At 25.4% G+C, this 144,179-nt stretch overlaps 1 long non-coding RNA gene across 1 annotated transcript; it reads left to right on the top strand.

Annotated features, from left to right (window-relative positions):
* Positions 1-55,117: 55,117 nt before the first annotated feature.
* LOC129610004 (uncharacterized) lies at positions 55,118-141,887 on the top strand. The gene is made up of 4 exons (XR_008697069.1): positions 55,118-55,696; positions 57,393-57,880; positions 93,735-93,871; positions 141,810-141,887. It is a non-coding gene; the product is annotated as an uncharacterized LOC129610004 (long non-coding RNA).
* Positions 141,888-144,179: the final 2,292 nt, after the last annotated feature.

Raw genomic sequence — 144,179 nt, 5'->3', positions numbered from 1 at the left:
CATTTTTTTTTTTGTTTTTGACCATTTGTTATGCCTAAAAATAATTTTTAAAAAATTTTTACGATATTTTATTATTAGGTTTTTGATTTTCATATGAAGGTCATGGTATAAACTGTGATCGGGGTCATTTAAGATTTAATAGAAAAACGGTACAAATGAAAGAAATAATTTTTCCATTGGGGATTGTTGAAATGCCGTAAATGAAAGAAAAACATAATGAAATAACGGTAATAAGATTAGTAGAGAACACATCCACAATATATTTAACTGTAATATTATATAACACAATATGTAGTTAAATTAAAAAAAAAATGTTTGTAGGTATGTATATTTGGATCATGTAATGTAGAAATTGAATTACGTAGGTAATAAATTCTGAACACAAGTTTTTCTATCAAATGTCTCTTATATCTTAAAATTGAATTGTACTATAAAAAAATATAATTTTCAGATGATATCAAATTGTCAATAGATAAAAATAAAAAAGTATTTTTTTTGAAGATTTTTTCGCCATTTTAAGAAAACTAAAATGAAATTTTGAAAATTTTCCGAAAATTAATTAAATAAAATTGTTTTCAATATATTTTATTTAATTTTCACTTTCACATTAACTGATTATTCTTTTAAAATTAAAATTTTTGTAGGTTTTCAATAAAATTTTGGGGTTTATCACAAGCTTGTCAAGAAAATTTTCATCCTTTAGAGCTGCTGTAACTATATTAGCGTTGGAAGTATTTAATTGAATCATTGCCTGCTTGAAATTGGAAATTGGAATACAAATCCCATTCTCATGTAGCCATTTAGGGTAGCTTAATATAGAATAATCTATGTACTAGTATAAATTTTGATAACCTCTAGTCTCGCGATACGTTAATTTATACATGCAGCATTAATAGATTTCAAATTTGTGAGTCTGTTGGGACATTTCCAAAACAGACTCACAAATTTGAAAACTAAAATCTTTGTCAAAATTATGAGGTTCAAGTGGAAAAAATTGACATTCTGGTCATATTTTCAATATTTCTTAATAAGTCCACTATTATAGGTCTTTTTATCTATATATTGAAGTAACCTAAATTTTAAAATTGATTTTAAAATTGAAACTAAATAATAATTGAAGATGATTAATGAGGCGCGTAAAGCTCAATATTTTCACATTATGTAATTTTAAATTGGAATGCGTATTAAGGGGCCACAAATATTCGGCACTGTATACCGACTTGTAATATGAAATGTTTTAATATTTGTTACATTTACCGTTTTCCTGAACTTAAACCTTTAAGAATTTTACAAATTAAATGTCTGTTTATTGGTTTTAAGAGTAAATCGAATGAAATTTTAAGTTTTTCGAAGTCGCATTATGTAACATAATAATTGAAAAAGTGTCGAAGATATTGCTTCAGAATAATTGGCAAATAACTATTGGTTTTGTTTCAGTAAATCATTGTACAAGCATAATAATTATAAGTTGAGTATTATAATTATTTAATTTTTGATCTCCGCCAAAAATTATGAGTGAATAAATTTCGATGTAAGGAATTCAAGGTAGCTTATTTAAAAAGCTGCTAAAATGCTCTTATACATATCGATGCATAAAGTGATTTCAATAATATTTTTTATTTACAAATATTTTTTATGATATTTAAAGATGGTTATAAGTACTTGTACATCTTCATAATTTTACCACCTTTTTTTGGAGTAAATCCTAAATTTTATAGTATATAATGATGCACGTAATTTATTTAATTCAAGACAATGCACACATACTTGATAACCACACATAACTGATTTCGTCTAACTTGGAGAGTAAAAACAGAGACAGAAGAAAAAAAATGAAAAGGTACATAACAGAATGCACAGTGTTCCATAATCAATCAGCAAGCTAACGAACTTTAAGTCTACACGTACAGAAACTATAATGTGTGTTTAGGATACTCTTCTTCTTACTACATCCATATATGAATTCATTTTTATATTATATAAATTTATCGTATATATATTTTTTTATTTTTTATGTACATGTTGTTAAAAAACGTGACCAGATTATAGAGAAGATATGAAGCTTGTTAAACTTATTTGCGGTTCAATTTCCTTCATTTGTGTTTTCTCCTCTATTATATAGATATAAGCATATGAAGTTATCCTCTATTGGAGAAGAGATAACTGCATGTATTCTATAATTTTATATGCATGTATTTTTAAAAATATACGTGTAGTATATATTATAAATATGTATGTATTATTTTGAGAGAAAAATTAAAGTATGGATATTTATTTGTAAGTATATTATTTAAAATGGAAGCCAATGTCCTGGGGAATAAAGAAGAATAAGAATTCATATTATAGTTTTCAAAAAAAATTTGTATAACATAATATTTGCAGGGTTAGTTTAAGTTTGCAGGTTAAGTTTTTTATGACTTAGATAATACAATAGGATGATCGAGCAATTTCAAATTTTCGTAAAAATTTTATTATACGTAAAGTGTTACTGAAAGCTTCAATTGTAATAATAATATCGTACATTTGAAAATTCGGATCAAACAAATGCAATTTGAAAATTAGCACTTTTCCTTTCAACCAATTAAAATGCTTTTGCTGAAATACGTATAGGAAAAAAAGATTGAAGCTATGAAGATAAATAAGCGAGTAAACTGAAATAATTTCATATTTTTGGATAACATGGCATTTTCCGTCAGTTTTGTGTTTTTATCGAAATCCGAAAATAACAGATTCTGAAATTCAAATGCAATAACTAGGAAGAAAATGAAATAACTAAGAAACAAGTAAAAACGTTTCAGTCGGTATAAACCGATTGAATTATACCCTGCACCTTTCGTTATTGTGAAGCAATTACTCGAACCTGTGAAGTCATTCTACAGAAACTTCACGGATATGTCTGACCTATAATTGGACATTTGACTGCCAAGTTTCATGAATCTGACTTTAAAATTTTTCCAAATATTTAAAATTAGCTTTTGGAGTTGTATGGCAAGTACCCGAACCTGTCAAAGAATTCCATCAAAACTTCACAAATATATCTGATCTATAATTGGACACACAACTGCCAAGTTTCATGGATCTGACTTTATTATTTTTCCAAATATTAAGAATAAGCTTTAAGACTTGCATGGGAGCTACTCGAACCTGTCAAGCAATTCCACTAAAACTTCAGAAATATATCTGACCTATAACTCGACACAAAACTGCCAAGTTTCATGAATCTGACTTTATTATTTTTCCAAATATTTAAAATTAGCTTCAGGAGTTGTATGGCAGGTACCCGAACCTGTCAAGCAATTCCTCTAAAGCTTCACAAATATATCTGATCTATAATCGGACATCCAACTGCCAAGTTTCATGAATCTGACTTTATTATTTTCCCAAATATTTAAAATTAGCTTCTGGAGTTGTATGGCAGGTACCCGAACCTGTAAAGCAATTCCTCTAAAACTTCAGAAGTATATTTGACCTATAATTGGACACATGACTGCCAAGTTTCATGAATCTGACTTTATTATTTTGCCGAATATAAAAAATTTGCTGTTGGAGTTGTATGGCAGCCACCCGAACCGGTGCAGCTATCCCATTATAATTTCTAGAGCATGTGTAGAATATAATTGGACACATGTATACAAAATTTTATATTTATAGCTTTTTTAATTTTTGAAATATTTAAAATAAACTCTTTGAGTTGTATGGCAGCTACCCGAACCCGTTGTCCGAATTAGTCCAATAACAATAGGGCTCGTCCTTGGCACAAAAGAAAAAACTTGTGAAAGTTTGGTGTAGATTGCATTATTCGTTTTTGAGTTATCGTGCGATCGGACGGACGGACGGACGGACGGACGGACGGACGGACGGACGGACGGACGGACGGACAGACGGACATGTCGTAATCGACGCAGAATTTTACGCTGAGCAAGAATATATATATATGTCCATACCGCAGATGACTCCTTCAAGTAGTTACAAACTCCATACCAAAGTTAATATACCCTTCACGAAGTGCAGGGTATAAAAAATGCAATAACTAAGAAGAGGATGATGAACAGAATTTTGTTTTTAAAGAAACAAATTACAGCCTAAAAAAACACCATATCAAAATTTTGAAAAAAAAAATCGGTTTTTAGATAAAGGCTAATTTTCGACTAACTAAAAGCTGACGGACATTTCGTCATTTCAATGTTCAACTATTTTTTTTCTACGGTAGAAGAAATATGTCGCTATTTATAAATTAATAAGAAGAATTAGTCAAAAATGCCATATAAGACTCCAACTTTTAGTATGGGAGCATGTATAAGTAGGGGTGTTGGATAAAAATTTTATTCTTTAGAGAAATGAGTTTCTGTTAGATATTTTTGTATAAAATTTCTATGTGAAAGGACGTAGAAGTTTTGTAAAGAGACATACGGACGGACAGAAGGCCGGTCGGACAAAGACTAAGACTAACAAGCATATTTTTTTCAACTTGTTTTTTTAAAGTGCTAAAAACAAAGGCTTTGAATTTTAATTTTAAACACTATGAAGAATAATTAATTTTATGTGGATAAGTTCCTAATATTCATGCATATATTTGTAAATTTATTAAACATTGAATATGAGCCCTAAAAATATTGAAGAGCACTAAAAAACTTACAAATATTTGTTCTCAGCCTGTCCCAATTTAAGGGAACGAATTTTTACCATAAAAACTCAGACAATTTATTGAGCGTTTCGTTTACTGTTTTCCCACAAGTTAAGGATCTTACTGATACTAATATTATTTTATTAGTTTAGATTTTTGTTTAGAGAAGTATCGTATTCAGATATATCAATGTTCGTATGTTAAAAGCTCTTTGACATATAACTTGAATAATTCAACCCTGCTGCTGCTATTTTAGTGTAGATACCACTGAAGTTATACACATACACAATATACATTGCATTGTTTATTTCATAAAAGCGAAAAATTTTACATGGAAAATTTTTAAGTAAATAATATACACACGTACGTCCTTATTAGTGATATGTGTGTACACATACATACATCATACATAATAATGAATAACGTGTATACGAGAAAATAAAAATTTTAAAAAGTAAATGATAAAAGTATAAAAGCGCAATATTTGTACATAAAATATACATACGTGAACATAAAAAAATCTTAAGGATAATTCAAGTTTGTTTATAATAAATTTATGTGGAGAAGAAAAATGAATAATTCATTCATATAATTGGTAGTGTATTCTTTAAATTTAAATTGCAATGAATTTAAGAGAAATAATTTTTCTTGATTGGCGATGTAAATATTTAAGTTGTCTTCATACTAATTTAAAGTACTAACAAAAATTAAATTTATTTGGAAAAAATTTTCTTTACAGACTTCTTATTGAAAATCATTAGATTATTGAGTCTATTTGAATTTATAAATCTTCCTAATTTCTGAGAACACAACTTTAATATTTTAGTTAAGTGCACACTATTATAAATTTCCGGCCCTTTATGAATGTTATTCTGTTCCCTTGATAATTTGATATATAAGAAAAATGAACTCAAAATAAGTCAGGAGTGTAAATATTTGAAGACAGAAGGTTTTCTCAAATTTAAAAATTTGTTCAAAATGAAAAAATAAAGAAGTATATTTCACAGAACTGCCGTATCCCCATTTAAATATGGGAAAATACATTTGGAAAAAATATAAATTAAATTTACTATATGATTATCAAAAATTTGTATGGCTGTGAACTAAGAGCGTTAGCTAAAGAGATGCATAAACAAAGTGAATTAATGACTCAAGTGCATCTTAAGGTTGTTGAAAAAATTACCACTAATAAACAGTTTCGGTTAAAAAATAATTATAATTAAAATTAAGGTTGTATCATCGCAAATAATATTAGGCTAGTATCTTCTTAAATAATTCTATTTAATTAGTGGATGCGTTGTACAATTTGACATATTATATCATTACAATCAAGTAGATTTAATTGCCTTACAAATTGAACAGATTTCAATCTGTATAATACAAAGTATTTTCAATCTGTCCTTCCGTCCATCCGTCCTTTTACCCGTCCTTTTTTTTTGCTTCTAGACCATAAGTGGTAGGAATCTGAAATTATGGAAGCTGCTTAACACTAATAAGTCGTTAATTTCTTTGGAAGAAAATTTTTTCCCACCTCTGTTGCCTCTCAGAATTTGTAAAACTTCTTCGTCATCATATTATTTCAAAACTGGAAACTTTTCCATATTTCTATAAATACAGAAAGCTGAAGAGATGCCATGCTACCGAATATATAATTATTTTTCATATATGTCGCAATTAACCCTTGAATTCGAGCATTATATTTACATTTTCTCTAATTTTTTTTTTATTTTATTTCTCCAGAGCCCTAGCAATATGCAATTTTTGAAATATGTTGTTTATGAATAAAAGTAAGATTAATCATTTAATATTGTTTTTGCAAGCAGAATTTTCAATTGTTGAAACGGAAAGTGCTACTTTACAGACAATTGGTTTGACTCAACTTTATTTTATGATCAAAGTTGATTTCTTTTGTACTGAAATCGTTAACAATTTAAACCAATAAATTGGTGATAAAATTAATTAATAGAATTTTTTTACTTTTTATTTTATCGTATAATGAAATTCTAAGTTAGCTGAGTCCATACATTTCATCGTTTACGTATATGAAATTTTCGGCATCAATCAAGTCTTAATAAATTTTGAAAATATTGTTTTAAATAGCCAAAAAAATTTTAATTTTATTTTCATATTTTTAATTTTCATTTAAATTATTTTGTAAACAATAAATTCCATTCAAAATTTTTGAACATTCTTATTGCTTTGCTTAATTTTAAATATCTATGAACAAGGGTAAACCTTAAAGATATAGTATACATAATAATACATACATACATACACGTATATAAGTAAAATATTATAAAACCCGTTGTCCGAATTAGTCCAATAACAATAGGGCTCGTCCTTGGCACAAAAGAAAAAACTTGTGAAAGTTTGGTGTAGATTGCATTATTCGTTTTTGAGTTATCGTGCGATCGGACGGACGGACGGACGGACGGACGGACGGACGGACGGACGGACGGACGGACGGACAGACGGACATGTCGTAATCGACGCAGAATTTTACGCTGAGCAAGAATATATATATATGTCCATACCGCAGATGACTCCTTCAAGTAGTTACAAACTCCATACCAAAGTTAATATACCCTTCACGAAGTGCAGGGTATAAAAAATGCAATAACTAAGAAGAGGATGATGAACAGAATTTTGTTTTTAAAGAAACAAATTACAGCCTAAAAAAACACCATATCAAAATTTTGAAAAAAAAAATCGGTTTTTAGATAAAGGCTAATTTTCGACTAACTAAAAGCTGACGGACATTTCGTCATTTCAATGTTCAACTATTTTTTTTCTACGGTAGAAGAAATATGTCGCTATTTATAAATTAATAAGAAGAATTAGTCAAAAATGCCATATAAGACTCCAACTTTTAGTATGGGAGCATGTATAAGTAGGGGTGTTGGATAAAAATTTTATTCTTTAGAGAAATGAGTTTCTGTTAGATATTTTTGTATAAAATTTCTATGTGAAAGGACGTAGAAGTTTTGTAAAGAGACATACGGACGGACAGAAGGCCGGTCGGACAAAGACTAAGAGTAACAAGCATATTTTTTTCAACTTGTTTTTTTAAAGTGCTAAAAACAAAGGCTTTGAATTTTAATTTTAAACACTATGAAGAATAATTAATTTTATGTGGATAAGTTCCTAATATTCATGCATATATTTGTAAATTTATTAAACATTGAATATGAGCCCTAAAAATATTGAAGAGCACTAAAAAACTTACAAATATTTGTTCTCAGCCTGTCCCAATTTAAGGGAACGAATTTTTACCATAAAAACTCAGACAATTTATTGAGCGTTTCGTTTACTGTTTTCCCACAAAAATTTTAGCCAAAAAAATTTTAATTTTATTTTCATATTTTTAATTTTCATTTAAATTATTTTGTAAACAATAAATTCCATTCAAAATTTTTGAACATTCTTATTGCTTTGCTTAATTTTAAATATCTATGAACAAGGGTAAACCTTAAAGATATAGTATACATAATAATACATACATACATACACGTATATAAGTAAAATATTATAAAAAATGAATCATCTATTTTTCTTGTTCATAATTTTACATTAAATAAATAACCAATTTTTTAGTTTACATTTTACGTAATTATTACAAGTGTTGTAAAAATCAAAATAACATGACTTTATAGAATATAAAATTGTTTAGTAAAAAAAAATGTAAATAATATTTTTTTTACACCATTCTGAATCTAAAGAGGATATAGAATTGAAAAACATTTTAGCTTTTGTTGTTTAAGTTTTTAATATGCAAAAGTCATAGAAAAATTCTTATAAAATAAAATAAACTCACTATAGGGCCACTATTGAATACCACAAGTGTGTTTGCAAAAATATCTAAATTTTGTTTCTTTAATTTCACGTTTATACTGGATAAAATAAAATAATTTTGCTTTTGTTGCGGTTTCGCAAGTCATGTCAGTCCATTATAATAAATACAAAAAAAAAATCATATTTTTCATTGTACTTTTAATGTTTATCATGAGTAGATCTTTTTCTTTTTGCAATAGTTTTTACAGAAACATTATATTCTTTTTTGTTCTAATAATCCCAAGTAGTTTAAAATGGTTGTAACACTTAATGCAACACTAGAATTATATTATTTATCTATAGAAAATTTCATAGTATCTGTCCTTGCATATATTAAAGTTAACTACAGAAGTCATTCTCAAAATATGTCTACAACATTTTAAAAAGTTTATGGGTTTTGGGATTAAAAGTAGTTTAAAAGTCTTAGGAATTACAGTTTTAATAGTTCATATATATAAGAAAACAATTTAAGTGTTAAAGTTTCGCACGCTTGTTTATCAATGCTTGTTGTTGAATTGAAAATGCGAATGACTTATTCTGAATTTCACACAAGTTCAAATCAAAGTCAATACAAAGCTACACATAACATATATTTTCTAATGAATTTTTCTTGTGCTGAAATTATTATTACAATTGCTTGTGAAGTATACAACCAATTTTATTGAATGTCTATTTTATTAAATATTTAAAGAAGAGTTTAGTGTTGTGGACAGTGCTAATTAAAACCGTGTAGACATAAATATTGCAATTTTATAGCAATTTAGTATTCATTCGGCTTGTATTTAAACTATTACAAATAAAAAATAAGCAATACACTGCCATACACTTATGTTGATAACCACATACACTGTCAAAAATGCAAAGCTTAAAATTTATCCTCATAGTTTAAAATTTAAACTAAATTTTTTACAACGTTATGAACTCGTACATGTTAAAGTAAAACCTTTTAATGAATTTTAGAAATTGTATAGATTTCACTTATACTAAAATTATTGCCAGGTCCTGAAATTAATTTAAAAAAATAGTTTAAATTCCTGCCGTTTAGGTATGCGTTTTGAGTAACGACTGCAATACACTTTTAAAAATCCCACTGGGATAATACTGAGAATTTTTTCATTTAAATGTTATTTCATAACAAAGTGAAGTAAAAATCATTGAAGTGCTATTAGATTTTATTGTTGAATCCTTTATATACAAAAATTTTAATGAAATCAATTCGTCATAATATTATTATTATTATGAATACATGAAAAGAGTAAAGAAAAAGGATTTTTATTTTTATTTTCATTAAAAAAAAGTGGTTAGAATGAGGTAACAAAAAAATTGTTTCTATTCCTTTTCTTTTATTTACTTAGGATGTGTGCGATATGCCCTTCCTTCCTATATACTATTCTATAGTTATGGTTTCAGTTATGGAACGGGTCGCATTTTAAGAAATTTAATATTTATTCTAAAATAATAATTTATGAATTCAGAATTTGTTACATCGTTTAAAATATTATTATGGCAGTAAACGCAAATATTTTCGAAAAAATAATTTAATTTCTTAGAATTAGGTAAATTATAGTTTCCCAATATTCACTATAAGCATTGTAAGTTAGCATTTCGGCTCCTTCAACGCTGTTTCTTAATCTGTCGTCACTTTGTACCAAGAAAAACTAATTTATCGTACTGTTTTAATTCGAATAACGTGTATTCACAGAAGACATAGCTCTTTGCACCAAATTGTCCATCAAAAAATTGATTTCAAAATTTTTAACATATAACTGTGACGCCTAGTAATAACAAATTCTGTATTGATCCTAAAACTTTTTTTTGATTTGCCTCAAAAAGTATATAAAATAGTATCACGTGCAAGCTGCGATGTGCAAGAATGAAGTAGTACAGCTTGATAGCTTCAGAAACAATCTAAATTTGATTCTATCTTTAGTTATAATGAGCAAGCATGGTAACGTAAACCTATTATGAATATTATGAATGCCTCAACAAAATTTTCTATTTTCAATATGAGGGCCAACCCTGTCCTTTCCAAAATTTTTTAAAGGCTTGAAATTAATATTATTTTTATCTTGTTGCTTAGAAAAAATTCTTTTTTTATACCAGGAAAATTGAAAAAACGGATACTTTAAATGAATTTCAGTGTTTCTTAAGAAACTGATATATTTTTTTTGATTTTATGTCCATTCCTGTTTCATTTTCCAAATTTCTTGTATTTCCAGTTATCATGACGCATTAACTTTTTTTTTGTTTTATTTTCTGGTTTTTTATCTATCGGTTTCTACAATTCCTTTTTTTACTTTTATAGGAATGAAAAATAATATTTGTAGGACTGAAATGAAACAACAGTAAGTATGAAAAGAAATTTTGAATGACTAATATTTTAGGATCTAGCTTTTTCTAAATAATAAGGTGAGGCAACAAAAAAAAATTCACAAAAAAAAATTGGTTTGTATTTTATGAATCCCCATAATTTTTCCTTTTTCTACAAAAAAGAAAATTTTTACGGTTTTTATGAATTGCATAGAATCTTCAAAAAACCTTTGAAAAAAAAAGTGAAAGAAAAAATGATATGATTCACATTTTGTACATTTAGCTTCATTTCAAAGGGCTATATTCTAATATTTATTATAATGATGAAGTATTACGTAATCAGGAACAAGATTGTATACGGTTAGAAAACAGATGGAAATTTGTTTATTTCAGAAAAAGAAAATTAATACAAGTTGATTTTTTTTTTGTTCATCTTGAATGTGATATCCAATTTCCAGCTTTTATTGGATCGAAAAGGCTTTTAATATTAGGAGGTCCAATAGAATATTTGAATTTAAAATTAGGTTTTACAATTATCAATTTATTTCTATTCAAAGAGCGAAGATCAGTGCACTTATTGAAAAAATATGTAAGAACTGCTTTACAAAAAAGTTTTGGGATTCACTTAAATAAATGGATATATCTAATTTAAGACTTTGTTTTCAAATTAAACTAAATGACTAATTACTAATACAACTTGGAATTGTTGATATTCATTATTAATATTATTTTTATAAGAATAACTAATGGGAATTCCTTCACACAACTGTAGAACAAATGGATGACGTAATCAAAGGAATGTGTTAAAGGCAGAAAAATTCAAAAATTTTTTCTCCTCGAACTGAACTCAAACAAGTGACATACTGCTTTTTAGGCGGATACGCTAACTGAGCTACAGAAGTATGAAGAGATTTTTCTGCCTTGATTTATTCCTTTGATTATCAAAATTATTCTTATCAAAATAAATGGTTTAATCCGAAACCCAAACCTGAAACATCTCAATTTCTAAACTAATTATAAGAATTTAAATTTGTATTAACTTTGTTTTCAGTTGTTTCAATTAAAACCAAAATTTTCCGTCATAATTTGTGAAAAGCACTTCACAAACTCATTGTTTATATGACGTAAATATTCGCGATAAATTCTTTTCAAACACAAAAACAAAACAAAAAGAAAAACATGGTATCGCAAACTCATCAGAGTGTAATTACCTTTCAAATTATGACTAATAAGTTCTTTAATTTTCCATGTTACGTATGGTTAGTGTGTTCGACGCGACATATAATTAGTTATTTTGACTAGGTACATATTATATACAATTTTGAAATTGTAAGGAACTATACATAGAATCAAAATAAAGACCACAGAAAAAAAACTATATAATTAGGTAAAACAAGAATTATTCTATAATTTGTTGCGAGAAATGTATGTATATAGGTACCTACATATTTATTTGATTTATTTGATATTCGCGTGCCGGAAGTCTTTAAACGAACAAAGTTAAAGAAAATTAGTAAAAAGTGAATATTCTTTTCCTATAATTTGGTCTTTTTTCTTCCGCATTTTTCTTAATTATTTATGTAGTATTATGGTTATAATTATATAAGCTATACACATTATAAACTCATAAAAGTACTTTTACGTATATAGTTGAAAAAATTATTATAATTATTTATATTGTATGCCGTGTTTACTATTTATACGCGGTTCTATTAATTCAATTATCTACCATATTTCACCTATAATATATAAATTCTCTTTAATAACTGCAAGGTATACAGTAAATACAATTAAAGTTTGACCTAATAGAAAAGCTCGTGTTATGGGTCAAATATAATATCTATAGCTCTTTTAACCTTTAAAGAAAGAAGTCTTTTGTATATCAATACATCAAAGGTCATATTAATTGCATGAATTTAATATGCAAATTGTATATATACTTGAAAAAATATGTCATACACGATAATTATAATAGTTTTACTATAACTATAATACAAAAGTGCTAGTATTTTTAGGTGAACTTTTATTAAAAATTGAGAATCATAGATTTTTTTCCGGAGATTTGCAATGTTCTTCGAAAAAGACAGAAATTTTGCTTTAAACAACGGTTTCCCTTAAAACTATCCTTTCTCCACAATACTTAATTGCCAATAATATTAACCAAAAAGAAACCTGTATGATTCAGTTAATGCGTTATCCATTCTTAACGGAGTTTATTTCTTATTTTATATCATTAAAATTTTCGATAAATTTTCAGTTAAAACCGGTTTTTCTAAAATTCTAGATCATTCCCTTTTTGTTATAAACATTTCAGACGGAAACTTGTTTTGATAGGTTCAAATTTCTTCATTATAATGTAATACTTTTTCATACTAAGCCTGATGTAGTTATAATAGTTGGATCATATAATATTTCGGAACGTGCAAACGAAATAAAAAAAAAGTCTTATGTCATCAGCACGTAACCGATCGCAATGTGTATTGCCTAGTTCGGTGAAACATGCGCAGAAAAGTGTGAATTTGACCCTGAACTGAACTGAATTCTCTGAAAAGTTCACCAATTAGTTTCGGTAAGAATCAGAACTGAAATTTTAAAATAAAATAAATAAAATAATAGAATTTTCATCAATCCGTTTGAGCTGCTCAAAAAATTTGTAAATTCATTGTTTTAGCACCCTAAATTTAAATATCAAATTTCAAGGAAATTAGATGACGACGTAAAATCGGCACGCAAAAAAGTCAAGCTCCCCAGGTCTGATAGGTATATCCCAAAAGTTGATTAATAGCCAAAATAAACTCACATATAAAATTTCATCAAAATCATTTAAACTGAACGTGAGATACACTCGCGCATGGACAGACCGACATCTCTCTAAAAGTAGTTTTTTTTAGAGTAACGCTTCCCTACCATAGAAAAGTCCCACATAAATCCCGACATCTAAAATTTAGTGCCATCACTAATCCTAATTGTATGCAATGCGCTCAGTAAAAACATAATGTCGGTAGAAGTAAAGATTTAAGTTTTACGATATTAATTTGTTTTTTGCAGTCAAGTAAACTCTCTTTAATGTGCAATTCATTATGTAGTTTTAGAATTCACACAGTTTTATTTTAAATTTGGTTTGCTAACAAAACACTGCAAAATAATCTTTCTAATTATTCATTTAAGTTAAAAATAAAAACAAATTTTTTTCTTATATGTTATAAGAAGCAAAATGTACACACAATCTTAATATATGCATACACGAGAAATAAAATTTGCAAGAATATTATTCGCTACAAAAGGAACAAATGTGGATTCCTTTATTTTTGTACTCTTAAACATATTTCCAATTATTGTCCATGTTCTATAATAAAAAAATTCAAGTTAATGGTACTCTGGGATGTCATGTACAATTTTGATTTCCATTTACATATTTTTAAAAATTTATAAATTTCTCCCGTAAATTCATTTGTTTTAAAATGAATATTTTAATTTTTGTATGTCTGTTTTGCAAAGAAATCATTAAAGTAAGCTATAACTTTATGGCTTAGAATTAAGATATCATATGAAAATAAAATTTAACTTAATTTTAGATACTTGAAACAAAGAAAATAGTGCAACATGCCTCAAAACCACTGTATACAAACCATATTTTTTTAAAGCGATTTCATATAAAAGACTCTTACATATATGATTTCAACATCGTTCTATAATTTAAAGCTATTAATAGAGACTGGTTATGGCACCGGCCCTTTAATCGAAGGGTCTCGGGTTCAAACACCGGTCAGGTCACTATAAAAATTATATTCAATATTATATAACTTAATATGCAATACTAATAAATATTATACAAGTAATTTTCAAATATTCATAATATTCGATACTAAAGACTAAGAAAAATAAACAGTAAAATATTAATAACCTCAAATAATTAATATAAATAAAACTACGGCAGGCTAGTCACCTACCTAGTTAAACAGTTAAACTCTATGACGCTATGAAACTAGTGCATGAGAAATCATGCACTAGCCCTATGCTCCTTCTAGGAGAGAAAAAGGAAAAAAACAAAAAAAAAAAAAAAAAAAAAAAAAAAATATAGAGACTAAAGATTGTAATTCATTTTCTCTTGTTAAATTTCATAGGAGCAAAAGTTTTAGCAGATTAACCATGAATCCTGTATGCATAGTAATAGTATTTTCTTCGGAATATTAAACCCAGCCTATTATAAATAATTGAACTTGCAAATTCAAATTAAATTCGCTGTTCAGGTTTTCAAAATTTTTTTTCACGTTCTCATGTTTTTTTATATATTCTTAATTTTTCCCGGAAAATCTAAGGATTTTAAAGAAATTAAGATGTAATGCGTTTAGTTTATTCTCATTTTCATCTACACTCAAAATTTAATTTTGACCTATATTTAAAACTTATTACAAAAACAAATTAGAATAATAATTAAGAAATTTCAATAAGATTTAATATTAGCATTCGTGTTGAAAAGCAAAATATTGTTGCCAAGCCACAAAATATTTTTACTCTAAATATTTTCATCCAATTTATATCAAAATGTGCTTTATTAAAATAAAATATTTCATACTTCCTTAATACTATTGATTTTTTTTTCACTATATTAAGAAAATGTCCTCTTGTCAGTTGAATTTCACTCCATTTGACCTTTACGTTTAAGTATTTTTCTTTTTCTTTTTTATAAATTTTCTTATAGTTTTAAAGATAGTAAGAATTTCTTGCTCTGTGTTGCCTTTCACATTATGTACAATATATAAAATATAATGTGTATGTGTTGATATATATATGTATATAATAATATGTGTCGTGTATATTGGGCAAATATTTTGACATCCAAGAAAAAGAAAAGGATATACAGGAGAATAGAAAATATTTTTTTTTTATTTAAGCTCAAAAAAGGTATAGTCATCACCTTAGCAATGTTAAGTGATCGTATAGTTGTTATACGATTTGTAAGTTTTTGATGCTCTCATTTGCTATTTTTATGTAAATTAAAGGAGTGCGACGATAAGATTGTGTTGTATATAGTTTTATCTCTTTTATTATCTTTCTTTTTTGTTTATTTTTTGCTTTGCATAATATTATGAAAATTTTTTATATTATTCATGCTATTTTCTTTCTAAAATAAAAGTGAATGTTCTTGTAAATTGTTTCTATTATACGTGGATTTTTTACTTTCCTTCTTCTTTTTGTTTTTGTTTTAGGTGACCTGCATGCACCACAACAACAAGAATCTTTTTTTTTTTTATTTTTAAGGATAACGTCTTTATTATTGTATTGTTTCTTTTTATAGAACAACGATCCATTTGCCCTGTAATTTGTTTGTAGATTAACTTTTGACATACTTTAAAATACACACAACTTATATGTGTATACGTATAATAATATAATATGTACAAGAAATTGTGCATAGTGTAAAATAAAAATGTGTTTTGTTATTTTTGTATTGACTTTTAGTTGAATATTTTATTGCTTTTGCGTTTCTGATTTCAAATTTATGTAGATTGGTATATATACACAAAAATATTCGATGGGTAAATCGTTGTACATTCATGACATTTTTTTACTATTTACTTAGGTATTGGGTAAGGTAAGGTTTTGAGGAGAAAACACAAAAAAAAAATTGGTATTCAACCTTTTTTGTTAAAATAAATGAATTTTATAGTATATTTGAAATTAAATTGTTTTTCTAGATAAATGAATTTTCTTTATACAATGTGGTATAAATCATAAAAAGAAAAAATAACCAATAAATAAAAAACATTTAAAATAAATTGAAATAAAGAAGTAATTTAAAAACAATACGCTGTTACCACGTAGACATTCATAACTACATTTCATAAACTACAAATACTTATGAAAAAATAGTGAATAATTTGAATTACACGATGTTAATCGAAATTCTTAAAAAAATTAAATTTAAAATTATTTTTATTATTAGATTGATAAAAATTTATTTAATAATGAAAAAATATACACTTGGGTTGCTTCAAACAAAACCAGCATTGATAAAACGAAGTTCATCGCTTTGAGAATGAAGTTGATTTTTGAGTATGAAGTCGATATTCTGTATGGCATTATAAAATTGTGGACTAAAATTCAAAATTGATTATATCGCTTGTGAACACAGAGAATTTCTCAAAAAAAACAAAACAATTGTGCAGCACTTTGTTCAACAAGGCTGTGGCAAGTTAATGGTTTTAAAGAAGCACTTTGTTCTTGAAAAATTGAAAATATGCAGCTTTTAAAACCAGTTCTCTTATTTGTATACCAAAATATATCGATCTATTGAATACATTTAAGATAAGAAACGCAAAAAATTTGAAAGAAACGTTAATACAATGTTTGAATTGGACGGTAAGGGTAGTGCTTTAGTTAAGAAAAATAATTATTTTTTTATGACATGGCATTTGTCGTTATCCTTTTGCGCCGAAAATTCAATTTTTACGGATTTTGAGAGGATTACGGAAAAAAATTCATCAAACGAAGGATCATTAGTGCCCAAAAGCTGCTAAAATTCAGATTCCTACAGGTTGACGTCCGGAAGAAAAATGTTTTTAAATTAAAAATTTGGAAAAAACGTATGTGTCTCAGGTACCGGTTTTTTTTAAGAGTAATTTTATCTTTACAACAATCAGTTTTGCTGTGCCTAGTGTAGAAAGAACATATCATGAAGACACATGTCTCCATTTGCAAAGTTTAAAAAAATGCTTGTGGTTTCGTTACAATAAGCAGTAAAAAATGTTATTTTTAGGTTTTTGAGGATCTATAATTTTATATAGAGGGATTATAAAGATATATAAAAGTTCAGCTTTCTGCCCTACAGGATCTAGAAATTTTGTAAATAGACAGATGGACAGACATAAGGACGAACAGACGAACGAACGAACTTTCACTCTGTGCAAACTAATAAAGTGCTCGAAATTTGCTTTTACATTTCTTACTGCTTTTTTTTATTTTAAGCTATAAATTAATTGGTATGCTAATTATAATTTTAATTTTTTTTATTTACCTTATAAATTTGTAATTTGTGTTTATTTTTTGAAAAATTACAAAAAAATTGTACTTACATAAAAATTGCATACGCTACGGCGCAGAGGAAATATTTCAATCAGTCTTATAAAGTGCGTTCTCGACTTTTCTAATTGAAACATGATTTCAAAATATGAAATTTTTGTAGTTCGAAAAATTTAATGCAACAGACTCTTTCTACTGAGGCTAGAACATAGCAATTAAAAATAAAATTCAAATAAAATTTTAAAACTTAACGTATTTGATATGAACTTGAATTAAAACAAGCACTGAAGAGTTTTTAAAGTATTGCAATTTATTTTCAACTTAATTAAATTTTGCTTAACAGAACTGTTTTCGTTCATTTAGTGTAACATATCAATATAAAATGAAATTAAATTTCTTGAAAAATGAAAATTCATACAAAAATTATATTTCAAAAGCAATTGTTTGTCTAATTTCGAAAATTTTCAATAAAATTTTTATGACAATTAAAAAGCAATAATAGTCTTATTTTAGAATTGTATTGCATGACAACTCTCGAAAATTTACTTATAATATTTTGAATATTTGCAACGGAGACCTGAAATTTTTCAACTAAAAAATTTTTACTGAAAAATAAATAAAGAATTGGCTGTTCTCAAAAAAAAATTTTTTGGCAAATTGAAGAATAAAACTTTTAACACTGTTTGACACTTGCCTTCAGTTAAAAGTAAAATAAAATTTTTAGAATTTCCCTTCAAGTTATTGTTTTCCTGAATTAGAAATAATTTTTCTTGTTATTTTTGCATGTTTGCATGTTAAGGCAGTAAATTTTATTTCCAAAGAATTTTCAGTACCAACACATAAATGCAAGCCTTAATTTTATTAAAATTATTGAACAATTTTTTATAATTTTTAAACAATGTTTATGAATTTGGAATTTCCAGAAGTTACAGTCTTCTGAAAATTACAAAAAATCTATTATATGCAAAATATTCAAAAAAACTATTAGGTTTTCATTTTAGAAATCTAAAATTCAGGTAATCACGTCGATTTATTACGCAAACTTACGGTGTTATTTTAAGAACTTTTCTGTGAATTATTGATAGGTATAACAGTCAATATGTATAGAATATTAATGTAGTAACAGTTCCATTTTTTTATACTAATGTTTACCAATAAGCTTCTTTGATTGTACTATAATTTTGTAATTTGCATTTTACAATTGTTAGCGCGTTGCTCAATAAATTTACGGTGTGTAGCTTATGGTTTGAATCTTCGATATGACACAAAATTTTGATGACGCAAAACTGACTGTTTTAACAATCATTTAGAACAACTTATGCAGTCCGTTCTGTTAAAATTAAATTGAATATTTTTAATTTAAAATTCTTGGGTTCTTCAAATTTCTTAAACTTTTCAAATCAGTCTCCTATAAAATATTTTATTCCATATATAGAACTATAATAGATCCCATTTCATTAATTTATAAACTATCTTCTCTCTTTAATAGATTTCTCACAATTTTTTACAATAAAGCATAAATAAAATAAATCTAAGTATTGAAAAATATCTTGAATTTTTGTTAAGTAAAACAAGAATGGAAAATTCTATATCCTCTTGTTATCTATATATAATATTGTAGTGTTAATAGTGTGTTAGACAAAAGAGAAGTTCTAGAAAAAAAATTTTAGATAATTTATAATCTTAATGTTATGCTATTATTAAGGAAATAGTTTTGTCTTTTCTTATTCATTATTATCTATCAATTTTGATCATTATCTTTGATTAGACGCATAAGTATGTATGTACAGCATAAATATCCTGAAGATAATCACTAATATTGATTTAGGACAAAATATTGGATATTATATTGATATAAATTTCTTTATATAAGTAGGTGAAGTCCTTAAATTTAGCATATAAACATTTTTATTTTTATAAGAAAAATTATACAGCAAATAATTATGAGAATAAATCTTTATGGTATTTGGTAATAACGCACGTATAAAATACTACATTAACACAAATAATAATATATTATAGTATATTAGTTAGGAAAGGTCAATAATTTTTAATTTTATACATCGTTTGTAATTATTAGACAAATAAATCTCTTAAATTATTTTTGCCATTTGAAAATTTATGAATATTTTTTCAAAGATTCTTTTTTGATCAGTATTTAAAGGTTTTTTATTTCTGATCAAGTTCAGAGCACTTCGGACTTGTAGCAATAGTTTTTTTTTTGATGCAAATTCAATAAAGTAATTTAATGATTCTAAGTATTATCAATACGGTTTGGAATGATATCCCTTAAATTACTATAAGAAAATAAATTAGGCTAGAAAATTATCTTGAAAGGATCCATAGATAATTTTTAATGAATTAAAACTTTTGATGAAAAGCTCACCTTAGTTGTAATGTTGATTCTTTGTTTGATCAAAATTCAATTTCATTTGAATTAGAATAAAGGGTTCTTGAAAGGCTACACGATTTTCCAATCTAAAAAGTCCTTCAAATGTTGCTTTAGTTAATGCCTTAACTACGTTTCTTCTATGTTCTACACTTACTTTTAAGGTTTTCCTTTTCAAACCTTATGCGCCATAGTATCTTAAAATAATAGCTGTTTCAACTGTAAAAATTGATTATAAAAAATATTAGTTGGTAATTTCTAGGATGGTTATCCCTTTTACCGGTTCGTTTACCAGCATAATCGTTTTTTTTCTGTTTCCGAATTACAGCCCTAAGAAATTATTTAATTCATGCTTTTATTCTACATTTCTTTGGAAACTTCATAAAATTTGGATACTATAAGTTTCATAAATCTCTTTTTTTTTGTGTTTTATTTCAATAAGGAAAATAATGTTTTTACCTTTAATAAAAAAAAAAACACCTTCGACAATATTTTCTTATCTGATTCATTGTATTCAACTTTATAGTTTTGTGCTTTAAATAACACAAGTGTATAATGGATTTCAATTCAGTTTATAATATGAAATGTTTTTAAGTGAAAGTTTATAACATTAATGTTTTAGAAGAGTCAAAAGGAAGAGTGTTATCTAATCTAGCACTAAAAATTTCAATAAATTAATATTAATAAATTAATTATATTAAATGGCCACAAAAACACACCGCCTAACTTCCAATACCGGCGAATTTTACGTTTTGCATTTCTAAGAGGTTCATCCACTTATTGGCACTTAATTTCTGTAGTTTATTAAATTGCTTCATCTATCGTAACGACTTTTGAGATGGTGTTTATTTTCACTCTAAAATTCGAAATGTACTAGAATATAACAAATGCTACCTCAAAATACTATCAGTTATTAAAATTTCATCAAAGAATTTTATGCCTCACTATTATTGTAGGCAATGCAGCTCTCTTATATTAGAAATTAGAGTTAATTATGTAATAACAATTTTGTGTAAAATAATTATTATTGCAAGTTAAATTATATAAGTAACTGAAAATACTCTATAATAGGAAGGAATTAGTATTCTACCGCACTAAAAAATATTTAAAAAAAAATGTATTCATTGATAACGGTAACTTTTATGGAGACTATTTTACAATGTATATCTGTATGTAGACCATTGTAAAGATGTAGAATTTTTACGATGCGACATTGTCCTTTCCCTGTAAATTCTTCACATTATACACTCTATGATATATAACATATATGTGTGTGTTTATATATGTACGGATAGTGTATATGTGAACGAATTGCGTTTATCTTTTATGAAAATAACAAAAGTTTTCCTTTAAATATTTTCTGTGTCAATGAAATTGGAATAAAATCAGAAATAAAACGAATTTTTATTGAATGACACAATTTTTTAAATGACACATTAAGGACAATCCGACAGGAACAAATATAATTTATGGATGAAAATAAAATTACTTTTTAAATTATAAAAGATAAGATGAAAAGAAAAGAGAAAAAAAATTTTGTTTTTTTTAATATTTTTGTATTTTTGTTGTATGGGAGATACCGGAAACCATTTTGTTTTTCTTGGTTTTTTCTTCTTTGGAAAGTGTTTAAAATTGAAAATGAAAGAAATATGAGGTGAAATATTTTATCATTTTGAAAAATTTAAAATTTAATTATATTTTTGTATAATTTTTGTTTGTTTTTTTTTTAAATAAAAAAATGAAAGTAGCGAAATAAAAATTGTTTTTAAGAAAAATAAAATTGGAAATGCCACAAAATTTAGAATGTTTGAAATTTATTGAATAATTTGATGTATGGCTTTATTTTTAAATAATTTTATTAAATTTATTTTAATCTATGACTAAATTGTGTCGCTACCCACAAGACAAAACATTTTAAGTCGACTTATCAACTCCTGAATACTAGCTCTGACGATGTCTCTATCTCCCTCCAATTCCACTTTATGGACCTGGTAAAACCATCTTAAGTCTATGTTTTTCAATTCTGCACTATGCAAAAGATCTTTTAACCCTGATAGAATTTACGTAGGATTGAACTGAGACTTGTTTTCATTACATTGAAAAGTTAGTAAAATCGACTTAAGATGTTTTGTCTTGTGGCTAGCGATATTTAGATTGTGAATATAATTATCAAAAATACAGTTTTATTTTCGAATACTTATGTAGACAACGTAATTTCCTCTGATTTGTGGATTGTCGTAATAAAATCCACAAAATTTAACTTTAGAGAACCGAATTTCTGTAACCGATTTGAAAAGCAAACGCAATTCAGAAAATAAGCAAATTAATAGAAATGTATGTAGTTCCTATACAGTGTAATTTAAAAAAAAAAACAGGTCAACAATATTGTACTCAGTAAACTATGAGTATAATAATAAAAATTGGCATTTTTTTTCACCTCTATATAGGTCATAATATGATTGTAAATAAGGATAATAAAATGTGTCATAGGGATGACGAGAAAATTCATAGTATTAATTTGATAGTTTTATAACCTATTTTGATTTTATTTAAAAATTTATAAATACAATTAATTTGTAATAAAAATAAAAGATTAAATTGAATTTTAATTAAATTTGTAATCATTTTAAATATTGATTTTATGTAATTTAAATTAAATTGAGACAAATGAATTTAAAAAAATACTTTGATTTATCAAATATTTTTAGACAAAATGTAATAAATTTCAATAAAAGCGATTAAAATTTAATTTAAATATTTAATATACATAGGTATGGATAATGTACATTACATGCAATATGATATATGTATATAACATGATATACCTGCAAGGGTACATACAAACATTCGTCATTACGTATATATATACATTTGTACAAGGAAATGTAGAAAAAGAGTAGAAATTTTTCCTTGAATAAAAATTGAAATTACTTTAACATTTTATTTGCAAAATAAATAAAATCTACCATTTATTAATTTTTAAATTAATTATCATAAAAGGATTGCTATGTATATGTTACATGTGTTACATGTATATGATAAAATTTTTGATTAATAATGAATATTACATAAATAATATATTAAACTTAAATATATACCTAATGTTTAACGTATGTCATTCAAATGTTAATGGAAATCCAATTTAATTTTGTATTTGTTTTTTCTTATTTCTGTTAATTATACATCTGCATTGAACAACTTGTAATATTGAGAGTTATTATGCTTGTACATATTTTCTAGTTCTAAAGTCTAATGAAAATCACTTTTTTAATAAAAATGTTATCTGAGTAAATCACACAATGTTGTCAACTGAATTACTTTTTATTTGTATTAGAATGACGATAACTCGATTCTATTATATAGATATAATATTATTATACACTGAGGAAATCTCGTTACGCACGCAAATTCCACTGTCAGCATTTTAATTTAAATTATAGCCTAGAATGGGAGAAGACATGATCATTTTCATTATTAGAAACTGCTCATTATACTCATAAAATTTGGCACTTAAAGAAAAATATGTGGAAAGAGTCTTTAAAATAACAACAAAAAACTGCCAGCATATTTTAACACTAATCTACTCGTATATACAAGCTCACAGCAGTTTTTTTCAGACATGTATTTGTTTTTATAATAGAAGTTCACTGTGTTCTTTTTTTTTATCGTACCTCAGTCTTTGGTGTTTGTGTACCGTTTTAGCTAATTTTATGTAGGTCTATTATGTATTATTTTCCGAAATATTTTGAAGTAAAAATTTGCAAAAGCATGGCTTCATATATTTCCGGAATTATTCTGGTTGCAATATTTTGCTACAATTTTTGAGTATTTTCATTTTATTTAGTATGTTTTAGAAAGTTCTCTAGAAATATTACTATATTTTTTTAGTTTTCCTAATTGGAAGAAACGGGTGACTTAGGCCACTTTGCACTATTTTTTAAATGAAAAACCTTTTTCTATAATTCAGTGCTATTATATTTGGAAGGTAAGAAAAGTTTGATTGTAATTTTTTTTTTTTCAAATGCATTTTTCTAGGGAATTCCCTAACCAACTAATTTTTTTTTTTAATTTGAACATTGACAATTTCGCTCACACAAATAATTTCCAATTTTCGATTTTAGTAGAAAAACTTTGGTAATAATTTTTTTGATTTCCTTTTTGAGCTTGGTGGCCTGATAGATGTTTTTTAATGGCATTATTATTGTTCTATTGTATAACATTCGAACACAAAAGAAGCTAACCATCCATGTAAGTAATTCCAAAATATAAAAATACATAGCTATATTTTATTTAATTTAAGCCGACTAAAAAAAAAGTAAATTAAAGAAATAATTCACACCTCGCCTAAATTTAGGCAATTTTTATTTTGATTTTGAAATGCATAGTTTTTAAGATCTTTAGTAAATAATACCTACATAAATTATTCACTGTGGTTTTTGTAGCCTGTACGGTTCTATTCAAATTATAGCTTTTAATGTTATGTATATGTAGAGCTTAATCTGGTACACATTTCGCTCTACATATATATAACATTAAAAGTTTTAACATTTTAGTAATTTCCAAATATCTTTTTGTGTGAAAAAAAAATATTTAACAAAATTTCTATTAAAAATGAGCGTGGGTTTTAAAATAATAATGTTGTTGCAAAATAAATTTTGTTTAGCACTAAAAAATAAATCTGAATTTAAAAAAAAATATTTCCCTTTTAATTTATTACTTTTTTAAAAGCTTTGCTGAAAAATTTTCATTCTAAATAATTTTTAATTTACTACTCATATAATAAAAATTTCTATGCTAATTGTTAAAAATGTTGTAATTATAAATCTGTATAACATTTTAGCGTAGTATGTGATAGTCTAGAAAAAACAGGAAAAATATTTCTTAAAAAAAAATTAAACTAAAACTGGAACTTTTTTTTAAAAAAACCAGATGAGAATGAAAATTGTTTCAATTGGTAAAGAGGAAAGTACTAATAAAAAACCAAAATTGTAAGGAAGCTTAATTATTTCTGACTTAATTATTTCTTTTTGAGTTAACTGCTGATTTAACTCAAAAAGCATGATTGTTTACTACAAAACTTATTTTGCGGATGACTATTTTTTTGGATAATTATGACTTAACTGCAAATTACACTGTAACCGCATCATAAAAATTTTATTTAAGCTCTTCTTTGTCTAGACTTAAAATAATGTATTTTAATTTTTTCTTACTGTACATTTAGGAATGCACGAAAGGTTCGAGGAAATTTTATTATGCGAACGGAACCTATTATATTTTATAAATAATTCCATCTTAATATATACACATACATATATATACGTAATATATAAACATTTTTTTCATTTTAACTTCAAGCATAGCATAAAACACCAAAAAATCGGAATAAAAAGTGATCAAACATAGTAATAAAACGAAAGGAAATGGCAATTTAAACAATATATTGTAAAATGTAAAGTGCACAAAAAAAAAACTATTTATTATCTAAGTGAAATTTCCCGTTTCCGGTTGATTGCATGAAATATAAAATTTTCCATATACAGAAAAAAACTTTTATAAAAAAAGGTTATTGTATAAAATTTTTCTTATTGTAAGACATTTTGTATATTTCGAAATTTCACTCGAATAATGCATTAAATATAAATAATATAAAGTTAGTGTTAATCTATGAATATCGTATGCAATGCATTATGTACATAAAAATAATATATTTATTTTTGTATAGTGAAAAACCAAGAGAATAATATTACAAACCCCAGTATTAAATTAGCGAATTGTATATGGTTTACTTATATATTTTATTTTCGTTTGCTAATTCCAATAATAAATTTTGATTTATGCACATTTTTATGGCATTTTAAATTTAAAATTATTGTAAACTTACCAATATAGTTTTTAATAATATAGTATTACTAAATTTAAAATTCTAATATTTCAGGAAGGATATTATAATTATTGTTTCAAGATGTTTTTAGTTCATGCCAATATACAAATCAAACACATAATTTCCTTCCATTCACAATTCAATATATTTTCAATTATTTCAAATATTATTGGACCAACAGCCATACTGTAATTCTAAATATTTTCCGAATGAAAAGAAAAATTAGAAAATAAAAACTTTGAATAACTTTATTCAAACTTTGAATTAAAGAAATATTAAACCATAACTTTAATATAGCCTTTAAGTATCACTAATTTATTTAAAAATGCTTGAAATTTCCAAAAAAAAAATAATATTTTGTCTGGTTTTGCCGAAAAATATTCTGAGTATACGTTAAGTATGCAATAAAATTTTATGATTCAGAAAAAGAAATTTTTTTTCGATAATGTGAATAAGATGGAAAAATTTAATATGAAAGTGGAAAAATTTTGAAAAAGATTGTGGAGGGAGGGAGGGGAGGAAGAGCAAAATAACAAATTATGAGTCGAAAGCAATAATTTAATAAACAATATCTTGTCAAAGTCAAGAAAAATTTAATTTAACAAAACAATATAACAAGAGCATATTACAACTAATTGAGAAAACAAGAAATGTAATTGAAAATAATTTTTTTCGTATTCACTCTCCTTGTACTCTCTTCCGTTTATGTGTAACGGTGTATGTATGTGAATATAAAATTGAAATGGAAATTTTTCTTTTATTGAAAAAAATATTGATTTTCTTTTTTTATTTCGTTTTCCATCCTACTGCTATAGTCCTTTATCTTATCTTTTCTTCTCAATTTTTTACAATAAAATATTGTTATATATTTTACGTTACAAACATTAAATCATCTACAACACAGATTATCGAGATAAAAAAGATGCTTTACTCAGTCTTTAAGAGTATATTAAGTGGAGTAGATTATACTCTTCTGGATAAGTAAGTAAAAATATGTAAGATAAGAATAAAAATTTAAATTTATATCGTAAATGAAAAATATCAAAAAAAAATTTATTATGGCTTTGTAAGTATGGAAGACGTAATAACAATCTTATTACAATTATAGTAAATTTGTATATACGGTCATAGAAATATCGTAATTATGATTTGAAATAAGACCAAATAGCTGAATTATGTAGAGTATACTTTATATGTACTATGACTAGTTTGAGAATTATATGGACTGTTTTTAGTTACGAAACATGTAGTGTCACATTTTTTACATGTGATAATTGGCAATTTAAGAATGGTAATGGGAATTAATAATGTATAAGAATAGATAAAAACCTCGTTTCCAATATACTCTTAGGATTATTCGAATTTTATCAAATCATTGAGAATATTTTACATTTTTTATTGAACTTCTAAAATACAAAATTCTTCAAATTGAACAGAAAAAAAAAACAATTTGATTTAAAAACTTCTTATTCTGTCTAATAAATTTGTGTGCATGTGTAGAGTATTTTTAGTGATCCAAATGGAAACAAGTTTACCCTTTTCTACAATATTTTTTCACATTTTTCTCCTCTCTGCTTTAGTAACAATATTGATATGGTTATGAAATTATGAGTCCTACCACATGAAATCCTTTCATAAAATGCTTTTCTCATCTAAATATGCTCTAATAAAACCTTTACTACACAATGTTACGAAATTTATATAGAATATTTTTTACATACATACCTTCTAAATTTCTAATTAAATATTAATTAAAATATTTACAGTAAATAAATTTATTCTGAATAAAAAGACAAATTTTACCTTTGAAAATCTTTATTTAAAATTTCTCTTGGGTCTTCGACTATAGGTCATCTCAATATTTCCTTAAATAATTTTAATTTCTTTCCTTTTACACTGAAAACCAATTTGAATGATAGAAAAATATGTTAGAAATAATTTGGGAAATTTTTTAAAATTTTGTCACGTTTTTACCGTCACATACATATAGATTACGTGCAAGATATGCAAAATATTGCGGGAAAAATAAAAATAGGAAAACGAAGAAATAACATAAGGTATAAAATTTTCTTCAAGTTTTATGAAGAGGTAAAAAAAGGATTTTCTAATACAACGAAATTTAAAAATTTGATTATAAAAATAAAATCTGCAGTTAAAGAAACTAACCTTAAAAGGTACACATTAATGGTAATGAAAAAGGATAAAATTATTTGTAGTTTTTTTTTTTTTGAGGTTTTCCCAATATTAATTATTTTAATTTAAGGGTGTCGTAATTCATTATTTGATCGATACAAATAAAATTTTTAATTCAGAATTGTTTTTTTAAATGGTATTCACAATATTGCGTTTGTATGATAATGTTGTCGTTATCATTAGACTTAGCAGAAGCCGACTTTTAGAGAATTATATACCTCGTAATGGTGCAGGAGCCGAGGGTCAAAGAATTTCTTAGATGAAACTCGTTCCCTGAGATAAGGTATAAAACCGAAGTTAATCAACCCGCTTATTAACCCAAACCCTCTTATTGGATTTTATCAGTTTTAATTCTGCTGAGAAAATTCTGAGAAATCAGGTATCCGGATATCTCATGCTGTCCGGGATATTTAGCCTTATCTAAGTACAGCGAATATCTGCCTGGATCGACTTTGTTTTAACAAAACTCGTACTAAAATGACGAAGAAAATAAAAAACAAAAACTGTGATGGGTCCGAAATTCAAGAAAAAGTTTTGTTGCTGAGATATTGAAGAGAGGGAATTCAGTCGCAAGGCGGGATTCATCAAACTAGTGGCCTGTGTCAATAGCGGGCCTGGAATCTGCAAACAAAGGCGATAACGTGTACGGGATATATGAGCCGGTGCGCGAATCGCAAGAAAACAAGTAAATGTTAATGTGAAATGTAATGAAAATCCAACAATAAAAATTTAAATTTAATGTAATTATGATTTAATCGGAACTAAATTAGTATATATGGTAAACGTGTTTAACGAAGAATAAAACTCTTTTATTAAGTATAAATATTTTAAAATTAATTTTTAATAGCTTTTTTCAATTTAACATTTTTATAATTTTAGCTTCTTACTCTCTCACTCTCGTACTCCCTTTAGGCTTAATTTACAGTCATTGTAACTTTTACAAACACACATATAATGTGTTTATTCAATGACAAAAGTGCGATTTCATAATTGAAATAGGTTTTTGGTTTAAAGTTTCTTAGACAAACAAAAATGTTTACTACATATTTGCTCTACACAGGAGTGAAAACAGAAATTCAATCGGAAAATTTAATAGACCTTTTCAATATACTAAAAAAATTTAAAAGTTTTTAAATTTTTTATTGAAAAAATTTTACTAAAATTTAAAAATTTTATTAAAAAAAAGTTGATGATAACTTTTGAGAATTAATCTATCAAAATTTTGTTCTATATTTACAGTTTTTTTTGTTTTTAATTCAATATTTTAATGATAACTTTCACGTATACAAAAAAAAATTATTCGCTTTTTAGAGTAAAAAAGTTTGCAAAAAAGATTTTCCGTTTATAAAAAAAAAATCTGATATGGTCAGCACATAAGCGACCGCAAATGTTGCATAATATTATTAAAATTATTAAAATCTTTTAAATACTTCTTTCAAATTCTAAGGAGTCTAGCGAGCTTTTGGTAAACATACCTAAAAAAATTTGAATTTGCCTTTATTCCAGGAGAACTGGAATAGTTTCACTTTATTTCAATTCTATAATAAGCTCATTAAATATGGTAAAAAATATACAATTGGCTCCTAGTCCGTTTTTAGAGCCCTGATATTTCCAAAAATTTCTTAAGTTCATTATTTCAACACCGTGGAAATTAAAATTTTGAAGGAAATCGTTTGATTATTTCTCTTTTTATGCACAAAAATTTTGGCCGGTTGTAAACATCAGGTTTTTGACACCTGATTTCTTGCAAAAGTAAGATGGTTTCTCGTACTGTCGAACGATGCTTATATATAAAATTTCAGGTTAATCTGTTAAATATTTTCTTTAAAATTATTAAAAATGTAGAAATGTAAAAAGATCAAATTCTCGAGGCCAGACATATCCCAAAGTTGACCAATCCGTGCCATAGCTAAAATAAGCTCACACATAACATTTCTTCAAATCGGTTCGTCGAATTTAAGATTAACACGTACATAGACAGAGCGACAGACCATTTTCTCCCCAAAAATGGTTTATTTACGCTTCCCTACCAAGAAGAAGTGTATATACGTCGAAACGCAAAATTCAGTGTGATCACATAACCTCTCTTAATGCACGTAATTCGTTCGGTAAAAAGTTCTGTCTGAAATTTCTTTACTATAGAATTCTATGAAAGTGGCAAAAATTAAATTGGGGGAAAATAATTTTTTTTTATTTTTTCTTATGTTTTAGTTGAGAAATTAAATCAATTTTTTCTAAAACAAAACGAGGATATAGCTATTTCTCTTAGGAATGATGATAAGAATTGAAATTTTTTAAAATTTAAAAAAAAATTTTCCTTGAAATTTGTTATACATTCAAAAAAAAAAAAAACAAAACTTGCAAGTTTTTTTTTCCCGACCGTTTTAATTCGTTTTGAAATATTTCAAAATTGTACCAAGTGCAGTAAAACATTGAACACTTAAAAAAAAATTTCACTGTAAGTGGGGTGGTTTGTCATGTTCATAAATATTGATTCTGACGTGAAGTAAAGTAACGTAAACGAAACGTAATTTTCGTAAGTTAAAATGAATATTTTAAGTTAATAATAACTTTTTGATTCTCTTCTAAAATTCTGTTTGGTCGAAGCAAATATTATTCGTACATACATAGTTATAATTTATAAATTCTAAAGCCATATTTTTTTTTAATAGACGATTCTGTATAGAGTCTATTAAGTGCAGAATAAAGTATAGATTAGAGATATTGAGTATAGAACGTCAGTGATAGACCAACTTTTCAAAATCTATTACCATTCTTTCCAAATTCTAAACAGAAACATTATTAAATAAATATCAATATTTTCGGAAAACTGAAATTTTAGGAAGTAAACTATGAAGAGAACCAACATTCAATATTGTACAAGTTCTTTATGAAAATGTTAATAAAATAATTGAATAAAACTATTAAATCTAATTCATTTAATTGAGCATTATATCACTATTGACTTTCCCGGAATTTTCTCAAAATGTTCAATTTGTAATAAGGCATTCTAATCCATATTTCCTTAATCATATTTCAACGTTCTATTGCGTATCGAGTGTTCACTCTTTTTAAGCACATTCCCGAAAAAATTTAAAAAAAAATATGTGCTTATTAGTTTCCGTCTGTCAAATCGTGTTCACAAAATTTCTTAAGTTCACAAGATATAAAGCAAAAATTATATACAGAAATCGTTCTGAGAAATTGGACAATTTTTTTAAATCCGAAATTCCATAACAAAATAATATTTACTTACTGCTTCAACTGTGAAACTTCAGAGGCAAATAATTATTACAATGAAGAACAGCTTTGAATTAATCGTAATCTTCAAGGCTTAAATTCAAATTTCTGTTATTGCTCTTTTTTAACACTAAAGAGCCTTGGCCAATCCAAACCGAATGGTGAGGAAAAATAAAAAACTTCTCAGTTTTAGGAGCTACAAAAAATCAACCAAAACATTTTTTGTAGAAGCGTTATTATTAATTATATTATTATAATCTGTAATTAATTATGGAATAAATCGATCATATTGATTTCAAATTTAATTTTTGCTCTCCGTAAATTTGTAATAGTAATTTTATTCACTCACATATTTCTTTCTGGCAAACGTTATTTTTAAACAGACAAAAAGAAAAGTTCCATAGAACCACTGCGCGGAGATTTGGATAAAATTGAAATTAATCCTTGTGGTGTGTTCCATAAATTATTTTGCAATTAGCCGCTAACTGATGACATGTAGGGATTTGAAATTATAGTAACTTTTAGACATTAATGAATAGTTTATTTTGTTGAAAGAAAATTTTTTTACTACCCTTTCCTTTCTCTAATTGTTATTCGAAATTTAGCAAAATTTAAAGTTTTCAGGAACTGCTTTCTTTGGAACTATAAGCTTTGTCAAGTTTTCATAAAAGAAAATAGACTCCTTTGCAGAGAACATAATTTATTGTTTCCCATGAATCGTATAATTCAATCGATAATTTTATTATTGTCATCCTGAAAGTATACAAAAATGATATTTAGGAAAGAACACAAATAAAACATATTTTTTTTTAAAACGAAGTCCTTTCACTTAGAAATGAGCTGCGTTACAAAAAATTAGTTTTATTACTCCGAATTAATTAAAACTCCGAATTCAATTATCCGAATTATTCTGGTTTACAAGTTGATACTTTAAAACTTCAGATTTTTTTGTGATATAAAATATTGTTCAATATTTTTCATTGAATTACTGTTATAAATAACCACTTTGGAAGTACCATTAATATTTACGAAACACCAATTTCAATAAAACACATACAGAATTATATAAAAATAAAAATCTTAAACTGAATAAAATTTTTACACTTTTTTGAATATCCTTCTTAATATTTTTTGTTTAACTGTTTATAACAAAGGATAATTGTTTTTTTGTTTGTTCTGTCATTGTCTGTGACATTTATTGAATGCTTGAAATATTTCTTTTTTTTTATTTTTTCATTTTTTTGTCTTGAACCTAAAATGCCATTAATTCAATATTTATTTTTAAAAGGATTTCTCGTCCTTTGTCATATATTTCTCGTATATAAAATAGGCATATGTGAATGTGTATATAGTAGAACAAAAAAAAAAGTTTTTCTTCCTTTTTTGAGTTCAATGTGGATATAATCAATCATAATTTTGTTTTGATATGGGGAAAAGATAACAAGCACCCCGTATATAAGAAAAAATATTAACATTTTTATGTATACATAGGCAAAATAATGAAAAACAAATAAAAGAGAAAATGACAAACAAAATTCAAACAAATATAACAATAAAACAATAGATTCCTTAGTATTTCAGCATAGTTCTCAATTAGAATTGATATTGTACAATAAAATAGTTTCAACTTGATTAGGTATCTCTGTGTGCCATACTCGTACAGGTAGCGGACGAAATATTATGAAAAAAGCTTGTTAGCTCTCCAAAAAAAATTGTTAATTCACCAAGCTATATGGTTTTTTTTCGGATTAAAAAACTATTGGTAAAGATGTTTTCGCCTGACGTAAACCAGGAACAAATATTCAGCAGATATCAAAATTCAAATTTGCCAAAAATCTAATCGCTTAAACACGAAATTCAATTTTATTTCACAAGATCAACGAACGGGATCCCGAAAATTTTTATTTTATTTTTAATTCATTCAATTAATAGGTACTTATAATAAAGATCTTAACGTTCTTTCCTCTCTTTTAAGAAACATAACTTACTGTTTTGCACAAGTATGTCATGCCATAAAAGTACAAGACATTGGGATTCACCGATACAGTATTCTACAAAAATTCTAATCCACAAATTGAAACCAATTATATCTATAGTTTAAAAAATCATCGCTAAAAATTTTTTTGGAAGTATACGTCCACAAAGTAGGTCATGTTTAGTTCATTTATATTTATATATGAAGTTTATAGTTATATGAAATTAAATTCTTAATTTTTGTATAACAAGAATATCATAAATATATCAAGCACAACAATTTCTCATTTCAATTTTATTTATTGCACCATTTAAAGGCACAATCTGTTTTTTCTTACTTAACAAGCCTAAACATAATTCTATACTTGCTGCTTTCATACAATATAATGTTTATAATAAGATTCAGTTGAGGGTTCGCTTTCAAGTTAAATGATTAAGCCATTAAAACTTTCCGTTGTGATAACAAATTGCACTTCAAAATTTAATGAAATTTTTTTGCTTGGTTTTGCAAGAATGAGATGGTTTTATAAATGTTTATATAAAATTGGGCAAATAGGAATATGCGTAGATATAAGCATTAACTACGTCATATCGAAGACTTATAGGAAAAGTCGTCTATCTAATATAAGGAACGATTTTTAAAATTATTTCAGTAAATCATTCAAAAACATTTCAAAATTTTTTAAATGTCCGATACAAGATTTGTCCATAAGCTCTTGATATACACGTAGAAGTGTTATATTATATTATATAAGTTTAATATTATATTGGTAAATTTTTCTGTGGAAAAACTTAGTAAAATTGTAAAGAGATAACGTCAATTTTTTTTTTCGTATTGCGAAAAGTTTTCAACAGTAAACTGAAAAAAAGTTAAACCGACAGGTTCATGTGAAAATTTTGCCATTTTGTGTAATATAATTGATGCCTATATGTTCGGTTATTCTAAATTACAATATATTTTACAAGGTTTTTTACTATATATTTTCACTAAACTTAAAAGACATTCTTAAAATACAAAAGTTATTTCAGTTTCCTTCCTTTTTTACAATTATATATTACAGGCATCTAGAATCTTATTGGTTTATTGTTCATTTGAATTTTAGTAGCCGTATTCAACACTCAAATTATGAAAGTCTTTTAAATTATTAGTCTCATATTTTTCGTTATTATTCAGCCGTAATAAATTATTATAATGGTAACAAAAATTTTAAATTGAATTATTAACAGGAAACAAGAGTTCAGCAAAAAGCGTAAAAAATACTATTAAAGTAACTCAGCTATGTTTGATATTTTAACTGCAATGCAGCATGGAAGTTAAAGAATTGCTTTCTATCCTTTTAATATTTTATTCATTAATATAAGTGAAGAAAAACATCAAGAAATGAAAGGGTTTTTGAAAAAGAAAACTATTTTTACTGAAAGTCATAAGTAGTAATTGATGTAAAATCTTTTACATATAAAGACTAATGAAATGCAACTTTCCATTTAAAATATTTCGGAAAAAAACAAAACAAAAACATTCGTCTTTAATTATCTAAAACAAATTTTTGAAAAAATTTATTTTGAAATTTTTCTTATTTTATTTTTCCAAGCAAATATTTTGCTTTGCTTCATTGCTAACATCCAGTAGATATTTTAAAAATCATCGGTTCTTGAAAGACATGCATAAAAGCTTTTAGCAAACCTAATAGGATCTATACACTATAGAAATATTTTATTTGATTACCAGACTTATATGCGGGGTTCCTATATTGCCAGATTTATCTGATTTATCAAATTGTTCATAGGTTTGCCAGACCAAATTTCTTACGAAAAAATAATGTCCAGAATTTCTTGTTTTGTGAATTACTTAAACTGTAATCCAGTATCTCAAAAAATAAATTTATTTTAAATTAATTGACACATAAGTGACGCTGAAGCTGGATTATAATTATGTTATTGTGAATTCAGATAAATAGCGACAGTCTTTTTGACAAACCGAATACTGATTTTGATATTATTGTATATAGTTTGTGAAGTAAGATTAATTTGAGTGTGGACATACAAGTGACGCTTCATTTTAAACGCAATTTTGAGTTGATAGCAAGAGTAAGCTTTACTTTAACAAAAATTAAACCAACAAAACAATTTATTTTTTCTTTATTGAGAGCATCAACATGTTTTATGCCAGTTTTTTTTCTATGTTGCCAGATTTTTTAGAGATTTTGGCGAATTTTTTTAGATTTTTTGTTAAATTTATATGGTAACGCTGCTTGTGTAGCTTACAAAATCAAATAATTTTTCGTCAAAGTTTGTGCAAAACCGATATGGAAGGTAGCATTTTCCTTAAGTAAACGCAGTCTTTACAATATGAAAGCCAGAACTAATAAATTACGAATAAAAAATAATACCCTAATATATTTAGTATTTTTTTACATAAACGAATAATTTAAATTAATAAAGTTCATTTTCAGTGAATTTTTATTTTATACCATAATTTTTTGCACGAGCCAAGCATAAATACGACAACCATCTTAATAATATCCATCAACAATTAAAAAATCAATATTAACCTTAAATTGTACTCATTCTGTTATACAAAAAGTTCTTCTTCTCACGATAAACTTATTTATATACAATTTAATAACCGTTATGTGACCGCCAAATATAAACATTACTATACAAATAAAAAACAATTTAAAGAAAATTAAAATTCTAAAAGAATAAAACTAGTATTTACCGGCATAAAATAAATTTATGTTGTGTACACGTTTTTATTTTCATAGGAAGAAAAAAAATAAAAGAAACCATTTTGTTTTTTATTTTTCGTTTGTTGTCTTTGGCCGTGAATATAAATATCTGTATTGACTGCTTATTAATAGTGATAGGGAACCTCATTCGGAAACATGATAAAGCTTCAAAAAAATAATAAAAAATAAATAAAGAAAAATACTGAGAAATGTTTCCTTGATTTATTGTAGTTTTGCGTGTCAGAAGTCTTAATGGACAAAGTTAAGGAAGAATCCGAAAAGAAAAAGAAAAGAAAATGTATAGAAACCTATTTCTTACTCATAAAAAAATGTTCGTCTTCATATCCAATTTTTCTTCCTTCCTCATAATTTTTCTATTATTGAATTGAATATAAATTAAATAAAAAAAAACAATTTTCCATTTTTAAAAACTAAAATCCGGGTAATAAAGGAAAATCAAAATCAAAAAATGTCATGAAATTTTCCAAATCGACATAGCAAAAAGATTATCCCGGTATGTAATAAATATGGATTTGATGTGATTTTTGAGTTTATAACCGGATATGCTTGAAAAACAAATAAGTAGTGGATCAAATTTTATATAGTAATTTGAAAAATTGAAAACCAACACCGAATTTCATATTAATCGAAAATCAAGTTTGTTACGTCAAGTATAACACAAACTTTCATATAAAGCGTTGTAAGGAAAACAAAAATTTTATTTGAATTCAAGTTATAAGACAAGGCAGTAACATTTTTAACATTTCGTATAATATAATGTAATATAATGTAATATTGAAACAAAAGTTTTAATATTGAAACAAATTTATAATTGATGCAATTTATTTACAGAAATAGGATTGAAAAATATACCACTTCTTTGATTCTCATAGTCAAATATACAATAAATTTACTTTTAATACTTTTCCAAAAAAACTTGTAAAATTCGAATTTTTTACACCTAATATTTCTGAAATTGCAAGCATTCCCAAATTTCTATATGTATAGAAAGCTAACGGTAAACGTCATGCCATTAAAAATATAATTATTTTTCTTAACTTACACAATTTACCTTTCAATTGAGGTTAAATTTTTAAAGATTGAATGCATTGCTCATCCTAAAATTATGCAATTTTTGAAATATATTCGTATATGAATTAAAGTAATTTTAATAATGTGCTGCATTGCTAGATTGCTTTTAAAAGTAATATTTTCACTTTTTCAAGGGAAAAGTACTGCACTATAAATCATTGTTTTGACCTCACTTTATTTATTTAGTTGTGATTATTAAAGTTTACTGAAATTAATTTTAATATTTGACTAAACTTTCATAAAAAGTTTGCGGTTTTGTTTAATTTTTTAAATCAGCTTTTTGTTAAGTTCAACTTTTTCTAAAATTTGAAATTCTTGCTTTGTTTAAGCGCTTTTCAAAAATTCCTTTAAATGTGATAGATTATAAAATCCAAACAAACTACCAACTAATAGATGTTTATAATACGGGAAAACTGATTGTCATTGACCGATCTAATCAACGTCTATCAGATTTCTGAAATTATGAACGATTTCAAAAATATTTCAGCTATGTATAAAGGCAAAAATATTTTTGAAATCAAAGAACATAAATAAAATAAAGATGACAAAGATTATGTGATAAAATAGGGTGCACTTATTTAAGAAGCCCATCCCCCTTTTGAGTATTTTAACATTGTTATTCCAATTTGTTTTGTTGATTTTCTATAATACTGAATATGAATCAAGGATAAATTAATACAAGATGAAATATTTTAAGAGTCCTTTGTTATAAGTTTGTAAGGAAGGACTAAAATTTTTAGGATTAGAATTGTATTTTGGTAAGGTAATTAATATAACATTTAGGTAGTTGAATTTATTATAAAAATTTTTGAAAAATTTGTAAATCTTTGAAGTAAGTGGTATAAAATTATCTACAATGTTATAAGATCCGTGTAGTGAAATTTCCGTGTAGTGAAATGCAGATAATAAGATCCGTGTAGTGAAATGTTTAATTTTACAATATAATTACAAACTAAAAATATTTTACCTAATTTATATCTAGTTGAATAAGATTATTAAAATCCGCACTCGAGGCTAAAAATTTCTTTAATCTTGGTAATTTATATGAGATAATAACATCAATGAAAATGCTTCAAGATTTCGCTTTTAATGAGGATTAAATTCAGTAAAAATGTTATACATAGATTATACTTCGACTTGATTTTTTTATTACCCTTAACTAGAAAGAATATCTAACTGCTTAAATCATTGAATTAAGAAGCAATTTATTTTATTTTAAATGTCACATCCTTAATTACGTTTTTCAATTGGTATCTATATCTTACCCCTCGTTTTAATTTCCATAACAATTAAAAGTAAATTTTCTATTAATTGGATTGCATGATAAATCAGTTAAAAATTTTCTTATTTCAATTATGTCTTCAATCGTTTCAAAAAAATTTTTTTTTCTGCTTATTTTTAATACTCAATTTTGGTTCCCTTATATGTACGTACTTACATATATTATGTACATACACATATATTCCTTTGAAAATTTACGTGGTGTTTGAAAAGCGAAAAATTATATTGATGCAATTACTGACAGAAATAGAATTGAAAAGAAGCAAATAAAGAATTGAAACTTTGAATTGCATTGAATACTTTTAAACTTTTACTTTATAGGAATACAAAACATTTATAAGTTGCAATGGTGAGAACGAGGCTTTTAAGATATTTTGGAAGAAAAGTAAAATTTTTTTTTTCATTTTTTATCCTCTAGTATTGATATTTGAGAATTCAAGATTGAAATGTGAAGATTGGAAACGAAAAATTGAATTTAATACTTCAATAAGGATCGCTATCCTTAGGTACCTACAATTAATTTGAAATACCTAGTGATATTCAGAGTATTATAAAATATCTAAATGTAGCTATTCAGTTTATAGCACTACAAATTTTTACTTGGAATGATTTTCAAATTGTTTAGTCGAAATTATATGGAAGTTTCATACATGTAGCTGATATAAGATTTTAATGAAAATTTAATTATTAAGTATGTTAAACCATAGGCACTCAAATTTTGAGGTAAACTACTTTGAAGTATACCTATCATATACATATTTGAAATATTTATGCAAGCACAATTTTATTGGTAAACTCTTTCTAATCCTATCTATCTTAATTCCTTACACAGAAAATAAGTAAAGTAGACGTGAACACTAATCCTGTGGGTTGTATTTTACGAGATAACTATCCATTACGATTTCTAAATTTCTATTGTAATATTTCCGTGGGTTTAAGACATCTTTTTATAATATTCTTAAGCGATCTCATGCCTGTGTAAGATAGGTGTATTATTAAATATGACTTGGAAACCTTAGAATAAGAGATTTCTTATGAATATCTTCATTAGTTATAATCCTAACAGACTTCGAAATCACGTGACTTTAAAATTCGAAAAATTTGAATTTTTAACTTTTCATTTTTAAAAAAAACGTTAGTTCTCTAAGTGACGTAACATATGAGCTCGATTTTAAGTCGGAACCCTGTCTACTTACCTGTAATTTAATGTAGGGTATTGCAAATCTTATTTTATATCAAATTTTTTTCTTCAATGACTTAGAAAAATATGCAAGAATCGTTCGAAATGGTGTCTGCATCCGGTTATGCAAATGTGTTACTTAACAACCTAGTTTTTCTCACATTTTCAAAAATTAATGGTCCGGGTTATATCATACGACGTCTCTCATTGATACAGCTCTGTAAGTCAATTTTGTTTTGAATAATCTTTAATCATGAGGACTTATTCAATGGTATATATAGCAGTGCACTTTGATACGAGACATCCTGTATACCCCTACTTAAAACTGTTTACTATGTTGTTATGCCGATTCATATTTAGACTTTTTGTATATTCGTTTTGGCATTCAATAAATCATATAAATTTTGATATTTCTCAATAAACTTCAGTATGGCCTTCTAATCTCAAATAATATCGAATCGCAGATAAAGACGGCATCGCTGATTTTTGTACATTTAGTATAAAGGTCGTGATCATTAAATGTCTCTTAGTATTTTTGACTTTATTTTACGTTTTAAAATTTTTATACTCCATAATCCTATATGCACAGAAGTGTTTAAGTAATTTCCAAAAATTTTGCATTATATTTAAAAAACTTATAGTTAAGCATGCTGAAGATTTAAATTGAAATTTAATAACAATATCAATTAGAATATAACCAAACTTCCCTTCTCCATACTAATGTTCTTAAAGAAATTTCACATTTTCAAAATAAGTGGACGTAGTAAAGAACTCTTACTTCTTAGAATAATTTTGTTTATTTTTGGGCAGCCTTTAAATTTGAACTCTTTTAAATTTAAATATATTTAAAAAGTATGGTAAAATATTGCAAGGTAAACACCAAATTCTTCTATATTAAAAAAAAAATTCTCAATTTCCATAAAAATTTTAGTACACTTTAATCTTCTTTAATAAAAATTCACACTTTAATTAACCTTGGAACTACTTTATACCACAAAATAAACGAATGCAACAAAGAATAAAAGCAAAAAAAATATTATAAAAATTTCTGTAAAATGAGGCCAAATAAGAAAAGAGAAGGATAAAAGAGAAAAACTGAAACCAATATTGTTACTACATTGCATTTTTGCACTCACATTGTTCTTGTAATACGAAAAAATCAAATGCATATAGTCAAATTATTACATACATATTTAAATTTGCACAACAACTTACATAAATTCATTGTGTATTGCATTCATCCTATTGTTAGGTACAATTAAATCAGACAATGTATAAAAAAACAATAATAAGATAAAAATTCTTTTTTTCAATTCTAAATAATCTCTAAGGATTTTCTATTTAATTTTTATGTGTAAAATTGAGATACATTTTTTGTATTTAAATTTGGTCCTGTTTAGTTTTTGTAAAAAGGTTTTTTTTTTGTTGGTTTTATTTGTGTCATGCATTTTTTGTGGTTAAATGCATTTAAATTTTGGTTTTGTGTTTAAACTGTTTTTTATTTTTATCAAATTTTATACTTCTAATTAAAGCGAATTTTAAGATAAATTTTAAATTTATGAAATTTCTGTGTCTTTTCAGGTAATTTTAATTTTAATGCTAAAATACCGGAGATTGAAAACAACAAAAATTTCTTTAAATCATTTCTATGGTTACCATTGGATTTTTTTTACAATACCTACTCATAATAGTGCAGCCACTATAATTTGGCACCCAATAATTGTGGATGCATATGAATAGGTAAACATCTAGTTTTTTCCTTAAGGAATCTTAGACCTTATGAGTAAATACTTTCGCATAGCTCTGATTTACATAGCTCTGAAAACACAAATTATTATAAGCTACAAACAGTTGTAGTTTCTTCGGTGACAATAGTAAGCTTTTGAAGGCTAACGGTAATCATAGCGTGTCAGTAATTGCACCAATAACATAAATATTTATTTTAATGTGAATTAATGTTACTTTTTATTTAATTTGAATAAAATATTAAAATATATAGTCTGTTTTAATTAGTTTTATATATCAATTATATACAAATCGTAAATTAAATAGCAACTTCCCAGATTTTCAAAGATTTTTCGCAAGGAAAATAAAGATTTTCAGTCAATCTTCTTAAGCATCACTTCGCAGTTCGCAGTGTTCGGTAAAATTTTAAAAATTGAAAAACTAAAAAAAAAATAAAGAAATAGAATTCGGCTTTATTAATAAATTTCAATTATTTCCCTTTTTCTTTTATATTAAATTTTTATTTCCGCACATTGGTCAGCTTTTGGCAAAGGTTTGATTTGAAGGTATTGCTAAACTTTTATAAAATTTATCTGCAGCGTCTGGCTTCCGTTCGGAAATTCCAACAAGAGCTTTGTCTAGATGGTGCAAATTTGTGTTGACTGACTCTCGTTTTTCTCCTTTTTTATGTTGTTGCAATTTGTGAAAATGGTGTTGAGGAAAATGTTAGCGATTCATTAAATAAATATCTAAAGTAAACAGTAAATCTCAGTAAATATCTAAATTATGAATACTGGAACTATGAAAGAAATACTATATTTAAAAATACCCGCTAATATGTGCATCGAACTACTACATTGCAAGTTTAAAGATGTATTACATGCCCACTTTTTCTAATGTTCACTGTAAAAAAGAATTCAAATATTGTTCTCAATTAAAATCAATAGGCTATTATAAACATTTTTACTCCTTTAAATTCTCTATTGAATTGTTATATTAAATCATTTATTTTGGCTTTCACTTTAGTAGATTCAATTTCGAATATTGATACGATTGCTTCGTAAACTTTTTCAGAATACATTTTTGGATAATTGGAACGCATAATCTGTGGAGCTCACTCTACAGAAACACTCTAGCCTCGATACAAAATTCATAAATTCAAAAGGAGTTGCTCTGACAATTTTAATTTCTGGAAAAAAAAAACTTGTGCCCAAGTTAATATAATGTGTGTGTAGATTGGTAATCAAATCACTGATTTAAAAATATTTGCTTTTTCCTACTTTGAATATCTTTTTAATACACTTTAAAAGTCACTATAGCTAGTATTAGAAAGTTATTACAAAACTATAACCTAAATAATAATCAACTGATCGCTGTTCCAAACTACCACAATAAATTAATTGTCGTTATTTTACTTTTAAAAAATTTGATAATAAATATAAATCAGAATAGAGCAAAATCTATTCAGTTGTCAGGTAAAGTCTGATGCCAAACAATGTTTGCATAGATGTATACGAATTTCATCAGATTGAGGTTAAATCTTAGATTTTGCTGATGCAAAAGTTATCAAAGTCTGATTTGGAAATCTGATAAATTAGCCTTGAGCATATTTTGTGTGTAATAATCTGCAGAACGGTAATCTTAAGCAAAAATAATTTTGTGTGTATTTTTTGAATTAATTTGTAAACTAGAGTCAATTATTATTTTTGTTAAAAAATTTGAAAATTCCGTCATTGAAATTCAGTAAAACGCAATTCTTATAAAAAGTATTGACGAGAATTTTTCCTGAATGTGAATGGAACATTCCATAACAGATGAACTTTATATAACAAAATATTAAGAACTGAAAGGGTAAGTCAGTGTTGTAAATGAGTAAGATTGTCTCATTGGAACAGATATCTTGCATTACAAGGAACTCAAAAATTCCTCATTGGAGAGGTATTTGAGCGTGTACGCAATTTTCTTATCAGATATTTTTTAAAAATCGGTTCTCCAAGAAGTATAGTTGAATTCATTTCCCTACATATTGTAATAGTTTGGGTAAAAATGATACATTTTCCAAAATACTGGTTGAAAATCATTAAACGGTAAGTAAATAACGGTCTATTGTCTAAAATTTTGAAAAAGTTGACTTAATCGGCTTGTGTATAGAACTGAAATAAAATATTTTTATTTTGTACGTACATAGTGCATACATATAAATATATTATAATCGTATGCATACTATAGAATTATACATTATTTTTCTTAAGAAAAGGAATCATGTTTCGCATTTTAATCTCTTTAAAATCATTTATGATATCCCCTTGAAGGCAAAATTTTGATAACTAATTTGGGTTATAACATTTTACTTTAAGAATATTACTTATTCCAAATGTACATTACAATGTAACTATAGGAACATGTAAATATATATATAAAATATAAGTACATATACATACATATTGTTTAACATACACTCTGTTTGACATGAATATGCTAATGAATATATTATCCTGATTTAAGAAATATTCATATGTATGTAGATATACATACAGATATGCAAAGTTATGCGTAGGTTTAAGAAAAAAATATATTTCTTTTCTCATGTACGTAAAATATTTCCTTGAATACAACAATATTTAATAAAAATCCTTTAAGAATTTCGTAATTCTAAACATTCTTTTGTATATAGTTCTGTATATATTTCATTTCCCTATATACGACATTTACAACAATGTAAGTATGTATTATTGAATGCAAATAAAACAAAAGGATTTTTCATTTAATGCTATTATTATTTTTGTTATTTAATATGCCATATATTTTGTATTATATTGAGTACAATATATTTATATAGCATATAGTATAGTATATACATAATATGTACAATGTTCTTTAGTTAAAGTATGCACATAATATAAAGATATTTTAATGTTTTAGATTTGAGAATTTTAAGATTTAAACTATATTATAGGCGTTTTATTTAGAATCGTGTATAATTTATTTATTCTGTTTTCTATACAACATGAATGAAATAAATATTTTAAATAATTATCAATAAATAATAAAATATATAGGTCCAGTGATTATTAGTTACAGTATTTAAAGTTTCAAATAGTTTTATATTTAAGAAAATATTGAAAATTCTAAAACTTCTTAACTAATTGTAAAATTTTACAACATAAATAAATAAATTAAGAAGTTGATGAAGGTCCGAGTAAAATAGAAACTGAAATAGGATGAATTGAATGAACCTTGTTACAGAATGGGATTACTACATCGCATTCAGGAAAAAAATGATATGATTTTCGGAGATTGGTATGAATGTTTCGGAACGTTTTCGCTTTCTGAAAAGATGAAGAATTCAAAGAAGAATTTTGATTTTGACGAGCTTTATTTGAAAAACTGTGGCTCAGATCTAATTGATTGTAACGAAATATAGAGTGATCAAATGCTTTGTGAAGTAAGCCGTCCGCGATAATTCTATGTTCATTTATATGAAGGAAAAATTTGGTGCCTTTTTATTTTAACAGGCTGTAGCTCAAAAACGGGTATATCTGCCGTGCCCGATCGTAAATTTTTTGTAAAAAATTGATCAAAGTTGAAAAAACATATTCTCTATTTCTGTATTACAATATGCGTAACTTTATCGAAAAGACATCCAAAAGTTTCTCGAATCCAAATTAATTGGAAATTCTATTTGCGTTCTCCATCGAACTATATTATAATATATTCTGACGTAGACAGGATCAGACATTCTTTCTATCTGTTGACATACAGTGGAATCCATGTAAAATCATATCGGATTGTATCGTAACCCAAATCCTTTATCAAGCATGTAATTATTTTGAAAATTATTCCAAGATAATTGAAGGAAGATTAACACAAGTATTATACGTTCAAATAAAATTAAAATAAAAAAACAGTATTTAAGCTATTTACATAATATCATGGCTCTGCGGGTAATAGAAATTTATTTTCAAATATTGAATATTCTGAAGAACAAGATACGCGGTGGTCCAAAATTTACCGAAAACATTAAAATCTAAATACCAAAATTTCATTTAATTTTAATAATATTTCAATTAATTTATCAAAATCAACAATAATCAAATTAAATTTTATGTATAACATACATTTTTATGTGTATATGTTAAAATAAACACATTATAACTATATTCATATTATTTATATCATGTATTTTTGCATTTGCATACTGCGAACTTCAACTTATCATAACACTTCACCTTAAAATATAAAAATATAGCTATATTTGCTTATATTATACACGTTAACTCAATAACTACACAAAACAAGTGCATTTCATGTTCAATTCAAAACCCTTCAAAGGAAAAAATCAAATACATAATATAGAGAAAAAAAAACTAATTAAATATTACAAGGATATTTTATAAAACTTAATTGGAATTAGTTTACACTAAATAGATAGACCTCATACACAAAATAATATTATGTATATATACATAGTATATAATATATACGTATACGTTATATATTTGCTATATATATTTGTACACTCTACCAAAGTATAATCAATCGGAATTAGAGCATATATAGTTAATGGGTCCTTTCGGAATAAAAAGAAAAAAATACAAAATAAGGAAAAATGTAAAAAAAAAAATTTACCGCACCTTTTATGGAACTTAAACCAATTTCATTTTGTCTCTTTTACTTTTCTCTAACATATTTTAACTACATATCTATATATGTATGTACATAAATATTATGTATATCCTTCTAGAGAATATTATTGAAGAGTTTTAAAGGGAAGTATTACTTAATTTATAAAATTTTGAATACCAATATACATTTATACTATAGGTTAAATAATTAAAAGAGCTATTGTGTGTAATATGGTTGTACTATTGTGTATAATACGAGATATACTCAATAAGATTGGAATATAAAAATAGTTAAATATGGTTATAGAGTCATTAAACTTTATAATCATTAGTTACATTTATGGTATGATTATTATTCATTTGATATAGACTTCGAAAACACTATTTTATAATGAAAAATGAATCTTAAGCAAAATTCAATTTAGAAAAATATTTTTGTATTCAAATACCAAAGTTATTAAAAATTTTAATTTAACAAAATAATATTAAGATTTACATTCTAAAATTTGTAAAGATTTCTATGGTCATTAATGAAAAGTGTAATTAGAAATTTATTTTAAAATCATACGGAGCTCTCATGCGGTATAATTTTTTTTTGGGGTTAAAATAAAAAATCTTACTTTTGTTCTATGATTTGTAGTTCGGATCTAAATTATGTTTGCTGTAGTATATTCTCCCAAGTAATATTAATGTTCCAAATTTTTCATATTTTTTCATAGCTACATTATTTCCAAATAAGCATATAAGATGCTAGTGAAAATGGTTCAGGATTTTCAAAATTAAAATTTCTGATCTATGCATGGAATTCCAAAGTTTATAGCATTGGTATGAAATCAACCCTATTTTATAGCGGCACAACTACAATTATGTATACAAGTTCTGTTGATTTTATGTATTTCCCTTTTTTGTTTTTCTGTCTATAATTTCTATCCCTTTAATTTGCTTTTTAAAATGACGTGCAGACTATTTCTAAATTTAAGAAAAAAAAAAGTTTCGGAGTTAAGTCAATAACTCAATCAGAAGATTATTGATTATTTTTTATTTTGTGTCTTTTTTATTATAGTTACATAATAAAGTATAAGAAGAATAAAATGTGAAAGAAATATCGTAAAAAAGAAGAACAAATTAAACGGATGACTTCATACTTAAATACTGTATCATGATTTTTTATACCAATAGTATATATTGAGCACAAAAAAAAACTGATGTGATCAGCATATAACCGACCGCCATAGCTTATAGTTAACATAACTAGAAATGTGTAAATATCCCAAAAGTTGATCAATCCGTGACATAGTAGAAAGAAACCCACATATAAAATTTCATGAGAATGAGTTTAGTCAAACTTGACGTACATGCTTGTACTCACAGACCGATGTACGGACTGACAGACAGACCAACAAATCGACATCTATCGAAAAATTAGTTTTTTTACGCTTCCCCACCATGGAGAAGTGCGTTTCCGCAGAAAACTCGATATGCAAAATTCGTTGCAATTATAAAACTTCCCTTTTGCAATCCGGTCGGTAAAGTAGGTTTTGTTTTCCTTATAAGAATCAGATTTCAACGCAAATATGATATACACATCATTTTCTATAATTTAGATTAATAATTAGAACATTTGACTAAATATTGATATGAGACACTCTAAATTATGATTTTGTTTAATGATCTGTGTTCACGTACTGGTCTTGTTAAACCGGTTTTTTTATTTACACAGAGGCTTAATTTGGAATTTCGATTGCATGCTATAATACGCTTCAAGGTGCTTATAGAATACAAATTATAAATCAGAGATTGAAGAATATCTTTAATAAGTTAGACAGGACAATCAGTCTATTATATGCCGACCACATCAGATTTTTTTTGATATTTTTCTCTCTATTAAAATTTAATAATTAAGTAAAATTTTATTTACTTTATTTTTTAAATTTAGTTCGGGGACTTGTTCGAAGTAGAAATTTTAGAAGACTATATGTATTTAGAAACGTGTCAATAATGATTATATTACTCTTATTTAATTATTCAATGTTTACAATTTATATTAATAGAGGTTGTCGATCAAATTAACAAACCAATGTACAAAATAAAACCATTATATGAGTTGAAATTGCCCTACAAGTGGATAAGATATTCAAGCAACTAAATAGTTGAATGTTTAAAATATTCAAGCAGCTAAATAGTTCTTTTTATTAAGGATGTAGCTAAGTCTATGCCTTCCACGTCTTATGCTGTTCGTTACAAATACAAGTTGTCATTGCGCTTATTTGAAGTCTTTGCTTAGTAGTTTCAGTCACAATTGTTTTTCTCGTTCTTCTTCAACGTATTGTTTGAAAAATTCAAATTATCGGCTAAACTTTATATCCTTCAAAGAGAAGTGAAAAGATTTATGCAGTGGCTGGACTTTGCAATTGGAAAGCATTTTTCTGATTTAGAAATCACGAATATCAGACGCAGATAATCTTTACGAATACGTGATCTCCATCACTCATTTTCTCTTTACTCGGTAAATAAACAGTTGAGTGTATAGAATATAAAAGGCTTAATTTGGCTGATAAAAATCAACTTAAATTATCGAATGTGAAACCAATAACCAATGAAAAATGTGTTTCCTTTTTATTACTGTGTATTGTTTATTCTATACTCTAAAACGAAGTAAATGAGTATTTTAGGTTGAAATTCATCCAAGTACTTCTGCAAGTTCAAAACTCTTTAGTAAAAAAATGACAATGTCTAAAAATATTATGTTTTATATTAAAAGAAATATTAATTTTCAAGGCAGAAAACTGTATATCTAAGTAAACTAAATTCAAGGCTACATGTATAAGTACATAATATATACAAGTTGACTAATAAACTCTAATGAATCACCAATTTGTTTCACATTTTATCATCATTTGCTACCCTCAATTTCTGGACTGGTTTTTTAGGTGCGCACTGGCTTTTTTACGCGTACTGGTTTTTTCACGCACTTTTCTACTATAGCATATTATATAATTATATTCTGTAGGGTATAATGTCTATAAATAATTTTAAAAATTTTTTTTGGTCTTACCAAATTTTAAAACAAATTTTTTATAACCTTGTCATTTAAATGCAAAAAAATGCATAAAACAAAGGGAACCATAAAGCTTTAAAGAAGATAATCCTTTGCTTTGTCTTAAAAATATCCTTTTGATGTTTCATATTTTCGATGTTACCATACAATTAAATGAGATACACTTTTCAAAAATCTCTTTATTCCAGATCGGATTTTTGTTGAATACAAAAATAATTCTGCTTTCCCACAAACATTTTTTAATAAAAAAAGCCTTTTGTATTAACAAAAAACATAAATACAATGCAAATAAATTAAAAAGAAATTACGAAAATATTTTTGTAATTGTCTCAAGCTTGCCGAAAAAAAAAATACAAAAGTAAAAATGAATAGAGTTGATTTTGTTAATTCAATGGTACCTGTATGAATGATTAATTCTGTGGGTTGCATTAGAATTTCTCTCTGAAATTTGAAAAGGGTCTATTCGATTTATTTTTTGGAAAACTGAAATTAAATTTTTTTTTTTTTTATGTATGAATTATTATTTTTGAACTTGTATCGCAATAACTACCATAAGGACTCGCAATAAATTGACCGTAGTTTATAATATTTTATTTCTTTAGTTAAATATGCTAAATTTTTGTAATGAATTATTGTGTATGTATACTGAGAAAGTAATTACTTGAAATACTGTTTCGATTATATCCAATTTTTAAGAACTTAAATAGTTTTTGGGTTATTAGTGGAATTGATGAACAGAGTAGCATATCTAAATCAATTCAAAATTGGGTACTGAACACAATCTTTATTTTTGAATACAATTTTCAAACCTCCAAAATCTAGTGGCAAATTTATAATACCCTACGAACATAATTCGTACTAGAATGAAAAATGAAAGGAATGATATGATTTAAGTATTTTATCAAAATGACGAAAAATGAGATGAAGACTAAAATGTACATTTTGATTCTCAAAAATCGCAAAGAAAATCTGTTAATATTTTCCTTTTTGGAAGTGTAGATTAGTGTTAAAAACAATTCTATAGGAAATTTTTAAATAATTTAATTAACAAATCTCGTGTTGGTACTTAAAAATAATTAAAAAAATTGTTTAATTACAATTTTTGTGTTTTGTGTTCATACACGTGTGCTGAGTTTATTTTGTTTTCTTTTATTTTATTAAAAATTTTAAACAAATTTAATTCATTTTGTTTGCTTTGTAATTTCAAAAAGTTTATAAAGTACAAGGTTTTATAAAATCTTGAAAAATAAGGAAATCAAAAAAGCATTCTTAAAAATGTTTTCCTAAAGAAAATTTGGCTTTCCGATGAACAAGGTTTTCTTTAAATATAAAACCTTGAATCTCGGTCCCAGTTTGTTGTTCAGATCATGACTACTTTTAATGAGATTTTATAAAAAAAAAAAAAAACAAAATTCATAAAATGTAAGATTGGGTCTTATTTAAGATTATACTTTGTAAAAATTTTGTATTATGAGTAAATGTTTAACTCCGTTGATGTGAATTGTCTGTAACAGAATGTGGAAAAAAATATTTATTTACTAATATATTGAAAAAATTTTACATAAACTAAAAATTTATTTCCACACATATGTAATTTAAATTTTGATAATAAAATTAATAAAAATACAAAAAATTCAGTTTGAATTTCGAAAATATTTCATACCTTTTTTCTATTCTGCAAGTTTTTTAATTTATTTGGTATACTTACTGTTTTGTATGGAAACATGGAAATGTATTATTTCCTAAACAAATAATATTCTCAATTAAAGGATAGTCGTACAAAACATGATATGTATGTATGTACGGAGACACTAGATAAAGGAGTTGCTTGTATTGCATGTTTAAACCATCAAAAATTTATCATTTTTTCGTGAAATGAAAATTATGCGACAAACATATTTTTCATTTTAAATTCAATTTATTGGACATCAGGTGAATCTCATAAATTCTCATGTTCGCTAAAATTGTGATTTACATGAATGGTTCTTTAAATTTGCATTATGATATAAATTTCTATCCTATATAGAAATCAATGAATATCAATTTCTATATTTTCTATTGATTATTTTTTTCCTTTTTCTTCAGCATTTTATCATCTTAGTCATAATAATATAGTTCTTATTGTTGCACGATATACCCAGTCAAAGTTACTTCTACAAAGTATGTTGGTTTTTTAATTTAAACTGTAAAAAGCTCAATATTTCCAGAGCGTGATATGTACAAAGTGGTTTATATTTAAGCGCGCTACTATATACTATGAAATTATCTGGCACATTAGTGGAGTTATGCCTAGTATTCCAAAAAGCAAAAAAAAAAAAAAACCCAGAGCGTACTTTAAGCCCCGGTAACTCGGAACCTGTTGATCTGAGAATATTGTCTACATATTAAAGTGTCATCTATACTGATGAGGTACAATACCATGGTATATATGTAGATTATGTGTAATGCATACATAATCTCAGTTCATATAGTACATATAGAGAAAAAATAAACATTTTGTGCAATAATACAAAATTATATACTATTTCAATTTTAAATAAGAAAATTCATCTAACACATTATTCATTAAAAATAAACTTAATGCCACTTAATAATAGACACTCAGTAAAAAATAATTTTGTTCACAATGTGTTTTTGTACTGAAATTAACTAATGTTATAAGAATATTTTAACACCTTTTCTTATTACTGTACGAATATCTCAGTTCAATAAAAACTCGGTATATTAATATTAAACAAATTGTATAAAAAATTATAGCATCTCCATAGTACACCGCTAAAAACCTATTTCTAAATATATAATAAAAAGAAAAATAATAATAATTATATATTTACTACTCAACATACTAAAATAAATAAATACGAGTAATAACATATAACCATATTATATTTACTTCTCTATTTACTTCAAATTTGCAGGTTTGCAGAAAATATTACTAATATTAATCAGCATTAATTTATAAGAGAATATTATAAAGTAAATATTGTAAAAATTCTCTTTCCGCAAAAAACTCGTTTCTGTTATCAAAAAAAAGAGAGAAAGAGATTCTGCAATATTATTTTTGTAGCAAAGTTTTTTCTCTTCTGTCGAAATAAGTCAAAATACTTTGTTAAAAATGCGCATTCTTTGTATTAATATTTAAGCTTTTATTGAAAGTTTTAAAAGCTTTTCATAATATTATTAAATCTACTTAACCAAAAACAAAAATATTATCGTTTCTGTAAACAAACAGAAATCCTTCTGTTCAAATTTAAAAGGATACTAACCACCAATTTTCAATGAAAAATTTTTTACTTTATACCAGTTCATGCGATATCAATCGCCGATGCACATCTCAACGATTTTTTTTGTAATAGAAAATGGCTTAATTTAAATCGCAAAAAAAAAAAATACGTGCGGGAATGAAATTTCATTTTTTTTTTTTAATAAATTAAAAATAAAACGAAAATTGAATTTAAATAAAAAAAAATCTAATTTAAAAAAAAAAAAAAAAAAAAATTTTACGGGAAAACGTAAAAATATTTCTATGACTCAACGTGATACCAATAACAAAAATAATATTATAAATCGAAATTATGTTCATATAAGTATAAGAAGAAAAACAAAAATAAAAAGGAAAAACGGAGAAGGATATTAAAATTAAAAATAAACAATTTTTATTTCGTGTTTTTTGCTTTGTCGCTTTTTTTTAAGGATGTAATCATAATACATAGTGAAAAATTTTTAATATACATGAACTTGTAACTCACATACATAATATATACGTGTACATATCAATATTATATATCGTTAAATTTAATAAGGATTATTCTTCGGGCCGTAAATCAAAATAAAATTTATTGTGTCTTTTTAATTTTGTTGTTTGTGTTTTCTTTTTTTTGAGTGTTTTTGTCATACACTGCAATATTATTATGATATTTATGAATCCATTGTACATAATATTTATATTGAGTGGAAATATAAGAAGAGAAAAAAATCTATAAAATATTTTGCTTTCTCTTCTTTTGATTTTGCTGGTTTCAATAATATTCATTGTGTTCCGTTTATTTAATCATCTTTTCAAATTTTAATATATTTATGTATGTACATACATATATATATAGAATATTTGTGTCATTAAAAATCTGTTCGTTATCCCTTAATGTAATATAAAAAATAATTATATGTATGTGAAGATCAATACTAAATAAATTTTGTGGATTTTGTTTTAGATAATATATATATATATATATACATAAATAAGTGTGTATATGAAAAATATATATAAATATAGCATATAAAAATAGTGATGTTAAAATAAAGAGAGTTGTTATGTTGAAAACACGTGCAATGATTTGTTCCTTGAAAAACAAAAAAAATATATAACAATGTGTATTTCTATGAAATTATAGAAACTTTTTTCTTCCAATAACAATATATATATATATATATATATACAAACATACATTTTAATATAAATAGTATGTTTCTTTTTCCATACATTTTATAAACTTAGATTTTTTTATTGTTTTTGTTATTGTTCCTGCTATTAATTATATTATTGTACATTTACAATATACATTGAAAATATATATGTATAAAAACAATTTTATGTAAACAATAAGCGTGAAAATAAATAATAATAAAAAAAAAAATTGTTGTTTTTATTAATAATATATGTGTATACGTATGTAAAGGAAATTTATAGACAAAAAAAAAGTAGTAAAAAATAAAATAGCAATAAAAATGATTTTATTATAATAATAATATGAAATAAATATTTTTTGGATATGTTTTTCTGTTGTCATTGGTATTAAGGAAACTGTAATACGTTATAATATAATACATATATACAACATATCATACAACACTATAATTTTGCTTACAATACAAACTTATATATTTAATGTGCATAATAAATGTACTAAATAAATAAATAAATAAAGAAATAAATAAATAAATATATGAATACAATTAAAATGTCCTTGTGAAAGTAATAAAAAAAAAATAAAGTTTTTCAAAATGTGTACACACATATGTATGTACAGTGTGAAATTAAATTAAAAGCATTAAACATAAAAATTTTAATACCCTTGAGATATTGAAAAATGTCTAAAATAATTAAAAGAAGTGAGATATAAATATTATAAATCTAATACACATTCGTAACAATTAATTATATAATTAAAAATTAATATTTAATTATTAATAATAAAGAGAACAAGAAAATGTGATGTTTGAATTAAAATATAAATTAAATGAATTCTAAATTTATAAACTAATATGGTATTTTAGTTACTATATAGAGTTAAAAGTAAAACTTAATTACTAGTATAGCAAAACGTAAAGTAATTTAAAAAAATTATATAGAATTTTATTGAATATGAAATAAAATTTATTATTAAAAAATTACGTCAGTTACTAAAAATAGATAGAGAATACCTTATCAAAAGCATAATGATGTTATAAAAAACAAAAACAAATTTATGGTGCCGGAAATAATTTTTAAGAAAAATAAATAGTCCTATAACTTCAAATCTGTAAATCATAATTATAATTAAAATATTATCAATATATTCGTACGATTTTACAAAATTATAAATATATAACAATTATTAAATTATAAATTATTTTTTCCAAAATTTAATCTAAATTTTATTCATTATTTTTTAATATAAAAGTCAAATAATATTTCTATAAAATATTTTATCTCAATAATAATAATAAATATGCAAATAAATTTTAATATTCTTTGAAATATTTAAAGTTCATTCACATTATATTTAAAATAAAAACTATACGTGTACGTCATACAAGTAACAAAAATTATACATATATATATATAATTAATATATGAATAATATTCAATAAAAAAAATGAAATTCATACTATAATGTAAAACATTAAATTAACATCTACTTGACACATAATTATAAAACATTTTTAATATAAAATAAAATAAGGACATTCATGATAATATCATGTTCTTATACGCTTTCAACTTAATTAAAAAAAAGTAACAAAACAAATATTGTATACATAATATATTATAGCAAGGAGGAAAACTTAATAAAATGAAAGTGAAAATAAAATAATACGGAAAAAAATATTGAAAAAATATAAATAGAAAATAGTTATCCTGTATAGGTAGTACACATATATATATATAAACATAGTATAATTTCAATTGTTTCGATTTTATTAAATTATATAGAGAAAAATATAAAAATATTGAATTATGAAAAATTGAAATGAAATACTAGTAGATATAAAAATATTTGAAATTTATAAAAAATATCCTTTTTAGTCGTTTTTCTTGTTAAACATAAATTTTAGTGAATACGAAAGTATTAGAGGGAAAAAAAAATTTTAATAAAAAAGTGAAGAATGTTTTTTACGTTTCAAATATGAAGAAGAAAAAATTATTGTAATAGAATAAAAAGAAAATAAAGAAAAAATAAACACCGAAACAGATAAAAAGGATAAAACAAGTGTAAAGAAGCGAGAAAAAAATTTTTTTTTTTTGAACTTCGAATATAGATAGCAACATAAATATTTCAAAGTAAGAGCATAATTTAAGTTTTTTTTTAATAAATCAATTCATTTAGGACTAAAAATTAAGGAATTAAAATAATTTTTGAAAGAATATAAAACTGATTTACTAGTACAATAAATTAATAACAATAATTGAAAAATTTTGAATCTAAATTAATAAATTTAGATTCAAAATTTTATTCCTGTGGACATACTATAGAACTAGAGTAATATTGTTTTAGAGATTTGCAATTTTAATATATATAAAAAAAAAATAGTACAATTACTTTTTTCCCTTATAATATCTAACTAGCTATAAGGTATAATATTTTTTTAAATCCCCGAAAGTTATGCAATTTTTTATAAGATTATTGAAGAATAATTTTTGAATTGCATATTTTAATTCAGCTTTATGTACTGAAATTTTATTATTGAATTGATTTTTATAATGAAAGAAATAAGACTTATCACTTGAAAACGGTTATTTGGGTAGGATAGTGTCTTATAGCTAAAAGTAATTCTCGTAAACATAAGAGTTATCTTTGAATCACACTGCATAGCTAGTTTTAGAAAATATTTATGATTTTCAGTCTCAAAACACTATCACAAAACTATCCTGTTCTTATATGATAAATGTCATTTTAAAATTAATATAATCGTAATAAATTTTACGCCTTCAAATTGAGAATTTATTTAGTAGTTTTCGAAGTTTAATATTAAATACCTTTAATATTAAATGTGCTACATGTCGTATTAACTAGAGTCCTATTACATTTTAATCAAAAAAAATATTTTGCATGAACAGGATTTTTAAAGAAAACTGTAAATAAACTATAAAGGCACGATGTGTCTTTTTATGTATTCTTTTCCAATAATTATTGATGGAAAATAAAAGCAATTAAAAATTCTGGTTAGAAAATCAGAAGTTTCCCACCTATCTACTATTTGTTACATATTTAATAAACTTAACTTCTGAATTGTTGATCAGTTGAATAATTTGCTTCTGGATTTTTATTTAAAAACACGACAATATTGTCATAATTTTACTTTTACAATATTAAAATTTTGAATTATTTAATATTCATATGACTACGTGCAAATTAATAGCAATACCCAAAATTTTTTTAATTTTTATGAAGTTATTGTTGCAAGACTGAAATATTTTAAATTCTTTTTGTTTTATTAAAATGAAATGATTAGTATAAAATCAAAAATGTATACTACCACGCATGTGTGTTTCTTTAATTATATTGAAATTTTTCAACCCCAGCGTTTTTCACCGTACTGCTATTCTTTTGTCCGGTACTGTATATTGTAATTAATTTATTTAATTGTTTATTAAATTTTGAAACGTATTATTTTGAATAGAAATTCTTTCATACTCATAAGTTATTATTTATTTGAATTTATAAATATTTAATTCGACTAATATCATTGGTACTTTATTTTAATAGAAAATATTGTTTTACATAATATGTTCAAATTTTATATTTTTACACTAGAATTTTATCTGTTCCTTACAACTAAAACAAAAATCAATTTTCACTTTCTAATTAAGCTATAAAAAATTTTCTTATGAAATTCCCCCTATATAACACAATTCACTAAATGATTTTTTGTTTTTGTACAAAGATTCTCAACTATTTTTAAAATTTTATTGCAATTTATAATAAAATTATGTATGTTATATAGAGTAAAGCTCAAAATTATTTTTCATTTTCCAGAATTTTTATTAAATTTTGATTTAATGTATAAAATTCTTAATAAATAAATTTTCAACAATATCACTAATATACATTAATAATTTAAACAATTAAAAATATAAAAGAAAAAATATTAAATCTTAAATAAATGCTGATATGAATAGCAATGATATAAAATCAAATATAATTATTGGGTCTATATAGTGAAATAAAATTATAGTTAAAAAAAATTATTAATAAATATTGTGACGAGTGTTTCATAAATTTCTGGTTCCAATTTCAAAAATTCTAATCATGAATCTAATACTGAGAGTTTTGTGAATTATTAAATTTTTTTAAAAATCAATAAAAAAAAAGCAAAAATTAATTAATAATTTTAAATAAAAAAGTTAGAATTCTTATACAATTGAAAAGTTAAAAAAATTTATTGTATTACAAAAAAGTATAAAAGTTAATTAAAGTTTAATAACAATTAAAAACGTTATAGAGAATGGATATCCTTTAAAAACGTAAGTAAAATTTGGTATATTCAAATAAAGGTAGGAAAAGTGTTGATAGAAAAGTTGTTCTAAAGAAAATTATTTACTCTGTTTTCAATTGATATAGTGAATAATATAGGGTAGATAATTTTATCAAGGATTTAGCAATTTAGTTTAAAATAAATGACGTATGTGTTAGATGAGTCTTAAAATTTCTGTTGTATGCAGTTCACCTAATTTTTATTACTTTTTCTGAATTTTGCTTTACTCTTTCATTTTCTCCTGTTGATAACTTTTGTTTATTAAAATTCTTAATGTTCAATTATTGTCTGTTTTTGGATATTTTAACTATTTAGGACAGATAGTTAACATGGAGATAAAAATTAATATAGATACAATTTTTGACAATTTAAAATTATGTTATTCTATATAAAACAGAAGTTGCTTACGAATCAGTAAATAATATTCACGAAACAATCATGACATCTGCATAATATATTAAAATTATTTATGAGGACTAGATAATAAATTATAGATTGTGTATTGGAGTGATAACGCACAAATATCGTCAAGGATCTTTGTGCGTCTCTTCATACCATATACCACCCTCAAATCTCTGCTGCAGTGTATGTATTATTATTCAGCGTTTCGCCTCTCTTGCCTACTACAATTTCTCACTCCCTTGTATCAAACGTATCGAGGTGTTTTTCTCACAAAATCTGTAATGGCAGATAAAGACGTTAGGACTCTAAGACTTAAGTAAAATAAATTATAATGTTTTTTTATATGGCCAAAAAAATGTATATTGTATGACAACAAAGAGTAAAATGAATTTGATTACTTATACTTCGAATGCAGTGTTTTATTTATGAACAAGTAATTGCAGTATTCAAATATTCTATATTTGGAATATATTGACGAAAATGAAAGGCAATACACAGAAATTCTTAAATTATTTTAAAAGTTTGCGACTGCAATTATTTTTTTTACTAAGAAATTACAAAAACACAACTAAATCCAAAGTCTATAAGTAAGAAATTTACAAATTTTCATCAAACCAATTTTCATTTGGTTAAATTTTAATTCCTTTATACGCAATTTCATTATTAATTTCTTATGAATGCGGTTAACTAACACGTTACGCAAAAAAAAAAAAAAAAACACAAAAAATAAATACAAAATTTTACTACCACAAATCTATATACTTATGAGGTTCAGGTAAAAATCATACATTATTAATAAATTTATATGTACACATGGAATTTGTATTTTCAACCAGTGTAATTAAGATATTAATACATTCACCTTGAAGTTTATCAAAATAAACTTTTCTGTTTTAATTTAACCCTCACGTATAATATTTTGAGTTACACATATTTACATGTAAATTGTAATTTTATATATATGTATAATATAAAAATAGTTGTACATTATGAGTGTTGTATAGTAATATTTACTTACATACGTGTTTTATAATTACATATTATTAATTATAATGGTTGATGAAACGAAATTTTTTGAAAGGTTTTATTTTCATACCTTGACGTTAACTTGTTCATATCCATATAATAAATATGTATTGTGTAATCATATAAGTACACACTTATATGATGTTAGCGCAAATTTTCTAGAGTAATATTATTTAATATCAAGATTGTGTATAGTGCAGTTTTAAAGGATTTATGAAAAAGGATGCATGTTAAAGAGTAATATTAAAATTATATAAAATTATTGCATATGACTATATTATATTGATTATATTCGCGGTTTTATTATGTTAATATTCAGAACATATGGTATACTTTTTCAAGTTATTTTAATATTATAATACGCGGACATTAATTTTAATTTGTTGAATAACGCAAAATTTAAAATTTTTGAAATTTTATACACAGAGAAAAAGTTGATTTGAATTTGATTTTATTATGAAAAATCTTGCTAACACATGCAATTACTCGTATATTGTATTATAAAATGTAATTAAGGCCAAAATTGTAATATTAGTGGCTAAGTTAATATTTTGAGTTATTCTCTCTAATTTATTACAGTTTTTATATTACATGGGGTATAATAAATAACTTTCATAAGAGCTAAAATATTCTCAATATTATGAAAATTTTCTAAATCTTTGAATGCAATTCAAATGACGTAACTATAGGCATTCAAGCTTTTTAGAACCAAAATTTGTATGTTGGATAAATTATTGCCCTCTCATCTTCTGTGTTGCAGAATTTTAAATTTTTTATTTATTCTTAAATTCCAAAGTTATTTAAAAATACATATTAGAATCTTATGTAAGGTAAATAAATTTTCTTTTCTAAGTTGGTTAAATTTTGGTATAAAATCACAATTCAATTAACATACGCTTATATTATTCAGTTTTTTGATATGGAGGCAAAATTCAGTTTGGGTTCCAATATGCTCTTAATAATCATTTGCGCAATTTTTCCAATTCAAAATGGTAATGTACTCTTTCTAATCATCTGAGCTCTATTTTAATAATAAACTAGCCATATGTATTTGTTTATTTACAGATTCCTACATAGTTTAAATATACTATTAATAGTGTGATTAATTATACACACTTCACATATTTCAAAAATTTTTCAATTGAAATCCTTTTCAAAAATTCTTTTTGCTAAAACTGAAATAATGCAAAAATAATTAAATTTGAAACTGAACGAGAAACCTGTTAAAACCATTTAATAGTATATAGAACACTTTAGGGAATTTGCGACCCCTTATAAAAAATAAATTTTTACGAGTATATTCAACTACTTAGATCAATATGGAAATCTATGGTTAATATCACTAAATTAATATTATAAATAAGTAAATTTTTCGAAAATTATATTATTATTAAAGTAGTTATTTCATTGTACATTGGGATTATTAAATTAGATCCTATTTCATTTGAATTCTGTATAATATATGGTATATTACGTAATACTCCAAAATACCTTAAATACGTATGCAAGTGTAAAAATGATTTTATTTCAGAATTTAAATATACAAATTTGATTGACATACATTATGTATATAATTATATAAAATGTAAATGTTCCAATACCTAATATCAATTATACGTAAAATACATAAGATATAGCAAACACGACTATTGTCAATGAAGTAACGAAATATGATGATTCTAAACATTTAATTGACATCTAATTGAATTAAATTATCAGTGAAATTGTTAATATTATAAATATATATACACACATTCATATATTATAGGTATTACACCTATTAGTAGGTTATATTTAATTATTTAAACATTAATACAATTATGGTTAAGAATATTTTATTAAAAAATTTTATTTATAATTCAATTCGGACCGGTACAAAGTGTTCTTGAATATCCCTAAAAATTTTATTACAACATTATTACATTATTATAATATAATTGGAAAAAAATAAGTAAATAATATTTAAGTTGAGTTCATAAGAAATTTTTGAGAAATATTTTTAGAATTTTTGAACAATTCTTTCGAAAAGTACGCTCGTATTGGAAAAATTATGAATTTTTTAAATAAATAATTTTTAATTGCCGGTTCACAGAATTTTATTTTGTATAAATAAAATTAAAAAATTTATGCATTGATTAAAATGGAAAACTTATATAGCTCACATCACAGGAATTTCAAAATTTCAATTAAAATCGTATGTTGTAAATTCGAATGTAATAATAGACTTTGTTCTAAGTTAAGCTTAAATATACTTAGATATCAGAGCTACAAACCTAAAAATAAAAGCTTAATACAGGTGTTAAAATTACAAACGATTTTTTTTGGAAAAAATTGAAAATGTGAGCTCTTTTATTCGGAAATTAATTCGGAACTCAAAATGAAATTTTTTCAATTACATTAAAAATCGTTACTTATCCCTGAATAAAATTGACCATATTATCTATAACTTTATATTAATTGATGTCGTAAATTACCATATTAAACTCATATTTTAATGCTTTAGGTGTTTACAATATCTGAGGCGCTCATGTTAAATGTTAAAAGTAGTTCTCATGTTTAATAGGGCTGTAATGGCCTAAAGAATTGTTCTTTATTTTCTAAATATGACTTTGATCCTTTTTCATTCTATATTTTATATAAGTTCATTTTTTCCTTTAAATTTTTTTTTTAAAACAAAATGGAAAAGTGACTTATAAGCATACAGACCACTAAAGCATAATACAAAAATATTTTTATTCAAAAATTTAAGGCAAAACTATGGTTCACTATATACAGTTCGTTAGGCCATTATAACAGCATCTAAGGGCCATGATCCTGTATAATGCAATATTATAAAACCTTGTATAAACTGTGTAACTAGGGTAATAAGAACAGTGAAGGCCAAAACCGCAACATTAAAATGGCAGCAGTCTGTTGCTATATCACCAGATGCCTAGAATTTCAAGTTGATGAAACTGATCATATTATTCATACTAATCAAATTAAGTCAAACGGTTTTAATATATAATTTTGTATTTTTATAACAAATTAAAATGTCTGAAGTGAATATTTTGAAGCAAATATTACAATTACATAAAATATACATTCGGAATGCTCCGAATAATTCAAAAATAAATTTTTTCAATTCTGAAATTATAGAAAAAATTTATAATCATTAGGCAATCCTTAAAAGAGATTTAAATTAAAATATTGTAAAAAATAATGACGATGTTCTTTAAGGACGAAATAAGAATTGAATTGAATGAGTAATAGATATCCAATTTTTTTCTCATTATAAAAATTTATTTATTCCTCATTCTACTTCTACTAGCTATACACATTGAGCTTTCTCTTTTAAATAAATTTTGATTGAAATTAAAATATTCTTACAATTTTGATTGATTTCAATGGGCTCAAGATTTGGAAAAAAATTATTTTGAGAAATATCTTTTAAGATTTTTTAATCCCATTTAATAAAATTATTTGTAAAAATTCTAAAAAATATATTCAGATGAAGTCTATTGCAGTCGATGTCAGTTGGCTTCATATAAGAACAAAAGCGAATTAAATATTGATGATTAAACGAAATACGGGAACAAAATGTGCGTTACTAGCATTTTTAACTAATCCTATGAACTTATAGGATGACGTAATTGGTAATTTTGCACCTACACCAAGAGCATTGTATACTTTTAAACAGAATGGTTTCATATTATTAAACTAATAAATAAAATTTGGTTGCAAATATGAAATTCAAAATTTGACAACAGCGAAAAAATTGCTTCTAATGTACGTTAATTGGGACGAAATATAAATGCAATTTCAAATCTCGACTTCAAAATTATTTTATTTTCTAATTTTGAATTTGTTGCCTATTAAAATTTTGAATAGATTTTATAAATAGCAGAATTAAGTTGCTGTTTATTCAATATGCGACGTTTGGAAACTGTCATATTTAAGAGTGCTAGATACTTTGTATCTTAATCATATTTTACTCGGAATGACAAATTAATTTTTCACAATTTTCTTAGTAATGCTAGTAAACATTTCTTCAGAATTTACGATCATACTATATTATTGTTCTGGTAGGTTTTCTAAACTTTACATTTTACACCAATAGGTAACGAGGAAGTCAACAATAAAATATTAGTCTTATAGAAGTCGCTGTTATTGTTGCGATTATTAATCCAAATTTAGGTTATTAATTTTCATATTACGCTTATAAAAATTTCTTTTTTCCTTGAAATTCAAAACTTTCAGTAAGAAATTTGAATAATATTGAAAATTCAAATTACATTTAAAACTTATTTCTGCGGGAAATTCAATATTTCATTTCAATTACATTATTATTAAAATCTATTAAACTCGAAATAATTATATCGTATATAATAATATTATACTTTACATATACCTTGCTATACCTTTACGTTATTACGAAGTAAATATTTAACTTTGATGGTGTATATGTATGTATACATAATATATAAATATGTATGTTTACATAAATTAACAAGAAATGAAAATAAAACAATTTCCGTATCGACTTTTCCACATTTTCAAGTTTAAAAGTTTATTATGCTTTTACTTATCTGTTTCCTTTGCGTTGGTATATTTTACGTATATAAAATAAAATGTTTTAATTATGTACATAATCTTATTATGTACATCCTGTTTTATTTCTTCATAGAATAATATTATATTATATAATGTCGTTTGAAGAAGTTTTAAGTATATAAAATTGGAAATTGAAATAAAGTTATTGCCTTGTGAAAATAATTGTACGTATACCACTGTTAATATACATTTGAAGTAAACAATTCGATTTAATACAAATGGAGTTTATATTTTATAAAAGACGTACATATGTGTTTGAATTCATGCATTTATGTGGGTGAGAGAAAATTTAAAAGTAAGTCTTTACTATCATTTTAAAAATAAAATTACGATTTACTTCGCAATAACGACTTTGACCCAATTCTTTTGTAAATTGTTCTCTTAACTTTTCGGCATGTATTTTAACACATTGTTGACCGGGAAAGTCATATGACGTCTTTCGATAAGCTAATGTAATTGGCGAAGGTTTATACGTTCAAATTGTGGTTACTGTTTACCATTTGTATTCGTTACATTTACAATTGAAACTGTAAATGTATTTTTGAAAAGTTCTCAGATTATCGAATGCTAGAGAATGGGTAAATGACCATTCTGCTGAATGTAGTCACGGAACTGATTCATCCTTCTCTGCTACTAAAAAAACCTCTCCGCAAGATCCTCCTTGCCGACTAAGCGGTAAAATAAATGAACATATCCTAGACAAAATAATTGCGAAAGGAGTAAAAAAAAGGGCCTACAGGAGGTGCAAAGTCTGCTCCTCCAAAGGATTACGCAGTGAAACTAGGTTCACTTGTAATCAGTGTGACGTTCCCCTCCACCCACGTGCTTGCTTCACAGCCTATCATACTCTTAAAAAATATTAAAACATGTAATTTAATACAATTTGTGCAAAGTTCCTTATAAATATACTATGCAATAAAAAAGTTTCTAATAAATATATTATGTAAAAAAAGTGTTGAGAATTTTCATTTTTCCCGAAAATCGCCGGACACACGCGTTAGTTCTTATAAAAAACACCCGGTCAACAATGTGTTAATTGCTCAGATTGTTTTAATTTTTTCGGGATTATTCTAATATTGAATAAAAAGTACTTATAATTTATAAGCACATTTATCTTTACCAATTTAAGTCTATTTATAATAGCTGTGGGTCTAAGTAATGCAAACAATCTAATTAATTGAAAACATGATTCAGATTATTTTACAGTAAGACTACAATTTTCAAACAAATTTGCACTAATATAAAATTTAAATTGGGATTAATTCTTATTTTCTATAAAAGACATAAATTGAAACATAACAAACTTTGATGAGTTCATTCAATTTGGCAAAATTTCTGATAAACCGTATATGAAGAAAATTGTTCAGAAAATTAATCAATGTTTAATTTATATTCTCTTACTTCATTACCTTAAAGGGTTTATTCAGTCCGATATTTCTTTAATGTTTTTTTTGTAATAGAAGAATTAATTTCTGATACTTCTGCGCTGCGTTTACAGAATATTTAGAAATTACTTATGATTTAGAAACGGTAACTTTTAGACTGGCAAATTTTTATAATTTTCCTTTATAGAACTATGCCAAAATTTTTGGATATTCTGTAAAAGTTCGGCGTTTGTTTAATTTAATTCATTTTTGAATTGTATGTGTTATACCTACTTTAAACGTCTTTGTATAGCGTTCGTCAAGTTTTTTAATTAACTATAAGGATCAGAGTAAATTTTGTTACAGTTTATAAAAATGAGTTAAACTTCAAAAGATTCAAAAAATAATTAGCATTAAAATTTCATATAATTATCTTTGATTAACATAAATGTTGCTCTAGAAATCGAATGAAATGAAAGCTATTGTTGCTGTGAATTTTAAAATAAAACTCGATTTCATTTCCAAAATTGAATATCTTATGGCGCAAGCAATTTCCGACGTAAATTTTTTATGCAAAAGCTATAGTTTCTAAATCGTTTCGATATTTGGTGTAGAGTTTAATGAGGGTTAGCGGTAATATTATGATCCAAAGTTCAATTCAGCACAATTTTTTTAATGGAAAACGGTGTGAAATTTTTAATTAAAGATTTTGTAGACTTTCTATTGTAAAACCTTAAAAATGTTCGAGTATGGCTTGTTTCATTATTTAAGTTGCATAAGTTATAAATAAATATGGATAACAATAAAGCCAACATAACCCTACAGGTTATTTAAAAAAGCAATTAGCTTCATGTTTTTTTACGAATTCGGAATTCCAAATACATATTTTTCATGTTCGAAAATTAAATTTATGTTTTCATTACACTCTTGATGGTAAAATGAATAAAAATGAAAATTTAACGAGTAAAATGCATGTGAAACAAGGTAGCTGAACACTGATTTCCGGTTTTACGAGTTTGTTCCGCAAAGATATTCAAATTAAATTCAAATCAAATTCAAAAAACCAAGTATTTCAAACATCGTTTCTGTATATTATTAATAATATTCGATTAGTTCACGTCGTTTACGTTTATGTTTGAATCCTCATACTCAGAGGTGTATACCTGTTCTGGTGTATACCCCTTAGAGCATAATAACATGGATCGCATTAAGATGTATTGGAAAAATTAAAAAATTCTTATTCACTTTGAATTTTGCTCGCTTCAAGGTCAATGAAAAGACAAATTTATATTAAATTTTTAATTTACAAGAAATATTTTGCAGTTTTATGAAAATATTATTGAGTCCTTTTACGTAATTGAACATTTTTACATAATTTTTGGTTTTTCCTTTTTTTTTTTGCATTGATTTGATATTCATTTTTGGTTCGCATATCTGAAATATGCATGTGTGTATGTAAAAAGAAAATTGTTTGTTCTTGAGATTTGGAAATTCAATTTCATTAAAATGATTTTCAATATTTTTCTTTTTTTTTCGTTTTTTTTTTTTCTGTACTTGGTTTTGTATTTATGTGAAAGGCTTTCTTGCATATCATCTTAAAATATTATAAAAATGAAATGAAAATTTAACCTTTTGTCGTTTTTAGTATTTATACAAAATTTGCACGTAAATCGTATATGACCATTGAACGTGACAAAATTTTAAAGGATCTTCTTTTTCTATAATAATATTTATCCTTTTCGTTTTTATGCATATATGAAAAAAATTGCTTTTTTTGTTACCACCACATAATGACTTTATTGTCATTATTATTCAAATGAAATTATATAGAGAGGCTTAAAATCGAACAAAAATATTAAGTTTGTTGTTATATAATTTGTGTATAATGTTATTTTTCTTTTCGGCTGGAAGAAAACCATAAATAAAAGTGAAATTAATGTTATTTTAATATTAAGGAAAAATAAAAGGGAAAAGAAAAATTAATTGGATAAAGAATTTTAAGTATGAATATTTTTAATTAATGTTCATTTAGATTTTGGGTTTCAGCTCTTAAGTAGAGTTTTTAGTTTTACTTAATTAGGTCAATGTCAAATATTTTAATCAATATTACATACTAAAGCTTAAAATTAAGTAAAAATTTTATATACCTATAATAATATTCCTCGATATTAATCGTTATTTAGGGACACAATTTAGGGTTTCCATACCGAAAATTACTTTATGAAATAATTTATAAAAGATAATAAGCTCATATTTAATCAATCGTATCTACTAAATAGATATCATCTATTAATAGATTAAAGCTCATATCCATTAATTAGATATGGTGTTTGTTGAAGTCTCATCGAACTATGCGTTTTGGATTTTATCCCATAAATTTGAAATTTGCTTCACGAATCTCTTAAAAAAAGTAACAGAAGTAAAGTTATTTTGATAGGCACATTGGTATGTAATATTTTCTTAATTAATTTTTTTTAAATCTATGTTTAAGCTCACATAGTCTGTTTTATAAAGCCTATAGACGTACTATGCTAATTATAGTGAGCCCAAAACTAGTCTCTTATTAGTTGCTCAGTTCAATGTTATAATATTGCATATGTATGCGAGTGCACATATAAAAATTAATATTTGTCAGATTTCACCGATATACATAGTGTTCCTATTAAACTATTAGTATTAAATTTAATATTATGCAAAATTTTACAACTATATATTGGAATATGTTCAACGAATTAGTATATTATTTTTGAAGTTATAGTCAATTGAAGCAGCTATTAAAACAGGGTTCGTACAATAACCGCTTTTCAATTTTTGAATACTAAATTAAATAGAGAGAAATTATTCGTTTCCACTATATCAATATAATGCTGCAAAATATTATTTGCAGCATATAGTTCCAAAATTACGAAATTAATTGGATTTAGCTTTTCGAAGTTACGTTAACAATTAATGTAAAGACTTTACATTAATAAAAACATACATGAAAATAATGCGAAACTAAAGAAAAATTGGATTTGAATATTATTTACTTAATATTTTCTAATTGCGCACTTTTAGGGGCAAATTAGCCTAATATAATGGTTAAAATAGGTTTCAGGTTTCTTAATTTTTGAATTTAGAAAATTTAGGGGAGAAAAGCTTTTAGATACTAGTTCACTTCAGCTCTCAAGTTATCATCTCTTGAAATTTGTAAAATTTGAATTTTTTGCCACTTAATATTATCGGAACTGTAAACTTTTCCAAATTTCAAAATAAGAATAATTATTTATCTTCGTACACGCAATTAACCCTTTAATTCACAACGGGCATTCATGTTAACGGGCTTTTTAATTTTTTTTTTTCATAATCCTAAAAGTATGCAATAGTTAAAAGTTTTGTTATACGATTGAAATTAATTTTAATAATGGAGCAGGCTGTTTTTAAAAGCAGTATTTTTACTTGTTGGAACGGTTTCACTTTACAAACCTTAATTTAACAAAATTTATCTCTCTATCTCAAGCAATGAGTGAGTTTTACAAATAGATATAAAAGTCTGCAAAAACCCACGAAACGAATAGACACATTTATCTTATAAATGTACAAATAACGCGTCCTTGCAATAAAGGAAATGAAAATTTAATTTATTTTCAGTTAAAAGCAAAAAATATTCGAATAGCTTAAAAATCTGAGTAAATTGCATTAGAAAAATACTGAATAAATTTTCCTCTTCCGTGTTAGGAAAACGATGCTATATTTTTCATGTTTATCGGATTAAACTGATATTTTAAAAAAAAATCTTTGTGAGTACATCATAATTATTAATTTTAATTTTCAAAAGCAAAAGAAATTTCTAATAAATATTTGGAATGAAAAACTTTGTTTTTAGTTGCAAATCAATTTTTTTTAATTATCCTCTCGTAATATAGCATTTTATTTTATTCAACATTTAGACAATAATTATTCAAATAAAGTACATGTGAAGGTATTTTGTATTTTTTTAATGCGAATAGTTTGAATATGTGGAATATAATATAAATAATTGGTGGGTATTATAATAATTAATAAATTTAAATTGAAGAAATGCTCAAAAAACTGTATGAAAATTTTTAAAGTACAATTGTTGAAAATAATTTGAATTATATAAGTTGTTTCCTAGATGTTACGACTATTAAAACTGCAAAAATATTCAAATTATATAAAAATTTTTAATAAAAATTTTTAGAATACCCTTGAGATTTTATTGCAAAAACGTGTATATACATTTTTGAGTTAAACTTTTTTTACAAACATATACATGAATCTATATGGCAAGGATAATAATGTAAATCTATGACTAATGAGACAAATTTAATTGAAGTTGAATAAAATCTTGTGAGAGTTTTAATTTTTTTTAATTTATTCAAGTAATTTATTTTAAATGCTTTTTTTAAATTCATTCAAATTTTGTTTCATATTTTATTTTTTTGGTTAAATTGATGACACACGTGCCGTAGATGGTCAAAAAAAAGATTAATTTTTCTGAATTGTAGCCTTAATATATAAAGTTATGGGAAATACTAAAGGAAAATATCACAAGCAAACACATAAGTTAATCTTAGCTTTTATAAAATTTTACTTAAAAATGCAAGTCGCCACTTAATACGCGAAAAAAGCTAGTATAGATTACAGATACTATAATTCAGTGAAGGTCTGCAGTCTTATAATTCTTATTGGCCAAGCGCTGCAGAACCTCCTCCCAGCCATACAAGATGTGCTCAGCCGTTTCTTCCTTTTTTCAGAAAAATTTGAAAATTAAATCGTTGTGGCAGATGAATAGAGAAACTGCCAACTGCGCTTGCTTCCTACTAGATAGAATATAGAGTCTTTGTAGTCCTCTTGTAACAAAAGACCCATATGAGCAGTCTTCTTGCTGCAGATGACCAGTTTGCTTCCGAAGTGTTTTTTCCGTAAAATTTTCTTACCGTACATTACAGAAGGGATCAGGTAATTTACAAACACATTACCTAAATCGGGAGATACCATTTCAACAAATTTTTGTTGTTTTCCCATAATAAAAAAAACAAAAGAATCGAAGAGACACAATCGAGTTTAGTATTGTATTTTTTTTTTTTTTTTTTTCCGAAAATTATAATCAATCAAACTTTTATGTAAATTTCGTTCATAAATAAAATATTTTAGTTTATAGACATCGAAAATTTGGTAAAATGTTACAATATTTTATGACAATTCTGCCACATATTGCTTAATACGAATTGAAACGAACACAAAACTGAGTGTATCATTGTAAAAATTCAAAATTAAACATCATTTTGCTTGACGAGTCTTAAATTGTTAATATATCATTTGAAACTGATCATTATATTTGAAAACATCACAGTCGTACGTAATTACGTGAAATATTTCTTTCTTGAACCAACATTTACTATAAGGATGTTACCTTTTTGTTTTTGGAATTTTCAAAATATTTAAAAAAATCTTGATCATATTGGAATATCTATGTCGAAATATTTTAGATTCGGCCAAATAAAACTGAATATATAGTAATTGTAGCCCAGATCAAAAAAGTAAACAAAATTTCTTGCGTTTGATTTGAGCCTGTACAGTAATAAGGCTCAAATCAGTTAAGATATAAAATTTTTGAAATCTCTTGTTTGATGAACCACGAAATCACAATTAAACTGAATTATTTCTAACAATTTACTTCTTATATTTGCAATAAATTATTGTACATAACAATTTCACTAGAAAACCTTATGAAATTCCTAATCCTTTAAAAAATTTTACGCATCATAGATGCTTATTTTACACTTGCTCCCTAAAATCAACGAGCTTAGCATTTAACGAACAAACACTTAGTTTACTACATCAAAATTATATGAAAACATATTAATATTTTCTTCTAGATTAAGTACATAAAAGTAATTTTTATTTCTCAGAATAATATTTTTGTTTAAAGAAAAATGAAATGAATCTTCTATTCATTGCATAAGGAGCACATTGCGATATCCTAAAAAGAAAGAAAGAAAAAGAAAAAAAATAAACAATAGCATTAAACATACTTGGTGAAAAAAAGAAAAAAAAAATAAAAAATAACTGAGACGATAAACATTAATATTTAAATAGGTTAAATTATGTAACCTTATTTCCTAACATTTGAATTTTCTTAAGCTTTTCCCTTATACCATATCAACAGTAAGTAAATATCTTAAACTATATTAAGTATAATGACGAAAAGAAGAAAATAAGTGGAAATTCCTGTAATATTTCTTTAAGTAGGATAAGTATAATATGCTTTATATGATATATAAGAAAAATTATTCTGTATATGCCTTTAAAATTCATGTAAATTAGTAAATTGTAGCTTTAGCAGGGTCGATACCTGTTTTTTTAGCTAACTAAATAAATACGATAGTCACCAAGTATTTTATATTTTTGCTTGAAACCAATCATGGTCATTCAGAGTGTTGAAGAAAAGTTCTCAATTGATTTCTAAACGTTGTTTATTTTTTAAAACAAATTTTGTAGAGCCCTACGATTTAAAAATATTCCAGCTTTTTCTCCAAAAGAGTTCAAAAAATTTTGTTTAGAGGTTTTTTGAAAGGAAAGAGGACTTACAAAGCTCTAGAACCACAAAAAACTGTTAGAGAACCACAAAAAACTGTTAGAGAACCACAAAAAACTGTTAGACAATTTGCAAAAAAGTTAAAAAAAATTATTAAATGTTATGTTATGCGGCAAATTTTTAGTTTATATTGCCTTTATTTAAGTAAAATTGGTAATAATCTATTATGCATTTAGTTCAGAGCAAGAATGAAGCCTGATTCAAAGAAGGCTTGCATTCCGCGAGTTTCTCAATTAATTCCGAATTAAGTAGAGCAAAGCTTTTTAAAATTAATTTGCTTCAATAACTTTTATACGAAAATGTTGTATGAGCTGTTAAATATGAAAATGTTGTATGAGCTGTTAAATTATAAGTAAATTTTGTTTGAAAACATTTGGTATTTAATTTCCATATACTTGAAAATATTGTCTATAATATAAAATTTTGTTAAATAACAAATGAATTGTTCGATGCTTAATTGACTGTACAATATTATTCAACATGACACTCTGAATATTAAATTTACTTTTATTATATTTTCAATTTTGAGTTTAATTTCAGTTACCAGAAACCGTTCTTCGGATTCGTTTCATTACAATAGCAGCTGTTCGTATTAAAATAAAAACATTTTCTGAATCTGATAATTTTGTGGTGTTTGTTAATGTTTTCTATTTAAATTTTTAAGTTATCGTGCTATCGAACACACGTACATGTGTAAATCAACAGAGGATTTTACTCTGGTATAAAATAAGTGTTTGTATTGCAATTTACAGCTTGAAGTGATTACAAATTTCCTACCTATGCTAATATACTCTTCCCATATGGTGTGGAATATAAAAATATTATAATTTTTTTCTGTTCATGAATTTTATTAAAATCAATATCCGCTACTGATTATGTTCTCACTTTTGTTGTAATTTTAACTTAGAAAGGCAATGGAATACTTTACATAATATCACATATATACGTATATATTTGTAAAATTTTGTTGCCATAATATTATTAGTATGTAAGGGTGTATAAATAATATGCACAATTAGAAAGATACTTAATTTTATTCTTCATGTGTTTGCCAACATACTGATCTATATAGTAAATGCATATTTATGTATGTATGCATACACAAATAATATGCTTAAATAATGTGGAATACTATATGGAATATTTAAATAGCTTAAAATATCAGCTTAATGAAAATTATTATTAGTTGTTTAAATGTGTTCACCTCAGGGAAAATATTATTGCGTAACGTATTTAAATATTTGCATTTATTTTAATTAAAATTGTATGTTATTAGCATTTTTTTTTGTTTTTGTTAAATATTTTGTTTTTAGGTATGTATAGGTATGTATAATAGGTAAAATATTATGTACACTAGAAATATATAAGTTTGTATATGATTAAATTTTAAGGAGGGATTACAATAAATGAAATAAATTCTACTAAAGTCTCATAAGTATTACAATATAAATTCTATGGTCTTAAAAATAATATTACTTATGTAATATACAAAAAACCAAAATACATACAGAAAATAAAATTCTATTTGCATTAAAAATCAATTCAAATAATAATATAGATAAAATATTGTGTTTGTATTTTAAATATTATAAGTAAATACTTATAAGTACATGTATGTGTGTATATAGAACTAGATAAAGGATATTTGAATAGTAATAATAATAAAAACAGAAAAATTTTAAATTTAATGCAGCTATTTAACATAAATGTAATTTAATAGCAATAGTATACAGAAGAATTTTTATAGAATATTACTTTCAACATATTTGAAATATTTAAGCATAAATGGAAAACATAAGGGTCATTTATGGAAGTCGATTTATGTTAAATCGAAATATTTAATTTGTAAATTATGAAAAAAGTTTTAATTACAAAATAAAAATTTGAAAGGTGTAATCATCTATATGTTCATCAAGTGTTGTTCTGAAATTTGTTTCTTTTAGTTGCAATGTACAAATAAAATATTCCGATCTAGTATATATACTAAGTATTTGGTGACCTTATGGCAAACATTCCTTGTAGCAATTCTGAACTCTTCACAAAAAGTGTTCGATTTTATATGATTCTAATGCCATACCTCTTATTAGTATAAAATAATCATGTTATACATATGTATAAAATACTGTATATATAGATTCATGCTATTATACATTTTACAAGGAAATTTGAATTTTGAATATTTTCATACTAATACGTGTTTATCCATATAAGCACCAAATCAAATTTTATTGTCCTCCTGCATTAAAATGTTAAATTTTTGATATTATTTTCGAAAAATTACAAGACTTTTTTTTCAATAGCTAAAATTGTAGCACTTTAAGTAACTTTTTTTAAAATGCAAGAATGTAAGAATCTTATAATATTGAAATATTGTAGTTTGTTATCATTTATAAAGACGTCGAGTTAAATTTCGAGTAAAAATGTTTAGTACGAAAATTTTTTAAAATTCATTAAAAAAGCCTTAAAAATCTTAATAAACATTAGTCAAATGGACGAGCAAGCAAACAAAATTGTACAAAAAACGAAAATAGATATAGTTGACCGTTTTAACTCTGTGATATCCGTACGAATATATGATTTTAAATAGTGGATATAATTAGCATACTTATTCATACATACAATCTCTTCTTTTTTATATATTTAGTGGTATTTTGTACTTACATGGTAGATACCATATTAAACCATACAATCTAAATGAGTTTTACTGAAAATTATGGCCACATCACCAAGAGAAGCAGCTTATGAAGTTGTTTGGCAGCTACCTCAAGCAGTCGAAAAATTTCAATGATTTTTTTAAACATAATCACCCTAACAATATATTTGTGCAAATACCATAGTTCCGATAATTTTTGAAAAATAGCGAGCAGTTGTACAGACGGACAAACATAACCAAATCGACTCAGAATTTGACGCCGATCAAAAACATACATACATTTATGTCTATATCTCAGGCCATATTTCTTAGCGTTATAAACGGTAAAGCAAATTTAGCATATACCTTTCGATTTTTTTATATTAATTCTAGAGGTTGAAATTTCATAAATTTAGCAAAACATTGAAATTAAAATTAATTTTAAATTATTATTTTAATAATTTGCAAAAAAAAAATTTTTAAATTGGGTAAATTGTGCGTTAGTTTGCTGAAAATATTATTTTCAACTCAATTACACGTGCATAGTATATACATGATACTGTGGTTAAGTAATTTTAGTATTCTGCGTTTTAGGTATAGTACAGTTAAGTTTGTACTACTTTTTAACCTTTTTGATCATGAATTTTTGATATGTTTTTTAATAAAAATTTTTTACATAATTCAGGACACTGCACTTCATATAATAATTCCTCATAATACCATATAGAGTTGAAAAGCTTATTGAAATTATACTGTTTGAGGGATGGCTCATAATTATTTTTATAGAGTTTTAAGGAAAGTTAGTACTTTCAAAAGTTTCGTAAACAAAAGTTTATTATAAAAGTAGTTCACATATTAGATTTTTGGTTTTAGTCGAACATAACATAGTTTCAAAATGCAGGTAAATTAATATATTACTACTGCTTAAAAACCAAGATTTAAAAAAAAATTATATCACAACAAAAAATTATTTCACAAAAAAAATTCAAATCCACAGACTCATACATGTACACCAGTCTCGAATAAGTAAAATATTCTGGTATCCCATACAATACTATACAACATGAGCTCAAAATCTTTACAACATTCATAAAAACAAAACCTACAAAAAAGTATTTATTTTTATTTAGAAAAATGTATATGCGAATGTGTGACATATACGTACCTTTACAATTATTATTATATATTTAGGTAATATAAACATAGATGCACATAAACAATGTATTTACATTGGACAGGATAACTAGCATATTATCCTTACAAAAGAATAAATAAATAATATATTATGGCAAATCTTCCTGTAATATCCTTTTTCCATATAAAATACCTATGTCATAACTATAAAATACAAGTATAATTCTCAGTTGTATTGTAAAAATTATACAAAGAATTGTGGTAATGAAGCATGACACCAGATGGTGCATTGCGGCTCTTATGAATAAAATATTATGGAAAAAAAATACGAAATTATAGCGAAAAAAATAACAAGAAAAATTGATAATAAGAGAAAATCGAAATGAAATGTAAGTTATGAATCAAAATTTCGCAACAGTCACATATTGCAACCATTTTGGAATTTGTTTTGTTTCTCTAAAAAATTAAAATTATTATATAAGTTTAAAAATATTTCAAGTAGGTAGTTTTTATGGCTTAAAAAGGTACTGTATAATATTGAAAATATCCTTTGGAATAAATAAAATTTTACTTTTAAAATCTTGACATTAAATTGTGTTCACGGTACTTCTAATATTATAATGGAACCTATACTCACGCTTTGCATCTGTCCGTCTGTTTATAAATACTTCGATGCCGTTCAAGAAAAAAATTATTATTTTTCTGCAAAAATAGAAAATGTATATTAAGTAAGGGGATTATTTCTTAAATCTCTATTTCCCTTTAAGTAAAATTCTTGAAAGTTGCGAAAATAGTAATTTTTAGTAAACTATCGCATAAAGAGGTCAAAAATTACTTCGTCAATTATAAAAAATATTAAAAAAAATTTTATGAATATGCAAAATTTTATGATAATAACTCAAAAAAGAAAATATTTCAGAAAATCGTTTTCATTACTTAAAGAGAAATGCTCTATTTTTCAAATCACAGTTTTGATAAATGCACTTTGTTATTTAAAGTTTGAAAATTTGTTGCTATTTGTACAGAAATATGTGCAATAAAATAAATAGATTTAATATTGGGCGAAAGATGTTCAAGAAATCTCAAATATAGAATCTTTTTGCATATAAATTTAAATCCTTGGAAGACACTTGTTCACATAGGTTTATCGGAATATCCCATATGGGATATCAGAATATTCCATGTCTGAAAGGGCATTCCTCAACGACGCATGTTGGTGTACGCGAGGTAAATTTCATGAATTTAAGTATATTGACAACAAGGTATAACACACTATGATTGATATGCAGTCCTGCCAATTTGACCAAAACTGGTTAAAACAATCTATTTTCTTTACTTTAGCAATTGGATCGATTGTGTTTTATAGTATGGTGCTTCTTCTCAAGGTTTGCTTCATTTTTTTTTGTTAATTTGGCTCTTACAATTTTTTGGTACTGGGTAATGTCTAGACAATTTTTTATTTAGAAAAAAAATTTGATTGACTGAATAAATATTTATTTAAAGAGAAAGCAAAATCATTTATTTAAAATAAAAAAATTTAATAATTAATTTTTTTATAAGAATTGAATGGTTTCTTTTTCTGTTGAAAAAAGAACAATTCAATTCGTAACCAATATCTTATTTCAAGAACGTAAAACATTTTTCATTTCGTTTATAAGTACAAAATATTTTTTTTTAATTTTGTATTCAAATGAAGCTCTTAAAAGTTAAAAAGGAAGATTAGGAAGTTAAAAATTAAATTTAAAACAAAATAAAACCTTATATAAATATTAATATTACGCTATTATTCCTTCGAAAGTCGTGTGGAGGATTTGAAATACGCAGATTACATTGCTCTGATAGCCCAAACCCATTCAGACATGCAAGCAAAACTGACCTGTATGTAATAGCGGTAGAAATCGGGCTAAACTAAATTCGAGCATGAGAAAAACTAAATCACTCCAAATAGCACAGCAAACCCTTTCAACTTCGGCATAAATGCAAGCCTAATACAAGACAACAATTTAATTATCGCCGTGGTACAACATTGACAACTGAAGAGGTGAAAGAAGACACGGAAAATAGGCTGTTGCATTTAGCATGTTATAGGCGATTGTATGGCTTCGAGTCATGGCTATTAAAAAATGAATAGGCAACAAAAAAACAGGTGTCCATAAATAGAAGGCTCAGGATTATTTGTCGAGTGTTTCGTTCCAAATGAATACGCAACATCAAGATCAAGATATCAAGAGTCAATTGCAAGACTAATAAGAAAGAAAGAAGATGGGAATGAATAGGCGACTGTCAACCGAAAACAAGTGGAAAGCAGGTATTAGAGTTGAAGCCGCAAAGGAGAAGAAGCGTAGGACGATCCAAGAATATATGGCAAAAAAAATAAAGAAATAAATCGCTAGAGCCAAAATGACATGACCAAAAGTGAAAGGAATGACCGCTAACATAGTTCGTTAGAGAAGCTTTGTGGAAGCCCTATGCTTCCAAGGGGAGTAAAGCAGAAGCAAAATGGATTGAATACCGGAATCATTTTTTTGGCTTACGTAACGATAAATTGTGCCAAAGACACAAGTAGGAAAATATAACATTATTAAGAAATTGCATATACTTGACCGAGAAGAGTATAGCAAAAACTGGCTTTATTTTTATAATATATTTAATTCTGTTTTTAATTCTGTTTAATGTTTTATAAAATTATTTGATTGTTCTTACAAAGTAACAAAAATTCTAGCATTGTGCAACGGGATCACATAAATTTCAACATATAAAAATTTTTAATTAAAATAAAAAATATTTTTTTTTGATTATTTTAAAAAAATTTTTAATTGTATTTTAATAGTTTATTTGCACATAACATATATGTATGTGTATAGTCACCATTATTGTATAATCCAGAAAAAAAACATGTTTTCTCAAGATTTATTGATTTTGCTTTTTCACTCTGTTCATTTCTTATTTCCACATTATTAATCTTTCAGTTCCATTACCTTAATTTTTAGTGCATTTTTAATGAATTTGAAAAAAAGTACTTATATTTTATTTAATGTTTTTTAAAAAACTTCCCTCAGAAAACCTGTTGTTAGAAAGCTGAATTTTTTTATAAAGAAAAAATCCTAAAAAAACGTATAATAAATTTTTAAGATAGTTTGTTGCGTTGACACCCCAAAAATTATCTTAATCCGTAAACGCAGAAAAAGCAACTTTCTTCATTTATCAAGAGAACATGATAAATAGTCAAAACTTCCAATTATAAATTGGCCTTGTAGTTAACTCTTATCTTGAACTCGTTTTTTTAATTTTTGAGATTGTTTCTCTATTAGACAATAAAAATTTTTTCAATTTATCACTTCTCGAAATCAGTAAAATTTTAATTTTCGACTTCTAATATATCCGAAACTGCAAACTTTTTTAAACTTACAAAAGGAAAAAGCTGACGGTAAAAGTCATACCACCGGTAAATATAATTATATCTCTTAAATCTGTCAAGTAATCGTTCAATATGACCAAAACATCACTTACCCCTAAAAGTATGCATTTTTTTTTTTAAATAAAATTAATGAAAATACATTTCTTAATAGTATGTTAATGAGATATTTTGAGTATACTTTAAAATCCAATAAAACGATATAAGATGCAACAAGCACCAACCGGAAAAATACAACAATAATAAAATATCTATCACATAATGTAAATTACATTTCTGTCTAATTCTTATTTCTCATATACACAATTTAAGGAAGGACAAAAAATCTTAATAGCATCGTAATTGTTTTCTACAAGAAAAAAGCGAAAGAATAAAAATAATTTCACACTATGATTAGGCCAACAAAATCATACGCTTTACCGGTTTTGTACATCCAATATCAGTGCAAATCTAATGGAGAAATCACGAATAGTTGAAAGAAAGTGTGTCAGAATTTGTGCTAGATTATCAAAATTGATAAGAAATCACTATGATAGAGGCTAAAAAATGCATTAAAATGGATTAATATTACACGTTTTGATCATAGTGAGGACTATATCACATATTGCTCCAGAAGGTTTTATATGTTTTAATAAAACAAGCACAAAAAGAACCAAAGTACTCTGCTTACTATTCAATTATTCAAACAATACAATGAAATAGCCCTGTAAATTTTTAAAAAATAATGAGCCATACACTAAAAATTAAAACTATTAATATAATATTACATAGTAAAAAATGGTTGATAAAAAATAATAAAGCAGCTAAAGTAACGGGTACAACTATTGGCACTCTCATAAACTTTTACAGTTATTGACACCCAAATTGCAAAAAAGTTAAAGTAGACAACTGCTTTTTTTTATATACTGACATATTTAAGGAAAAAATGCTATTTAATGATAAGCAACCGGTTTTTCTCACAAACTAAATTTTGTAGTGTTATATTAATGAAATATGCGTAGTCTTTTCATACCCGTACGAACGTATGTTCGTACGTATAAAATTTGGTGCAAGTAAATATATTTCTAGAGCCAAGTGGTTGATAAAAGTCGTTGAAATTGCTTGGCTCCTTCTTGTAGCTGCCATACAACTTCAAAATTTATTTGAAGTTTGATTATATCTCAGAAACTATAAAAGCTGTGACATTGAAATTTCACACAAGCAAATATATTAGTAGAGCCAATGTGTTTGATAAAAGTCGTTGAAATTGCTTGGCTCCTTCTGGTATCTACCATACAACTTCAACAGTAGTTTAGCCATATTTTAGAAAACCCAGTACTGAAATTTTGCATATATTAATATGGTAATAAGATAACATAAAGTAATAGTCTGTTCCATAGTCAGGTATGACATATTTTATTCGCACAAAGGATAACAAATTCGTACGGGTATCACAGAGTTGACCAGGTCAACTCTTTTTTTTCTCGTTTAAATCCCAGAAAATTGAGGAAAATCACAGAAACCACATTAGAATGCGTCAACATTTATTCGACATAAAATCTATTCGCTTTTATTTTATATTCTGTTCTCTCCGAAATTTAAATCCAAAAATTATTTTTGTGTGAATGTGTGAAAATAAAGTGGTATTCAAAAGAAAAGCAATGAAACTGATATAGTTAGCACAAAAACTTATACTAAAATCAAATATTTTTACATAATATTGTAGGTATGTATAGTTTGTAAAATACTATGTACAAGCAAGAATATACATACTGCATATAGTATATTTAATACAACATAAAAAATATTTTTAAATAAAATATTTATTGCCCTATTTTTTGTCAAGAAAAAATTATATTCAAAATTAATTTTTTAAAAAACCAAAAACAAAATCATTTGAAAAAAATGCAATAAATTTACAAAAAAAAGAAAAGGTAAAACAAATTTTCATATTAAATATTTTTAAATCAGATTCAATTCTATTTTAATTAATTTTTATTTTCTCGAAAAATAATTATATAGTATAATACAATTTAAGAACTGTGGCACTATACTAGACTATAGTACATACTTATAGGTATCTATTTACATCAGAGACCCTAACTGGTTTTGTCTGTTACAATTATAAAATTAATTCTAAAAATAAATAATTTTTAATAGTGCAATTCTCGAACTTATAATTTGGTAAATAATTGCAACAACCAAAATTTCGTCCCCGCTATCAATAAGAATTTTCATATTTGTAGCAAAATTATTTTACGCAGTTGTTAAATTAAGTCTTAAAAATTGCTATTTCTACATTTTGGAACAAAATTTTTTAACAGTACATGTGTATGTACGTGCACGATTTAATTTTCAAACGGAAAAATTTCTGATCGTGATTCGTAAGTGAATTTATCAGAAGCAATAAAATTTATGAAAATTTGAGGGTAATTTGATAGGACTATAAATTTTCATAGTAAAGTCAAATATAATTTTGATTTGTTAACTCAAGAAATTTTTATTTTTAATGTATGTAAATGTATATAACATGTATTCTCTTTAGTTGTCAAGTTGATAGTAGTTTGAGAGAGGCACATTGCCTTTCAACCGAAGACTCAATATTCAAAATTATCATCTTTATTGTGCGGTAAAGGTACCCATGTTACGTATTTCATCATATTTAAAAACTAATGACCGGAATTTCTTTAAACTGATAGCTTTTCTTTTCAGAGAATTCGGATATATTAAGGTGAATCTCTACAAGTCGAATTGCGCTGGCACTACCTAAAATTTGTTAACACTCTTTACTTGAAATAAATATTTCTAAAATTTGAATAATATTTGCTTGGTTTTTATATGGACCAGTAATATTCTTGCGAGTATCTTAACTTACTTCAAAAGCAAACTACAACAACACAAAAGAAAATTTTTTAAAAAAAAGATATTTTTTGGAATTAATCTTCTGGGATAAATTATAACTTCCATATGGTAGAAATTTTCCATTGATTTCAATTCACTTTTAAAAAAAATTATTTTATCAAATAAGCACACGTTTACTCTATATGGAATATAAGTATCTAACAATAAAATTATTACTTATGAAGCACAAAAAAAAATTTATAGAATTTTAGAGTAGTTTTTAATTTTTTTTTCTTTTTATTTTGAATTCATTTTAAAAATTTTTTGTATGCAGTTTGAAACTTAAATTTTAAGCAATTAAATCAAAAACTTTTCTGCTGTATTTCAATTTTTTTCTATAGGAATTATCTACATAACTATAATAAAATATATTCACATATAATATGTAAGCGTGTATAATCATATTGGGCTTTCTTCCTTGTATTTTCGGGATCTTCCTTTTTGTTATTTTACTTAATCCTCTTCTAACATATTAATAATCAACCGTGCTATTTAAAAATAAAATATAGGAAAAAAATGGTTCTATTATTAAAATTAAAAATCAAGCGAAATAAAAAACAAGTAAAAACGTTTCAGTCGGTATAAACCGATTGAATTATACCCTGCACCTTTCGTTATTGAGTAGCAATTACTCGAACCTGTGAGATCATTCTATAGAAACTTCACGGACATGTCTGACCTAAAATTGGACATCCGACTGCCAAGTTTCATCAATCTGACCTTATAATTTTTCAAAATATTTAAAATTAGCTTTTGGAGTTGTATGGTAAGTACCTAAACCTGTCAAGCAATTCCATCAAAACTTCACAAATATATCTGATCTATAATCGGACATACAACTGCCAAGTTTCATGAATCTGACTTTATTATTTTTCCAAATATTAAGAATAAGCTTTTAGACTTGTATGGGATCTACTCGAACCTGTTCAGCAATTCCACCACAACTTCAGAAATATGTCTGACCCATAATTGGACACATGACTGCCAAGTTTCATGAATCTGACTTTATTATTTTTCCAAATATTAAGAATAAGCTTTTAGACTTGTATGGGAGCCACTCGAACCTGTCAAGCAATCGCACCAAAACTTTAGAAATATGTCTGACCCATAATTGGACACACGACTGCCAAGTCTCATGAATTTGACTTTATTATTTTTCCAAATATTTAAAATAAGCTTTTGGGGTTGTATGGCAAGTACCCGAACCTGTCAAGCAATTCCACTAAAACTTCACAAATATATCTGATCTATAATCGGACACACAACTGCTAAGTTTCATGAATCTGACTTTATTCTTTTTCCAAATATTTAAAATTAGCTTATGGAGTTGTATGGCAGGTACCCGAACCTGTCAAGCAATTCCTCCAAAACTTCGGAAATATATTTGACCTATAATTGGACACATGACTGCCAAGTTTCATGAATCTGACTTTATTATTTTGCCGAATATAAAAAATTTGCTGTTGGAGTTGTATGGCAGCCACCCGAACCGGTGCAGCTATCCCATTATAATTTTTAGAGCATGTGTAGAATATAATTGGACACATGTATACAAAATTTTATATTTATAGCTTTATTAGTTTTTGAAATATTTAAAATAAACTCTTGGAGTTGTATGGCAGCTACCCGAACCCGTTGTCCGACTTAGTCCAATAACAATAGGGTTCGTCCTTGGCACAAAAGAAAAAACTTGTGAAAGTTTGGTGTCGATTGCATTATTGGTTTTTGAGTTATCGTGCGATCGGACGGACGGACGGACGGACGGACGGACATGTCTAAATCGACGCAGAATTTTACGCTGAGCAAGAATATATATATATGTCCATACCGCAGATGACTCCTTCAAGTAGTTACAAACTCCATACCAAAGTTAATATACCCTTCACGAAGTGCAGGGTATAATGAAGACATATTAGAATTATTACTCAAATGTCAGTGAACAATTTTTTCCCTTTCGGCTTAATGTAAAAATTTTGATGTAAGTTTTTATTTCATCTATCATTACTCGTCAAAAACAATTTTATTTTAATATAAAAATTGATTGAATTTTATTATCTAAAAAAAAAGTGCAAATTATTTAGTAGAAAGAAGCATGAATCAAATAATTCTGCAAAATGATGAAAAGGACATTCGAAGCAAAATATTTTAGCAATATTAAAAATGTTATTTGTAGCCTTTAGCAACGTAATTATTGTTTTATTGATAATAATCAAATGTTTTTTACTTTATTGTGGTTTTATTGCGGTATGTGTTAAAAAAATAACAAAAAACAACTATTTCCTGCAGAAAAAAAATTATAAAATAATGAAATTTCGCAAAAAATATTAGAGAAAAAATTTTTTTACACGTCATAAACAAAAATGTTTCGAATTTTATTTATTGCTAAATTAAAAAAATAAAATTTTAATTGAATTCAAAAATTGATTTAGACACATTTTGGAAAATCAATTTTATAATTTAATTTTATTATATTTTCTTTTTTTTCAAAGTTTTAAATTGAATTTTCAATACAAAAGGACAAAGTCACAAAATTCCCCACTTTTGCACTGAAATTATACATAACATCCTTGCTATGTATATTTGTCATATTTTTTAAATTTAGTTGACTATACTAAGTAAAAAATAAAGTTGCATAAAGTTGGTTTTCTCAATTTACAGCTAAAAGTATCTAGCAATTCAATATATTTAAACGATAAATTCAACGTTTGCTTCGAAACTGAGAAGAGATTATTATATAAAATAATAAAAAGTACTTGTTAATATTCGAAGATGACCTTTATAAAATTTAAAAAAACCGTACTCTGCTTCAACAAAATATTGAGAAAAAAAATCTGATGTGGTCAGCGATTAACCGACCGCAATGTGTATTGTCTAGTTAAGTGAAAGTGTTACAGAATATTATAAAAATGTCTGCTAAATACTTCATTGTAATTTTTAGAACATTAGTAAGCTTATAGTTAGACTCGTGTAATATAATGGCTACCTATGTCTACCTATTTGCACACTAATTTTTCGCATTAATTCACGAGAAAAATATATTGAAATAATAAAGATGCGCAAAGCTAAAATATATTCTTATTTACTTGATATTTTTGCTAATAATGTATGTGCCTCAATGTGCCTATAAAATTCTCATTTCTTTCTTTATTTTATGTCCATGTGCATTTAATTGAATAAATACTTGTAAATATCTTATAATAGGACAATGACTGAAAGTATTCTTATGACTAAGAAAAAATTTGGTCTACCATCATAACATCAGAAAAAAACAAGATTCAGACCAATAAGGAGAGAAAAAGCTTAATGTTTAGGGTAATTTTGAAATATACGATGCAGTGTATTTAAGACTCTATTAATTCCACTCTTGAAGTTGTATACGTTTAATTATTTCATAAAGAGTAATTTGCAAACATTTTTTTTTTAAAAACAATTTAAAAAAAATATAAAAAATTTGAATTCCAAGCAAATCAATGGTTCCAAGGTAATCAATGGTTAGGACTTTTCACCCCAACAACTGAAAATATTTTTTTCAAAAAACAATCGACTTCTACTTAAACTATTCTCCTTCAAAGCAAAATTATTTTGGGAAGAAAAAATAATTTTGAAAAATAATTGCATACTTTTCGGAGATTGTTGTCTCTTTCATTTAGAAAATTAACACTAATCATACCAAGACTTAATATATACCTATTTGTACCATAGCGGGTCAACTGACCCCTTGTGGTAGATATCGGTATACAACAAGAATTACTCAGAATAAATAAAACAAACAAAAAAAATTGTTATAACTGTACATTAATTACTTAGAAAAAGTCATGAAGTCAAATGTGCAAACGCAATAAAATTATACGTGCATTTTCAATGCAAAAGTTCAAAATGGGTCATTTGACCCGTTATGGTATGTTTAGTGTTAAAATTAAAAGAAGGAAAAATTAAAAAAAAAACAAAAAAAAAGAATGACTTGAGGGGGGGACGATGTTTGAATTTTTATCTTGGGTAAATATTTTCCTAAATTTTTTCATACGGCCATAGTGACCCTTTATTTTCAAGACCCTATTTTCAAATTTTTCTTTGAAAAACTGCTAAAAACAAAATTTGAGAAACACAATTGAATAAGAAAAACGCTTAATCAGTCGTCTAAAAGAATATTAAAATGAATAAATTGTTATAAAGTTCGAAAAAGACATAAGAATATAGGAGACTGTTATAAAAAACAAGTTTTTGTCAACCGCAATAAGGTGAAACGAATACTAACTTATGTTAAATATAAAAAAAGTTGGGTCAAACCAATGGTTTGTATTGTAGCACTTTTCCCTTCAACAAGTGAATATACAAATACTGCTTTTAAAAACAATCTATGTATATCCACCACACTATTAAAATTATTTTCATTCATAAACGAAACTATTTCTAGGATTGCATATATTTAGGATGAACGATTTATGCAGTCTTTGAAATAGATAAAAATTAATATAAAGAGGGGTTAACATAATGCTCGATTTTAAGGGTTAATTGTGTGAGTTAAGAAAAATAATTATATTTTTTAATGTCATGGAATTTACCGTTAGCTTTTTGCGTTTATAGAAATTTGAAAAAGCTTGCGGTTTCGGAAATATAAGGTGACAAAAATTCAAATTTTACGAATTTCAAGAGGCGATAACTTGAGGGGGGATGGAGATAGAAAAAAAATTTTCTTCTAACGAAATGAACTATTTATTAATGTCTAAAAGCCCCTAAAATTTCAAGCTTCTACAGGCTGTAGTTTGGAAAAAAAACGACATCAAAAATTTGCAAAAAAAGGACTTTAGATAACGGTAAATTTGAACGGCCAGTTTGTTTTTCTAAAGTTCAAATATAGTATGCCGCGCTAGGGGAAGCAAGCCGCTGCTTTTCTGCGTTTGCAAAATTTCAAAAATGCTTATGGTTTCATTGCAACAAATAGTTAAAAAAGGCCATTTTTAGGGTTTTGGGGGGGTATAACTTCTAGAGGGGAGGAGATAGGTAAAAATTTTGTTCTACGAAAATAAGTTTCTAGTAAAGATCTATGCACGTATTAAATTCCAGCTTTCTATCTTCAAGGGTGTAGAAGTTTTGTAAACAGACACACGGACGGACGGACGGACGGACGGACGGACAGAGTGAAACTAATAAGCACTTTTTTTCAAAAATTTTTTGGAAAAGTGCTAAAAATGTAAAATTTAAATACACAGTAATGCCAAAAAGAAAAAATAAACCTATAAGGTAACTCTGTATATAATTTCACACATTGAAGAATGAGGAATATTTTCAATGATCTATAGGATAACTATAAAATTTGAAGGTTTTACCAAATTTTTAAAATTATATCTTCAATGTGCTGTGGGCAAGAAAAATAAATGTAGTCGCTGAATGTATCAACTCGTAGTTGAAGTGGCACGGGTAATAAACATTTGTTATTGAAATTTTAAATAACTTTTGAGTCGACTTAAGATGTTTTCCAGTGTGCAACATTTTTGAACTCCTGAATACTAGTTCTACATTTTGCTCCTTGTGGTTGTATCCCTCTTCGTTTCTGTTTTCCGGACAATATAGAACCATAACTTCACATTTTTCAATTCTGCACAATCAAGAGATCTTAAGTTGAAGTTAAGGTAACATTATGCATTTTGTATTTTTGAATATTTTTTTAATTATAATATAAAATAGCAAATAATCTTAATATGAAATAAGTTGCAAAGTCGTGAAATTTTCCTCTCTTAAGTCGACTTACATGAAATGCACTTAAAAAATCTTTTAAAATACACCAACAGTCCAAAAGGCAAATCTTCTTAAGATTACTTGAGATGTTTTGTCTTGGCATGTTCATGTCAGACATTCAGTTTTCTTACGTCGATATAAGATCTTTCACCTTGTGCAGTTTTCGGAATTTCATCGAATTCGTTAGTGACTCAAGATAATATTGCTACGTCTTAGTTTATTTTTTATGTGAATTTATTGTTTTACGTCTAATACTAAAGTGATTATTTTTTTTAGACTAATTATTGATAGCATTGATTAACAGTATTTTAACCGATTTTATAATATAAATTTCTTACACTTTCTTTTAGGTAATATTTTACATTATTTTACATTTTTACATGTATACACATTAATATTTTACATGTTTACATATTTTACATTATTTACATATTTTACTTTTATGTATTTTACTTTTATTCAAAACTATATAGATGACATTTTTTTTTTTAGAACTAACAAATTTTATGATTATTTTCCAGAAACAATTTTTCTGTTCGTATCATAAACGTGTACTTTAATAGAGAAGAGGCTCTAATTCCCTTATTTTTAAAAATATATAAAAACAAAGAAAACAATTGAAAAGAATAACAACAAAAATATTGCATTTTCGTTTAGAAAACAAAATTTTATCCCATGGGAAACTACTCTTATTTTTCATTTTTTTTTAAATTGTATATAACCGTAACCATAAAGAAATAATGTACATACATATAAACATGTGTAGTATACACTATAGAATTGTGCTGTAAAACATGCGAATGATGTTACATAATACAACATACATAATATTTTGTTTTTAAATTTTTAAATTTGGGAAAATTTTAGAAAATGAAAAATATTTTTTAAATAGTTATGGTTTTAGGTTAATAGGTTAGTACTGAACTGTAGCTATATGGGAAAAAGTTCAAGTTAATTTATGTGTTACGTGATTAGCCAAATCCTTTAAAATTTTCTAAATGTTAAATCCGTCATATTTTGCATATGAGTATTGAAATTATTTTTGAGTTCTCACGAATAAAATTTGTATACTTAACAACATTCGATTACGTAAAACGTGCAACAATTTATAAAGATTTTAGAAAAAATTTATATGCTCATCGTCTATCCTTTTATGCAGATGAAGATTAGTTCTGTATACATTGTAATTTTCTAATTTTCAATTACATTTGTTTTGAATCTCTAACTTTTATTTAAAATTTTGTGAATGTTTTAAGAACCATTTATTTAAATAAACATAAGATGTACATGATTCCTTCAAATTTTAAGAACTCTAATAAGCTCTTTGTTAACATACTTAGAAGAATGTAGTTTTGGCTCTTAAATTAAATTCACTTTATGACGTCCGCATTTCCTGAAAAGTTCGTCAGTTAATTCCAGTAGTCAGCAGAACCCAAATATTAAATTTAAAGAAATTCCATCAATTAGTTCCGCAAATATGGTGCCAAATATAAAGTCGGTCCTCAGCTTAGTTTAATTTACTTTTATATGTACAAAAATGTAAAATCACCCCGTAAAAAAGTGCTCGAGATCTGATGTTTCCAAAAAGTTAATCAATCCGTGACACAACTAAAATAAACTCATATATAAAATTTCGAGAATTGCGTACACACACAGACAGACAGACAGACAGACAGATAAACACGCCAGCTTCTTTCTAAAAATAGTTTATTTACATTTCTCTACTATGGAGGAGTGCGTTTCTACCGAAAACTCGTTGTGTGAAATTCGGTGTGATCTCTTATTGTCAATATTATTTTATATTCGAACTTATTACTAGAAAGTGATGATCAATTGAAAATGAAATCATATAGAATGCTACCCACTTCACCTCTTATAAACTCTGTGATACCAGCATACGAATATTATTCAAAATGCTTTCCAAAATCGTTTTGTGTGACAAGTCACTAAAAGGATTCATTACAATATTTTTTAGTATTTCTCTGCTACTAAACTTATACAGTCTACTTAGAAATACGGCATCCATCAAAAGAACTTATACAATTATTACCAAATTTAATTGGAATAAAATGGCCTTTTTACAATGGTCTTTTTCGCCGAAATTAAGTAATGCAAAATTTAGAGTTTTCTGAATTTGTTTTGACTAAATTATATTTAGAATTGGGGGGACTGCTTCTGAAAATTTAAAATGACTGTAACAAAATTCTACCACCCATTATTAAACTACTTAATGCTGTAAGGATTCAAATTTTACAGGGTTCCCATCACAATTACTTTAAACAATTTGTTAAAATCTCGCTAGTCCAGGTCGATGCATATCTAATTAAATTTTACATATTTTTTAGCTCTTAATAAAAGTGATTCGGTGAAAATGAAAAATGAGCATTGCTATTGCCTCATAAATATAAATATTTCACCCGATTATTTTAAAAATTAATCACAACATTAAATAATATTGGTTTTATGTCATATGTCGCACTTGTCAAATATATTTTCAGTATGTAAATACATAGTTACTTTTAACTGCTTCTGCAAATGAAACTGTCATATTTTTACTGTACTCAATTACCGTTTGTTATATTGTTCGCTGTTAAATTAAAATGATATTATGCTTTTATTTCATAGAACGCTTGTTTGAAATGCGTCAAATATATATACATACGTATAACAATTAAATTATTAAGTTCATGAAATAATTTATGACCATTTTATAAAATGCTGTTATCGTCCTTACGGCTCAAAATATACGTACAACAAAAAATATTTTTATATTTTTCAAAAAATTAAGTTTATTCATGTGTGTTATTTAAATGTTAATAATTCAATTCTGGTTAAAAAAATATAAAGTTTCTGGCATATTTCCCTTTTTTTTTGTTCCTTTTTGAAGAATACAATAACCAAAAAATATAAAAATAAAATTTTCTTTTAGGTCACGGTAACTATATTATTCCTTACAGTTGGAAATATATTTACCTATATAGTATGAAAATTCTTTTTTATAAAATAGAAGAAAATAAGGTAATTCAGATCAGAAAAAAAGCGAAAAAAAAGCAGCAGCATAAATAAATAAGTAAATGTATAAGATTATAACGTAATAGTAAAAAGGTAAAGCCAAAGGAAAAAAAAAGAAAAGAGAAGCTTAATTTGGTGTAAAGTCGATTGAAATGTCAACGCAACATCGATTACCCTTAACGCCTATATGGATTTGGATTACCTCTTTTCTTTTATTTTTATTTTATAATAGCTCTTTGTGTAACATCTACGTATAGGATGTAGGGCACACATAACATATTCACAAACATTATAATATTCAATGAACCCATCCATAACAATAATGTTCGTGTATATGTATAATTTTTATTAAAGTATATAAAATTATAAATATATAATTCTCGTATGTATAAAAAGGATTTCGAGATAGAGAGAGAAACAATTAATATACGATATATAAATACATGAGGAGATTCTTCATATATGAAATTGCATATGTAGTGTTGTACAAATACATCATATGTGGAAGATTTTCCTTTATAGACCTTAGGTGATTCAAGAGAAATAAAATGAAATTCAAAGACTATAAAAAGAATTTGATTTTCTATAATATTCCTAGGTAAATATCTTCTAGAAAAACTTATTGTTACGAATTCATAAAAGAAAATTCAAGAAGAAAAATAAAAATGAATTTAAAATTTTCATTGTATTCTTGTTCTATATTTTTTTCTCAAATCATATCCTTGATGAAGCTTTAAAATTTCTGTTTTATACATATATATACATTTTTTTTCCCTAAAGTGTTTTTAAAAATAATTTTATTACGTGTTTTAAACATAGCAACAAAATTCATAGCGAAAAATTTAGAAATGAGAAGTTTAAAAATTAAATAACGAAAAATCATAATAGATATACGTTATTTATAAAAATTCGATGGGGTTAAGGTATCCTGTATAAGTAAATATTGTTGCCAAGTCATATTTTTAAAGTATAGAATATATTTTGGGATAACAAACTGTGGACTTGATTTTATAATTGATATTTGTTTATTGAATCGAAATTTCATTTGTAATTCTTATAGTGTAAGTTTTCAATTAATTTTGCATTTGAAAACTGGTTGAAAATTACGAAATACGTTCCGGATAAACTAAATGGAGATTTTAGTAATAATTATTTCAATATTATAGTTATATGATAAAAGCTTATTTGGGACTTACCATAAAATAAGTTTTAAAATATTTAGTTAAAATTATGTGCGGTCGACTTAAATGATAAATAATTATTCAAATAAATTAGAGATTTATATATAAACTTTCTTGAGAAATGTTTTCAACTAATTAATTTTTGGGGTAAGTATGGTAGTATTCCAAATTGTCAAACGCAAACTTTTGAAATTTAAACTATATTTAAATTCAAAACAAATTTTTTTCTATTTTGGCAAGATTTTTTGAATTACAAATAATTTCACGAAATTTCCATGCAAAAAGTCAAAAATTAGTTCTATATCAATCTATATATTAACTGACGCATACTGATAGTATTTTATGTCAAAAATTTATAAAAAGCATATTAAACAGAATATTTTGAATGCACAATTTTCTTTTCTTTCCAATTCAGAACGCGAATTGTCTAAAATTATTATTATTTTATAAAAAACCGATATGTCGTCGGAGTTTGCGGTTTTATATACCTAAGCTTCTGTCTGATTAATTTATTTTGTTCCAACAAAATTTTATTGGCGGCTTGTTCTAAGAATAGCTATCAAGAAGAAACAGTTTTGAGAATAAGAATTTTGCAGAATTTTGCTAAGAAATGAAAAATCCTTAAATCTTAAATTTTTTTTTGTTTTCTAAGTCTAATGTTCAGTGTGATTAATACGCTTTGACATAATACTATAATTTAATGTGTGATATTTTTAATTCGGAAACTATATAACCAACATAAGTGGAAATAGGGCTTTTAAAAACTGTGTTTGAAGTAACTTTTATTCATAATCAAAAAATTTTGAAAAAATTTGCATAGTTTTAGGGGCATGTAAAAAAAAAATTAAAGAGCCGTTAACACAGTTGTGAATTCACGGGTTGATTGTGTGAGTAAAAACAACTATAATTATATTTTTTGGTGGCATGGTATTTATCTCAAGCTTTCTGCATTTATCTCAAGCTTTCTGCATTTCTGCAAATTTCAAACTCTTACAGCTGGTCTAAAATAAAAAATTACGTTAAAAATTTGGAAAAAAGCATTTTTAGGATCTGTATTACTTTTAGAAAGAAGGAGATAGATAAAAATTTTCTTCTACGAAAATAAAATTGCGGTAAGGTTCCTATAAGTTAAATTTTCGTTTTCTATCTTAAAGAGTGTAAAAGCTTTGTTAACAGACACAGTCGGACCAACGAACGAACAGAATGAAACTAATAAGCACTTTTTTCAAAATTTTTTTGGAAAAGTGCTAAAAAAAAAAGTAATACGTCAATTTCAAGTGATTTACTAGTACTTTAAAAAAATTTTTATTTATAGCTTCTATCTTTTTTTTTTGGAATGGAAGTTATAAGCAAAAAAAAAAACTTGGGCAAGAGCTGACATTTCGTGAAAATTCATTAAAATCCTGTCTTCCTGTAGTTTGAACAAAAATCTTACCCATTTGAATTCATATTCCAAAACACTGACTCCTAAAAGACCTGCATAATATATCATATTGCAATCTGTTATACAGACTTAACAGTAATAATTTCTAATAAACATTTTAAAATACTTTTATTAAACAATTGCACATTATGTAATAACGACTGTATTTTTTAAAAATTTAAAATTATATTTAATCTAGTTCGATAGTAAGTATTCCACAATAATCACTTTGAATACTTAAGCTTAATATAATATTAATTCAAAATATATTTTTATATAATCAAAATTTTTTTTTTGTATAATATATGCACTCATTTTTATGACCGATATATAATTAAGATTAAATTAATTATTTTATTATTGATTCAATATTATATATTACACATGTACGTATGTAGAATTTTTATAATTAACATTATTTCTCTTTTACATATATAATTTCAGATCTAATAATATAAATTACATGTATACAGCCACAGGAACCAAATTATCTAATTAAAAACACAAAGCAAATTATTAATTAGCCATTTAACATGAAAACGTAAATTTCTTCATGTGCAAAAATATAATTAAACTGAAACGTAAGTATAATAATATTTTCACTTATTTTATTTATAATATCTATATATATATGCTTAATATTTTCTATATACATATTATTTTTACTATTTATTACTTATATACATTATAATATTAATCTGTATGTTCAACCGATTTACTCTTATGTATTTGTATACTTTTATTACAACTTAGGTGAATGAATTATACGCATGTGTTTTTATTTAATTCAAATGAAACGTGCTCATAAATTTATACCTGTTATACTACATAATTATTATATAAATTATAACTCTTATCTTACTTATATTATATAATAATAACTCTAATAACCGATTTAAGGTATTAAAAATTAAAGTATAGTAAAATATTATTGAATTGTAAGTGAGAAATTTTCTATGTATAATTAATTAATTCAGGATATGCAATATTATGAATTTAATTTGAATAATATTATTAATTTTAAAGACCAGAATGTTGTAACAAATTTTAAATTCGGATTTTAAAAATTTCGGCTTTTGAACAAATTTTTTTTCTGTCAAACACAAGATCTTAAAAAATTATGTGATTAAAATTGATAATAAGCGAGAGTAGGTCAAATAAAAGGAAACTATACAAATTAGAGCATAAATTTTACAGCTTGGCATGAGTACAGTTAAATATTAAGCAATTATATATTATCGTCACTGTTTTTTTTTTTTACTTATTGCTTAGAACCAAAAATATTGTTCTGAAGTGTATGAGGGTATCCAACTTAAAAAGGGTCAAAGAACAAAATTCATTTTGCTGTAATAAATAAAATTTGTTTTAACGGTCCTTTCCAGACTATACCAAACAACACAAGTATTTTTTACATTGAAATTCATCAAAAAATGTACATATATATATATATATATATATATTATATATATATATATATTTTTCACTATAACCTCATCATACGAGCATACGAGCATAGTTTTACTTTTTCGGACACATATTATATCTTAAACATGCGTTTGTATGTAAACCAATGTTAACGCACATATATGCCTACAAAAATTCAAGTATTCAAATGAAAACGGTTTCCCATCTACGCATATACATATATATGTACATAAATTGTTATAACATAATAATAATAACTTTTTCATAACGCACTAAACTTAATACGATTAAAGTATTATATTTTTATTTTGAAGGACAAGAAGGATATTATAAAGGACTGATATATCTAGATACATTTTTTTTTTTTCGAATCCTATTGTTTTTGTTCTTTTTTTTCCATTCCTTTTATCTACTTTTTACTATACTATTCTTATGTTTTAAACGTAACTTTATTATTTGCCTTTATCATTTGCTCTTTTACTTTCTCAAATAACAACGAGAACCAGAAGAAAAGGAAAAAAATATAAAAAAAAAAACAAAAATTGGAAAAAGGGAAAACATGAATTAAGGTCATCACCCTGAAGGAATAGTTCTAACATCAAAAATCCGTTTCTAATGAAAAATAAACATTAAAACTTTGTGCTAAGGGAAAAACAGCAAATTGACTGTTCAAATAAAGGATAAAAAGGACAAATGGAATTTTTAAATGTAAATAATATACAAAATATATGTATATACGCATATCTTATTATACATATATTATTAAATACACAAACAAGAACATGAACATGAAATGTGGATAAAGAGGAGCTCGACTGCATAACAGTTGCCAAGACAAGTTTTGGATACTCTTTAAAAATTTTTATTTTTTTTTTTACAAATTACGCGAATATCAAAATTTATGGCGAATAAACAATTAGGTTAGTACAAAGTTTGGTTGCTGTCAAATAACTTGCGCAATTCAAACAAAATCCCCAGCCCTCCTCCCCCGCATTTTATTGAATTCACTTTAAAAATTTTTAATAAAATTTAACATTTTTCCAATAAATGCTATACAATGTGGCAAGAACAGTTCCGAAAAAACTCCATTAAGTTGTTCTATATTTTAAAATAGCCCCATTTTCCTAACACCATATTGAAGACTGAATTATTGCACAATCTATTCAAAACTAATAGCGAAAATGCACAGTGTGCAAAATGCTTTTACTATTATGAACGTTCTTTGTGTTACAGAATTTCAATAAATTTTGATTATTTTGTTAGTTTTCCTTTCTTATGAATGTCGTGGAATGTTGAAATGACAAAAAAAAAGAAAAAGGATAAAAATGGAAAAATAAAATGAAAGAAAGAAATTGGTAGATAACTGATAGCAGTTTTAGAAGATGACATAACGCTTTTACTGTTTTCGCTTTTTGATATTTCATACTTACTGAAATTTAGTATTTTTATACATTTTGTTGGTTGTTTTTAACAATACCATTAAAAGATGTTAATGGTTTTAATTACACCATTTCCTTTACGGTTTCTGTTATTTTTTCTGTTTTTTTTTTTTTTTTTGTTTTGTATTCCCTAGAGAAATTTTCCACTTTGTTATTAAAAAAAACAAAAACATAAAAAATAAATAAAATGAATTTTTTTTTTTATATAAAAAAAATATTTTCGTTTTAATTGCGTAAATTATGACACCATTAAAAAAATTGAACCAAAGTTAAAGTTGAATGTTTTGCGAGGTAAAAAATCTTCAAAAAAAAAATTAATTACTTATTTAGTTAAAATTATGAATTTTATTGTTTTTCGTAATTAATTATATTTTAATTGCAATTACTCAGATTCGAAGAGTTTATATCTTAAATAGCTTGTAAGCTGCCTACCATTGTACGTATAGAATGGCGTTTGGTTCTATTAATCCAATTTTTAATAAATTTCATAAAAATAAAAATAATATTTCTTGAGTAAATAAAAGGAATAGCCTCTGCAAAACGCAGATGAGTGACGTAGTCAATAGAACGAGTCAAGACAAATAATTAAAAAAAAAAAATGTTCTTCATAAACTGGACTCAAACCAATGCTCATCGTTTTCTAAAGGCTTCTGTATCAATTGCACTACATGTAGCTCTGTTGGGCTATCAATATTATATTGTTGGCTAGCATTAAGATCAATTTTTGTAGACCAAAATAACTTACAATTAGAACAGAAAAAGTCTTGTGTCGCTCTTTATAATATTTTGAAATATTTTTAATGCATTTTGCGACATTATGGTGGAGCATTGCAGTATTACCTAAATATAGTTATATAAATAGTAAAAATCTCAAATAATTTAATTCATTATGGAAGTATCTATAGATATACACATATACTTAAGCCTTACCATTTGTAACGCTAAGAAATAATGGTTTGAAATATAGACTCAAGTGTATGTTTTTGATTAGTGTCGAATTCTGAATTGATTTAGCTTTGTCTGTTCGTCAGTCCGTCCGTCCGTTCTTCCCAACGATAACTCAAAAAGTAATTGAGATAATATCATTAAATTTTCACAAATGGTTCATTATAGTAAATGAAATTTTGCAACTTCAAAAGTTATTTGGCTATACCCCAGATACTACAAAAGCTCAGATACTAAGTGTTTCATAAAATTCGTTGAAATTGCTTGGCTCTTTCTGGTAGCTGCCATACAACTTCAATAGTAGTTTGGCTTTACCTTAGAAAATATTGAAAACACAGTACTAAAATTTTGCATAAATAAATATGGTAATATGATAACTTAAAGTCATAGTCTGTCCCATAGTCAGCTATGGCATATTTATTCGCACATAGGATAACAAATTTGTACGGGTATCATCGGTCAAATCGGTACGGGTAACGCGGTCAACTCTATTTTCTTTCATTAACATAATAATTCCAATCTTTGCAAATATATTGAGACATAAGTATTTGCAGTGGCTGATACAGTGGATTCAATAATTTTAAAAATTTATCCCAAAATTAAGATAAAGGAAAAGAAAATTATTTTATTTTTTTTTAATCTATACCCATACGTACATGAAATTATAAAAAACTATTATTTTTTATTGTGTATATGATCTGTCCTGGGTCAACTTAGAACATATGGCCATGAATAGAAAAATAATATAATTTTATATCAGATGTTTTATGCATTCACAATCACATATTTAATATTTAAAATAGTAATTTAAATTGCACAAACATAAAAAAACGGAAAAAAGATTCTAATATGCACACACATAACATGCACAAATAACATATTATATTTAAACAAATGACGTTAAAAAGGATACTCATTTTCTCAAAAGAAATATGCAAAGAGACTTTTAGCAAACTATTTTTCTTGTTTTTTTTTTTTTACGTTATAGTAACGAAAGGCAAGGTAAAACTTTTAAATTATACTTTTTATAACAGCACTTAATTGTCCTGTTGCAAATAAAATGCATATAAATATAATATGAGCACAGTATAACAAACTGTTGTAAAAGCTATTCAATGCATATAATATTAAACATATATGAGTATACGAGTATCTAAATATACATATATAGAATATAATTTTATAAAACTGATGCATTTTAACATTTTAATGTGTAACAGGGTAGATGCGCCTTGTAAAAATGAAAAAAACAAAAACTAGAACCACTTACATCACATATGCAAAAAATTACATTGCCTTTGGGCAATATACTCGTATTTCCTTCCACTTATTTTACAAGTATCTATTTACATAAATTGTATACCTATATTCTATATAGGTACATATGTGTATGTTCAATTTTATAGTAATATTTAAGCGTTCATGTAGCCAAAATGTAGGTACATAAATTTTTTTTTTGTTCTTTTTGTTCAGATATAAAAATGAAACTTTTAAACTTGCAGAATGTCCTTAATTTTTTAAGTATTGAAATAAAAGAAAAAAAAACACAAAAAAAATAAGTGCATACTAAAAAGTTTATAGTTATTTTTGTTTTCTTTAATTTGTATTTATTGCTTTGCTCATTTTTTTTTTTAACATTTTGGCTACCCATTTTATACTAAATGAAAATTCTTTGAAACAAGTGATCTTGATGTGAATACATTCTGTGTTTTCTAAGTTAACATTCATTGAAATAAAATGGTAAAATGACAGTACTTAACCTTATAATAGTGTCAAAAATCATTAATGTCATTTAGGTACATGAAATCTTTAGAACCTGTGAAATTTAATTGTAATTGTAGCTTTATAAAGGAGGAAATTAAATGAAATATCTACGTAAATTCGAATAAAATTATTATTTTTATAACAAACCCAGATTATTCCAAAATAGAAAAAATAAAGTAAGTTTTCATACCAACTACTTAATACTTTTAACAGCTTCTATTTCTAATTTTTTCCTCTAAGATTACAATATTGTATTGGTGCAGTAGAACGAAACTGTAGTAAAATTTGAATTGCCCAATTCGTAAATAATTGACAATTAAATTTTGTATTCGGTAAAATTACCTAATTTCAAAATATATTATGTATAAGTATAGATTTCGTCATAGAAGTAAATTCCGATTAAAAAGCTAAAAATCACCTTTTTACAATAAGTATTTTAACCCTTAGAGTACTATAAAAAGGGAACGTAAAGTACCGGAGTGTGTACGACAGACACTTCACTTTTTAAAATTATTTGTAAAAATTTTTAAGGAACTGGTCATTTGTATTTGGTAACTCTTTTGCATTTGAATCTAGAGAAGTAAGCCAATTAAATTTTGTGAATACCTTGCAAAAATTAATAATTTATAATTTTATCGTTTATTCAAAATTTTAAATAAACGATAAATCAAAATATAAAATTTGATTTCGTAATATCTATGAATTTTTCGATCGATGATTTGTAGTCGGGACCTATACTTCTGATGAACCTGAGCAACTTTTCCGTGGGCATGTCCCACACTGACGTGCTCACCATCTAGGGCCCGCCCAAGCTGAACTTTCTCCTATTTGATTTCTCTCTTAGCCTGCAGTGTCCATTCAGGAGACCCGGGAGAATTTTCATGATTCGACGGCATTCTTATGATTGTCTTATAGCGCTTCCGGTCGTAATTGTCCAGAAGGACAATTCAGCCTTTCTTCCTCTACTCCGCTTCCTAGCACCTCACGAATCTTACTGGATCCGATCTCGCAAAAGGCCTCCAGCCTCATAAAACTGAAATTGGCCTCCCGCTTCGCCAGCATATTTGCTTTCTCATTTCCCTCTACGACAAGATGCCTTGGCAACCAGCACAACGTGACCCGATTGTCTTGACCAAACAGGTCGAGCTTGCCGAGATAGTCACACACCATCCGAGAGGAAACCTGACAAGAATTCAGAGCTCTTAATTTGTTTAAAAAGATAACCCAGATAATCAGAATTGAATCAAAAAACACCACCTGTACTATTTATGAAGCATGGTTTTACAATAGTTTTCTTGCGCAGGAATTGCCTCCCAGATATATTATTCTTCCGTAATTATTGTTTCCAGATAAATTCTACATATTTTCGATTTGCAAAATTTGTCTCTTTTACAACTCTTTTATTTACTTTTAAAAAATCAAAATTTAATATGGTGGTTGTATCAACGTGCCATATTCAACCAAACTTTGAATATTTTATACTCAACATAACCGCTATAAATATAAAATGTAATTTATATTATAACAGTTAATTTTAGATTGTGGTAAAATTTTTTTAATTAAAAAATTTGTAAATATGTAATTATAATTTCCTCAATAATTATTATAAATTAAAAATACAAACAAGAAAATTTTTATACCACGCATCAATTAAAATAAAGTTATAAAACGAAAAACTAAATTGTAACTTAAAAAATTTAGATAATCTTAAAAAATGGTTGCATAAATAAATTCTTCACTTTCATAATGTGAATTTGCAAAAACGCATTTCGTATTAAAAGTGGGTTTTTATGCGTTTAGACTGATTAGAGCAGACCAATTATAATCATACATGATCTACGTCAAATAAGACAATAATTGAATTTTAAAACTTATGGCATAGGATTACGATTCTAGAAACCTAAAAAATTTTAGAACACTAAAATTGAAAATAATTTTCCCAGCGTTTTTCATGTTGAATGTAATATATTTTTTGGTGCACTGTGACCTCTAAATTACCCTATAAAACAACTTAAACTTTTTATACTTAATTATATTAAATTTGAAACAAAAATTAGATATTCTTAAATTACTCTCAAATTACTCTACTACAGCAATATTTTATCACTTAAGATGTTGAATATTTTATTAGTTTTCCTAAGAAAGAAAAAGAATGCGTATAACAAACGTGTAAAAAAAAACAACAAAAACAAACATAACATAAATAAAATATCAAAGTGAAATTCATCAAGCACAATGACTTCAAAAACATTTTCTCAAAAATGTGATAAATGTAAAAACCTCCAAACAAAAATAAGAATAAGAGAAAATCAAAATCAAAATGATCTTTGTAACCAATTTAATTCATTCGCATTTTATTTTGAGTGTCCATTAAATAATAATATTATGACAACACAGAGGACGACGATACCAACACGCCCAACAAGAAGAAATGAAAATTTTATTTATTTTCCTTTTATATTTATTTTTTTTCTTTAATTCTAAGTGAAATGATTTTCATGATTTTTTTTTAACTTTATTGCAGTATAATTTTCTTTTTTTGCTTTTGTTTTTCTATTTTCCTCATCATTTTTCCTACTTTCCACTTACATTTTTTAATTTTATTTCATTTTATATTAATTGTAATTTCTAAAGCATAACGTTTTGGAACAGAATACGTTTTTCATTTTATTTGATTTTATTGTTATGGTTTTTTTGTTGTTTTTGAAAAGGGCATTTGTCACAAAAATATAATTTATTTAAAAAAAAAGAAAAAAACAAGAACAAAAACAAAAATATTTTCTCGAGAAACAAATTTTAAAAGAAGTCTTTTTTTTATATAAGCAACTTAAGGCAATTATTATGAATTCCAAAAAAAAAAAAAACATTTATAAGGGACAAGAACCTTTCTCTTATATTTTGAAATCAAAACGTTATTGAAACGCAAAATGAAGTAAAACAATCCATGCTTGTCAGGACATTTTTTGTTTTTTCTGTTTTTTTTTTTTTTATTTATTTAATAATTGTCTTTTTAATATTTTTTTTTTATTGTATTTCATTTCTCTTCTTTCTGTTATGTTTACTGTTGTTTTATGAAATTACCTTAAGGTTATTTCCTTGTTCTTTATTTTTCTCTTTAATTGAATCTATACTTCAAAATGTAAAATAACAAAAACAAAAGTTTATTTATATTTATAAAATTAAATTCGGTTTCACTGACTTATTTAATAATTTAACGTTTAATATAGAGAAAAAATTTGTAGTGTATATAAAGTGTTTGTTTGATTGTTTATTTAATAATTAATGCAGAAACAAAGAGATGATGAAAAAGTTGAACCAATATTGTTATTTTATTTTGCTTTAAGTTAAGAATTTAAAATTTGTTTCAAATTCAAAAATAAAAGGAAAATCAGAATTGAATGAGTCTTAAAACTTTATAATTGTGGATTATTTTTTTTTTTTCATCTTGCTTTCACACCCGGTGTGAGCATAGGTCTTCCACATAACTTTAACCGGTAACTTTATTTCTGTCCTGATTTCAACCGAAATTTTTGTTTCCACTGTTCGTCGCCAAATTTATCCGAGATTTTCCTATTTTCCGTTTCTGTTATTGGTTCTATTCGAGAGCCTGTTGAGCGATTACGTCTAGTGGTCTCCGCAAGGTTTTCAATTTATTTATAAATTTATTAGCTCCTCACCGGTTATTTCCCATAGGTCATCGTGACGAATTCTTCAAAGACAGGAGATCATTTGCATACTCTAAATGAGAAGATAAATTGTTAGAATATACTAACAAAAAAAAACTTATTTGATATATAGCAGATTTCAATTTGAGTAGATTTTAGTTCTGTGATAATGCAAAAGGAGAGTCCTCTATATTGTTAGCAAAATGCACTTAGTAAGCATGAGGCGCAATTTACAGCATGTAACTGCCAAATTCCGTAAGTAATGATACCACATATTGTTAGCCGCATGCCGCATATATGTAGCTTCCTTATGCCGATGCTTCGCATGTATCTTGCCGCATGTAGCTTACCATATGCAACTTGAATTTTAATACATTTTAGTTCTATTGAAGTACAAAAGATGACACTAACTTAGGAAACAAAAATTGTAGAATAAACATATTATTGTTAAGAAGGTTTGTCGAATAACGCATGTAGGTTGTCGCATGTCAGATGTAACTTGGCGACTGGCGCATATAGGTTGCCGAATGCCGCATGTAGCTCGCTTCATGTAGCTTGAATGTAAAGTTTACTTCTATGATAATGCAAAAGATGATTTTAACTTAGAAGATAAAAATTGTGGTATTATATTACCGTTCAGAATGTAGAAAAGTGTAAATAAACTATTTTTAGCAACCTATCGTTCTGTCGATCTGTGTGTGCAAGCGTGTATCTCAAGTTCGGCTGAACCGGTTTTTATGAAATTTTATATGTAAGTTTATTTCGACTATGGCACGGATTGATCAATCTTTTGAGATATATCAGGCCACGGGAACTGCACTTTTTAGCGGACCTATTTTACATTTTTGATCATTATAAAGAGAATATTCAACAGATTTACATGAAATTTTTTATATAAGGTCCTTTCGACAGAACGCGGAACCTCCTAACTTTTGGAAGGAATCAGGTGTCAGCAATTATTTCTTTAATTCCATATATTTCCAATTCCCTATATTTTTATAATGGAACTTTGGTGAGACAAGCAAAAATTTCCTTTAGAGAAACAAATTTCTGGTAAGCACATATTTGTGCATAAAATTTAAATTGGTTCGGATAGAATACTTTTTTCCAATATTTTTTTTGCAAAAATGCTAAGAGTTAAGAATAAAAAGACTGTATAATTTTAGTTGTGATGAATACTTACATATTCTATATACATACATATAATATATTATTACGTACAATTATTGGTATATTCAATAAAATTTAGTTATTAACGTCAGTTAATAACTAAATATAACTAATTAGTTATATATAAGTAATTATTAATATCTAGATGAAAACATTTTAACAAATGAAATTTAAAATTCATAATAATTAGTTAAAATTTTGTAAAATTTTATAAAATTTTTAATGAACTTTAGTGCTTTTAATTAAAATTTAGATTAACTAACGATTTTGTGGATTATCCTATGTATAAATAAACTATATGTCCTTTGTATTCCTGCTTGTCTCTTTAAGTTCAATTTGAAATTTCAATTAATAAAAATTGAAATTTTATTTTGCTATTTATTTATATAAATATTCAAATTAAAAATAAAATATAACATTCCTTAACAAAATATAAAATTTGGTTAATAATAATAATTTTAGCATGCAAAATTAAAATTAAAAGTTACTCCAAAAAAAAAAACACAAATTAATATAAAAATCGATTTTATGGAAATTAATTAGATAAACAAAACCGAAAAAAAATAAATTAATTAAATTCAAATTTATTTTTTCTTTTAGTTTTTTTTTTGCTTTTTGATTAACCCCAAAATCAATTTCTCTATCTATATGTATTCTACATGTGTAGGTAAATGTAGGCATTTATGTGTATTATATACATATATACATAGTTAGAATACCTCTACATATTAATTTATGCTTGTGAATAGTTTTTGAATTGTTGAGTCAATTCTCATGGTGATCCTCTTATTATTTTGTGTACAGGTAATTCACCTAATGCAATATTCATGTCTAAAATTATTTTTTGTATTTGCAATATTTTTTTGTTTAGAATAATTTTATTTATTGATTTTTTTGTAGACCACATAAATTTTACCTTTATATTCATTTTAACCCTTTTGTTGACTGACGCTACTCTCATGTTTAAAAATTGTAAATATAAATTAAATTTCAGTTTTAAACCTTAGATACTTTAAAGTATTTCATTATCTCGCATATTTGACCAGGTATTTTTGTGTCATTTAATTTTGGCAGTCGAATTATGTGTTTAGGTACAATCGGTCGGTGTTGTAAAAGGGGAAAAATGTCCAAGTTGATTTTGTTAATTTTTTGTTTTATGTGTGATTTATATAACTTAAACTTTTATGTATTTGGTCTACAAATAAAGAATTATACTTTTACTTACTTTTGATAGTCGTAAGAAAGTGAACGATACTTATAAGTATCAGGTCCTTAAACTCAGATCTAAAAATCGAATCCAAAAAAATTTTATTTTTCCATAAACTATACCTTCCATGTACCAAAAGAAAAAACAATTTAGCAACAGATTTAGTTTATTTCTATTCCCCGGCAACAAAGGGTTAAAGGAATATTCTGTAAAATTTTAATCCAAAGCACATTCTTTATTAACTGTAAAAATATTGTTACCACAAAAAAATTAAAATTACATAAATTTTTTGACTTAGTGTAAAGTTGAACCTTGATGAAGTTTACTGATTTTTCATCTGGCTTTTTATTTACTTTCAAATCATTTCCAAATTGTCTTAAGGACATGTCATTTTTCCCATAAATGGGCAATTCCTAAATTAGATTTTTGCATTATAATTGGTTTTTTGTCAAATTTTCGACTTCTCACCTTGTGGAATTCCAAAAAAAAGTGGATGAATGGTCACTAAATTTTGTGTATATTTTAGACAAAGTGAGATATACTATACACGGAGAGACTCTTGTTCCTGAAAAGTTAACTTTATTATTATGATAGTTATGATATAGATACATGATTAAGCCATTATGATAATATTATTTTTGTAGATTTTCGTAAAATTTGGAACAATTAGATATTTCGAGTATTTATAATAAATAACGAATATTACTCATTTTAATTGCAGTTATTATAAAAAAGCTGATAACAAAAATTGAATTTATTTTTCGTATATTTTTTACCTAATAATTACGTCCTTGCAATTCAATATAAACATATACATATATACGTATTATATTATATACTTATGTACACACAGATACTTAAACGGTTTTGTATAAAAAGAAAACAGAAAATTATTTTATAATACCAACATGTGGAGCAACATTTCTAATTAGATATCTTTGAAAAAGAATTAGCTTAATTACTATTCTGTGCAAATAAATGCTGTGAGAGAGTAACATGAGTAGACCAGGTTAGAGATTAAATCTAAGAAGTAAACTAATAATACCGAAAATGATTTACCTTAAAAAATATAAATTGAATTTGAACACAATGACGAAAGTTCCTAAAAATCGACCCTCTCGTATCGTAAGAATTTACTAAAATTTCACTGCTATTGTTGAAAGATTGATATATCAATATTATTTCACGTTCAATTGTTTATTATTAAAATTAATCTCTAAAACGTCGTTTTATATTTTATTTGCCATTGCGAGAATTCATTTGGCATAGACTTCATGAAAAGTTTAAAACTTCATAACTTTAGCCTTGTTTTGAAATTTAAGAGTCCGGTGAAAATGTATATAACATCTGTTAAGTAGAGCTACAGGTTACGCATTATTAAAAGGATAATAATAATGTATGTACCTACGTTTATGCAATATTCGAACCTAATTGTGTATGTATGTATATGTTTATGTACAAAGTTCGATTTTTTTTATTGAAATTATAGAAGGAATAAACCAAAAAAAAAATATAAAATTTAATAGTATTTACTTATATAATTGTGTACACAAATCTAATCACATTATATACCGGTATAAACATACATACATACATATACTTTATACAGTTGTATAACCTTCTAACTTTTCTTTATTGATTTTACAAACGAAATCTTTAATGTTCACCTTGTTTTATTTTTTATTTAAATGCTCTTTTATATCTATAGTAGATATATATACACATAATATAGGTATGTACGTTTCCCTTTTATACAGAAATTTAGAAATAAAGCTAAAATAGTAAATTACATATATAAAAATGCTATAGATAATAACTATATATGGTTGTGGATAAAAACAAGTGTCAATCGTTTTAGAAATCTTTTGACATACTTTTCATTTTCTCCTTACCTTGGTATTGATAGGCTAATAACATTATATTAATAGATTTTGCTTAAGATATTACATGAAATGATTGTTAGACAAATTTAGAATAGAAAAAAAACGGAAAAAATGAAAGGGAATTAGAATAGGGGTGGGGGGCAAAATAAAATTTACTTCCAGTTTGCATAATAAAACGAAGAAAAAAATATAGAGTTATCGATCGATTGATGATTTTATATTTTGACAGAATTGAAAAATAAAAAAAAAAAAATAAAAGAAAAAAAAACAATAAACATTTTTATTTTCTTTTTCTTTATTTTGTTCTACATTTGATAGGGCTATGATAAAATCTAAACGCTTTATTACTTTTATACCTTAAAAATAGCTTTGGTTTTTATAAACCTGAAATGAGAGAATCAAATCGATTTCACCCCCAATATTTTAAGACATAATATGAAATTGACATGAAAGGTTCTTTTTTTTTTCTTCTTGTATTGCTTTCATTTTTATTTGTTAAATTTTTATTCTGAAAAAATATGTCTAAATTTTTTGAAAAATCTCTAATGTCAAAGTTGAATAAATAAACTAAACTATAAAATATTGATTGATAATTATTAGAAATTTGCGAAAGAAAACTTTATATACCTATGTTTAGCACATATAGATACGTAAATAAATTTTTTGTTGTCATAAAATGGAAGCTATTACTTACTTGAGTGATTTAACAATTAAGGTAAAAGATTAAAAATAAACTGATAAAGTATTTTAACCAATTTAACAGTTCAAATTGGTTTACTTTAAAAAAACTCTCGTGCTTGTTACTTAATGCTTGATAGGAGATGAAGCAATTAAATATGAATAGCAGTTTGAGATCAGTATATGATCAGCTATTACGTGCATCGCCGGAAAAGTCGAACCTTTCCAAAGTTAAAAATATTAAATTTGTCAGTTATGGTTAACATTGCCGGAGACCATTGAAACTTATAATTATCGTTTTTTTTTGGTTTTTATAATAATTAAGTTAAGATGGTGGGACAATTTTATGAATAAATATCGCTAAGGGTTTGGGGGAGGCGCAAATGGATATTTAACCCCTAAAATCCCAGTTAAAAATTTTTGTTTTCTACAAAATGGTGTATCAACTTAAATGGGCAAATAATTAAAAGATTTAAAAAAATTAATATACAAGTTAAAGCTGAAAGGTAGCTCCTTATTCCAAAAAAAAAAAACATATTTTTTAAGTAATGCCTCAAATGTGTTTCGAGATAATTCGGTTGTAAAGAAAACGCTTTCCAGAAAATAGAGTAAAATAACTTTAGGCAAAAATTACATAAACTAAATAGTTTTAGGATTTTGGTGATAAAACTTTCGAGCTGTCACTCCTTCCTTTCGGACAGCTATTTTTTCATAAAATTGTCTCATTTTTTTCACCCTTGCAGATAGTACCACATAGAGTATACGTATACCCTGTATAAAGTTTTTTTCGTTTAAAAGGAAGATTAGTTGTCGTACATTTTCTCTTTATACAAAATAGTTTTCTATATACACTTATTTTCTTATAATCCCTGAGTTATATATCAAAGAAAATTGCATATTAAAGTCTGTTAATCTGCTGAATTTTAGGTGGCAAAAAAAATTTAGAAATTTACAATATTCACATACCTTACCATAGTTACTCCTATACTCTGTAAACTGTTATATTTAATGCAAAAAATAACACTATAATGATTCTATACGAACATATTTCCTTTGATCTCTATCAATACTTTATGTACATAATAAATAATAAGAATATATAAAAACCATATACTTGCTTACGAAAATTTTATTAACTCTGAATAGATAATTTAATATTCTGTTATCATAAACCACTATGTAATCTTGAATATATACGTTCTCTGCATACATTTTATTTTTTTTATTTTGAAATTTTGTTTGAAAAATTTTCACGTATTATAAGGAAATGATAACACAAGATAATTTTGTCAAAAACAAAAAAAAAATATGAAAATGTTGCGGTCTTTAAAAAAATTTAGAATTTTCGCAATTTTTTATATTGAACGCTATTGTGTTAACTCAAATTACCAAATCCAACTACATAAAATATCCTTGATATTGACAATTTTGATACAAACTACATATATTGAAGGTCAACACTTTATAGAGGCTGAATAATAACACAAAAGAAATATTAAACATGAAAATAAAATCTATAAATTTAAAAGAACTACTATGTATGTCGAAATTTAGTTTAAAGAATTTTTTTAGAATTATTGTCAGGGCAATTTGATATAATTCAATTTTTGATTAATTTCAGTGTATTCCAAAATATTTTAAAAGAAATGCAGTTTACCACAAATAACTTAAGTAGCAATATTCACTAATGAGTAATGATGAACTACGCCTGAAATTAACTGTGTATTTCGCTTTTAAATTAAAGTTATGGTGTTCTTAATCGTACAATTTAATTGTTTTATTTTGTCGAAACGTAATATACATATATCTGACATAGTTATTTATGTACTGTAAAATATTGCATAAAGAATAATCCACTTATTAAAATTATCAGAAAAAAATTGCAATTTCCAATAACACTTAAGTAATCGGAGTTTAAAAATTTCCCTTAATTATTGTAATGAGTGCAAAACTTAATGAGTACGAGATTATCAAGTTTTTAATTAAAAATTAATATTAATGATTATTTTTAATAACCTATATAGAATACCTACTTTAATTAAAGGATTTTTCGAAACAAATCGCCTCTATTGTCAGTTTAAAATTTATAATATAAAATTTTTGGGAATAAAATTGCAATTTTTCCTAAAAAGTGCATGAAATAAAATAATATCGGCTCAAATTCATTTAAAAAATATTTTGCAGTTTTTTTTGGATTTTATGAAACGAATTCTTCTTCGTAAATGGAACAAAAATTACAAAAAAGATCAAAAGTATTTCTTTCTGTGCATGACTGCATGCCTGCAATTAGAGTTATCCAATTTTGAAAGGAATCAACTCAAATATTTCCTTCGCAAGACAGTTTTAAAATTTCAAATTTTAAAATAGTTTAATTTACTTTTTTAATTGCCAGAAACTAGAATATTAATAAAATTTTGTGAACTTTCTTATGTCAAACATACCTTGCAAATTTTGCAAAGAGTGTTGCAACAAAACAAATGGTTTTTGTGAATCTGGCAAGTATATTTTGAATAAATTTTATTGAAAATATCCAAAAAATTCCCATTTTAAGCTGAGTTATGTTTTATATTAAGTATGTTATAATACACATAACATAGATAACGATTTTTCACTCTCTTTTGTATAAAAAAGAACCTTTTCTTGTACATTATAAACACATATGAGAATAAGTTTCTCCCAAAAGGAAAACACAATATAATTTCTCCATTTAATTGGCATAATCATATTAATGTACATAAGCATAATTATTGCTGTAAAGTTGTGTGTTTATAGAACAAAATTGAGAAATCTATATGTAAAAGAAAAAATCTTCCAAAATAAGGGCGATTCAAGCTGATGCGTACATAATAACATACAATTATAAAATAAACTGATTCCAATAGGTTAAATTTTAGGTCATCCTTTTGTCCTTCGAATTTTTTTCTTAAATTTTTTAATTATATTTTAATAATATTTTTAAAAATATGTAAATATGTGTATAGATATTATATTATGTATGTAAGTAAATTTCTTTAAAAATTACAGTCAAAATTATGTCAGTGTACGCATCCACATACTAATGTGCAATTTAGCTTATGTACATATGACTAATATGAACATTATAATAAATATATTATAGATAAATATGTATGTATGTAAAAATATTTTAAATTTGAACATGAATTTCATTTCATTTAATATAAAATTTAGGAATGATATACAAGGGAAACATACATTTATGTATATAATTATACATGAGTAATATCAAAATATATTTGAATTTTATGTAGGCATTTGGTCTGAATTTTCATAATTTTTAATTTGTTTAGTGTTTGTTGGTCATTATTTCCTTTGTATTATATAAAAATTTACATTATATTTTTATTATAAATTTTTTTTAAAATGTTGTTTTTTATTCCCATATGAAATATTAATGTTTTTTTCATGTACGAGTAATAATATCTAATAATTTTCGTATATTTTAGAATTACAGAATTACTAAATAAATTAATTAAATAAATTTTAATAAACATTGAAATGGAGGCTTGGACGCAATATTCTTATTTATTTATTTTTTATTTAATTTTTGTATATTTTCATCAAAAGTACGTTACACTTAAAAAATATAAGTACCAACCTATTGCAAGGTAAACTTTAAACAATTTACACGTGTTTTTACACTTTTGCGCTTGTATGATTGAGTTTAAACCCTACAATAACACCTACCTAAATAAGTAAAACTTGAGATCGAAAAAATTGATTGTGATTAAAAATTAAAAAAAAAAATTGGTGTGGTCATGCACATATGCATTTTCTAGTTAAGTGAAAGTGTTTCCGATGATCATGAAAATGCCTTTTAAGGATTTGTTTTCAATTGTAAGGAAGTTAGTAAACTCTTAGTTATAATAGACCGAGAAATATGTAAAAATTTGGCTCTTAGTAGGGTTTCGCTTTGTGCCAGTCGAATTCTCTGAAAATTTCGTCAATTAGTTTCGGTAGCAAACAGAACTCAAATATTAAATTTCAAGAAATTCTATCAATTAGTTTCATGGCAAATGGCGCGCACAAACTGACCGACAGACAGACAGCCAGACTGACAGAACTATGGTAGAACGACATATCTATTAAAAATAGTTTATTTATGCTTCACAACTTGCGAAATTTGGTGCCATCATAACCCCCGTATAATATGCAATTTTTTGCAATTGAACTAACATTGAATAACATTATATTGCATTATTGGTGAATATTTTAAAGCATTAAAAGTTTTTTTTTTACTTCTAATAAACTGAAATATAAATTTAAATTTTGTGATGCATGTTGTTCTACTTTTAAATTTTCCCACTGCTTGTACATTGTGATTCAAATCCCCGGTGTAAATTTCAATTCAATTGTAAAAAAGTTTAAGTTGTTATAACAATATAATCCTGCCCGTACACAATCGATGTGTCAACACATTGAATCAACAACGATGTATAAGAACAATTTTTTGAAATACGCAAGTAATTTTGAAATCATTAAAGTATGCATAAAATGCGCATGGAGTTGAGTGGTATAAAATGATGAAATAACTTATTTGAATTTCGTTCGACATTCTTACATATACGAATTCAAATTTTATATTAGCTTTAAATCTCAATAATTGAATAAAATATTTAATTTTATTTATCCGATTTCTTTGGTAAAAATTTCAAATATAATATTCTACAGATTAAGTGTAAACTTATTCCGATTTTTAACTTATTAAGTAATATTTCTTTGCGTTTTTGTCTGATTAGAGGACCCGTTTTCATCGTATAACGGTTATAAATTGCAGATATATTCAATTGTGGACAAATCTTTTGAATAATTAGGTGAACTCAAACCAAGGCTCAGAGTTTTTTTAATAAAAATAGAATTTAAGGTTCTAAACACATTTTTTTTTTAATAATTTGCCTAAAATATTAGAATTAACCAAATAATAATAAAATTATTTACTTGTATTTCTCTACAGTTTTCGAATTAATTCAATTTAAAATTTTGTTTTGTAATTTTGCAAATTTAATTTTGTTTTAAAAATTACAAAAGCGAATATATTATTTAACTTTAATATCACAAAATTTTTTGTCATCTGAAACAAGTACCTATTTTTGTTAGTACTTATTGTAAAATATTTATTTTCTTGATTTCAATTTTACCTGAATATCGCCATTTTCTAATGGGAATAGAAAAACATAAAATTTATAAAAGTAAAATATGTACATTTATTATAAAAAAGCTACAGTATAAAAAAAATTTTTAAGGTTAATAGTCCGTTCGGGCTGAAATACCATAGCTTTGCACAAATTTTTAATTGTAATTAAAATTTGATTTAGTGCAAAATTTTAAGGTAAAACTATAATAAATTTTGTTAATCGTTTTAGATTAGCCTGCTAAAGCTTAAATGGAAAACAAAATTTATTTTCGAGAAATTAAAGTAATTGAAGAGGTAAGTGGACAATTGGCTTAACTAACATTTTTATAAAAATGGAGCTTTTCGGATAGAACATCATTGAATTTCATATATTTTCTACTATGGTTACTTTTATAGATAGAAACTTAATAGAAGACGAGATTGACGGTGCACATAGGAGATAAGTAACAAAAAAATTAAAAGTTTTACAATTTGTTAATGAAAAAATGTGTTACAATGCAAATATAAGTTAACCCCTTTGTCCACTTACGGTTTCAATTGCTACGAAGGAAAAATTACGCTACCGGTTACGTACGTCTGTCAGGTGTTACTGTTTTTAAATAAGGGGGTAAATACAATATTTTTCTAAAAATTTATAAGAATATAAAAATATCCTTAAAGATACTAATAAAAACAAAAAATCTTAATTTATAGCATTTTACATTTTAAATTATTTTTATAAAAAAATTTTGATGAGCAAATTTATTTTTCTTAAATGCACTAAGTTAAACCGACTCCGCATACCTATAAAATAGTAGCATTGTAGGTACATAGATCTTTTAAAGAATTAATTTCAAACGTAATATAGAAAAAACTTAATTACAATTATTAATAAACGTTGCTGATGCCATACATCTCGGAGACGTTAAAATTTTCTTTTTTTATCAAAAAATAAAAATATTCTCTAACATAATATTGTAGTTTTATTGTTTATTTACAACTATGGAACTAGAAAAGGGTTGCAAAGTTTAAGAGAAAGACGAAACAAAAAAGAATATAACATAATTGGTCTGTGGGTCGTTATTCATCTGTAGAGTTTTAAAAATGAAACGAATACAGTTTTAAAAAATCATGTTTGAAGGAAATTTTCTACTGAGGGAAATTTTCTACGTTGGTACTTTCTTTTTTTATGTGAGAAACGGCAACACCAAACCATTGGAGTAGCTAAATAACTTTATCTTGTTCAAAATTTTGAAGCTGTTAGAAATTTTTTTCAAAATCTTAAGAATTGTTTTTATTTTCTTTTAAGTAGCCTATGGTATTAGAAATTTCAAATGAACTAAACTTAAATTTGTATTTCCTCTTCCTCTTTTTCGTTTTCATTACAAATACAATGATATAAATTGTGAATTAAAAAAGGGAAAGAAATAAACGTATTGAAATGGTTATTTATAGCAAAAATATCCTTAATGTCATTTTTCAATATTACAAACATCTGCTCACATAATAAGTGATCATAAATAAAAAATTTTAGGAAAAAAAGAAAAATAAAAGACATACTGAAAATAAATTAAATATTGAATATCATAATAACAAGACGAGCACAAGAAAACAAAAATAATAAAAGAGAAAAACCAACAAAAATATAATAATGAAAATGTATGTATTTATATGAATAATTTGTACACACCCATATACATATAGCATAATATTTGACTTGTACATCCTATATCTAAAATGATTTAGAGAAAAGTAAATAAAGTGTCTTCTTCTTATATTTCGTGTTATACCCTAGCTAAAATTTTATGAGAACGAAATTTAAAGGTAGAACAGAAAGTGAATCCGTAATCCAAATACAACAATAAAAAGGAAGGTAGAAAAATTTATATGGGTACCTATAGTATTTATAAATGTATTATATAATTACAGGATGTTTTAAAATTCCGATACCATGTTCCAATTTTCACTGTTCTAAGTATAAGAAACTCATTCAATCTCTAATTGTACGTGTACTTTAGGTTTTTTTGGATTTCAATTAGAAAAGTGTTTAACTCTTTTTGAAGCCTACAACCAAATAGCACGTAAATTCAAACCATTTATACAACATCATATGAGTATAACAGTTTAAAAAAAGTAATATTGAACGATAAAGAGACACTTTTGTAAAAAAACAAAAATTTAATTATTAGTCTTCTAACTTAACTATAAATTATTATCCCCGAATATACTCTTATTTTCGGAAAATTACTTTTAATATCTACATAATATGTCAAGCTCTCACTATGTTATACATGACTTTATTATTTTAAAACAATGACTGTCATTTTAATGACTGTAATGTTCTGTTGGTTAACACATATAATTCAAAACAATATTATTATAAAGTACGAACAATTTTTCTGAGTAATGGAACAGTTTCTATAGTGCAATTTGCAATGATTTTTAAGTATCAGGCTTTTTCCATTCTAAATTAAATTAATTTATTAAAGTTGAAAACAGGACAGGAGCAATTTTCTGCGCCGAAATGTCAGAATTCATAGAGAATGTAAATAGAACTGCCCAGTATCAAGCAAAGTTACCGCCTCCGTGATGAAATAACCTAAATCTCAATTTTGTCACTGGTGGTTTTTGTTTGACGCTATCTGTTTTGACATATGTGTGACGTATGTGTAAAATTTTGACGTGCTGTTCAACTGATTTTGCAGTTTCGCTTTTGCTCTAGGTTAACAACGGAAATTTCCTGCCGTTGCCGCTCTCCGCTTTGGTTCTGTTTTCACAGTAAGACATTAGTTCTGTTTTCACAGTAAGAAGTATCAAATACTGCTGAGAATAGCCTTAAGTTTTAAAACATCACACAATAAAACTTTCAACCAAAAGTTTTTTTTGAATTTTCAACATCATTATTTAATAAAGACAGTTATAAACTTCATATTTCATGTTTAATTTTTCTATTTGTTTTATTTTATTTTATTAACGTTATTATTATCTACATACATACACATGCATTTTCTTTATGTTTTTTATTCATATATAAATAACGAGTGTTTTATGCACATTTTAAATAATAAATTTCTTATGTATTAAAATATCCTTATGTTCCCTATGGTTTATTTGTTTTTTTTTTAATTTTTTGTTAATGAAAAAAAAATAAAGTAAATTATAAGTATGTATGTATAAGAGTTTTGAAATTGTCATAATGCGGTATTAATGTCATTACATTATAATGTGTGTGTATACATGCAGCATTGAATGCAAATACACGTATGTATACAAGTACAATAATTGTACTTTAACCTCTCATAACTTTTTCATTTCTCTTTATTTAATTCTCAATTTTAATTCATAATAGTAAAATTAATTATCTACATAATTACTGCTAATTATAACCTCCAGCAAAATATGTATATATCTACATATGTAACAAATTCGTGTGCTTTTTTTGTTTAAAGTTTAAAAAATTTCCTCATTTACGTTATATTGAATATGCATAACACATCATAATTAACCCTTAGATTAATGAGCCCGGTAATTTTTGTTGTAACGTCTTTTTCTATTGTATAAGAATTTTGTCCATAATAATAAAATTTATATTTTAAATATTAATAAATTAAATTTTACTATACTGTCATACAACTGTTTATAGCAAATTGTGACTGAAATTCCATAATTTTATAATCCAGATGCAAAGTTGTTAATTTGATTATTTTTCATGCGATTAAGACTCCTTTTCCTATAAGCTCAGATTATGCTACCTAAATAACCTGAACAAAATTATAAAACAGTTTATGTACATACATACACAGCCCCGGATTTATCATACATGCAAAGTATGCATTTGCAATGGGCGATAAAAAATAGGGGCGCCATTGAAAACTTAAAAAACCCCTAAATTTAAAAAAAAAAAATTTTCACCCAAAAAAAAGGATTCCAAGTTTTTTTTTATACATCAATTTATAGCGAAATTAACTTAATAAAATCTACCTACATGCAAACATAATATTTTGTTCCTACACATATTTTCTATTTGCACCATATAACAAAAAATGTTCATAGAATTAAAATTACTCATACATTTCTTTACTCTACACTACTCTTTCATTCTTATTTTTTATGTACTGTATATGCCTATAAACACAGAATATTATTTCACACAGCTGTATACATTCAATCGTTCATATATATAAGTGAAATCGTCTCATATAATATACATATATATATAGAAGCAATGTACGCAACAAATAAAAATATTCAAAAATACACATGTACACATAATTTATATTGTCTAATATGAATAAGATCAACACTCATGCGTACACATATAATTATCTCATAAAGCAAAATTTTTATTTTGCTGAGATTGCTCCCTATCAACACTCGCTCGTACACATATAATTATATCACAAAGCAATGTTTTTATTATGCTTAGTGGCTACACTCGTTCGTACACATTATATTTAAATTGTTTCATACATGCAAAATTTTATTTTTGCTTAGTTGGCGCCCACTCACCAAACAAACAAACACATTATTATAATGTATTACTTTTCTGTATACTATTGCATTAGTAAACAACAAGAACAAAACAAAAAAAACACAAATTAAGAATGAGAATAGAAAGAAATTAGAAAAAGAGAATGAGAGCAATATTCTTAAATGATGGAAAGCATAGCTTGATATTGAGATTGTGTATACCAATATTTTCTTTTTGTTTAACAACAAACAATTTTGAATGAATTTCAAAATTACATGATCGTTATGAATTTCTACTACTATGTTCTGCTTTCGTTTTTGAAAAAACTGTTATCAATCACAGAATTAAATTTTAATTGATAAAATCTACTACTTATATTGAATTGAAAAAATGTTGTTTAATAATCAAGTGAATGTTAAGAATTTTTATGCTGAATTGAAGTCATCCAAAAAATAAGAGTAAAATGAAATGGCGCATAATTTGCTTCACACATTTATCTCCAAAATTAAAATAGTTAAGCAAAACGACATTCTGAAATTTCAAAACCACGAGCCTATAAATACCAGTAAATGCATTTATTTTAATAAAATCTAAAAAATATAATGAACAGTATAAAAGCTTATAGCTATGTGCATGAAAAGCTTAGTTTTTAAGTCACAAATTTTAGAACGAAACTTTGATTTTCCTTAAATTTTTGAATGCAAGTCGAAACTTTTTTTATACGCTGCTTCATTTCTCAGGCGATTTGTGAAATAAAAAGCCAAATTTTACGAATAAAAATAAAAATAATTATAAAAATAAAAATAAAATTACGAATAAAAATAAAAATAATTTTTTACTTTTTTTCATATTCAAATAAGCTTTGAAAAAGTTCATTTGATATAATTTTCATAGAACCTTTTACAATAAGTTTCACTTACGTCAAAAAGTAAATTTTTTGGTTGTTAAAATCAAAAAATCAAGTTTAAGTGATTGATATAAATCTGATCATAACTTCATAAAAAAACGTACAGTTAAATAAATTACCTTGTTTTTGAATTTATAAAACAAAAAATTTAAAGTTTAGTTCCAGACTTTAATTCTATAATTCAGCACAATAAGAAACTGCTTTATGATGCACAATGTGCAATGCCTATTAAATTTTGTTCACAGTAATAAAATAGGTGAAAAGGTTGAAGGGGGGGGGGGGGCGCACTTTTTAGGAACCGCTTAGGGCGACGAATACATCAGAACCGCGCCTGTACATACATCCATAATATATAATATTATCCCAAATTATATTCTTACTTCTTATAACACATGATTTTATTTTAGTCCTCTCAAGTATGTAAACCGTTATAATTACAATTATATTAACTACCTTTCACGCATAGTGGAATTACTATAAGTATATCGGTAGCCACTGATCTGACATTAGTCAGATACGTGCAAATAAGAGTATGTCAGTGTGCTTTTAGCATTTATGATGACTTCTTTTTTAGTGATCTCTGTTGCTTCATGAATTACTAACTATTTCACGGCGATGAAGATAGGACAGTCATAGGGTAGCACGTATCTAGCATCTTCCGTATTTATAGCCATTGCATCTTTATTCAAGGCATCTCCAGCAATTCTGGTCCTTTTGAAATTTTGTAAGGACGAATTTGGCCATGTTACCGTGCAGGTTTAAACTAAAATATATTTTTCTCATCTAAATTTTTAATAAGTTCCCATTTTCATCGAGATTCATGAGTCCCTTTAAAATATATATTGAAGAAAAATTCAATAGCATAATAATTGATGACCCGAGTAAATTAAAGTGTCAACTACACTTATTGAAGTTTCGAGTAAATTAATCTTCTTTAAAAGCAAAAGATTTAATACAAAAGTGTGACATAACACCTTTTAAAGACAAACTCTTAAACTCTCTTAAACTGAGTCGTTATTTAAAAAACGGGTTTTTGCATATGAAAGATAAACATATAAATTTTCTATTTATACAATAAACCCATTTTCGTAGATATTGTAGAAGACATCATTATTCACTCGTGTCTTCAGTTGCGACATTTAAACGTGATAATCTCGCTGAACTATATTTTGTAGGTCACATAAGGTTAAATGTAAAGTATTTATAGTGTGTATCAATTGGAATAATAATAATTATTACTTGACGAAGATATTGCAAAGTTCCTCAATTACATAATTACATTAAATGTATACATATAGCAGTATTAATAATATCAGTCATTAATATAACAGTGAGAAATAAAGAGAACGTCTTTCAACATATTTTATATTGGGTTGTAAGTAATGTTATTTATTTAAAATAATTATGTAGAATTGGTATAATTTATGTATTATGTCATGTAACATTATGTCATGTAGCTGAATCGTAATTTGTGTACCGTTAACTTTTTTAAATAAAACATTACAAATTAATTTTCCATAAAAATAGAACAATTTTTAGTTTTAATTTGAATCAATTTATAAAAATAGAACTCTCTTAAAGCTAGGTATTTCCTATTATTTTCCTATTGTCGGCATAACTTTGACATAACTCGAATATTTTCAAAATCATTATGCTTTATATGTGATTTTTACAAAAATTTACAGTAATTTCATTTGAAAATTTTAAAATTTATTCTGAAAATTGTCATTTAAAGAGATAACAGTTAAACAGTTTTACTTATTACTCTGTAAATTTAACTTGTCATTTAAATTGCTACAATAGTATTAATAGTATTATAAATTATTTGCCTTATCGTTTGTAACGCTAAGCAATAATGGTCTGAGATAGATGTAAGTATATGTGGACGTAAGTATATGTTTTGATAAGTATAATAGTAAGTATATGTTATGTTTCGAATTAACCATGTGTGTTTGTGAGTCCATCTGTCAGTCCGTCCCTTCGATAGCTCAAAAACTAATTAAGCTAACCTCACCAAATTTTTACAAAATATGTTTTTAATAGTAAATGCCGGACCCCATTTAAATTGAATATAATAATGATAGTGGTTGTGGTAACTGCCGTACAAGTATATTATCGGATATTATCATTGTTGTGATAAAAGTCGTTGAAATTCCTTGATTCCTTGTGGTAGCCCCTGTACGACTATACAATAGTTGTTTGATTATATTTAAATTCCGTATGCAAACGTAAGTTCGAAAGGTTTCATATAACCAATAGCATAAAAAGTTCATACGCCGGGTATCACAGAGCTGATAGACTCTATTTTTTCTCGTATAATATTTCATTTTATCTCCCATTCAATATAATTTTCTATTTTTATTTACATTAAATTTTTCTAACAAAAATAATAAAACAATCAACGATACTGTAGCGCCATACTCTGTACAAATTTTTCGACGGCTGTACTGTACTTATATGTAACTGTATATATTATTATTATATTAATTTTCAATATTAATATACTTTTATATTTTAACTAAAAATGAAAAAAATGAAAAACATTTTTAAATAGCCTTCATGCCAAAAAAAATTCAACAATTTTGCAAAAAAAACAAAACTGTCCTTTGAAATGAAATTGTGTGAAAAATTTAATTCCCAATGACTTAAAAACTATTTTAATTTTTTTTTATTCCTTTGATACTTTAATTCTTTATTTCCAAAAAAAATAAACAAAAAAGTAAAAAATCAACTGCACTATAAAAAAGAAATAAACTTTATTTTTCTCCAACGATTTTCTAATACAAAAACCAAACAAATTCCTTGTGTCCTGGTACACATTGAAATATTGACAATAACATTGTAGCTATGCAGGTATAAGAGTTTTCTACATTTCTGTCATATTCACTATGTTAATAAGGGCGACTCTTATATATTTTGTAAAGTATAAATTTATATATACATATATCTAGTTTATTCAGGTGAGAAAAGTTACATTTTTAGAAAATTTAAAAATAGAAAAATTGCATTTCATTCGCTTAATTGTACCTGCACACTGTATACTGCACAAGAAATACAAAGCTGTATTCTTTACAACAATAACGCGCCGACATATACCAAAATACATTTTCCTAAATAAAAATGTTCAAGTCCTATATTCTTATTGTTAGACGACTTATATTCATTCATCTGTATAGGTTCTGTGTTCTTTTAGCATTTAAGAACTCTTACATATTTGAAAATATCCTTGGAGATTGTTTTTTTTTTAAACTCAAACTATGTATGTATGGATATATGCAGTTAAATTTAAACTTTGCATTCTATATACATAGCTATCTATGAAAAATGAAAGAGAGAATTCTTTTTTTTGATTAAAAAAAATTTCAACTTTGCTGTTCACTATGATTAAGATTAATGATTTTTAAAGTAAAGCGAACTAGCTTGTTTCATACGAAAAATGAAATTGCAATTTTACTATAAAAGTAAGCTAGTAGTTGAGATAAATGAAAAATCTGAATACAGGGATGCAAAGGAATAACAAGAATTTGAAAATAAAAACTATAGTATATGGTAATAGAAACTATCTATGTGTGTATATACATTTTAAATCTGTCACATTTTTAGGATTTGAAACAATTCTAATGAAAAATTTTAGAAAATAGAAATATTCACAAAATAAAATAAAAAATCGTGAATAATTGGAAAAGGAAAGAAAAAAAAATTTTTTTTTTTGTTATACTTTGTTGCGCTCTTAGGAAATTGATTTTGAAAGTAAATTTCCGATTTATTTTGTAGTTTATATGCAATTTTTGCTGAATAAATTTATAAAGTGCTTGCATACATACAAGGTTTTTTAAATCTTTATTAACAGCTATTGCAATGGTATTATAAATTTGTCATATATTAACAAGAGAAGTTTATAAGAGAATATTAATAAGCGATTAATAAAGAGAAGTATATTAATAAAAATTAAGGATGCAAAACAAAATGTCGAAATTAGAAAAACGCCTAGCTACAAGACAAGTGTTATAATATCAGTATCACAGTGTGATAAAATGAGTGTCAGTATTATTTTAAATTGCGTCAGATGGCTCTAAAATTTCAACATAAATAATCTTAATTAAGGCGTACAGCTTAGCTCAGAAACAGAATATTTTATAGGATGAAACGAGTTCGAAAAAATTGGCGAAAAATAAAATATACGAGTATTCGGAATTATTGAATTTCATTTAATTTTTTACATATGATAAACTTAAGAATATAAGCCAGGGTTTTGAGACTATTAGGCTCATAATGTTTTTTTCCGAAAGCTGCCTTCTTTTTTTTCTTTTTAACAAAATGCATGGACATGTAGAAATAATAAAATTTTGTAATTCGAACCATTCCGCAGAATGCATGCTCCTATATTCAATACAATATTGAATTTCTCTCAAAGTTCGTTGAGTTCAATGTAAAATAGTATTTTTATATCTTTTTTCCTTTTACTAACTAATTTATTTGAAAATAAAACTCCAAATTTAATTTTCAACACTCAATTAGATCAGAATAGATTAATTCAATCACGGTTACAATTTGGATATTTGAATTTTTTTTTTAAATTTTAAAAGTGGTGTGAAAGAAGGTAAAAAGCGGTATTTTTTGCACCCTTATGGATGAGATTGCTTAATAGAACTAAATTAAAATTTTTGTTCTGATTTAAAATTTTTATCTGCTTTTTGTTTTTTTTTTCTGTTTATTTAGCTTAGTTTTAATTGCTTGCATTTAATAAATTTAATTCTTATTGAGCTCCTCCTGAATAATTCATGAATATCACATATTGTTAAGATCTTAAGATCTATTATGGTATAGTAGTGAATACGAAAATTTGTCCAAATATTCTATTAATTTTCCTTTGCAACTTTACAGTTTAAATGCAGTAAAACACACAATATTTAATTATGGTCTTCGTTTTATATCACTAATGAACTTGCCTACAATTTGCAATAACAAGGGGGTTCTAGCTTACAGTGAAGAATTCAAAAGTTTTATCTTAGCTTGAAGTGAAAATTCATTCCAAAAGAACCTGTGACACATACACACAAATACGCACAATTATATTTTTTTAAAAGAATTTTTTTATTATACAAATTAAGAAGATTTTCTATTAAATTGAATTCCACAATCAGCCATCGCCTCAACTACGTTAGACGTTTATTATAATGATTGTATATTTGTAAAGTAATTTGAAAATTATTTTGTTCGATGCCTTCTTAATTTATTAAAACGTTAACTTAAAAATATTTATGTATCTAAATTAGATGCATAAAATAATAATATCGCTGTACTGGATTTAAAAAATTCAGAAACAATCGAATTCAATTATAAGCTAATAAATCGTGTTTTAATGCTATTAATTAATAATATAATTTATAATTTTCCAATGATACTCTAAAAATCTCATTTTTCATTGCATAATTTCAAAACTTTTATGAATTTGAAATGCCGATATTAAATAATGATAAATACAGGATCAATGAAATACTATCTAAGAAAATACAAGAAGAGTAATGAGAATTTTGAGAATTTTATTTTAATAAACAAGACTCTTCAATATTATATAAGAAAATGATATTGATTATTTCAAATTTAGCGGGGATAAATAAAATTTTAAAAAATTTTGAAGAAAGTTGCTTTAAAACTGGTGATGGCTCCTTTTATTGACAATATTCATAATTATTGTATTTAACTTTTGTCGTGCAGAAGAAATCTAATGAAACTCACAAATCCAATTATCACAAATTATCAGAAATTCTAATTATTTTGCAAAAAAATTTGTTTTTGTAATTTATATAATATTATAATTTTCATATTGCGTACATGTACATATAGAGATATATTTATAAGTACATTCATTGCCTGCATCCTTTTTTTTGTGTCAGTAAGATTGTAGTTAATTTTTATATTCTAATCACGAACATATCTTTTTTGTTTTTGATTTCATTCAAAAATTATCTACCTAAGGGTTTTATTTTCCTGTACCCAATGTCTTTAAGTTATATACTATAATATAGGTTAAGGACATTTTCGATCGTACTCTTATTTTCGAGATGGGCATTTATTATGAAATTTTATTTTTACATTAGTTAATTCTCATAAAATAATTTGCCTCTTTGCCTCATTGTTTTTTTCTATGTATATTATAACTGCTGCTCTCATTGTCTTTTATCATGCAGCAACACAGTTTCATTTTCATACATTTTACAAAATGACAATTTTTTTTATATATTCTGGTTCATCTTATCTTTTATGTGTGTATAAAAATATATTTTTCTTAAACCATCCAGAACAAAATAAAATCAAATAAAATGCTTGAAGACATTTAAAATGGAAACTTTAGAGATAAACAAGAAAAAATATAAGAAAATTTAAAGTTGGCCAATATAACAAGGACCTCATAAAAAACAAGTTATAAAGTGATTTATCGTATATGATATCATTTGTATGTTTGAATACTTGTATAAATGGTTTACGTTTTTTGTTTACATTTTACTCAATATGTCTCTGTTGTTCACAACAATGCAAATTTTATAGTTACAATAAATTTTATTAAACTATGCCAATCATACTATAGGCTAATATTTAAAATAATATTTAAGTCTTGTTAATAAATATTATTAGCTATTCTAGGCCAAATTAAAATTAATCCGGAATAACTTAAAGGTATATTCCAATTAATTGGAAAAAGAGAGAATATGCTGCTTCTTTTAAGAGTTTTGTTATATGCAGTTTTAATTTTTATAATATAAGTGTCCTTAATATATTCAAAATTTAATTATAAATGAGGCAACACTAGTTGAATTAAATTAAAGTAAAATGAAAAAAAACCCATATAAAATATACATAATTGATACCACATAAACCTGAGATTGAACTTAACAAAACTGATCAACGAGTGAACCCATATTAATTTTAAACTCACGCTTACAATTTTACGCACACACTTGCGAAGAATTTCATTTTTAGACTGAGAATAATTTGCGAATTTTAAAAAAAGCCAATTAATTTTAAATCTGGTTTTATATACTACTGACATCTGACAGTACCATAGCTAAACTTCTTTTTCTTAATTTAGTGTGTTGCAAGTGAATAAAGACAATTTTAATATATACTCTTGAAATTTATATGGGGTAGTATAATAAAGAAATAAGGATAAAATGGAAATGTTTTTTTTTATTTTTTTTTTCTAAATATCATTAAAATATATGGTTGTATATGTATGTGTGGTGTTGTCACAAAAGGAAGATTGTAGATAAGAGTGGTAATAATATGTTTTACAATATTATCGTTTCTCAAAATCTATTGCAGAAATATTTGAAAAAGTAGAGTGATTTTCAAATTTTTCATCTTTGTAAAAAAATAGAAAATTAAAACTGTTAAAGTATAAAAAGCATTTGAAAATAAAAAAAATTGGTTTGTCCCTCTTTTTGTTGCAAAATTTTCAGCATTTAAGGGAAAAATTACCCATTTTGCCCTTAATTCTAGCATGTGATTACAAAATTTCTTTTACTTTTCGTGATGGAAAATGAAACTTTTTAAACAATTAACTTTCATGAATAATACTTTTATGAAAAACGAAACTAATTTGTTAATTATCTTCGCGAATTCCTCAGAAACTTAGGCACATGTATAAATTAAGTATGAAAACTAATGGAGCTAGTGTAAATTAAAAGCTATGTCAGTACATCTTTTAATATTAAACTTCATTATGTATTTAAATGCAAGTCGAATAGTCGTTTAAATAATCTTTATAGATATGCTTAAAATGATCATACATATTTGAAAACCACTGATTTAAAAGTGTTACAGTCTCTAGCACTCCAAAAGGAATATGTATTTTTCATGCCGCAAAATGTCTAAAAATTCCCTTTCAGTTACTTCAATATTCGAAGCTTTGAATTTATTGTATTGATTCAAAAATCCTGAAATAAGAAAGTAATAAACTAGTAGTTGAAACTCTTAAATAGTTTTTTAAGGAAATGCGCTTTTTAATAAAACACTTATTTATCTTGAATTCGTTATCTTTGAATTTCTTGTTAGCGAATTGATTTGCTTGTTTGTCGTGTTTAACAAAATTTACATTCTAAAGATTTTGTTGTTTAAAATTAAGAAAAGAAAACAATAAAAAGACAAAAAAAAGAAAAAAGAAAATATCGTAAAAAAAGTGTCAATCTCAGAATACGTGAATTGGAAACTTTTTGTTAAGGTTTTCCGGAAACGAATGAAATTAATTTTTCTGAAATTGAAGTAAAAAAACAGAACAAAAAGCGGAAAGGATGTTGTGATATTTTCAGTTCAAATAAAATTTTTGTGACGGTGTTTGCTCTCCTTTTTGTTTTATTTTTTTTTTTAATTATTATTGTTATTTTTGCTCTTTTGTTTCTTCTTTTTTTTTTGTCATCAATAATTTATTAGGAAAGTTTCTTTGATTTGATAAATATGTCGACAATTTTTTGATTTATTGTAAATTTAGATTTACTGAAATAATATGTCACTTCTGTTTGAACGCTTCATTAAAATTTTGGAATTTAAAATTTAGAATTCGATTTGCTTTGTTTTTATTAAAACAAAAAAAATATAGCCAATTTGATTTATCTTCAGGTTTTCTGAAATAAAAATCTTAATCTTTTATTTATTCGTAAAACAGTTGTTTTTTTTATAAATCCATATTGGGTGTGTTTAAAAAAAAAATTGGAAACTTTATTTTTTCAGGCTACTGAAATTGTCGAAAATATTTACTTTTATGTGTTTTTAAGGATATTGGATTTAAAGTGAAAAAATTCCATTTATTTTTCCATTCAATAACGTTAATTTCTGTTGGATGTCTGCTTTGTATATGAATTAAGGATCTAAAACGCCTTTTAAATGTGATTTGGCAAATCTCAAATCAATAGCTTGTATAATGTATAGAACAAGAAAAGTTTACGACTAAAAACATTGTTAAATTTTGATTCCTGCAAAGTGGAATCCGAATATTGTTTAGAATTTTTTGTATTTGGCTTAGTTCTTGGAATATTGTTATTCCTCTATGGTATTATCTAACAAAAGACGTTTGTGATTGGAAAATTCTAGATAAAATATTCTCGAAATACTGTCTGAAATAGACTCCTTAATGCAGAGAGTTAATTTAGGAAAATTATTTGCAGTCTAGTTTCTCAAAATATAATTCTAACCAGAAAACTAAACTTTTAAAATCATAAGTTTGATAATACATATTATATTCAAATTAGAAAGTCTAAAATTTGCCAGATATTGTTAAATTTACAATAAAAAATTTTTCCAAAAAAAATTGTATTGACCAATGGTAGCTAGCCTATAAATAATATAAAATTAAATTAAGATTTTTTCAAGTGTAACATTACTTTTATATTTATATACTCGAAATGTTTATATTTAGGTACTCTAAATTTTATTATTTTTGTATATGAATCTTAAAAACAAAGAAAAAAAAAGTTTTTAATTTCAATAGAAAAAAAAGAGTTTTTAATTAAAAATTAATCAAAACAAATAACTGAATATTATCCTTTAATTCTCGAATATTCTTTTAATATACACATATTACATATATATACACTTAAATTTTCTTATTATAAATTTCTTCTCCTTTGATTCTGTCTATACACTTATAATATAAAATTTATACATGTATACTTATATTTTATGTGTAAATATAATTGTAATAGAAAAAGTGAATATATAGGTTATGTTTAAATTTCCGGAAAAATTTTCTTCTGATCATTTCAGAATCCATTAATTTTATATAATGTAGAGAAAAAAAGTTTTTAGAACATAATAGAAAAATAATATTTAATGTAGTTGTTATACACGTATATAAGTTTATTTAGGTCTTTTTCTTTAATATTTTACCTTATATAAAAGAGCTTTAAAAAACTATAGCACAATATACTTTATGCATAAAAAAATATAACCAATATGCACACGCAAAATTTAAATGAGCGATCACTTAACTCGTCTTTTACACCTTGTTAATTTTTCAAAATTAAGATTCTAAGACTTTCGAGTTAATTTGCTGAATTTGTGAACATTCGATTTTGTGACTTGGTCAGTTTTTTGTATGTTTGCTAAGGATATATACTAATATCCTTGATTTTATTTCTTTATTAATTCTTGTATATTTGGTTAACATTTTCAGTTTGTAATTTGCACAAAAAATTCTGAAACAAAATATATGAAATTTACTAGAGTAAAAAATTAATTTACTTCTTTATACCTAACCTAGTACAACATGGACAATAAATTAAAAAATTGCTCTCAAAAAATATACTCCATATTTTATTTATAGCGGAAATGTAAAAAAATTTATTAACTCTCTAATAATATCTCTCTTCATTCCTATGTGAATTTTGAACGCTTAAAATTTAATTTATCTATGTATACGTACATATTATGAAAAATAATTCTCATCCCACAATTAACTAATATTTTAATTTTAATTTTTATACCCGTACGAACGTATGTTCGAAGGGTATACTAAATTTGCCTTACCGTTTGTAACGCTAAGAAATAACGGTCTTAGATATAGACTCAAGTGTATGTTTTTGATCAGCGTCAAATTCTGAGTTGATTTAGCTTTGTCTGTCCGTCCGTCCGTCCGTCCGTCCGTCCGTCCGTCCGTCCGTCCGTCCGTCCGTCCGTCCCAACGATAACTCAAAAACTAATTGAGCTAAGTTCACCAAATTTAAGTTCACAAATGATTTATTGTAGTAAGTGCCAGAACCCTATTTAAATTGGACATGATCGGGGTACCGGTTCGGGTAGCTGCCATACAACTTCAAAATTTATTTGGCTATATCTCAGAAACTATAAAAGTTGTGGTATTGAAATTTCACACAAGCGAATATATTAGTAGGGCCAATGTGTCTCATGAAAGCCGTTGAAATTACTTGGCTCCTTCTGGTACCTGCCATACAACTTCAAAAGTTATTTGACTATATCTCAGAAACTAAATAAGCTATGGTATTGAAATTTCATACAAACGATTATATTAGTAGGGCCAATATGTCCCATAAAAGTCGATGAAATTTCTGGGCTCCATCTGGTACCTGCCATACAACTTCAAAATTTATTTGGCTATATCTCAGAAACTATAAAAGTTATGGTATTGAAATTTCATACAAACGAATATATTAGTAGGGCCAATGTGTATGATAAAATTCGTTAAAATTTCTTTGCTCTTTCTGGTAGCTGCCGTACAACTTAAATAGTAGCTTGGCACACACAGTATTTTGAAAAACTCACAGTACTGAAATTTTGCATAAATTAATATGGTAATACGGGAACTTAAAGTCATAGTCTGTCCCATAGTCAGTTATGGCATCTTTATTCGCACATAGGATAACAAATTCGTACGGGTATCACAGAGTTGACAAGGTCAACTCTATTTTTTTTCTCGTTTTTTCTTGTTTCTGTGGCTAAATTAAATATAACAGAAAGGAAAAAGAAAAAAAAATCCCTGCATTTTATGGTCCGCATATTATAAGCAACTCAAATAAAATATATAAAACAAAATTTTATTTAAGGACGAAAAAACATGTGTGTTCGTAATAATTTTCAGGACTTTTTTGTGCAGACTCATTTCGATACATACGATTTTCTTTTTCGTACATAATAATTAATTCAGGACATAAAATAATCGGAAGGTAAATGTATTTTTGTTATATTTTTCTGTAATTTCGAAAAAGCTTTTATTTTTTATTCTTTAAGTTTGCAGAATTGCTAATAAATTATTGTTATACCAAAGGTATTATAGCTTTATAACATGTTTTGAAATACCCTGTCGTGCTTAGTAAGAAAATCACTACTTTCAATCATATAATGTGAATATAATACTAATGATACTATTCATCTATTTTTATTACGCCTAATTTCTGAATACCATAATTGAAGTTTTCAAAATGACACTTGATTTTTTCCGAAGTATGTAGTTTTTGTGCAGTAGGTACTAAAACTCGTTTTTCTAGTTTTGTTTCCAGGTTTTGAACCAAAGCAGATTGTTTGATTTGTACAGGATTGTAGTTAAAATGTAATAAACATAGAAATATAAGCATTTATCGCTTAGACTTATGAACGAAGGGTTTACTACTAAATTGAATAAGTTATTTAAAAAATTATTTGTATGAGTGTATACATGGACTTACTTAAAATGTTGCTTTTGGTTAAAGAGTACGTAAGGAATAGTTGTGAACTTTAATGGCAAGAGAAACCTTTTTACTTTGTGGTTAGAGGTATTGGATTCCCCCTTCGTATATTCGAGAAAATTAGGATTTCATTAATTTTTGAATACTTTTAGGAGCATAATCTTTTTGCATACTTTTGGGAGATTTGTTTTTTGTAATTTACTAAGAGTAAAATAGTAATGTACAATTTGGTTTTCATAGTTTTTTCAAGTGATATCCCATATAACAGGAAAATAATTTATTTGAAACTCATTTTGCAATTGAAACTTATTTACTACGGTAGATAACTTTAAAATACGCGTTAACCTACACAAATCCTTGGAAAAAATTCCTAAATATTAAATTGATTTTAGTATCCCTTTTTTCTTACTTTATTAAACTGCTGTTTTTCTTCGAAATATACAGGCATTCCTTATAGCTATACACATGTACATAGCTATGCAAATTTACGTAAACATTTGTAGTAAAAGCTTTTTTTAGTTTGTTGTTTTTGGAACCAATTTTCGAAAATTATTTTTATACCCACATACGTATATTATTATATGTGTATGCATGGCCTTGAAAAAACTACTACCAATCCAATAAAAAAAAAATAAAAAACCAAAAAAATTTAATGAAATATTTGACTTTTCAGGCGAATTTTTTTGTTAAAGTTAAGATGTAAAAAAAATATCTTTTATTTTTTGTTATAGACTTGTGCTATTATCCTTTGATAATCACGTTTTCGACATGAACATGAACATTGAATATGTACACAAAATATATAGTGAAGCGGTGAGTGAGTGTGTATTGTATGCGAAGATTTAAGTAAGAGTGCATATATTAAATGAAAATCTCAGAGTATGATGAGTTTCTTTTATATATAAAGAAACCTGTCAGGACTGTCAAATCATATTCATGTTGTGTAGAAAATTTATACCTATATATGGTTTCGTTTTGAAAATTTTTTATCCATCAAGACAAAAATGAGTATATGGGATCTTATGTATATTTATTGGTATAATTTTGTATATCTACATATAAATTTGTATTTTCATATGTACAATTAAAACTGTCTATCTTATAGTACTTGCTATTGTATACTTGCTGGTATATACATATATAACCACTTATTTACACTTGTAAGTATGTCGATATATTTAATATAAAAAGAGAAACAAACACAAAATTCAAAAATTTACATTTCGAAATTCGAATTAAATTATCATTGTGCGTATTTTTATGTGAATTTTTGGTTTTTGGTAATTAATTTGTAAGATTTTTTCGATATGAAATTTGTTAACAATGTTCTTATTTAAATAATTAATCCAAAATAACTGTAAGTAATATAGTGTAATCTTTACCAAACTTATTCTTTTAAAAATCACGCATTTTCACTTAAAATTTTAAATTTAAAGGAGCTTACATTTGTAGTGGAATTTTTTGGTATCAATGATAATAGCAAATCACTGCACTTGACCATTGGTGTAGTGAGTACGGCACCAGTTCTTTAACCGAAGGGTCTTATATTTAACCCCAGTCAGGTAATTAGTATATATAGTATTTAACCCCTAGTCAGAAAATTAGAATACAATTTTCAAATACCTATAATACTCGATATTAAAAAAGCTGAGAAAAATAAACAATAAAATATCAATAACCTTAAATATTTAATATAAAGTAAAAAACTACGGCAGGCTAGTAACCTAACTAGTTAAAAACTCTATGAAGCGATGGAACTGGTGATAGATAGCAAGCACTAACCTTTATGCTCCTCCTAGGAGTAAAGGGGGAAAAAAATTATAACAGATCAATGACTTTCCTCGTACTTAATCATTGAAATATAATTTTGCATAAGTTTAGGGGATGTGTTTGTGTGGGAACTTGGAATTTGGAAAATTTACAGAAGAAAGAATATAATATTAACATTAAAATTCCATTGCCATCAAATTTATCTACAAGATCTAAGAGCATATACTTTTGAACCAAAAGTTGAGTAAAATGCTTCCTTTTATAAAAGCCTATTGAAACTTAAATTGTCGAAAAGATAATCGCACAAAATTTGATAATTTGCAAATTTTTATAGTCTTATAGCTTGTGAATTGCAGAAGGTGCAAAAAAATACTGGAAACACCCCACAATCGTGGTATAAAATTATTAGAATGAAGAATTATAGAATGAGTTTGATTATAAGAAAGCGTAAAGTAATCGGAAACTTTTTTTGGAAAATACACAGGATATTCTAAACAAATAATTAAAACAAAATTTTAATAACACGTATAATATGGAAGTCTAATGTCTGTCGCCGGATAAAATCTTTATTTTAATTTTAATTTATTAAATTTTTTTTGCGAATTCAAGTAAAGAGAAGAAACATAATAAATTGCATAACATTTATATCTGCAAATTGATACGGTAAATGTTTTGTTTATAAAAAATAAAAAAAAGAATAAGAAAAAAATAAAAATAATATCATCTAAAATTATATATGAAAATCGCTAAAAGTCACGTATGACCTCACAATATCAATATTATTTTATTATAGGATGAGGTCCTCTTTTCTAAAATAATATTGCAATAAATATGTACACATACAGTATACCCTTAAAATTAGTAATATCTGCTTTATATGTATGTATGTATGTATGTGTATTAGTATGTGTATGTCAACATTTTTCTATTAAATTTTAATATTTACAATATAATGCAGCTCCTAGCATTCTATCGATATAATAAAACAAATCCATATGTATACAGACACACATTCATTATTCGTAAACTATAAAAATGTAGTCCAATATACTTTAATTTTTCATGGAATATTTCAGTGTGTGTGTGTGTTATATAATGTGTCTCTTCAAAAACAATAATAAGAACAACATATTTTTTTTTTTATTTAGATCAATCACATACTTGAAGTTCTATTAAGGTTATCCGCACATAATCAAAGTATAAAAACCACAATGGAATAAAATATTCTTGTTCAGAGTTGATCTTGATTATAATAGATTTGGGCTATCATTAAAACGATATGCGTATTATAATTAGAATATTAGTAATTAATAAAAAAAAGAAATTGTATATATTTTTAAGCTGAAATTTTAATTATTCTATTTTCTGTCATGTGCTTCGACAGTAAATAGAATACATAATTTAACAGCAACGGCCTGAACCTCTTTTAGAAAGAATTGAATAAGGTGATAATTATAAATTATATTTACGTTTAAATTGAATGTTCAAGCAATATATCGAAAGTGAAGGACAAAGATATGCTAAGTAACAAATTTTTCAAATTGTCTTTTCAAACACCAATGCAAATTATAAAATGCCCCTTTTGTGTGGCATAAACTTCAGTACTGTAGGATTAGTTTGCGAGATTTGTGTGGTTGAAATAGGCTAAGTGCAAGTTTGATCTACTAAAAGAAGGCTAAGTCCTTTCTTTTTTGCGTTCGGTTTAAGTTTTAACACATTTTCAATCATCGACCTTTTAGTAACCTCTAACAAATTTTTCAATATATCCTTCAGATTAAGCTTTATTTTGGAGCGATAATATATTTATTCTCTCTTCTACTATACAATGAATTGCTTTGGCCATTCCCAATTGATATTTTACATAACATTTTTTATATTGACTACATAAGAATATTTGAAGAAAAATCTTTTCGCGTTATATTTTAATTATTAGTATTACTTTACAGACCGCTTAAAATATGAAATTTATGTCGTGGAATAATTGTATTCATTACGTAGAGTACGAACATCGCTTTTCCTCACATATTGTTACTTTTAATTTTTTCAAACAATAGTGATATCGAAATGTAATTTAAAATCAGTTTAGTGACCGATTATATCGCAGGTCGTTTTATATTTATGACCATCACGGTTTATATATTAATTTTCTGCTATAACCTCCAAATATGGCAGTATTATAATATTGTAAAAATATTTTTAAACTTTAAACTTTAAAAGCTCAGATAAATTTTTTTTTGATATAAGGCATTGACAGTTAAAAATTAATCAGAAAAATCAGGAAATTTGAAAAAAACTAGAAATATCTAAAATTTTTTATAGAAAATTTTTACCTTTCTCCTCCCTCTAAAAGTTATAGCCCCCCAAAACCATAAAAATGTGATTTTTTACCAACTCATTGTAGCGAAACCAAAAAAAATCTAGTGGCTGGCTTCTTCTTTCGCGACTTACCATATTTGGATTTCAAAATGATAAAATGACCGTTATCTAAAATTTGTTTCTTCAAGTTTTTGATATCATTTTTCTTCTTAGTTTTTAGACACTAATAAAATATATTTAGTCCATATTTCGAGAAGAAAATTTTTTTTCAACCTACATTCCCATTTCAAGTTATCGTTCCTTAAAATGTGTAAAATTGTTGGAATATTATGAATTGCCGAAACCTTATTTCCGAAACTGTAAGTCATTAAAAAATATAATTACTTTTTCTTCATTCACACAATTAACCTTTAAATTCTAACATTACGTTACCGCTTCTTTCAAAAATTTTTTTTGCCTCATCCTAAACGTATGCAATATTTGAAATTTTTTCAAAGGAAAATTAAAGTAATTTTAACAATGTAGGACATAGCCAGATTGTTCGTAGAAGCATTATTTTTTACTTGTTGGAGGGAAAAGTGGTTGCATTGCAAGCCATTGATTTGGCTCAACTAAATTTAATTATTCGAAATTAATAAAATTTTTAAATTAAGTCAAAATTTTTTTTTTGATAAAAAACTGGAAAACTATTTTAGAATAACATCTAGATATAAAATTTTTTAGATTTGATTAGAAGTTTTGGTACAGCGAGCTAAAATCCTACTTAAGTCTCAAAAGTCACGTTATGGTTGATTGTTTTCTTTCAATTTTCCTTAACTTTGTTTTTTTTTTTGCTTTTTCTTTTTTTTTTTTCAATGTATCTATTTGGTTTTATTTTTATCATCCGTTTTTTTTTCTTTTTTGTGGTACATTAATGAAATTCATTGCGTCACGTCCGTCGTTATTGTAGAGATGTTAGTATATTTTATATGCTGCCATTATGTACTTGCTTTTATGTAAATATTAAAAATTTTTGATGTTATTTATACATGCATAAAGACATTGTTTCAAAGTTTGTATGTATTTATGTAGATTATATACTAAAATATTATTATATTATATAACATGTAGAGTCAAAATGAATAATATGATCTTCAAGGATGTTAATGCATATATATATGCACATTATATATGTATATGTGTGATGATTTTCCAAATTAAACGAAAACTTTGGATTTTCAATTACATTCTTTAGTTTCAGTTTTCCTTTTCTTTTTATTTTTTTTGCCTAATTTTTATATTTTCAAACATAGAAATTATACTAACAAAATATATTTTTGATAACTTTTAAATAATATTCTTGTATGTATGTATATACTGAATAAAAATAACATAATCACGTAGTTCTGTTATTGTTATTATTGATTACTTACTTATAATTTTATTAACAACTCTCAGAAAACTTGGTGAATTTTTTGTTTGTTCTATTCTTTTTTATTTTATAAGATTTATAATGCATAATAGCAAATTATTAACTTAATCAAGAGAAATGATTATCAGTAAATTGTTTAATATAAATATAGATTATTCGATACCCTCTTCTACCTAAGTTTTTATGATCTGCATATAGACATAATAATGGAAGATACATGAACCGAATAAATAACGAGAGGAAAATCAGTTCAGTAAAACTTGAAACCGATTGAATTACACCCTACATCATGATAATTATTGATAATAAAACTGAATTTGAAATATTAATTAAGGTAAGTTTTTGTGATTGTAAGAATCAGTCGGTTAAGATTTTCTACAGAAATATAAAATTAAATACTTGAAAAAATTATAAGAGTTGCTGATTATAATTTCGATTTTTGGTTTTGAGTTACTTGCGGTCGGATGTGTGAGTAGAAAACAACGTACAATTTTAAGCGTTTACTTTTGACGACTCCTTCAAGGGGTTTTAAAGTTATTCATACCAAAGTTAATGTACTTTTTACTAAGATATAGGGTATAAAAATGAAAGATATTGCTATAGTTATTAAAGACAAAGTATATATCTCACTAAGATGGAAACGGAAAAAGTGAAAGAGAGAAAAAGAGATTGTGTTCTCAATACTGGCAAAAAGTGATAATTAGGGACTGAAACTGTCAAAAATTTCATAAACTTTTCTAACACGTTTAATTGAAAGAAAACAATTTAGATGATTCTTTTTTTGCGAATTATTAGAAAATAATTTTCTAATTCTTTTTTTTTCAGTTGAAGGAGCTAAGTTTAGTTAAAAGGAAAACAAAAAATATAGAATTAATAAATTCAACTGATATACAAATACATAAACATATACTTTTTTAAGTTAATGTGAAATAAACCGAAATGTTAAAGTAATATCGGCAATTAACTGCAACTTACTCAAATTGTGTAAGAAATAATTTGTAAAAAATATAAGAGATCGTATAGGCAATCAAGATTTTTTAGGCAGAAATATTAAATAATAAGAAATGTACGTTCGGCTCAAATTATATAAATTTTTTTAATATAGTATTCATGTTACAAATTTTTTCGGCTTTTATCATGTTCGTGTTAAAATTTTGTGACGTAGGTATATCTAAAAATCAATAAAATTAAAGTTTTGGAAATTTTGTGCCGAAAAATTTCTTTGTGAGCAAAAATACTTAAACCCAGTTCTAACTTCAATTAGAATAATTCAACAATTAAAAATAAATATTAATAACTGAACAAGTAAAGCTTACCGTTAGATTTTCATTTGGGTATTTAAGATGTTAACCTTGCTGTCCTTGGATTGCGTTTGAGTATTTCAAATTTTTAAATTTTGTAAAGAATTTATTTCAATTTAATGTTAATTACACTTGCATACATAATCAAAATTAGATCAAACAATTCATAATCCAAATATATACATTAGTAACAATGTGATTCCATTGAGTCGGAAATACTATACGTAATAACTAAATTTTAAGGAAATGCGCTTATTTTAACACTTGCGCTTATCTTAATTTTATTACTAAGCTGCTTGAATCAATTAAATTTCAATATTATTCTTTTTGACGTATAAGTTTTGAATTAAATATGAAAATTTTAAAATTTAATAAATTTAAATGCATCATTTGATATGATGGCATAAGTTTTAATTATAATTCAATTCCAATATGCATAGATATGAAAAGTTATGAGATTATAAATTTGAATTTGAGCAAAATATATTCGTGACAATGAAACAATCATAAAGTATATCGAATGATGCATTCACAAGGAAAAAATTTATAATTACACTTTCACCACAAATGTGGGTGTTGTTATGTGGTATCAATGGTTTTTTGTAAATAAATGATACATGCATGCATTATACGTCCTGAATGTTCAGCATATTTAAATCAATGGAATTATGATCAATCTTGCAACGTAATCTGCAATAATTATATTGATGAAAATTTCATTTAGTACTACCATGATATTGATGAATAAATTACTATGATCTTACAAGTCTGATGTCAAAATAACCTATAGCTTGCCCCATGAATTTAATTTCAAATTTTTTTTTTTAAAACTCATTTTCTTGTGTTATAATCGATAATTCGGAAAAAGTCTCATTTTGGAATATCCTTAATCTGTCCTGTTCTGAAATTTAAAAAGTTATTTATTCTTATCCGACTTCATTCTGCATTTGGAAAATTTGTAAATTCTGTGACAAATTTCTCAAATCGAACTTTAATTCACTCATAAGAACCCCAAATAATTGAATTTTATTTGGCTACATTTTTCTTGAAATATTAATTAATTATAAAAAAATTTACCACCTTCAACAAAATATACATAGATACTTAGAGATGTATGTTTAAACCTGATTCTGTTATAAATAACAATTTATTTAATTAATAAGTTTCAAAATTGATTTTTCGTATAACTGCAATGCGAGGTCAATTTTATTATTTCATTGCGATTGCCAAGTTTGTAAATTTTGCTCTCTTCTGAAGTTTTTAAATCCAATATTAAAAACTCGTAAATTATTAAATAAAAATAAAATTTACCATAAATGCACATAATGGTCGCATGCTGTCTGAAATAATAATTGTATTGTCCAAAAAATTTAATTAAAAAATATTATTTCATATCGGATTTTAATTAAATAAAATGTATTTTAAAAGTAGGGAATGTGTTTTGTCAAAAATGGAAATTCTGTCAAAAAGAGAAATTCATACAAAAATAGTTACTAATAATTTTATAAGAATATTTCGTGTGAACAAAAATATTATTTCCTTTTTTTCCTTTTCCACTCCTATGAGGAGCACAGGGCTAGTGCGTGATGTCCCAAACATCCGGTTGATGGAAATCTCCTTATGTGTAATATATAGGCTTTAGATGAATTGCATCGATTAAGATCTTTGCAAAGACATCATGTATAAATATGAAATACACAAAAACCAAAAAACAGAAAATTTAATAATATTAAAAAAATTTTTTAAAAAACAACCCCCTTGCATCAAATGTACTAAAAAGTAAAAAATAAATTTCGAATATAGGTCCAGCAAAAAGAAAGTAAAATAATTTGATTAAAAAGTTATGTTGAAAGCTGCGTAAAGATTCTTACAAAAATAAGGTTGTGAGAACCGTATAAAATATGTAGACATTTTTTTCTCCTAATCCCTTTATGTTTAAAAATTTTATGTAATAATGCAAAAATCTGATGATAATTTTCATCGATAGTTGGTCGTGTGCACAAGATTGTAAAAATGCCTTTATTTAACATTTAATAATTGGGAATTCGAAGAATTTAAAGAATTTATAAATTATAGCTCAAAAAGTTTTCGATTTCCGAGCTCTTGCACCTCCGAAAAATTTTTTCGTTAATTTTTCTAGCAATCAGTGAAATATTTCATAACTTAAAATTAGACCATTGCAATAATTCGGTTGCTAATATTTGACATACCACAAAACTGGCTCATACCATAATAATGTTAGAGGGTCATAGGATCGAGTCGAAAATAAGATGAAAGAGAGTATGGACCGACAGACATTTTTTCTAAAGATAATTTTTTTTTATATTTCTCTATCACATATAATTTTTAAAAAATCATCATAACCCTTATATCTTATTTTACTAAGAATAACATTTATGTAAGCACTGGTTAGTAAAAATTTGAGAAACATATTAGACCTTTTATAACCGCAGCATATCGCGAAGACTGCATTACATTTAGGTTCATAAATAAATTTTGCTAATCTAATTTATTCATAAACATTGCTAAATTTTCCACCTCTATTGCAAACTATTTAAAATCTACACAGTAGTTAAAAATATTCATCTCAAAGTTTTCAGTTTCTCTGTTTTTTTGCAAGATGACATTTTGAGCTTCATTAGATTTCGCAGTGATTCATTCTTGAATCTCATTGTTTTGTATTTTAAGTATGCTTACATTGCATAATATTATAATCGTACGTTTGTGGACAAAGCTTTCAATTCTGCATCCTTTCATTTTCGATAATAAATAATATGTATTTATCGAATGACAATTTAAACTTTGGTTTTTAATTTGTGACATTTGGACCTTCAGAGTTTCCTTAATATTAATAAATTAACTTTTCGATTTTTAAATATAGTATACTGTTCCTTATAGAACTCTACATTATTTTGTTGTTAATAAAGTCTAATATTAAAAAGTTAATTTTAAAAAATTTTTTGATGAATCCTTAATCAAAATGATTGAATATAAAGTAGGTAACCCTTGTAAATATTTTTATTATTATAGATCATTGACCTTTTCTTAATTGTTCATGATTCACATTATCCTTTTTCAAGAGTTTTCTCAATTTGTCTTCTTTTTTTAAGTTCCCAATTACTTCACATCATGTTATAATTATAATGTATAACTATTATATGTATTCAAATGTACCATATTTTAATTAATATAAAATAATTGTATTCAAACATAATAGACATGAAGTCCTTTTCATATATATTATACAATTTCATTGTTAAAGGATATCGTATATAATATTAATAAAAATTCTAATTGATATAATATGGGCATAAATTTTATTAAAGATTAAACTATATCAATAGACCTATTAATTTATTAAGATAAACAAAATTATATTATAAAACAAAAATCCTTTAAGGAAAATTTATGATAATTTTTAGAAAAGATCCTTTAATGCAAATATGTATTCTATTTATCATAACTTTATCAAAAACTATGTATGTATATGTAAATTATTAAAATTCAAGAAAAGAAAAATTGAGTTCATTAAAAATTTATTCAAAACATTTTACTCTAATTTAGTTTTTGTTAAATGAAAAGAAAAGGATACACAATATGAATTACATATGGGTATTTTATGTTTATTTGGTGATTAAATTTTATTTTATAAAATGAAAAAAAAAACAAAAAATGATAGAAAACCTTATAAGAGGAAAGCTTATGTTATGGTCCTTTTGATATCAAAAAGTCGAATCACATTGAAAAGAAATTTTGTGATGAATTTATAAATTTGTTATGAGAAGATTAAAATTTTTAATTGTAATTTTTACGATAAATTAAAAATTTTCTTGCTTTCTGAAAGTTAACAAAATTGTAAAACTTTTTTTAAAAACTATTATTTTAAGAAATTATTTGTGCTTGCTTAATAGTTTTTGATAAAATTGAAATTATTTAATTATTGTAATAATTTTGAGATAAAAAATAATTGTATTATCATTTAAAATTTTATATAAATTTGAATGTAAAATAGAATTTTGTCTAGAAATTTTAGTTGGTTTTACATTTTCTTTTATTAATTATTAGTAATATTAATTAATTAATCAAAAATAGTCTTTACAATACTTGTACCACGGAACTCAGTTATAAACAAGGAGTTTTCTGTAATTCTTCGGGATTATTTTCCTCTGGCAGTATAGTTTCTTAACAGTAAACGTGACGAATTACCATTTAATATCCTTGTAAATTTTTATATATTAAATTAATAATAGGAACACTCAGAAGACAGTCAGTATGGGCAGCGCCAGATTCACCATATATGCAAAGTATGCATTTACAATACGCGCCAGAAAACAGGGACGCCATTAAAAATTTTGAAAAAGATACACGAACATTTCAAAAGAAATATCTGGAAGTTTAATTCCACGGTTTTAATTCTATGATTAATTTGGCAATCAGCCTTATTATATACGAAAGTTATACCATATTAATTTATTATGCGGAATTTTATTATAACGAGAGCGGAGGGTGGGAGATGCTTTTTTCGGAAACAGTTTAGGACGCCAAACAAGCTAGAACCGGGCCTGAGTATAGGTCAGGCAATATTGATTTTAAAGTTCCATACAAAAAAAAAATTATTCTATACAAAGAAATTGTTTAAACAAAATTGTTTTTGTAAAATCACAACATCTATAAGTCATACAAATCTATTTGCAAGTCTATTTGTCTTCTGAGTTCTTTGCTAGTTTGATTGCCAAATTAATTTACAGTGCTATACAGTAATGACTCATAATCACATACATATAAACATTGCTATTATCTTAAATATTTTTTATCAGTCTATTTAGAAGAAAATTAAATTTTTTTTTAAATTTATATTTTCAGATATCATAAATAATTGTTGAATAAACAACAATTATGCCTATGCACTTTAGTCAATTTGTGATACTCCTTTTTTTGGGTAAGTCTTTATAAAATTATGTTCAATTATATTTTTTCGAAATAAAAATAATCGTTCAATTTCTTTAGAGTACTGCGGTAGTGTATAAATGTTTACTCTTTCGGGAACACTATAACGTTTAATATTATTTGGGTGTGGGCAAATTTATAAATTAACTTTAGAATGTTAACCCTTTTTTTGAAATAATTTGTTTTCTTTGAAATACTTTTGGCGCAGTTTTAAGTTAACTAGAGAAGGGCTTAACGCCTTCTTAGCCATAGCATTCCTCAAAACACTTAAACAGCAAATTAATTATAATACCATAAAAGGATCTGACAAATTCTAATGAACTTTGCAGTAGTGACAAGACAAACTTTAAACTATTCTATTGGTCCTTTTAAGGCTAAATAGAAACACATACAAGAACTTGTTTTAAATAATAAGTCTTAAAGAACTTGTTTCCAAAAATAGCTACATAAATGATTTTAGGGTTTCTACGCACCTCAAACACTGCTGCTCTATTCCTTTTCAGTGGCTTTCATCTCAAAATTACAGGGCTTTTTTGAAAATTCCAGAAATAACATAAGGATCAGCTCGACATGAAACAGAGAAGGAGAAAAGGATAAATAAAGAAAAATATTGTTAAAGCTAGTCGAAAAATTTGCAATGCATTGAAACTAATTTAATTAATTTTACAATTTTTATCCTTTACGTTTGTATCTTCAATACATATTTAACATTCATACCATCGCATACCATATCTGCATTAAAACCATGTTTAAAATAATATGAGACACTATGCAGGTATATTTTTTTTTACTCTGACAAGACCTGACATCTATTTTTAATAAGAAATGTAAAGAATTTTTTTTTAAAAGCTCCTTTATTTGGAGCTTTTATAACTTCAGATTTAGTACTTTTTCAAAATATTCCCACGTAATTACGAAATCTCCAAAATATTTATGAATAAAAGATTCTTCAAAAAAAATCCCAAAAAAATGAAAAATTTCCAGAATTTCCAAAAAGCTTTCTATATCCTTTTTTTAAGCTTTATCAAACTTGAAGTATAAAAATAAAACTTAACCGGAAATTACAACCATTACGATAATCGTATTTATTTTTTTTAGACATCCGCTGTATTCGTCAAATAAAAAAGCTCCCTTTCAATTACCAAAATTTGTTAATATGAAAATAATTTTCGTTTAAATTTAAAATTTTAGATTCTCAGAAACTTGCAAGAAAGTTTTATACTTCGAAGCTTTTTAAAAAATTAAGTAATATGTGTCGAAGCTTAAAAAAACTTTGATGAAAGTAAAAGTTTTGTTAGTTATGGCCCTCTGGTGTAAAATAATGGAAGTTTTACAAATTTTTCTGGAAATCCTTTTTTTTAAGTTCTAGCAGTATTTTGGCGGTCTAATAGCGTTCTTATTTCATAACCGCGAATGAGATGTTCTTAAAGGCCACCAACCGGAAAAAAAAGAAATATTTTAAACAAAATATAAAAATGCAGTATTTATTCTTTTGTACTAAATAATTTTAAGGCTGAAAAAACGTTTCGAATCCATATTTTCCTAATTACATATATTTTATATATTTAGGTACATACATTTTGTTTTAATTATTGTAAATAACTTATAACTTCAATATTACACGTTACAGTAATATCGTAATTGTTACTAAGGTTTGGGTCCGTAATTGTAAGTTTTTTTGTAAGTTAAAAAATTTTGAGAAATGTATTGAAATTTTGTTAATTTGTTCGACTTTTGTTGTCTTTGTAAAACAAGGTAAAAAAGATAATAATGTTCGATTGTGATTAAAGCAAACGATGTAAAGTGAAACATCAAAATAATGGGGCCAAACTTTGTTATAGACTCGAATCATTAGTATCACCATTATTTTAGTGATTTGATTCTCAGGATCTGATCGTCTATCTCGCTATTTTACTCGGCAAATGAGAAAAAGTGAGCAACAATCATAATATATTTGTATAATGTAATTTGAGGATAAGAAGAAACTCAATTAGACTGATTTGAATTTCTTTTTTTTAATTTTTTTTTCGAGCGTATACTGAAAATATAGGCACCTTAGTTTTTTACTAATTTATTTGTACCAATGTATAAACTAAAGTATTTTGTAGTAATGGAACAAAATTCAAGCTCAAAATTTTCAGCTTATGCAAACCCCGTAATAATTATTTACCGGCTAATTGTACGCTTTAAATTTATTATGCAAAATTAAAAAATTTTACTTCTGTACTTAATTAAGTACAGGATTTTCTTCGAAATTTTTTCCCAGTATAATGTACCAAAATATCG

Source organism: Condylostylus longicornis, unplaced genomic scaffold (assembly GCF_029603195.1).
Source record: "Condylostylus longicornis isolate FDR11 unplaced genomic scaffold, ASM2960319v2 ptg000004l, whole genome shotgun sequence".
Classification (NCBI taxonomy): domain Eukaryota; kingdom Metazoa; phylum Arthropoda; class Insecta; order Diptera; family Dolichopodidae; genus Condylostylus; species Condylostylus longicornis.
Note: the sequence above shows the minus strand (reverse complement) of the source record. Positions and strands in the feature narration are given on the sequence as shown.